The following is a 123,401-nucleotide window of genomic DNA, read 5'->3' on the forward strand; positions in this document are numbered from 1 at the left end:
CTCAGAACCAAGCAGCGGAACAGGACAGGACTTTGGGTCTTTCTCACTACTCACTAAGCAGCACAATCACTAGACATGAACTCTGGCCATGAGACATCACTCCCTCCCCGTGACCCCAAGGAGGATAAACAATAGTCCCAGACTCATCACCATGCAATCCGGTGACTAAGATCAGACATGTGCTTCCTCGGGTAAAAAGAATCCTGGGGGAAACTGATTGGCTGTAACAGGTGTCAGATTACATCAGTATTTGCACTATATTTTCCCATGGGTACAAATCAAACAATAATTTTCAGCACCAAAAAAAACAAACGCTTCAGTTAACGCATTATCTTGAAAATTCAAAAATGAAAAGAGCAACAGCTTTTATTAACAATAGAAAAGTGAAGTCATTCCTCAAATTAGTGTCAAAGCTCTCCAAATTATCATCCATAAATCATGTCTTTATACTGAAAACAAAGACTTGCAAAAATATTTGTGTTTAGAAGATTGCAAAATAAGGGCATATTGATATGCTGACATAGACATTGGTGGATCTGTAAGGCATATAAAAGTCAACCATATTTACATATCAACAAATAAATTTAAAAAATCAGTGCATGAGCCCTGTACTGAAGACAGCAGAACAATAAATAAATAACAAGGAATCTCTTGAGTGTTTAAATAATAAGACTCAACCCAGCTGATTCAGCTGACCAAGACAAAGATGAAAGTGAATATCAGCAAAGTCTAAATGCTTGTAAAGAAATTTTTAAATTCTAATTTTTAGTTTGTGGTGGGGGGTAGGTGCTGTCAGGTGTCCCGTATATGAGCCAGAATCTGTTCCCTGTGTGAAGGACTTAGGCAGTAACCAATGGCCTGATCCACCTCCGCAATCCGCCGCTGGAAACGATCCCGGTCGCGGGCCATTTCTTCCCACTGTCCCTTCCTGGACGCCTGGAGGGCAGAGGACCAGGCCCGCATGATGTGGACATGGACGACGGGTGAGAACCTCACCTGCAACAGGGACAGACAGACCCAGGTCAATACAGGCTTACTCACAAGAAAATATATCTTATCTCATCCCTCTGCTAAGCTGTCAACCATCCTGGCTTCACATAACCTATGATAAATCTCCCTGGGCATATTGAGAAACTACAATGTGGAACGTAACCACCATATGACAAGGGAATATTATGATACTGTTGCTGCATGCCCTGACTCACAGGTCACATGTCACTAAATCACTGTCCAGTAATATTTAGCTGTTACACATCACAAGCGCACAGCACTTCAGTTATTTTGGGGGAAAACATGAAACACAGACAGAAATAAACACACAAATAATTTTCAGGGCAGGGTTTTTGCTAGTACAATTACGGGATACACTGATTTGGAAGGTAGTTAATTCTGAGTAAATTTACTTTGGGTATAAATATGCATAATTGTATGCAGGCATATTAACCTTTTTTATCTGTGGTTTGTCTTTTTTCTGAGGCTCCACTGGAACCCCGCCGCCCAGCCTCCTCTTCGTCCAGGGGACAGTCTTTGGACTGTCCCACGACCTTTGGGAGCAATAGTGCTTAAAGTGTCTATTTGGCAAACATGGCTTTGACCTGCAGGCCTTCTGTGAACCATCTGGTTGGGTGGTCTTGTCTGTGAGCTGGGGGTCAAGGTTTGCCATGCCCTGTGCTGGCGGGGAGCTCCGGAGACAAGCCCGAAAGTGAAGAGGGTGGTAAGGATCGTCACCCTGGGAGAATGAGTTCCACAGCTCATCCTCTTCTGAGCAATGGGCTTCATCACTCTCACTACCTTCCAGGCGGTCATCCTGTCCCAATCCATCTAACTCATCATCATCATCATCCTCATGAGCTGCAACACTGGGTGTCTCCTCCCCATGACTGACACCCCCTGAACAAGCTCTTCTGGAGCTGGAGGCGCAGGCCGTGAAGTGCAGGGGGTTGTAAGGGTCTTCTGGGTGGGAGAATGAATCCCAGATCTTCTGGCTGTCCTCATCCTCCTCGGCTGCTGACTCGCAGGAACTGTCCCAACCACTCTCGCTGTCTGAACAGACATGGTCGGTGTCCTTTTGTGACTTATTTTGTAGAGTTTCCTCCTTTTGTGTAGAATCGGGGTTCATCCCATTGCTACTTTCTCCTGTCTCACGTGTGTATTCCTTCTTAGAGCAGGTAGAGATACAAGCAGAGAAACTTAAGGGATTGTAAGGATCATTACATTTTGTAAAATACTCCCACATTGTCTGGTTCTGCTGAAGGTTGGACTCATCGTCATCCTCATCATCATCATCATTATCATCATCCCAAGAAGATTCCTCCAGGTCTTTAGTGCACTCAGACTCAGGTGCTGCTTCAAATACCTCCACAGGTGTGTTATAGCCAGCTGTACCATTTAAGTCTTCAGCCACATGTATGTCCCAATCAGCACTGTTATTCGGATGCCAGCTAGGGTGATGCCCCAAACACAAATCTTCATCAGAGTCGGAGAAGCATTCAGTAGCACGCAAGACAAAATCGTCCACCAAACTGCAGCACAGGTCCTCTGGCCGCAGGCCAGACAGCAGCGTGGCGTGTGAGCCTCCCGCATAGGTGTCCACGCCACACTTGGACAGCATGTTTGTCCCATCAAACAAAGAAGAGAGGATGAAGGATTCAGCCGGACGGTCAGACGTGCTCATGTGCTGGACGTGATGGCCCGTCTCATCCGTGATCCTCAAGTGTACCTCCAGTCTGAACATCTGGAAGACTGCGGAAGATCATTCAAACATTAACAAAACGGCTACGATTGGCAGCACAAAATTGTTAGTTTATCCACATTTTGGAACCAACAAAGGCAGTTGCTGGAAAACTGTCAAACGCACGATTAATCGCCTAATCGTACTTCTCCCATCATGTTTCACAAAACATTCTACCGTCGGTACTCGCCGTATTGAATACGCATAATAGTTAAAATTATGTTTTTTTCTATCACATGAGCGTATATTTCAGCCTGCCTGTTGCGCCAATATGCAAACATATGGTATGTAAGGGGCCAAAAATAACTTAAGAGCGAATCCGAAAGTGACAACCCCCGCCCCGGGTCGTTGCATTTACACTCCAGCAATTACATTCTTCGGTTAGTCACAACAGATATCAGTATCTTAAAGCACCACAGCAAAAGAGAAACTATCTCCTCACCTGCCAGGAAGCTGTAGTAAATAACATGAACGAGAAGCCGCAAATGATCCCAAACAACAGAAAGTATCTGTTTCGTCCAGGGCAGGATCAACATCGCCGCGTCCCCCGAACGCTGCACGGCGGCCCCGTCCGCTCTCTCCTTCCCAGGATCCACAACAGTTTCCATTTTCAGCGATACAGAGCACCAATAAATTCACCAGCGATTCTGCTTATTACGTTTCGAGAAAGTGCCTTGTTTTTCTTCCAGATTACTCGTGTGAGGTCGTACACCGCCTTCATGATTCAGATCCAGTCGAATAAGTGTTATTGTTCGCGGGTAATAATTTCGGGACAGAGTAACGGTTTTCACTTTCTTTTCGTCTATAAAGGCAGCCGCGCTCGTTCCTCCCCTGGAAATGACTAACGTGAGCAAAGGGGCGTACCACCCCTTTTATCTGTCTTTGGTTCAACTAGTAACGCAGGCGTGGTTAGAGAATCGCGCTGTCACTCTTGTGCCACCGTCCCCCTCCCCCATTAAGCAACACCCCTTCCCCTTTTTCCGTGTCGTGTCTGATTACCCGTAAACGGCGCTGGAAACTACAAGAAGCGTCGGAGGAAAGTTCGATGCCCCGGGACCCCCAGCGGTATCTGGTCCGGCGCTACAGATAAGACTGGCGAGTGTAACTTAAAGATGGGTATAAGCTTACAGACCTTAAGACCGTCAGACGTGATAAAATGGTAATAAATGCAATTCGTGAAAATGTGGAATTCTCAAAACCCACAAAAACTGTTGAGGAGGAACAGAACCATTTAAGTGAAATTTAACTGTTCCTCCACTGTAAAAAAAATCGTTGTACAGTTAGAGTTGTAAATACAGGACAGAAGACAGTGACAGAAACATGGTTCTTTCGCCTCCCAACAATAAACAGGTTGACGCCTGATCACCAGTGGTACCCATGAAGAGAGCCAACAGTGTGCTGGACAATGTTTACATTCTTTAGACCAGGGGTCTCTAGGGGTCCTGGAGAGCTACCATCCAGTAGGTTTTCTGTCCCACTTGGTTTCTGATGAGCCACACCTGGCCCTGGTATTTACCTGAGAACAGGCGTGACTTACCAGAAGCCGGGTATGATAGAAAACCTATTGGACGGTAGCTCTCCAGGACCAGAGTTGGAGACCCCAGCTTTAGACAATTATGGGTAATGGACATGATTTTTTGCACTGGGAAACTTAATGAACCCCATGGAAAAATATTTAAATCCACAACAGAAGACACTACGCAAAGTTCTGAGCCAAAATCCACTTTATTTCTTGAAATTCTTGAATTTTATGCCACCAAAGCAGAAGCCGTAGAGGATTCGCTGTGATTTGGAGAGGGAGGGGAAAAAAGAAAGAAAAAAAAAAGTTAGTGCACCTAACCTAAGCAAGCTTTATACAGAGACAATTCTTAAGGGTGTTAGTTGAGCAGCCAAAACATAAGACCAGTTAGGGCCAGACCTGTTACCCTTTCTAGAATCTCTCTAGCTGCACATAACTAGGATTTCGATCTTTAAATATCCACGACGGCGGGTTGCTGAGGCACACTGTTATTATTGTGGGACGTTTCCCCATCTATGGGGAATCAGCACAGCCTTAACTGTGGTCTAAGAGGTCTTCAACAATTCCTGGGAAGGGACATAGAATCATAGGAGTAACTGCTGTTTAATTCAAATAAGGAACTATTTGCAGAGATTAATCACAGAATGAAAGCATTTGCAATCAATCTTACATTTCCTATAGCATTCCTGCTTCGAGTATTAACTGATCTAAAATCCATCCCCTCCCAGTCTGTACCTGTGGGGCCTTTAACTAGTTCATTTGGCATTACTTATTAGCAAACATTAACCAGGTCACAACCAGGACCTTAACCAAATAAGGTATTACTGTCACGGGAAATTGTTTGTACCAATATTCATTTTGACTACATTCAAAAGGAATTTCAGGAACCTGCACTACAAACAAACCAAACCTCCTGTTTTGACTTGACAGGTTCCAAGAATCATCTTCGTAGCACAGGAAAGGCAAATTCTTGTGTGCATATTGTCCATTTATGTAGTAGTTTTCATTTCCAGTTTATAAATGTAACTCCTGTCCTGAACATTTACAGTTTTCTCCCTGAAATTCTTCTGTTCCCATAATAAGATAGATAGTCCAGCACAGGTTCCCCCATGATCAATGGGCTTCAGCTCCCCCATGCTCCTGTAACAGGTCTGCCTTCAGTTTGACCTTCATGAGAATCCTTGAAGGTGGACATTCGAAGAAATGTGGAGCTGACCAAACTACAGCAGCCTCTAACACAAACCCCCCTGGCACACGGCCGACACCTGGGTCACACACACACCGGAGAGGCATTTTGTATGAAGGGGACTGGCAAGGTTGGCACAGTGTCACCACTCTGCTAATTTACCTTCAGACTTACTCTAGCACGTCAGACATACCTTAGTTCTTATAGTAGAGAGAACCAGGAAGTGAAATGTGCAGGGAGAAATGGTGACTGTTTTTACAGTCATACCCCTAACAATTGCATCCATCAGCATGTCCAAAAGATTCGGTTCATCCATACGGTATTAAAGTGTGGAACGCCAAGGTTCCTTGACATCTGACGCTCAGTAGAAATCACCATAGACAAATGTCTAATTCATAAATTCAATACATACTACTTCCAGTTGGGTGCAAGGACCCTCTTAGTCTTGTAATATCGGGCCAGCCGGTGGATCCTGCTCTCAACAAGAATCAGCCGGAATTTGGCATCCTTGTCCTGCAAAACAGTTACAATGCGCTTTCAGGGTTTGTTACGTGGTGCAAGAGATGTGTGAACACATGCCCTGAACTGCAGTCTTCTTCCCATTCAAAAATGGTTCTCAGCCTGATGTTTCGTTAGAGCATATTCACACCATATTAGCAGGATGAAATCAACCATTAAAATGAACAGGAGCACCACAGAATGAAGACCATTTAAAGGGGCTACATTCCAAAAAACTACAGTACAAAGATGTGAGATGTTTCTGCATAAACAAGTGAAGGACATCTTCTCAGAAAAAGGCTTACAAATTGTATAATATACAGACGCTCCCCGGGTTACGATGGCCTGTTTTATAATATTTCGACTTTACGATGAGTAAATGTTTTTCACTTTCAGTACACCATTCAATAAATCACATGAGATATTCAACACTTCTTTTATAAATTAGGCTCTGTGTTAAGGATTTTGCCCAACTGTAAGCTAATGTAAGTATTCTAAGCATGTTTAAGGTAGGCTAGGCCAGGCTATGACATTTGTTAAGTTAGGTGTACAGTACAGTATTCTCCTTACGATATTTTCGCCTTACGATTGATTTGTTGGAACGTAACCCTGGGAAAGGCTATACATAAATGCTGAAATAACTGCTGGTTCTTCAATGGCCTGGTGTGGTATGACACATTAGCAAACAAACTGTTTGCACTCAGTTTAACCTATGTGCTTCCAATGAATTTGTCGTTAATTTGGAATATCATCATTCCCCACACCTGTCGGCCTCTTTTCTGGAGCCTGCACTGAACTGGCACTACCTCTTCGACCAAGAAATCACAATATAAAACTTAAGTGCAGAAATGTAGCAGCTGATATCTTAAGTAGTGATGTATTTCTGTACCAAAGGAGGACATCTGTTGACACTTGGGTTTGACTGTACAACATGCAAACATTTACCAATCCAATCAGATTGCATTTAGTTTCTGAGAACTCAAACCTAACTTCACACACAAAGTCCACTCTGGATAGCACATTAAAAAAAAAACAAATAAGAAATGGGAAAGAAACTTCTGTAGTGACCTAAAAAGTGCAAGTTCACTAACTAAAAGGCCAAAAGGATAGCTACTGTTACTTAATTTTAACAGCAGCTGACAATTCATCTAAACTTAAAATCTCAAAATCTATCTGAATTTGTCCACTACACAGCCTATAAGCAACTTCCTATCCACCTTAACAGGACCAAAAAAGCCAGCACATTCTGTAATGATGGAAAAAGACTGTCTCTCCAAAGTACTGACACAGACCAAGACATAATTTATACCCTGAGCTGCTGCAATTCAGCATTGTCAATATTTTAAATTGACAATTTTTTTTTTATGAAATTACTTTGATTTCAGAAATGCTTCATTACAACAGATGGCTTCCTTCAATATCACTATGTAATTGAAATTATCACAAAACAAAAAGGTGTTTTGTACACTGTACACTCGATGAAATACCACAGAGGCACTATGGCCAAGCACCTGAAGAGTAAACACACAGGTGCTATTCTGCATGATGGACCACCAGAACAGGCAAAACTGCTGTAGGCGCTGTCTATTCATGTTTATTAACTTAGCATGTAGAGCTTTTTAATCTTTATAGCTGTTAAATACACTCATTATTAAAGACAAAGTTGTCTGCCTGCTATCTTAGAATGTGAATAAGTTTTTGAGAAAATATTTAGACTAAAATCCGGGCTTATTCTACGTGGATTGATGGTGCCAGTGTGTCTGTTCGTGCGTGTTGGGCTTGCTGGGACCAGTGTTATCCTAAACTAAAGCTGAAAAGAAAACGGAAACTCAAAACAAAAATAATTTAACTGAAATAAAGATGAAAACTATATTTACCAAAAAAACATCAGATTTCAATCTGCAAAAAGTACCGCCAAACTACTGTCTTTTTTTTACTTTGTTTATCCACGGATGTCCACGTTGTTGTGGGGGGGGCATAACTTGGCCAATATTAAGATTTACCTTTCTGTTCCTTTCCAGGTGCTTCCTCACAGCCACGGCCTTCTTGATCAGGTGGTAGAGGTCCTCAGGCAGGTCAGGGGCCAGACCCTTGGACTTGAGGATCCTCAGGATCTTGTTGCCTGTGACAAAGCGCACCTGGGCTACTCCATGGGAGTCCCTCAGGATCACACCTGGAGAAAGACACGCCACACGGCATTAGGAGGGTTGCAAAGTGACAGAAAATTTCAGGAAACTTTCCAGAAAATTTCCAAGGAAAGCTGGGGAATTTTGGAAATATTGATCTCCGTGCAAGCTGTCAGATACAGCAAAGAAAGTAAACTGTATGAATGATAACATAGAATGACTTGATGCACATGCTTATTTGAGGGTGTTTTTACACACACATTACTACTCAGATGCACCTGGTTACACAATGATATTATTTCTGCTGTCAAGATATTTAAGTTCCCTCTTGTAGGCTAACCTAATAGTAATAACCTAAATGAAGACGTTTTATTTTTTATGGATTTTTCCCCCAAGCTAATGAAAAGCCATACCGATCTGGGAGGGAGTCAGACCCTTCTTGGCCAGTTTGAAGATCTGCTCCTTGACATCATCTGATGTGAGTTTCAGCCACTAAAAAGGTAAAAAAAAAAAAACAAAAACAAAAAACACTTTAGCATAAACCTAATGAACTATTCATTGAGGAAATAAACATGAATGTTTATATACTAGAACTCACCGTGGGCACACTTCGCCTGAATGGAAGTGCCGACTGGGACAAGCCCTTTCTGTAATACAAATGACATCATACTGATCAGAGATCCACACTGCAAACCATAACGGAGACTAAGCGCCAGGTGTCTTGACTGATGCTAGGCAGGCAGCTTCCCATTCTGAACGAGCCGTCTGTCAAACAAGCAAATTCATTACACGTTACTAGTGCGCTATTCATTCAAAATCCAGGACGACCGACCGGTATCCGAAGCTATGTATTTAATCAAGTAATTTTAGTTCGGAAGCAATTATGGCCGCAAAACCTTAGTTCATTGTGGAAAACATTGCAGATTAAGAAGAGACTGGGAGTAACAGCATTAATCCGCGTTACATGCGGCCATGATGCGCGCAGCTAGAAACAGGCTGAACTGTGAAGGTACAAAGGAGAAAACAGTACCCATCGAACAAGGCAATCAGTATACGCTCCGTTTGGAAATTTCTTTATGACAGTTCGGAAAAATTACACAGGAGGACGCATTTACTAAGGAAAAACACACCGGCTTACCCGGGAGCATGCATGCGACCCATGATGGCGTTTTAACGGAAGAGACCGGCCAACGCCGCAGAAACAGGGATGACGGCCTGTTCCGGAAATGACGCACTGAGTCATTTGTGCGCAGTCTCCGAGTCCTAATTGTCGCTTTTCGCTCCATCCCCAAAGCATGGCCGCCTGATCGCTGAAAAAGGAGTCCCTTGCCCGATAAGGCCCATGGAGGTGGGGCGCAGGATTCGCTAGCATTTCTTACTTTAGTAACACTATTATTAGAGTGGGAGCCAAGTGTATAACTTAGTTTTTAAATAGTATCCATACTTTTTAAATAAGTTCTCGATGTTCTGGTCCGTCCTAGTATGTTTTTTTTAAAACACATTTAATCCTAATATATGCAAATTTAATGCATGTCATGTGGAATTATATATTTACAAATTAACGAGAACATTAAAATGATATCCTACCAAACTTATAGTGATACTAATGATAGGTCATTGTCTGGTCAAAAATAGATACTCCAAAGTAAACCTAAAAAATAGGGACGTATGCAATATGTTATGCATCATACATTTTAAAGAATTCAAATATGAGAAAAATCCGGGATTTTTTCCCCCTGAAATTTCACATTGGAAACAGAAGCGGTATCAGTGAATAAGTTCAGAAAAACGCTAAAAGAAATAAAATAAGGGCAAATATTGCAGTCTGAGGGCTGTGGTATGTTCCGAAGTGCGATAGAATCCACCAGGTGGTGCCCAACAAGCCTTATTATATGGTATTTCCTGCTAAGCAGTGCCTTTTCCTGTCCCCATGAACAATGCCTTTATATACTGGCAAACTATTACATTTTTCAAAGATGGAAATATTGATTTTCTTTTATGAATTTAGCCAGATTTTCCATCTGACTCAATACCAGGCACAGACTTTTACAATAGAAAACTAGCAATTATAATGTTCAACTTTTTTTTGCATTCCCTAAATCATTCACTTTGTACCTCTTAGACTTTGGGGTTTCAGAGCCCACTCTGCAAACAATTGGCACAAGACAGGGAATAACCCAGGATGAGGCACCAACCCGTCCCAGGTTGGTCACTGTGCTACCCCCACGTTGTTTTTTTAGTAGGTAATGGATGTAGATTTTTTTAAAAACACATCCTCAATATTAACATGCTGTCATTTCCCTTTAAATAATGGTAGCCAGTCCCATGTTAAATTCTCTTACAGGAAGTGACAACATGTATGATACCGATATGTATGCTGTAAATCATTTACTTTGTGGTGTCATGATTTTAGTGTGTTTCACTCTATCACCTTCCACCCTATTAGACGAAATTATAAAACACAATATAAATTTTCAAAACAATTGTGGAAAAACATGAAAATTAACTTTTCACCCGTTAGCTCATTCTCCCTCACTGAGCAACAGCTAATAAGGAGCTCTAAGTTTCCGTCATGCTGCTTTCCTAATAGGATGGTATTTTCATCCATACCAAAAGAAAACGCCCTGCATAGCAGGAAGGATCCTATATATGACTGAACGGCAAACTGACAAATATGAAAGTAACCTTGTAAAAGACACCTAGATCATTTTGACCAAACCCATCATTGCTTTAAGACACAGGTAATGGATAACAGAATAGGAAAAAGAACCATGAACTTAGTTACAAATGCAGCTAAATGTGTTACATTACGCCAGGGGTCTGCAGTCCTGGAGAGCTACTATCCAGTAGGTTTTCTATCCTACCTGGCTTCTGATGAACCACACCTGTTCCTGGTATTTACCTGAGTCCCCTGCAGTAGACTGAAAGGCAATTAGCAGTACAGAGCAGAATGTAATGTCCTTATACATACTGCAAAACAAATTAAAGAATGGTTTCATTATTTTATGACCATATTTAAACATCATTGAACCTCTATGGGAAGTTCCACCTCTTTCATCCATGGGGGAATTTTTTCTTGAAGAATGGTGCAATATCCCACTTCACCCAAATCAGGACCTGTGTGAGAGCATTCCAAGGGGGACTCTGGGTGGCCCTCTTCCTTATTGGGTGTTTGCCATTTGTCAATATATTGTTAGGCACTGCCATAATGTTTTCGACCCCCACAATTGAGATTTGCACTAAAAAGTCTGTTTCCAGGAAGGTTACACACATGTACAAACAATATTTTGCAATGGTATAGCACACGTCATGAAACTAGAAATTAAAAACTAGTAATAATGTTATACACATAATATGAAAACAAAGGAAAATTTGAATTATGGCTTAAAAGTTACTGTTCTGGTAATGTCAACGGAACCATATCTGAAACCACTATCGGATTTCAGTACACACTTATTTACAAAAACAATATGTAAAGCTTTAGCAGTAAATATGAAATATTTATTTTGTTTTAAAATATTTCTTTCCCAAGGCTTATCAGAACTAAACATTTAGTAAGTAACCATTTTTTAAACACTAAATTTCAGTATGGAAATAAATTCAGTTTTAATACAAACCTTGTTCAATAATATTAAATTCAGGCTTACAGTACACAGATTCATTCAGGTTAAGATAACCAATTGAAAAATAAATAACTGGCCATATTTATATAAAATTCAGCATGTTTTTACAGTCATTGAAAGAATGAATCTTGTCACCTTACTAAGTGTGATATTATGAACTTCATAATTCCATATTCGCTATAAAAAAAAACTGACACATGCCCTTAGAAGTGAGGTTAAAATTCCCCCTTTTTAAATGTTAATTATCCTCTGTTGCCTGAATGTTCTACTGCCCTTCCCAGAAATGTAAAGTTATTAAATACAAAGATGTGGGAACAAGTTCTATTTGAAATTGTGTTCCGCTAACAACCGGGTGTCCTCGTGCATTGTGAGTGTCAGATAATACCCTACATAACAATATAAAATGTGCTTAGTAAAGACGGGGTGTCCAAAAAAACAATATTAAAAAAGTCAGAGGTACCCCATTTTCTCTTCCCCCCCCCCCCCCCCACCCCACCCCGGGAAGTGGCCTGTCACCCTATTCCATTCTTTTGGCACTTGAATTAGGACATGCTGACTCACTTCCTTCAGTCCTGGGTCTCGACCAGCCGGCCAAGACATTCTAGTCTCTGTTTCTGCCTTATTTACGTAGAAAAACTGTAAAAATGAGTTGTTTTAAAAATAAAATGTCTTCATATATATATATATACACTTTATATATATATATATTTATATACACTCTTTCAAAGTGAGCAGTTTTGGTCCTTTTTAATGTCAAAATTTAAGAAAACACGACACGTGTCTGTTATATTTTAGCAACAAAAGAGGTCAGAATCGTGATTAGTGTCAGGAGGAACAAACTGGTGTAGTGAGCAGTCGTGAGTTCCCCTCTGCCGGGGGTCTAAAAGTAGGGCACAGCCGTGAGCTTGTACCACTTGACAGTCTCTTTGCTGAGGTTGAAGTCTTTCAGGCTCAGGGTGAGGCCTCCCAAGTAACAGTTCTCCCTCAGGGGCTCGGCACTGAGCACGCTCAGCTGCAGCTCCCGCGGGCTCAGGCTCTCTCTGCTGTAGCCGCTGTACACAAGCTGCAGGGGGCGACAGCATGCAGTGGCCGTCAGCGTTCGGCCAGACATCTGCCTTGCGAGCTCAAACCAATCCCTTTGGTTCAGCTAAATGCCAAGCCTGTAATACAGCTATTCCATGATATTCCGAGCCATCCGGCTGGGATTGCCCTCTCGAAGGCTATGTAGGGCTGCATTAGAAATAGCTCGCAATCACTTATAATGGATGTCTAAAAATAACGGTAGACGTAAGTTTATCCTGTCACATCTGTCCTGCTTTGCTGTAGTGTGACCACAGCTAAAAATGGAAATAGATTTTCAAATTAGAAAAAAAGGATAGTATGAAAAACTCACCATTTCGTTAAAGGTGGGGTTCCTGGTTTTCCTGGAGATCTTTGTTTTACGTTTCGTGGTTTTGTGTGGATCAGGGAGCAAATAGGTCTTCACATAAGGATTGGGGTCCGTGCCGTCCTCTGACACCTGCGAGAGAACAGGAAATGAACAAACTGATGAATGATCAAAGAAACGAATGGACATCAGGATCTGACATAAGGTCACATGATTATACATACGGTCACATGATTATACATACGGTCACATGATCTGACAAGTTCAGGAGCCAGTTACGGTTCTAACAGGGAAAGAGGTAAATGGTCGACAGTGAGGCAGACTGACACTCACCAGGTCTCTGATGTGCATTACCATGATGAAAAGGTTGCCGTTCCTGTAGGACACAGACAGCTTCACTTCGCCCCCCACCTTCCCTGTGGTCGGGCTCATCGGCATCATATCTGCAAGACCGCCACCCACCTTTAATGGTTTCTGTTCAAGCTACATTGCTGCTGGGGGTGGAGGTGAGCAAAGACGAGTCTGGGTGGTGAGAATGAAGCTTTGGATAACCTACCTTGAGGTTTAGTCATGCCCTCGAACCCTTCGTTCTTGTCATCTCGAGCGATCGGATGGAAGAATGTGTAGATTAGGTCACACTGAGGGGACAATGAAGACCATTTTTAATCCTTAAAGGACCGAGACTGGAACCTTCCTTAAAAACACAGGTCATCATGTAGGAGGGGTCAGTCACCTGGGTCACCTCAGTGGAGCTCCTCATCAAGCTGTGCATGTAGCTGTTGAGCTCCACCTTCCTCTTGGCTGCCACCTCCTTGATGTGCGTGCGGCCCAGGACCATCTTGTTGGGGAATCTGTGACGTTAAGGGGGTAGAACTTCAACCAAATCATCACCCATGTGGGAGCCTGTGGACTCCCATTTGTAACAGCCTGTTTTAGAGGTCAGAACATGTTAACATGGCAGACAACCAAATTAAGACAACAAAGCACTCTACCCAGGGAGCTTCCATAGCTGGAAGAGGATAGTCAGCTTATTATGCAGCTCCTGGAACTCATCAAAGGTGCGCAACACAAACTGCGCCTCACTCTGGCCCTCTCTGAATACTCTCACCACGTACGTCTGCGGGATGGAAAGAAAACCAACATTACTTAGGACCTACACCAGTGCTTCCCAATAAGGTCCTTCAGGACTCGCAGACAGTCCACCATGTTGCACAGGGGCTGGCCAACAGCAATAATGTGGACCAACTATGGGTCCCTGAGGATCGGATTGGGGCACACCGGCCTACACGAACACAACTTCAATTACACTTTCCTGAATTCTGTAAATGCATTTTGCATTTTCATACTTCCCAATGCATCATGTCATCAACATCCCAAACCAACAATGATTTTGTGACCTACCCTAAAGTAACACATTTCCAAAGATCTGGAACTGGTAGCTTGTTCAGAAGCCCAAGATACACAGCATGAAATAAAACTTAAGTGTTTTGGGGCAAATTTCAACTAGCATTTTGGGATCTGTCACCTTGGCTCATGACACGTCTTAATGATCAACAGATGTCTGTCTCCAAAGATGAAAAGCAGAACCTCAACCTTTTTGTTGCTGAATGGGGCAGTTCACCCCAAAACTGAAAAAAAGATATGTTTTAGAGGGGCTTTAGGGCTTTCTATCCATCCATCCAGAAGATGAGGTGCTCATGATTGTATCTTCTGCACAATGATATGGGTGATGAGTTTGGTATAAGAAAATATTTAGTACATTGAACTGCTCACAACAAAATCTGTGGATTATCTTCATTACCTGGGTCATGGTGTAAGAGACGTTGCTGTTGAATTTTTCATAAGTATTTTTCTGGCACTTTAATCACCACAGAAATAATGCCGTTCACTCCCATTATAATCAAGAGAAGCCCAACATTTCTACAACCGGTATCCAAAACTAGGCGACTCCCAGCAGAACATCCTAGATGGATAGATATCACTAAAGCCCCTCTAAAACATGGGGGTAAACTGTCCCATGTGTTACTGTTATACTACAGTATGCTTCCTATTGTTGCCATAGCCGTCACTGTGCTGTTAAGCAAATTTCCAAAGCAAAAAGGCAGCATAGAAGGTTCTGGTACTGTAGATGATCACAGATGTCAAGGGATAACAGCAGCAGTGCTCACATAGTGCTTGTCTGGGTTGTATCTCTTATGGAAAGTGAAGATGGAAGCGTCACGGATGCGGCCGTCCTGCTTAAGCGTGTAGGTCTTGGGTGAGAAGGACAGGATGGGCTCATCGTTGGAGGGAAGGCCAGAGAAGCGCAGCTGGGCCAGGTTGTGAATGAAGAAGTTGAACTTGGTGGCCATACTGCCCAGGCTGGACTCGATCAGCCTGGAAGGAAGCGACCAGTCAGTAGCACTGGGCTAAATGGCTCTTAGGCTTTTCATTTCTGGGAATGCAACATGTGTAAGTACTACATATGTTGATACATGGTTATTCTGTTAGAACCATCCACATTTTTAAGCATGCAATTATATATTTTGTATATAACTCAAATAGGCTGTATGTGTTCATGCAAACAATTTTACAATTGTTTTCGGTATATGCGTATTTTTTATAGAATCTTTGAAAAGAATTTACTACTCTGGATTCCCTTTGCAATGAACCCACCAATCCCCTACAACGCATTAGTTGTATGTTTAAAAAAAAAAAAAAAAAAAAAAAACCCTAAGTACTGAGCTGTTACCACACCTGGTGAAGAAAATGGTGGCTTCTGCATCAGTGGTTTCAGGCTGCAGAGCATCATACACATATTTTAGGTCCTGGGCTCCGGTCAGCTCTGGAAGACCTGATGATGTCATCTGTCAACACACACATGTGCGCGCACACACACACACACACACATCCCATAAGCTGATCAGTCAGCAGACACCACGGGGAGGACATACGTAACAGTGACATTCTGAAATGAACTGGCATAAACATCCCGACTGGAGGAAAAAGGGGAAACATCTAATGCAACACGTCATAAAATTACCAGGGACAGCAGGTTGAGGAAGAGGCTGGCATTTTTGCGTATCAGGTTGTAGGCCTGCGAGCACAGGTCCACAAACAGCTGGAAGCGGCTGGTGGGCCTCTCCCCTCCGTTGATGACGTATGCCATGTCAGAGGTCAGCACAAAAGGGGCGCGGTCCCTGACACAGCGGAGGAGCAAAGAAAATGTGATCACATGCCGTCTTGAAGTGATACGACTACGTTGCGCCAAACGAGAATCAAAATCAGGATTATTGCCCAAGTACGCTCACACACAAAGAATTTAACTCCAATTGTCTATCCTGTGTACCTAAATGACAGCTTGACCAACATTCATTAACACAATTAAGACAAAACAATGTTACATGAAATCCTTCTGATACACAGTACCAGTCAAAAGTCTGGACACACCTGCTTTTAATGCATTTGTCCCTATTTTAGTCACCTTATAGTAAAAGGCCTCAAGACAATGCATAGTATAAGAAACATTACAATGACCAGGAAAATGTGTTCAACATCTCAAAATTTCTTCAAATTTTAGATACTTCAAAATAGCTTCCTTCTGTTTTAATGACAGCATTGCAGACTCTTGTCATTCTTACAATCAGGTTTCAGATGTAGGGTTTTTATCACAGTTGTTGATGATATTCAGCAGGCATATCCAAGCTTTGAACTGGTACTGTACGTGGCTTGTGGTGGTAAAAGTTCAAGAATGCATGCCAGGGCAAGAAATGTCAGAATAAAAACTGTGGACTGTGACTCAGTAAACTTGTGATTAAATATCATGGACAAATGGTTTTCTCCCCAAGACCTAGAAGCAAGACCCATTTTCCAAGGAGTAGCACAGTGTCTGTATGCTTTTGGGTTATTTCTGTGTTATCAACAGATTTATTTCTGTAGCTCCTACCTAATAATAACTTCGCTAAAGCCACAGAGAACTTTGTTAAGACAGAAACAGCACCTGAGATTTAAAATACCGTAATGCATGAGCCTCCGTGAAGGAACAAACAAATGAATGCAACGCACGCTGCAAGACTGCAGCCGGGCGACATACCTCTTAAAGCTTCCGAACATCTGTGCGTGTCCCAGGAATTTGCCGAAATCGATGTGGAACATGTGACCGGTAGAGCGAAGCATTATATTGTCGTTATGTCGGTCACAGATGCCCAGCACGTAGGTAGCCACGCAGCAGCCCGCACATGAGTAGATGAAGTTCTCGGATGCCTATTAGGAGAAGCGCCACAGAACAGTACCGTTACAGATCAAACTCTCTGACAATCCACTGCAGAGTCCCCCATGACCCAGGGATACTGGTTTCATGCAGGTCGTGGTGGGGCTACAGGTAGCATGACGATATTTCGTACCTTTTCATACTCTTCCTCAGCTGGGTTGTACTTGCGCAGCCACTCCGCCAGCGGCTTGTCCTTGAAGGAGCCCGTCACCCCATATTCTCCCTGGATCTTCCGTAGAGTTTCAGAGGCTGGGACCAGCTCTACCATGCCTGAAGCAGCAAGTGGCAGACAGGGCTTAAACACCAAATTTGATCCATAGCAACAAAGCCCCCCGGTTTCCGGAATGTTCCGGTGTACGTGGGCTGGGCGAGCAGCAGCCTTCTCAGCAGGTGGCTGACGTGATTTCAGGGACAGAAAACAAAACAAACAACGATCGGTGACTGTAAGGTCTACCTTTGTCTTTTCCGGTGGAGATGCATTTGAAGTTGACAATTCGTAGGTCTAGACCCTCCTGGAGCCAAATCCGGTCCATAATTCGGATCATCTGCAGTGCCAGCATGTCCTGCCTGAGGTCTTCCCCCACCTGTCACGCACACGCAAACATATTACGCACAGGTGATCACAAAAACACCCCCTGTTCTTTAAACTGGCAGTTTTATTTAGTTAATCTAACTTCAAAAAATAATCATTCACAATATGAAATCATTCACAGACTGTCTAAGTATTTTTTTGTTCTTAAACTAGGATCTTTGTCAAATAACCATACAATATGTGCTGTACATAATGCCATCAGAACAATCACAGGAAATTGTGTGATTATGCTGTGAAAAATCCATTTGTAATTATGTATACCTGCCACCAGAGGGACTAAACTATCCAACATGGCACTCCACCAGTTCCCCCTGCTCCCAGACAATGAAACACATCCCACAGAAACGTACGCTAGCTGGGGTCTGGTATGCACATTAAGGATCAGGTTTAAATCGGCTCATGGAAAATTCATTGCTGAAATGTTTCAGTAAACAAAAAAAAAAAGCACATTTTAAACATAGGCCACACCAAAAGAATTTTCTTAAGTACATAAATTAATTCCATCAGCCATATCGCTTTACCAACCAAGTGATACTTAAAGAATCAGACTACTTTCAGATTATTTTATTTAGATCTTTTATCTGCCTGGAAACCTAAGAGGACGGTGTAAATATTTAATTCATCTGTGATACTCTTCAGCCATTCTCTACCTCCTACGCATTATCTTGACGATATAGCTGGGTTTTCCCAGCATGTTAAGGCTGGCCAACTTCCACTAAGTCCTACCTTGAACATAACATTGATCTCTTCTCCAAGTGGGTCGGCATTGACCAACGCGAGTTTCAGAGGCACCGCATTGGAATTGAAGAAGGAGCAGGCCTGTTGGAAGACAAAAGAAAACCCTATATCTGTGTGTCTTCTTCTCACAGAAATGGCACAGATAATTACTATATAACCATGGCAACAAAAAGGAGGATTTAACAAAGGAGGCTCCCAGTTAAAGATCAGAGTAAAATATTTACTAAGCTAGACGTCCTTCCAGAAGCGAATGTAAAACTGCTTGGCTGGACTTAAGCGTTGGCACGCCACGTCCTGATTGGCATCAAGCGAAAAGCAGCACTCTGCAAGTCTTTAAATCCAGCATTTCTTGAGAAGCCAAGTGCTCTGGGGCTGTTATAATCACAGGAGAGTGTGATGCAAAGTCAGCTAAGTGTCTCACCTTCCCAAGCAGGCCTTTGGCCACCAAGCTCGGACTGAGGGGCAGTCGGCAGGTGTTCTTCTGGAAGAAGGATTGCACAACTCCCAGCCCCTCCTGAAGAACAGCCTGAAGGGGGAGAGTTGAAAACCAGTCTTGCCACACCTGAAGGAGAAACAGCGCCCCCCTATGTCTATTCAGGAGCAGTGACCCCACCCCTCTTCCTCGTGAAGAACTTCCTCACCGGTCTGGTGGAGCTGCTGGCCTGCCGCACCTTCTCAGCCAGCGACCCCAGGAGCTGCGTCAGCTGAGCCTGCTTGTCCAGCTCGGCCCGCATCCCCGCTCCGCACAGGCACAGCAGCGCCCCCAGGACACGCTCATAGCGTATGCCGAAACAAGGGTCCTGCACGGCGTCCCGCAGCAACCTGGGGAGCGCAGAGCACAGATGAGCCATCTGCTCCACAATTCTGGGTCACATCAACAGGCCCGACGAGGAAACACACTCACACCAGGTTAAGCTGGATGAGTACTCAGGATGCCCAGAAGAACTCACCAGTAAAGGTAATGGGCAATGTTGACATTGCCCAGGGCTCGAGAGAGCAGGAATATCACTAAGGCATTCTTCAGGTGGCACTCGAACTTCAGTGCCTGGATAGAGAGGAAAATGACTACTTCAGATCAAGAACAACTGATTAATACAATTAATGGCATCTGGTTAATGGCAGGTAAAGGGCTCACCTGCACCAACTGGGGCAGATACACAGCGAGCTCGTCATCACTGCTGCTCTCAATCCAGCTAACGGCCACACTCCGCACCTCAGTGTCTGCAAACCTGACCCCCCCCCCCCAGAACACCTTGGGTCATCCCAAACAAATCAATCAGAACACTACAGTCTAGCATGGTGCTTATGGAACAAGTGGCTGCGCCTCTGTTTGTATCAGTTGCCCCAACTTCCTGTTATCTACATTCAATCTGGTTCCTGTCCACTCAGAGAAATGTAAAATGACCAGTATTTTTCAACTGTGTGTCCAGCTCTAGTCGATTGCGCTTAACTTACTTGGAGTCCAAAAGCTCCAAGGCGGAGACTGGAGTCAGGGGTGGCCATTGATGCAGGAGAGTGTGGATCTCTGCCATGCTGCCCCAGTCCCAGCTGGGGGCGCTGGCCAGGACTTTGGGCAGGCTCTGCTTATAGGCACGGCAGTAGTGCCGCTTGTCCCACAGAAGCAGCCTGTCAGCACGTGTCAGCCTGGTGAAAAGCACAGAGGATAATCAGAGGTGGATGACTAGAGGTCTGCTGAGGTCTTGGCAGCTAATGGAAAATGCAGATTCGCATCCACAAAAAAATCTGCAAAAGTGGCACCAATATAAAAGGGAGAAAAGAAATTCCACCTCCTAAAATTTATCCGCCGAGTGGAAATACACAGTTAAGCTGAGCGTGGCTCTCAGGTCCGTGATTACAGGCGTCTCGAAGCAATAAAGCGCGATGCTCAAGGACGGAGAACTGAAAGCGCTGCGGTGTCCCACTCACTGTCTGAAAGGGTGTCTGGGTTTCACGCTGTCAAGGGGAATTATCTGAGTACTGGGGTTTCTAGGACTTCCATCAACAGCCAAAAGTAGCAGCAAAAAACATTCACTTCCTGCAAATTTCGACCCATGAGGGAACATTCCGTTACCGGTTTGGAAACTTTTTCTCAAATTCTTCATAGTTGTTTCTATTAGAGATTCACTCTCAGTCACAGCTAATATGGTAACGACAGGCCATATCAACCTGTAGGTCATCAGAATTCTACCACTCCTACTGCTCGGGTGGGGTGGGGTTCATCAGCCCTGCTTACTCTTGGCACTGAAAGGGAACTTTGTTTCAAAAGCAGACGTAACTATTTTAAGTGCATGCTTAAATTTTCCACTGGGGAAGGAAGGGGGGGGGGTGACAACTGAACACTGGCCAGCCAGCCATGACCTGGATACGCCACCCATGATTGAGCTGTATGGAGACTATACTCCCCCAGGGGGAAAACTCTGGCCAGGGGCCACTGTAACATTTTACATCCTTATGGCCTTTTTATAACCCAGAAGCTCTGCTGATTGCACATGAGATTTGACCTGGGGTGGAGCAGGACTCTCGTACCCAAACATGGAGGCCCGGTTGCACAGCTTCTCGATGCAGCGAGTCAGGTCGGGGTCAAGGGCCTCCAGTGACTGGGGGTCGGGGCAGCTGGTGGCCTGGGGCCCCACATAGAGGATATCCACAGCTGGACTGGGGAAGTCCACCTGGGGGGGGAGCATGCCCAAGAGGCAGCAAAGTAAATAATCAATCATCATCATCATCATCATCAGGATCCTGACAGTACCAAAAAGCACACCAACAACAGCAATAACACAAGGCACACAAGTCAAATTCTGTGCCAGGGTTCTAAGGCTGTCATACTGGACGTGAGGAGTATTCATTAATATTCGCTCTTTACGTCGAAGTTAGAAAACGTCTCGTCTACAGCCACAAGATGTTCTAATCAAAGCCTGTTTGCTCAGCAAATGGGTTCATTAGGAGGTCCAGCACACCCGCAGCAGGATCCTCTCCACGGGGCTCCTCTTGTGGCCCGTGATACCGGCCAGGGCTGTTGTAGGGGAGGTCCACAGGTTCAACAGTTTGGGCCCACGAGCCAGAACCCTGAAGACAATCCCAGGGCACAAAAGAAAAAATGAACTCTTTATTACTGTAATGTCCGCAAATGAGAATAGGTTATTGGGCTGTTGCAAACTGTTGCAAATGCAATCCTATTAAATTACCGTCGGAAGTCGAACAGGGGCATGGATACTTTGCCCAGTAGTTCCGGTCCCTTGCGCTGCTTGTTGGAATCGGGTGAACTGTTGGCATTCTGGTTCAGAATTCCAAACAAGGAAAGGCTCAGCATTGACTCCAAGGGCAGGAGGGCAACCGGGATGGGAAAATGTATCCTGGGGGTAAAGAAAAATTTCTGTGAACAAGAGGGCTTTTCAGGACATGAAAACAGCCTTTCTGAAGTCCCATAACAGTATCGAGTCACTTACAGTTCATCCCATTTAATGTGGTAGAAGAAATTCTTGTACGTGCCGACCTTCTTGGACTGAACTGGCTTGAACAGATTCTTTCCATTGTGTGTTAGGGCACACATCAGATAGTACTTTTCATAGCTGAAAGAACGCAAGAGGAGAAAATGCCAGCTGTTAGGTGCAAACGTGGTCAAAGGCGAGAAAAGACAGAACGGAGATATGTATGCTTTCAGTCCAGCATCAGACTACGTGCCTTCCTCGATAACACACAATTTCATTAAATATATATACAAAAAAAAAAACACTTCTGCAATGACTTAATTCCCAACACTGTCACACTAATGAAGCATGACGCCATGTTACTAAACCACATTCATGTCATGGCTGATACATTCAGTTACACCCCTGTAACAGCCCAGAGCACCGGGGAGCCAGTTCGGATGAAAGACCTGGTTTGGGAACTCCAGCAGGATGTGTCTGGGAATATTCTTTAAATATAGCGCTCAAGTAAGCTCTAAGGAGATGGCTGCAGGGAAAAGCCTATTATTAGCTTGGGTCTTGTTCATTTTTAATCTGGGCTGGGCGTGCGACCAGGAGGCCCGAAAGCAGAAAATGTGGCAGCACTTTGGACCGCGCCTTTCACTTCCTGCAATGGCGATGGTGAAGCCCACTCCTACCATGTTCCTGCACCCTACGACTGTTGACTATGAAAGGGAAGAAAACACATGAGGGAATGAGGGCAGAGTCGAACACGGGCCACAAATGGGGAGGGGGGGCACTTTTGTCCAAGCCAAGGACGGACAAGGGGCTTCAAAACACTCCTCGCTGCTGGGCAAAAGTTGAATGTGCTCCCCGATGAGCATGACCTCATCATTTTCGCATAGCTAAACAAGCCGCCTGCACCGTGCAATCACAGCACCCCCACCCCCACCCCCACCCCCTGAGTAAAGAAACTTCCCCTAGGGGACAGAAATTGGCCATGTATCAAGTTCAAGTTTCATGGTGCAGATCTGGCTGAGAAATCACAGCACTGTGATGGCGTCGCCATGAGGAAATACCAGTCAGGATGTGAGAATCGGTCTGTTTGGGGGAACAGGACCAAAGTGCAGAAAAAAATACAAGATCCTATTTTAATCTGCAAGGACAGGAACCGTGGACTGACCCATGAAGACTTGTGAACAACACCAGGAATCCTGCTCACACTTACAACATCTGATTATGAGATATACATTGAAGCTCTCTCTCAGCGAAACGCCATATGCCCTATCCAGGGAGCCAAAAAGTAGACAGACAATCATCCACCCTTTAATTAGAGGCCGTTACATATTTGATGATTTGAGGGCTTCAGTATTGAGTGGCCTGATTTTAACTGGAATCAATAAAACAAAAAACCTCTGGCACTTTTTTTTGTAACAAACACGATTAATGTTGGGCTTAACTAAACACTTGCTCATCAAGTGAGCCAAATGCTGGTCCAAGTCCAGCTTCTCTGACAACCAACAAGTGTTTAATATTCCTGATACCCACACAGCCACCAACCACCAGCAGGGGGTGCTGCACCATACCTGCTGACCCACACGTTAGTAATGCCGTGCACAGCAACCAGGGTGAATTGCAGGTGCTCCGTTGTGTCTGAGGCTTCCTTGCTGTCCCGGACCTCATTCGGCTGACCCTTGGTAGGCTGGCCCTCAGAGCCACTGGACGATGGGGGGCAAAATGAGCGAAGGTACAGTTTGATCAGGTCGTACACAGCGGCGGTGAGGCCAGCAAGGCTCTCCTCCACTGGACTGATGTGGCCTGAGGGCCAAAGAACAAGGAGTGTTGCATCAGCCACATGTTTTAATTCATAACGACAAGAAACATAGCAACACACTACGTCACCCAACCCCCAAAATCTGAAAGCCTTGGCCATGACTTACCATCTGCTGAGCCATCTGAGGATTTTATACCAGCCTGAAAAAAAACAAATGAATCAAGCACGTCTTAAAAATCAGGTCCAAAATGCATGTTTTGGGACACACAATATAAATTACAATATAGATTACGGTGTCGTCACATTTTCCATTAGCTACCAAGCCATGAACCAAGAGTGATACGGAAGACCTGGCTCACCTCAAAGGATTTGGTTTTGGGGAGGTTGACAGAACGCTTGACCTTCTTTACTGCTTCAGTGATTGCCATGGACTCCACCTCGTCCATCAGACAGCAGATGTTCTTCACGGTCTGGATCACGTGCTCCATGGTCTTGTACTGGGTGTTCTGCAGGAGACAGACAGGAGATGAGCCCTCGCCCTTACTGCAAATGCAAAGCAAGATGTTTACTTGCCTTTATGAAGAGTATAAGACAAAATAAATCAATGTTTGGAACTAGATCGGTTTGTTGGTACACATGGGGGCAGTGTGTGGCTCAGCGGGTTGTGCCTGAGATCAGGATGTTGTTGGTTCGTATCCCATGGTCAGCATAGTGATTTCACCATCGGGCCCTTTAGCAAGGCCCTTATCCCCCAATTGCTTCAGGTACTTGTGTCCGTCCCTGCTTTCTTAAATGTATGTCACTTTCGATACAAGCATCAGCTAAATAAATGAATGCAAACATAACTGCATTTTGAAGGTTGGAATTAGATTAACCACAATGTGCAGGCAATATAAAGCGGAGTTTGTTTATTCACTAATAGTTTATTGTTCACCATGCATCTGCTAGCATAAAAAATAGACCATGTCAGTATCATAACAAGCAATCAACAGGATCCAACCACTTGTCACATGATCTTCAACGTCAAAGCCCCCATCTTAGCAATCGAGAGACAGCTGTGTACCTCGTTCTGCAGGCAGATGTTGACTTGATTGTGATAGCTCTCCAGGTAGTCAACAAGAGAGTGCCTAAAAACAAAAAAGCCCACAAAGCAGAATCAAGAACCATGACATTCTGACACCCACCCATTGTGTGGATGGTAAAATGCACATCGGTGCACCGATATAAAAGTTCATGATGCGACTTAAAAAAAAAAAAAAGTGTTTACCGGATACAATTTGGAATGAACTTGGGATGCATCGTTTCTTTGCAATGGTAAAATCTGGTTTATCAACATACAATTATTAGTAGAGCCTCCATGCCTTTATTATTCAGAAATGTGTGCAATAATTTGACAATTTTTATATTTAGATTGATTCCCCCTCTCTAAATTGAATAGCATCATTCTTTTGCTTCGCATCACGCTGAATCACATTGTGCTAAATGAAATCATGTCGAATCGTACTGCATCACAATAGGGATCAATCATATTGTATCCCATGAGTAGTTGCTTCATATGGATCTTTAATGTATTGGATTGTTTGCATTGTATGGAGATGTGTATCACATCAGCTTCAGTGATGGAGATGCACATCCCTATCGTACCTGGTAACCGTTTCCTTGAAAGGCCTCTCCACCAGATGCAGGTACTTCTCCAATACGATGGGGGAAGTATCGTCATCCGCCTGTGCACACAGACAACAGCTTGCCTTTACTTTCTCAAAGCCATGGTCACTGAGAAGGACCAGGGTTGCTCCTGGCAAGTCACGCAACACTGACTGCAGCAAACTCAAGCATGGGCTGAAGTGGGGGGCTTTCAGGACATTCTGCGGGCTTCTCTGGGGCAAATATGGAAGGAGGGAGAGCTTGTACAACTGAGAAGAAACTTTAGAAGTTTCAAAACATTAGAGAGCACAGAGATGGGCTGTTGATGTCTAGAGGTCCAAGATTTAGTTTCAACCAACCAGTTGAGTACTCTGTGACTGTGACTCTTTATACTCAGTTGGTTGGTTGAAACTAGGGGTGAATCTTAATACCAAGAACGCAAAGACTATACTTAAGGTCTTGGCATCACCAGTCTTGCTAATTTGCCTTCCAATAACAAACTTGGGGCGCAATGAATCATGGGACTGGTCTCATTCAGCAAGGATGCTATCAATGTATCACGTATATTGGGGGCGAGGCAAGACCACATCTTTTACTTGTGTTCCTAGTATTGGAACTGGTCTCTGACAGTGGAAGATGTTGCAAAACCAGTACACAAGAACACAAGTACGGTCAAATACACATATTGAGATTCACCTAAAATCTTGGTCTGGACTCTCTGGACCTGAATTACCCATCACTGAAAGAGTAAAGTTCAATGTTCATCCAACTCATCTTCTGATGGCCTCATAACAAGTACACCTCCAAGAGCACTCAACTCCAGACCGAGTGTGATGAAGATAAGGTCCAAGCCTCACCGTGCGCGCCAGGTCCCTCTTGATCGTGCTCTTGGAGAGGAGCTGAAGCTTAATCTCAGTCTCCCACTTCCTGCAGCTCTGGACATACTCATGGCTGCCCAAGCTATGCTTGCTGAGCCGACAGAAAGTCAAGGTAGGGGTGTGGGGCAGCACAGCAGGGGAGACAAATGATTAGCAGCCTGAAGTTCTCACATTCCAACTTGAGTAGGTTCCCCCACCAGATACAAAGTGAAATGGACCATTTCATCAAGTCCATGACACACCAGCAGTTACATGCCCCCATTCCCCCCTTTGTATGGAGACTGCCCACTGGACGAAGGAAAAGACAGTGTCCAACTCCATGAATTCCTGCATACTTGACTCGTCCGCCAAAGTCTCACAAAACAATAAACACACAAAAGCGATTAAGAAAAAGAAGCAAAATACAAAAACAACTCAAAGGAAAGCTGACTAAGAGGGGAAATTAATGTGCGATGTGTCAGAAGCATTCGCAACACTGCGTGCCGTAAACATACGGCCTCAAACAAGGCTGGTCGTGAAGAAACATCCTTTTAACTTGAGCCACTGACCCGTCTGGTCCTCATTCTGCTGCATCAACCTCATTCTCTCATCAGTTTTGATATTCAATGAGTGAAAGAGCACAAAGGAAACATTTTCTGAACACAATTAAAGACAAACAGTCCCCTGAATGTGGAATGTTGGCTCATGCCTTGTTTTTGTACTTTTTCACCCCCCCCCCCCCCCCGCATTCCCTCCTCATCTCCTCTCTTCCTTGCCGGCAAAGGCAGGACCCCCTCCAAAAACAAGGGACATACTTCTGCAGGACTGCCTCCTGGCCACAGATTTTGAGGAGGTAGCTGCCAATGTCCACCTGGTTCAGGTCGTCGTGCGCCCAGCACAGGGCCTGCATGATGAGAAGCTCCACCGGAGAGCTCACTGAAAGAAGGGAGTGGATAGAGAGAAAGAATGAGAGAATGAGAGAATAGGAGATAACAGGGTGAGAGAGAATGTGAAAGAGAAATGCCATGGGGGGGGGGGGGAAGAGAGACAGGAATGGCAAGTAAGATCATCAGCAGAGACAGATCAAATGATCTTTATCTGTCCACCTCATGGTTCAATAAGGCAGTGTTTCTCAACCCGGTCCTTGGAATAAACATGGAGCGTCTCGGGGTCCCTGAGGACCAGATTGAGGAACACTGCCCTAAGGAATGTGTTCAAGCTATAACTGATCTAACCTGGAACATGCTGCAGCTGAATCAATTTTTGTGCCACCAGCATAAAAGTGAGGTCCAGTGGGGAGCCAGTGAACCTTCACCCACTGCAGCTCACCCCACAAGGTTAAATAGACCCAAACGAAATGTAACAAGCATCCTCCGCTGGAGAGGTCTATTAATTCCACCTAGATAAACCACATGCCAGTGGGGTACTTAATGCTTATGAAAAAAAACAAAATTGGTTAGAGAGCAGTCAACAGACTTAGTATTTAAAGCCTAATATGAGATGTTATCTGAATTGTCTTTGAAACCATGATCATCCAACACCAAAACTCATAACTTCTCTACCACCATTATCATCATTTCCAATCTCTGGCATCTGACACAAAAACGAGAACCAGTAATAATATTCACCACACCCATGGCTGGAATGGGGCTTCAGACTCCAAGTTAATCTAGTAAAAACTTCTACATCCTTTTAGGCTTGTACGTAAAATATGAAGGAGAGAACACAAAAGTGTTCAAAAAAAATAAACACATTGGTTACGGTTATTTCAGGATCATTCTGGGATGTTTCAGAAGACTTGCAATAACAGAGGGGCATCAAATATCGAGGGGGAGGGCACATACATATTTGAGGTTCCCTGGTGAAATACTCTATTCAGAAAGATCACATGTTGAGTAAGAATGCATAACCAAACAGATCTAAGTCACACAAATCCACATGAAAGAGGAGATGGGGGTGGAGGGGGGGGGGAACCACCCACGGCCCACCACCCAGGGACTGGGAACTCGTATGACATGCTAAGTGAGGCAATACCCTAAGACCCGGCAATATAGATGCCAGGCAGGAGGTCCTGGCAGGGCTCTGAGTCAGACAATGTGGGAGGGGAGAAGAATACATTAAAGTAATAGATGAGGTTTCTTTCCCCTGATAGGACAGCTGACAGCTGTTAAACAAGCACAATGCTTCATCTTCCCAATGAATGGGTCTCAAAAAATATAAATAACAATGATGCCACGCAAGCCGGCTTGGGATTATAAAGACTTTCCCCGCTAAAATGCCACCCACCAACCACAAACAGGGCGAGTTTAGGGCTCCGCTCTGCCCGTGTTCATGTTTGGGTGTGCCCTGAGAGATAGTGCCTTGCCAGTTGGGCTTTTGGTCAGGTTTAAACAACCAAAGAGCGAATGTGTTTCAGAAAGAGGGCCAGCTCTCGATGGCAAGCAGCCTCGGGAAATGAGAAAGGGAAGCCAACAGCAGACGGAGGCCCAGTGACAGCCGGCTTCCTTCTGGCGAGGCCCTCGCAGGGCACCTGCTAGTTAGGCCCAAAAGCGTGACACGCAGGGCCGCGGGGGCCGGCAGGCGAGGCTGCGCGTGACCCAAGACGGCAGAACCACGACGGAAGTAGGTATGAAATACAACTAGGATGTATAAAGTGTAGGAATACACATTTATCTGTCACACATGCACAATGTAAATATCAATCGAACTGTGTGTGACCATTGTCTTTTTGTGTGTGTGTTATGTGTATATTACATTGTGGGGACCCCACCTGTGAATGCAATAAAAAAAAAGTAAAAATGCTTATGTTTAAGGTTAGAGATGGGTAGGGGTTAAGGTCATCATGCTGGGATTAGAGTTTTCCCTATAGAAGTGAATGGAGAGTCCCCACAAAGATATCATTATAAACTTGTGTGTGTGTGTATATGTGTATGCGCGCCAAATATCACTCTGGTTTCCATGGCATCAGACCTCCAGGCCTGATCCAGACAAATGGGACAAACATTTAGAAAAAAATTCTGATGAGAAAATAACGAAGAAAAATTAAGACAAAAAAACATATCTGTGACAGCTGAAGCGGTAGGTATAGCCGTGCACAGTGGACCGGTCCGCATCAGCAGCGTCCCAGGGGAAGGACACGGAGCAGTTAAACGATGGAGCTCTAAAGGCGAGCTTTACTTAAGGTCCCTGGAGGCCCTGTGCAGGGAAGGGACCGGCTCCCCATGATTGCCGCACAGTTGGATTGTTCGCAACAAAGGGCAGCCTGATCTCCTGCCAACGCGAGAGGCGAGAGGAAGGTGGACCGATTGCTGAAAGGGGGGGGGGTGTTACCCAGGCAGGCCTGCTTGGCACTGTGCGGGCAGCGGTCCTGGCCAAAAGGAAGGCAGTATCTGGCTGGCCCAGGAGAGCTCTTAAACCTCCGTGAAGAGACCATGCCATAGACATGACTGAGACCACAGCAAAAGGCCCTGTCTAGGTTTAGCGCAAGTGCAGCTACTCTGAGGACACTTACCACATGTTACTTATAAGAGAAAGGGAACACGGTGTACTTCCTTAAAAAAAACACACAACTGATTCCTAACACACAGTCCTGTGCACTCCTAACCTCCTCACAACTAGGACAAGAGAAATCGTAACACCACAACTGCTGATCAGACGCTGTTGAATGTGCCAAGATCGAGACTGAAATTAAGGCGTGATTGAACCTTTTCAGCAGCATCTAAACTGTGGAATACCTTACCTCTTCACATAAGGACAGCACCTATATTAGCTACTTTTAAATCACTACTCCAAACACATTTTTATTCCTTTTAATTCGCTTTGATTTTTGTGGTTGTCTTTAGTTTCATTTTTATTAATTAACTCATGTCTTTTTTTTGCCTTTTTAATCAAATGCATTTATTGATTTCTATGCGATATAGCACTGTGGTCAACGTGTTGTTTTAAAAGTGATTCATAAAGTTGACACCGACAACTACATCTCGGTTTCAAATGTAGTCATTAAATAATACCAGGCCATGCCCAAATATAAACCATAAGCATTCTGTTTGCTATATATGCAGTATTTTATACATAAAAACATAGTCACATGTTCAACGACATCACTGCTGTAATAAAAAGTCGACTGAGTACCAGGGTGGACGTGATCTCTTTGTTTTCATCGAAGTGCCATGAAAGGCTTCCCTGTGTGGCACGCTGATGGCTCTCAGCGCTGGAACACGAGTGTCCCGGGAAAGAGCGATGCGGAGACTGGGGGCCAGACGTGGGGGCCAGACGTGGGGGCCAGACGTGGCAGCGGGTGGCACTTACCATCACAGGTGAAGGTGACAGGTTCCAGGGAGTCGGAGATTTCGATGGAGACCTTCACGCTGCTGCCGTTGTCGCTGTTCAGCTCCCGCTGCGGGATCACCGGGCTCAGCACACACCCGGGGTTGGTGACCAGGTCCTCGTGCCGGAACGTGTGCCTCAGGCTGGAGTCAAACACATATCACAGAAAGGCACGTTATCTTAATGAGAACATTCCAGAAAGATTCACAGCAAGGGGGTTACAATTTATAAGAGTACAACTACTGGTTAATGCATGGGTGTAAATAATCAGGACTGGCCAATACACCCCCCCCCCCAAGTAATCATATTGTCATGATGAATGGGTGGGGACCTCAACCCCCCCAATGTTCAGTACAAAGTGACACCCTTAGGTTAATATGATTGGCATACAGTACTGTGCAAAAGCCTTAAGCAGTCAAAAAAAAATATATGATCATGTTGAAAAATGAAGAAAATGATCTTCATGTTGGTGTAAAACTATGATATCATGCCTGTCAAAATCTGTCCATTTCAAACCTCCCCCAAAGCCCCAGGTCAGTGTTTGCAGCAAAGGCCCAAAACACCCATATATTTTTTGACTAGTCCACTACCCGACTTCGTATGGCCAATCAATACGTCACTACCTTTTAAATCTAATTTAATTAATTAAAAGAATGAGATCACAGATATAAGCGGCTGAAATGAGTTTCCTTCACGGAGTGTCTGGGCTCAGCCTTAGAGGCAGGGTGAGGAGCTCGGACATTCGGGAGGGACTCAAAATCACTGTCAGAGTCACTGCTCCTCTGCATCGAAAGGAGTCAGTTGAGGGAGGTCTGGGCATCTATCTAGGAAGCCTCCTGGACACACTGGAGAGACTATGTCTCTCGGCTGGCCTGGGAACACCTCGGTATTCCCCTGGTGGAGCTGGAGGAGGTGGCTGGGGAGAGGGAGGTCTGGGCATCCCTGCTTAGACTGCTGACCCCGCGGATAAGTGGCAGAAAAATGGATGGATGGATGGAATAAATGTAATGAATACACAGAATGGCTGAGGTGTCCCTGAGGAGAGGTTAAGGAGGGGGTGTTCATCTAGCCATCCAACAAGATCAGAGACTTTTTGGAAAACAGAAGAAATTCCTGTTAGATTGTATTGTGTTACTGTTCATTTGCATCTGATATTAAATTGTTTTTTTCTAACCATATATACACTGACATCCTTGGTAAACAGTTTTAAACATTTCCTTTGACCACCTATAGATAGATAGTCAGATTATATCTATCAATCTCACTCTATACACACACACACATATATATATATATATATATATATATATATATATATATATATATATATATATATATATATATATATATATATATATATATATATATATAGAGAGAGAGAGAGAGAGAGAGAGCGAGCGAGCGAGCGAGAGAGAGAGAGAGAGAGAGAGAGAGAGAACCCATTATCTTAATATAAATCGATGCATAGCTGCATCAGCCCAGCTGGAGGGCGTAAGAAGGCTGAAGCACGGCTCGCACCATGGGCCATGACGGCCGGACATCCGGGCCGCCGCCCACGGGGGCTGCTTACACTGCTATGTCCTCGCAGAAGGAGAGAACCTCGTCGTTCTCTGCCTCTGGGTCGTGAAGGGCGTTGTACTTCACAAGCGCTCTCTCACTTCCCTTTTCATTCTGGAAATGCATGGGGAAAAAAAACAAGAGAAAGATTACCGTTAAGCAAAATAAATAAATAAATATATGAAATTACTGAGCAGAGATTCATTCAAAATAAAAGGTAAGAAGAAGCTCTTTCGAAACTCCAAAACTAACTTGAAACGAAAATATTGCCTTAAAAACTCAATACGTCAAAGGAAAACTCAATAAAACATAAAAGAAATGATTTTTGTTTCAGGGTCTCCTGAGGTTGGCCAAGCGGTCAGTCCTGGAGCACCACTGAGGTTGGATGTAATGTTCACTACAGGATGACATGCTGAGTATAGTGAGTAATATCAGCATGTCACATGCGAGAATTATCTGTACTTTATTGTTTTGTGGCTTAGCTAGCCACCACCTGACAGGCAAAAGGGGAATGTTAAAAAAAAAGGAACTGCTTTGGAATACAGCTATCCCACAAGGTAGTCCAAGTACAGAGTGACTACATATACAAGTGAATTTAATACCCTTTACTGAGTCATGACTGACGGTGAGGCTAATTTTTCACAGTTACGAGTAAGAAGACCTGGGCACAAGGTAAAAAATTAAATTAAAACCACAGTATTACACAGAAACCAGCAAACAAACATGCTCTATTAGCAATTTGCACAAGTACAGGTGCATTAGAATGTTTCTCTCAAACATGTTGCTCAAAAATGTTGCTCAAGGGCTCTGCCAGGGCTGGGGCAAAAACCGGCGACCTTCTGATCACAAGCACAGTGACTTGAGCCACTCTCTTGGCTAGCCGAAACCAACACAAACATAACTCAAAATAATTTAAAATATAACATTTTAAAGAAATGAACAATAAACCAGTGATGAAAAGAAAAACAACATTACAGATTCTGGGTAGAATTACAACATCAATGTTAGTTTGCAACAGCTATCCTCTTCAGCCAGTTAGAGTGAATGGTATGAGGAGACTGTGTATAAGACAGGGCATCCCCCAAACCAAAAAAACAGCCTCATACAGGGTACACACTGTCCTAGAACGAACGAGGTCTAAGACTGTCCCAGAAACCACAGGGTGTTCCAGATAGCAGCAGGTCTAAGATAGGGTACCCCTGAACCAGATCTCATCCCATCCCATCACATGCATACTCCCTCATTCACAAGTGTATAGTCTGAGGAACAGGCAGAATTCAGTGGAACTGCATATCCACAGATGGTGAGAGGAGAGGAAATAAAAACAAACAAGCAAGCATGCACAAATGAATGCGTTGTTAATGAAGAGAAATCACGCAGACCATGAGCCCTACAGGCACAGCTCATTCAAGCTTTGCAACCTGAAGGTGCAATGCAACACATCTACTCACTGAGCTAGCCTGCTGCACACAGCACAGCAGGGCACAGCAGAGCACAGCACATGCAGAGCATAACACAGCAGAGCACAGCAGAGCACAGCAGCGGCCAGATAACAGGCACTCCAGAAAAAGTGTGATTGAGACTGACAGGATTAGCTCTTATCAGGACAGACACATGACTCAGCCTGTTTTTATTTTAAAAGAAAATCTATTTTATACAGTCCAGACACGTTGGGTAGGGAAATACACAATACCAACAAAAGTCAGATTATGGGGAAAGTTGGCCCGAACTACAATTGGTGAATGTGTTTTGATTGGGGGGAGGGGGACACACCACTATTTCAGAGATCAGTGACCTCCACCCTATGAACAATGAGGATGAGGATGTGAATTCTATTCACAGCTAAACAAGTCACATGACGTTTTAAAATACTATCCACCTGGGACTTTGTGCCAAACAGCAAAAGTTTCCTTGAATATCCTTTAAAGGAATTTCTCACAGTAGGCCAGCTTGTGCAGAAATTCACCGACACGGGGCTAAGAAAAGAAAACACCCACATGGTACCAGCAAATCTAACCACATCAATTTGAAATTCCTCTTTAAAAGAAAAAGGTCCCTGGCTGGAGATTCGGCATGGTTATGATGGCGGTGTTGAGCACAGGCCTGCCCAGTGGTGACAGGGTGTCTGTCATAACCAGCAGTTACCGGAGAATAACTGGGAACGTTGGGACGCACTGGCATCCAGTCCAGGGTATCTCCTAAACTTTCCCTGTTATCCAGACTGCAGGTCACCACCACCCTGCCCTACAGCAGTTGGATGGATGGATGCATGGATGGATGGATAACCAAAGAATTACTCCAGGGAAGGTTCCCAAAAACACTAAATCACTCATCTCCTGAAATAGTTTAAGTGATTCTGAGCCTTGGGTGTTTTACATGCATTACATATATTAGGCTTCTCCGTGACAACTACTCATTCATTGATACCACAAAAGGTTCAATTAGTAGGTATGCAGCAACATAGGGGTGTCACCAGATCTCACGATATTACAACATGACGAGATTCCCATCGGAGTGAAAAGCGATCTGGTGAAGGCGCTGCAAATCAGCTGCTGTAAGCATGTCGGCATCTGACGAAATCACCATAGTAGATGCCCCAAACACTTTTAAATCTTTTGTGTGGCAGCATTTTGGGGACCCGGCGGAAAATATAAACGGCAAGATAGTGGCAGACAAAACATCTGTAAGCATTGTAAGAAAATAATGCCGTACACAGCTGGCTGACGCTACTGCTATGCAAAGCCATTTTCAGCACCATCATAGCTCTTTACTTAAATCCACTGCACCGGTGAAGAAAACAACATAAAAAAATGTTTTATGTTTGTTATTTATATTGTTTTATTTCTATTCTATTTTATGTTCAATTGAGTAGTCAAACACGAGAGAAGCTTGTCATTTGAGTTTGTGGTGAAATATTTTATGGTGCTAGATATGTGTTCTGTTCTTTACTGCATATGATGAGGGTGATTATTTAAAACATTTCACCATACATCTGCATTATTTAGCATTTTTTGTCTTGCAAATTAATCAAATAAAACGCTGTTTTCCAGTAATATATTTCCTCTTGGAAGATTTCCTTAAAATATTGTTAAAATATCGTCTCGTCTCATTCTCGTGAACCCAAATATCATATCTCGTCTCGTGGGCTGAGTATATCGTTACACCCCTACATCAACACCATTTCTTCTAGACCGAGTACCAATATTCACTTCTGGCACTCAGCAATGCTACAGCTTAGAGCTTGGCGATGTCGAAAAAAATGCTATTTTTAAATTTCAATTTATTAGGATAAACAACACTACTGATGCACACACAGGCACACACGTACACGTCGTCTACACCGTGCAGATCATCTTTTTTCAATCTTTGTGAAAAACGATGGATCAGTGGGCCAATTTAATTATTTCGAAATATGTTGCCAGCCGTCTAAAACCAAGGTGCACAAACTTTTTCCACCGTGTACCACCTCAGATAGCATTACGCCCTCCATGCTCCATCTTTACGACATTCGGTTTGACCGTCAAGAACAAAATACTGGGTAAGAGCTTGTTATTTTCTCTACACAAGCGTGATCTTTGACATTTCCTCTCTCCATGCTAGTGTTTGCTGTACAATGAATGATGCTGGTGGCAATTTCATCATACTTTCAGGTCAGGGTTATTCAAATCACGGTCCTCGAGGTCCGAGCGCTGCTGGTTTTCCAGCCTTCCTTTACCTGTGAGCCAGGTGTGAAGCCTCTGACCAATCAGAATCAGTAATTACTAAATGGGAGAAATGAAAACAAGGCCTGGATTTGGAATCGAGGTCCAGATTTGAAGAGCTCTGTTTTAGATGGTTAATTACATGTTGTGTCAACTTGTTTCTGTACTTCATGATATTTTAGCAGTTTGCAGTCTGCTATGCAGTGGTTTTAATTAATTTTGAAGTACTTCCACATTTTGTGGTGCCATTTATTTCGCTTGTTAACGATATTGCTGATAGTGCGTCACGCTATATTGGTTAGAGGCATCTGCGTAATGTACTCATACTCATCCTTATGACACGAGCACTGTACTGGTATCGATGCACTCCTAGCAACACCCATTGCAAGTTAACACAGTCAGTGCCAAAAAGACACAGCACAGACCGCGGTGCATTCAGCACAAGAATGTTCCTATTGTTGGTAAAGGTGCAACCTGCAGCTTGCAGGAGGGGCTCAGTTGTTGCACCTTTGAACTAAATACTTAACCTTTTTCTATCAGTTCTAGCAGAGAGCAACTGTTACTTTGCACAGGATTTTGATACAGTGCTTTTTAAGCAGCTGACAGGTAAGATCTCCACGTGCCGTCACATGACATCCATAATAGCTGTTTACGCCTTTATGTACATGTTATACATTAACCCTGCAAAGAGGGCAATCAAACACCAGGGCTGCTACACCCTGTATTATAACTGCAGGAAAGGGTTTTATACAAAAGCCTGTTGGATCAGAAGGGTCACGGTCACACTTGCCTCACTATCAGCCCGGCTGGTTGACATGACCTGAGGTTTTCTTCCAGTGTGACTTGAGTCACTTGGCAGTTACGGTACATTAGCCAACGCGTCTCTAGTTTTTCCACACGGCTGGGGGATGGAATTCAGGCTGCATACGTGGACTTCAGGAGCTGCTCCCTCTTTCCCGGGGGGGGGGGGGTGGGGAGTGGAAGGGGCACACTGGCAGCATATTGTGGAGCTTATCTGGCCAGAGATGAGCAAAGCAAGGCTGGCTTGATCCTACTAAGGGTTTATGAGTCTGACATTTCACCTTCCTTCACAGTATCTGTCGTCCTGGCCAGTCATCCAAGACCGTTCAGGATGCTCGCCACCTATGCCGCCCCGCCCAAAGAGAAACCACGCATGTCATGCTTCCATGACACCACAGAACAGGCTCCTTTGGCTCAGCAGACCAATGACTGCGGGACTCAGGAATGCCATGTCGTCCTCTTCATGCTGACTAATCCAGCAATTCGTACACATGGGCAAAGTGCCTCATTGTGTATATAACACACCATTACATCAACACGCAGCAAAAACACAACCAAGAATTACATTTAAAGACAGCATCCAGTAACTCTTCAAAGACCACTTGTTTCTATTGTCAAGAATAGTCCTAAAGCACAGGTCTTTGATCCTGTTAACATGGTAAAAGAATCACCTTATACAGAATTTCCAACGTTCAGCCCCCACACCCCTATATGTATTCCCTGCTTCGGATGAATTGTGCAATGTCAGACCAAATGTCCCATTACGACACCTGGCAGCACAATGAAACAGGAAGTGGGCTTTCTGGGAAAAGTGTGCACCTATGAGAAGAAAACAGCTCACCTCCAACGAGTTTTGAGTCAGGAAATGTCTTTTTTTTCTCTTTGGAAGTTAACTAACACTGACCGTATAAAGTCGATGCAGGAAATGAAATGCATATAAAAACAACGAGGGGCTTATGGCGAGAAATAAAAGGGCCAGAGGTCATTTCAACTGGTCTCAGTTTTTAAATGAAACTGTATGTTATACCAACAGACAGCAAAACCCTAATAAAATCAAATAATGATGTGGAGGGATAGAAAGGCTAGATTTGGTCACAACACTAGATCTTAAATCTGAAACTGAAATCACTGATAGCTGTGCATTACTCCTGCTTTGTAGCAACTCCAAATAATACTAATGCTGAATTAGCAACAACACAAGTTTACATATAACAGAGGTATCTGACATCTAATTCTGCGTATAGGTGGCGAAATTCGCACACAAAGATATTAGCTGACTGTCAGCTGTTATAAATCACCTGACCACCATACCTGGTTGCTCTGGGTTTCTGATGAAAACGTTGAAGGGATGTTGAGGGAATTGCGTCTGGGCAAAGTCATCTCAGCGGAGCTCCTTAGGGCAGGGTGCTGGCTCTTCCCCCGAGCTGGGGGGCTGCCAGCAGCTCCGCTATCACCATCATCCAGCAGCACTGCATCCCATGGGTCACCCACCCGCTCAGTCACAGCAGCCCCCACAGCAGGAGGGGCCTCTTCTCCATCAAGCTTGCACTTGGTGAGTGGGTCCAGGTCTAGCCAATCGAAGCGGCTGATGTTGGGGGGTTCTGAGGCTGGCGGCTTGGGGGCAAGGGATTTAGCGCTGCCAGGGTCCAGGTCAGTGACAGCGGACTTCCCGTTCTTCAAGTACTCGGAGGTGCTGGCAATCTTGTCGAAGAGCTTTGCCATCTCTGGGTCGACGGCGGGAGGTTGGTAGACGACCGGAGTGGGGGGCTGCATGGGGCTGAAAGCCACAAAAGGAGACAAGTAGAGGGGCTCGGAAGGCCTAAAAAGCATCCCAGCAGTAAGGCCATTCTGGAAGGAGCCGGGCGGCTTGGAGAAAGGGGCAGAGGCGAAGATGGGGGTCTGCTGGTGGGCTGGGGTAGACAGAGCAGAGGCAGAAGGGGTGCCAACGGCAGGTGTCCAAGGGCCACTGTGAAACGGAGCTCGGTTATACGGCTGACTGCCAGGGAAGGAGGCACTGAGGTTGCACCCCAGCAAGGAGGAGGGTCTGGAGACCTTGCTGTTTGCCTCAAAGCTGTCGTCCAGCAGAAGTTTCTCCAGCTCCTCTGTGGTGAGCTTCTCGACATCAATATCCTGGAACTTGTCTTTCTCTGCCCTCTTCTTGGCCTCTGACTCTGGGAAGACGATGAGGTCTTTCTCTGGCCTGCTGGTGGAGGCCCTCTGAGCTTCACGGCTCAGGGATTTAGCAGCCGAGGAAGATGTGGGATGGGTCTGCCTCTTCACCTTCTGCAGCTTGGCCAATGCCTCGACTTCCATGCGCAGGGCCTCCTCCTTACCCACAATCCCCTTTGGTCGTCCCTCCATAGGTGGGGACAAGTCCTGCTTGAATCCGTTGCCACTGGATATCTGGGCCATGGTGTCAACTAGATGGTTCCATGTATGAATGATAGAATGTCCTCTGCTGGTATCAATGTATTCCAAGATGGAGTCAGATCACAGTCCTGAAATACACACAAAGAAAAACAGATAACCGTACACAAAATGCACAAACGGGTTGCAAATGACTCATTTGCAAGAATGAAATTCAGTTAGCATTTTCAGTTACCCTAGTCAATAACTGATTGCCCAGCTCTGATGAAAATGAATTCATACTCATGAGATATTTTAATGGAAGTCTTCAGAGACTCACATGCTATCCTCTATTTTAAGTCTCCACTAATAGGCAAAGGCAACACAAGCAAGTTCTTTGCTTTGATTGAGAAAAAAAAAAACTGATTAGTCTTAAGTAAACAATCAACATGATCGACGTGTTCTCGTATGGATGTCCACAAAAACAAGAAGAGAGAGCTTGCACACATTTTTGCTTCATGGGTTCAGCGAAGCATGAGCTGTAGGAAAATGACGTCTTTCCACACAAAAAGATTTGACAGACTGAATAACATAGGAGGGAGACCAACCGTACTGTTCCAGGAATGACATTTTCATGTCATGTAGTCTTAATTACAGGGGTATTAGGATTAAGGATTACAGTAATTGAGCTTTTAACATCTTTATTGCAATCTGATATTTAATTCGGTAGCAAGTAGACATGTTTTTTTTTGCCCTGCAGTCTGTGCTTTTTATGTCTGCCACAAAATCGTTTCAACAGAATTATGGTCGCACTACTTCCACAGAGAAGGAGTGACAACACAGTTTATGAAGAACTTTTAAAAAGGGGAAGGCAGAAGTCAGATTTCAAATAGAAAGAACACTAATGCCTGCACAACAGCCCTGGTGAAAAGGGGAATAGAATCACGACAGCTAACACGGCCAATGCCTGCACACCTCTCTATGCCATTAGGACGATGCTGAACACAGCCTCCAAACCAGTGAGCAGGCCTCCCGCCAACACGGCCAATGCCTGCACACCTCTCTATGCCATTAGGACAACGCTGAACACAGCCTCCAAACCTGTGAGCAGGCCTCCCGCCAACACGGGCAATGCTTGCACACCTCTCTATGCCATTAGGACGACGTTGAACACAGCCTCCAAACCTGTGAGCAGGCCTCCCGCCAACACGGCCAATACCTGCACACCTCTCTATGCCATTAGGGTGACATTGAACACAGCCTCCAAACCTGTGAGCAGGCCTCCCGCCAACACGGCCAATGCCTGCACACCTCTCTATGCCATTAGGACGACGTTGAACACAGCCTCCAAACCTGTGAGCAGGCCTCCCGCCAACACGGCCAATGCTTGCACACCTCTCTATGCCATTAGGACGATGTTGAACACAGCCTCCAAACCTGTGAGCAGGCCTCCCGCCAACACGGCCAATGCCTGCACACCTCCCGATGCCATGAGGACGACGTTAAACACAGCCTCCAAACCTGTGAGCAGGCCTCCCGCCAACACGGCCTTTCACAAGCCAAGCTTTTCCCTGATTGAAAAGGAACTGAAATAAAATGACACATCTTAAGAGGGCTATTCCCAAATGCTCTTATGTCGACACTCATGCAATGACACCATTAAAGCTCCGTCAGCAAACATTTTTTTGGGGTTCTGTACCCACTCTGCTGTACACGCCACCAGTTCAGCTGCATCTCAGCTAGCCTTCACCCAGAACTACAAACTTCACAACTTTCTGTGCTCACAGGCAGTGAGTCAGAGCCCAGGTCCCAGAAATGACACAGCTCCACAAGGGCGCCCCTTCCTTCCTCTGTAGCGCAGCAGTACGCTACGCCTGGGCCTACTATGTCAAACTGAAAGGAATCTGGAATGCAAGGCAGCCAGACAGGACTCTCCGCCGCACAGTCGGCTCCTGGGTAACATGCCAGTTCTTAGTCTTATCAGCTGAGCTAATAAGCAAGGAGAGCTTTGGAGCCCAGCTGTGGCAACAGAAACAGATTAGCTAGCCATCTAAGTTCTTAGCAAAGGCGATGCTGGCTGTATTTCAACCTTAAAATTGTGCAGGCTGGAACATGGATGGATGAGTATGGTTCCTCAAAATACTAACACCTATACATTGTAAGCGGCAACACAAGAAAGAACTTGTCACCCCCCAGGATACAGCTCTGCGAGCAGCTTTGAGCAAAGAAAATGGGCATGAACACAGAGAATGAGGCAAAGTTTCCTTTTAGGCTCATACAAAAAACTCAGTGGACCGGAGGTAATTCCGCTTGCATTCTCAGAAAGTCCCAAATACTTGCAGAAGCAATGGCAGCCATGCTCTTCAGGGGGGGGGTAAAAAAAAAGCAAAAAGTTTCACGTGCCAGATCCAATGAGGAAATAAGGTCGCAATAAACATTTACATTCTCTCTCACAGATCATGTTATAAACAAACACCAAAATCATACTGTCATCACCCCAGGAGCTGGAAAGAAAAGGAATCAGCAGCTACAACTCAAAAGAATATTTTCACACAAATGGCTACTGTGTTTCGAAAGCCCTGTTAAGGAAATCTAAAGATGCTAGGGCTAGAGACAGAATTGAGAGAAATCAAAAGCCAGAGGGATGTGTGTATCAAAAGCTTAACCTTTCCCATGTCTGCATCCCAAACTGGATAAGCAAATGTTTCATCCCCCTGCTCCTCAATCAGAACTGAAGAAATGTAGCCCAACACAGCTCCATAAAAACAAAGGGAGAAAAAAAAAAAAAGAAGCTCATTCTCCATTCTGCCACAGGCAGTGACAAGATACTAAGCAACAGCTCAAAGTACAAAATCTTTAAACAAGAAATGACTAACTACTTCATATTCTCAGGGTTTAAAGATTTGTTTTTACAGCATTTGCCTTTCAAACGGGCAAATTTAATTGAACAATCTTAGACTGTTTTTTGTCTTAGTTGCAGAGGGAACGGTTCTTGTACAGAGTAGAAAATGTAGGAAGGGTGAGCAAATGCTCAAAAGTTCATTTGAGAAAACAGTAAACAAGAAAACAGTCACATCTGTATGCCTGGGGTATAACCAGAGAATTCCAGTTTCAGCATTTACCCTATAATAATTAACATGGACTGGCTTTCCAGAATGCCACCAGGGAGACTGGAGTAAACGTGTCAGAAATAATTAAAGACAGTACTCCGACAAATCATTTTATTTTATGATACAAAAAGCAACACAGCCTCACTGGAGGGGGGCAAAGCCAAACAAGTGGTGAAAAAAAAGCTTTCACATAAATGACAGACACCGAGAGGGGGTGGGCTGCACACTATGCCCTTTGCAAACGATGCATTTACACAGTGCGACTTCATTCCACAAATGCACAATCCTGCTGTCTAGAGACCAGCCTCTTAGATTCAGCCACAGATGAAAAGATAACGATTCAAATTGTTCCTGGGGGCTGCAATTATTTGGGCTGACGGGCAGATTAAGAAAAACACAGGAGCAGGAGCTGAACCTCTGCTGTAACGCGGCGATAAAGAAAGCCAGTAAAAATGAACTCAGTTCGCCAGGAACAGACGTATCTCCAAAGGAAATTGCTAAAACCAAAATAAATAACAACAATTTGCATCAAGCGTTTTTCGATTAGTACAAACTTAAACCAAATACCTTTTCTTGCCTAATTTTCCATCTATATTATTAAAATTAAACTAAAAGGAAATCAAAGCACCTCTAATTCGGCTCACTAGACAGTATGCAACCTGCAACGTATTATTTAAAGTATGCAATTTATAAAAATATATTGCCTATAATTACAGCACTTGTCACGTCAGACAATTCTATGATGAGTAGCTTTAAAAAAATCATGAAAAATTAGCCTGTAAATTTAAAAATGTATGAAAACTAACATCTGATCATATTGCGTAATTATGATATTGCAGGCATAACTAAATTGCGGCAAGGCTTCACATAAAATATATTTGTGACCATGCCGAAGACGGTAATAACATTCGAAATACACTACATGTAGCCAAATTAAGAACAGAACACACAGTTATGCAAATTAAAAATACAAAGAGTGCTGGCTCTCTAAAACTCCACGATTCTTAACGAGAATCGTGCAGGGAGAAAGGCAGCGCCTGTGATACATGTACAATCTCACCGTCGGGGTAATCAACGCAAAATGATCATTTAATCCACGGATAAACACCTGTATATCCATACAATCCACATATGCATCCTACCTGGCGTAACAAGCTACAACAGGCGTAAACAAATTACAAAGCGCCAGTAACTTTTCAAACCCGCCATCCACATACGGAATCGTAGCAATCAGAAAAAACATGTATATTTAGCCAGTGCTTTAAGAACCTACTGTTTACCCGTCATCAGCTTGCCGACGGAAAAACATCAACTATTTGAAGTTCCTTCTGCCTGCTGATCAACTTTATACAATACTGAATAATTTAAAACATCAATAGTGACCGGCCAACAAAGTGAAGTTCAATCAAAAACAGGCATCGTCTATTTTCAGAACAAGGCCCGAGTAACTGCTGGAGGCGAAGCAAACGCGCTCGCCACGCTGTCCTAACTTTTGCATCGCAAGGTTTTTGAAGAATGATGATAAAATTCCTACCTTTCTAACTTGGCGATCGCTGGAGCCATTTTCCTGCAGTTAGAAATGTATCCATCTACTCGCAGACACAACGTCAGTTCCTGTCTCGGTCCTTGCGGTTGCGCTAGTAATTATGTGGCGTAACAATGACACCCTGTGGATCTCCTGAGCAATAAAACTTTTATTTAGTTGCAGAATTGTCTTCCAGAATTCTCTATTAATACAGTGATTAATATAAACATGATCACACCAGGGACTGGGATTCAAGTTCTACATCTGCTCTATGCGCTTATGGAGTTTGCTTGTTCCCCGAGGTTCCAAAGTCATGCACAGGCCGTATATACTGTAGCTTGTCTTGCATGTGCATCCCTAGCAATGCCATGCATCTTGTCTCAATTGTACCACTGCATTGCATTGCAAAAGTACATAATGAGGCATTTTATCTAGCAAATGCTTTTACATGAAATGACATGCAATTCAAAGAGCAGGGTCAGGTAATCCCTAGAGAAATGGTAAATTCACTCTAACCAACCACACGATCACAGACATTACAGCATGTTAGTTCATTAGTTGTGCATCTCGGAATGATAAGTATGTGGCTTAACATGCTCTTTATTTGTACCAGCTTTATGCTGAAAAGATTGACACTATTTTTTGAAAAGGAAAACAGTTTATTCGTCCTGTCTCACATGTAACATTATGGTTATAGCTGGTTTCTACAAGAAAAACAGCCTAGTCTGCAATTACTAACAGCATATTATAGTCGCCCCACCTGAAATCCACCATGTTATACGTATGTAAACCATTCTTATTTTCAAAAGGCCTGTATTTCCATTTGTCATTTTTTAATCTAGTCATGTTTTATGTAGTAATATTTTGATGTCGTGCTCTAATGACTGTTTTTCTTTACTAGTTAAATGTTTCAAAACATTGCATTTCAAGTTTGTTAACAGGTTGCATGTTCTAAATATGATTGCCTTTATCCATCAAAGTTCCCCACCAAACAAGCAAAAGAAGCTTTGGAGTCATTTCAGTATATATTATTAAATAACTTTGTCAGCTGAAGTATTTCTAGAAGCTTTGAAGCTGACATGCTTACAAACAGGAGTCTTGGTTTTGCACCTCTCAGAGCCAATAGCAACTGACAGGAAGTGGTGTAAATGGCAAAGAAGCGAGATATCTGTCCGACCCACAAAGGTCAATCCCCTTTAGTACTGTCATATTGCGTGTCTAACATCTAGAACTCAGACTATATTTCATAGATGAAGCTTTTTATGCTCATCTTTTCACTTTGTCGAAGTAGGGGGGCAGGGAGTGGGTCAGTGGGCTAAGTCTCTGTGCCTGTGATCAGAAGATTGCTGCTTCACATCCTGACCTCAGCAGAACAGTCTTATCTCTGTGGGACCTTAAGCAAGGGCACTATACACTAGCCAATTCTATGCTGTGACCCCCCCCCCCCCAACAAGATATGGACATTATGATGGGGCCAGCAAAAGTTACGTTGCAAATGGCAAATAAAGTATGTTTGTTAATTGGACTTTCTCATCCTTGTGCTAGAGACAACGTCACTAGAGCCATGCCATTTCACAGGCACTGAATTGTCCTGAGAATTTACTAGGATACATGCAATGTATTTCAACAAATAGCACACACTTCAAGGGAGATCACCACCACGTTTTGCTTACAGACTGTAAAGTAATTCTCAGGTATTAAATACTTTCATCCTAATATTCATACTGTCACACATTCGTGCACCAAACCTCATTGGGGTCTCCTTTTTCTGATAGCTCAGCGAATGTATCACCTCTGCGTTTCTTTCATGACGGTTTCAAAATGTCATCTTTGTTTTAGCCTCATGGGAGACCAGTAAATGACCGAGGTTGTCACTCACTCACATTCCAGACTTACTACACAACATAGAGTAGGATTTGCGCATGTATCTTCATCTCTGCGCTCAGTCTGTGTTTGAAATCTAGTTATATATGCATTTTATATGTTGTTCAAATTGTTGTGAAACAGGAGCTAACCAGGCACTTGTTATATATTGAATGAAGCAAACAATGTAAGACACTTTCTGAAAACGCAAAAAAAAAATGAAAATGTAACAAGAATGTAAAATGTAAAAAGAAATTTACCGCTCACTGTACACTACTGGACGTCGGTTTAAACTGATCATTTCCCTAAAAAAACATTATCTGTTTTTAAAATCCCCCCACCCCCATATGGTCCCCCCCTGACATCACAAAGTGAGCTGGTTCATATGAGCGCCACGTACGTTTCGCCTCAACGTAACTTGCTGGAAAAATTGATTTGCAAATGGATTAACCGACAGGCGCTCCACCCAATAATTTTCCATAAACTGTGACAGAAATGTTGAAAAGAGACTATTTGTGTCCAATGAACGCGACGGTGGGCGGGCGGTTGCTATGGCAATCGGTCGCGTAATAGGAATTTTTGTCTAAAGGGGGTGGGTTTAAAAAATTATGCACAAAAAACAGTCCTGTGACATACAGCGAGGTGGCTTCCTAGAAGTGAATGAAACATCTGAGTAAGAATCAGCGCAAGGGACTGGAAAAGGAACTTGACAGCTAGCTAGCCAACAAAGTAAGTGAACATTTACTTAGGAAAATGTCAATGATCTGAGATCTCTTCCTTAGATGTTGGAGGAATCACAGTATAAGTAAAGTAGCCTACCACAGCTAGCTAGCTTTGTAAAATATATATGCATATTTTGTGTTTCCTGAATGAACTGGAATATCGCAGTCACTGGTCATTAGTTCGTTCGAAATATACATTAGTGGCAGAATACCGCTCCATAATAATTGTACCAGAACCCTGATGTCAGCCCCTCGCAGAAAATTGGAGAAAGTGAAAAAAGCGGAAAACAAAACCAGATAGTTTCACATGGGCTTTTTTATTACCCTGGAGGCAAGTGATGGCTAACTGACGGTGCACTACACTGCTCAGGTAGTGTAGTGTACAGTATATAGCTAATGAGGTCTGGCAAAGCATCACTAAACCGGTTAGGTAAGTCGAGCTGACCAGCATCAGACCGCAAGCAGCACAAACTCATACTGGTCATCGGTCTAGCTGGACATTAATGCAATTACACTAAGTTTCTACAGTGCATTAGAAATAAAAATACATTATCATCCTATTTTCCCTAATGAAATGTGTAGTTTTCAATAATGATTGTAAATTGCCAGTCAGTATTCTGCGATTATTATATTCATATTTTTTTAATTCAAAAATGTTTGAAATGAAGTGCATGTATGCTTACTTTGTAAAAATGGGATATCTGTGATTAAGTACATATCCCACGTAGTGCAGCCTAACCTGTAATAAACGTGAGACATGCTCTTTGGGTGTGACTCACCGTTGGATAAATAACTGCTGTAAATGATGTTGCTCGAATGGCACTGATGGACAGCGGACTCACGGTTAAACCTTTCGTTCCTGTGTGTTTTAAATGTATTTACAGATGAGGTGGAGTAGGAGGTTCAGCCGCTGTTGCTTATTTCTTATAAGCCTGATGATCTGTTCAGCGGCAGTGCCCATTAGTGTGGACAAGACAAAGGTGAGACTCCCTGAAGAAAAAGCCCAAGAGCCGCCGCAAAGTGTGGTAAGTGTCTTGCGATTGAGAAACGACGCTTAATTTTAGGCGTAAGATAAGCACTTCCGCAGGCTGCAACGGCACGTTCAACCTAAAATCTTAAGTACTACGAATTTTAGGGGAAAATCATGAACTTCTACTAAAACATCCACTAGCATCAGAATCGAAGCTCAGTTTATACTTGTAACCACTGTTGAAACCAATGTTTCATTACTGACAAAGATAAAAGATATATTCATATCATGTAACAAATATTTTATATTTGCAGTATTGATGTTAGGGGACTATCTTTTTTCTTCCTTAGAAGCTTGTCTAATTTTTCTCTTGCATTCTTAGTGAAATTTGTTGTTTGGATTTAATATAAATTGTGGCAGCAGGACACTGGACTGCACTATGACCGTTACCTCAGAGAAGTTATTGACTTTCTGGAGAAAGACCAACATTTCCGAGAAAAGCTCCATAACACAGACATGGAGGACATAAAGGTACCAAAAGAACAAATTTTGTATTTTTTTTTATTTATTTGCATATTTTACATTTTTTGTAATAAAGTGTTTTCAAACAGCAAGGGAAGCTTGCCAAAGAGCTAGACTTTGTTAGCCATCATGTGAGAACGAAACTGGATGAGTTGAAGAGGCAAGAAGTGGGAAGGTTACGGACACTGATCAAAGCCAAACAAGACATCGAAGGAGGGAAAGGTATCCGGGCGTTTCTGTACCCCTCCCTGTTCAGACTTGCCTGTACTCAAGGATTTGGGTGACCGCCACAAACTCAAGATCTGCTTTAACAGTATAAATCCTTATTTCCATTTCTCAGCAAGATTGCAAAAGGAACAAATGTGTTTTGTCCAAGTCTGCAGTTATACCAGTGGCTTGCATACAGTTTGTAATACAGCATGTCTGCAGCACAGGTTTTAGAGAACGTGAGGGGTGTTTGTAGAAATCTAGTATCTGGTTTTTGATTGTTTTATTGCTAGTAAGACCACAGCTGAATCAATTTGCTTGATAATTTATTGCATAATCTGTAGCTTACCTTACTTCGGTTTCCTTCAGATATATCAGTGGATCACCAGGCCTTGCTCAAGCAGTTTGAATACCTAAATCACATGAACCCCCACACCTTTGAGGTGGAAGATCTAGATCGACTCATCAAATCAGTAGGTACTTTTGTGGGGTTGCTTCCCAAAACTAACTGCCAGCGGTGAGGATTATTTTCAACATGAAACTCATGAGATGTTTTCCTGATGATGCATCCATATCTGAAACATCTGAAACCCTACCTTCTTAATGAAATTCTGCTGAGATCTGGTTAGAAGTTTACACCTTTCCCTGCATAATTTCAATACCCATTAATAATGTCAGTCATGACAGTTCATCCACTTGCAGCTAGTATCTGTAGAACTTAATGTGCAACAACAAACTGGCTTGCCATAACTGACAATCCAGGGAACTATTAAAAGCACAGAGTTAATTGTGTGATCTCACATTTCAAAGAACTGTGCATGATAAGATATCCATAGCTGTATAATTAATTTCAGCCAAGTTTTTTGAGATACAAGTAAAACTGCGACACCCACCCAACAGCCGACAGTTTAATTCATCCAGACAAACTGAACAGTTCAGCAGATCCACCATTTAGCTTTGCACTTTCTTACAACTGCTTTGAAAATTGTTGATTGGGAGAAACTGCACCTGTGAGCATGCATTTCTCTCTGACTTGCAAAAGGCAACAAGAGACCTGGAGAATTATGACAAAGAGCGTCATGAGGAGTTCAAGAAGTATGAGATGATGAAGGAGCACGAACGCCGGGAGCACTTAAAGACGCTGGATGATGAGGGGAGGAAAAAGGAAGAGGAACACTATGAGGAGATGAAGAAGAAGCATGCTGACCACCCAAAGATAAACCATCCGGTAAGGCCATTAAGAATCCTACCAGGCACTTCTTAGGGAATGCTGAATTCTGCTCAAGGTTGGAGAAATCCAAATACACTTTTTAGAATATAAAAAATGGTGGCTCTGTCAAAACATCTAGCAGAATTGTGTGGTGTGCAGGGCAGTCAGGACCAGCTAAAGGAGGTCTGGCAAGAGGCCGACGGTTTGGACCCTGAGGACTTTGATCCAAAGACTTTCTTCAACTTGCATGGTATGACTGGCATCAGAGTTACAACGTCAATGAGTTTATCCATTTAAAGACAATAATTTTCATATTTTAATTATCATTCAGATTTTTTTGTATGTTTTTTCAGACACCAATGGAGATGGTTATTTTGATGAACAGGAGCTGGAGTCATTATTTACAAAAGAGGTACTTGTTTAAAGTTCCCAGCTACATGGCGTGCTCTTGTGGAATTTGAAAAATGACAGCACTCTGTTGCTTTAGCTTGAGAAGATCTATGATCCCGCCAATGAGGAAGATGACATGGTGGAAATGGAGGAAGAGAGGCTTCGTATGAGGGAACATGTCATGAACGAGGTCTGACTGAAGAGCTGTTTGCAAGTTACTTGCTGCTGCATTGCTATATTGCATAACCGTAGCAAAAAGAGGAACTGTTAAGTGTGATGTTTCTTATAAGCATATCAAAATCATCTCTAGCTGGCTTTTAGTCAGTGGGCTGTTGTTTTTTAGGTGGACACCAACAAGGACAGGCTTGTCTCCTTAGATGAGTTCCTGGTGGCCACAAAGAAAAAGGAGTTTCTGGAGCCAGAGAGTTGGGAGGTACAAGATTTGTAAAATCACAAGAAATCTGGTTTTACCAACATCCAGAACAAACATTAATCTGACACATATATGAATGAAACAATTAAAGTTTACTTGAGCTGAGCTTGTTCAGTTGTGTTTTGCACCTCCATCCTATATTTTTGTTAATATTGATGTCTTGTTAGACTCTGGAACAAAACCAAGCCTACACTGATGAGGAGATGAGGGAATTTGAAGAGCATCTGGCCAGGGAGGAAAAAGACCTGAACCAGAAAACGATAGACCTTCAGAAACAAAAAGAAGAACTGGAGAGACAACAAGAGCAGCTAAATGCACAGAAACTGGAACTTCAGCAGGTAACAAAAATCACACTGTAGGTCATAAACTAAGACATAACTAAAGTGGCAAGTCAGTTATTAGTAACCAGCATCTTCACGTTCTGTTGTGTGTGCAGTGTCACTGCAGCAAAGCATTTCATTTTGTCTGGTGATTGTAACACTGGAAAAAAAAAAATCAGGAAAACCAGACAACTATGAAAAACCAACCTAATATTAATTAAATGCACAAATGAAAGTGTCATATTTGAACAACCAGTGTCACTGTGTTATAATATAGAAGTTAAAGAAAAAGTTCAGATATTTCACTGGTATTCATGAAGATTAAAAAAAACACCCTGAAATGAAGGACTGTGGTGCTGTGGCTTGTACTTTTACACAGAATCCAGGTGAAGTCAATGAAAGTATTCTCACCAGATATGAGAAATTTGTAGCTGGCAGCGTGGTGTTTGAGGGCAATAGAAACTTGGAGGCTGATACTTAACGTGATAAGAGAAGTACAGCTCTGATGAACGGTCACATGTCATCATCTGTCTAAATGAATAAATGATAAAAGTGTCATCCAAGCAACTACGTGTAAATGCTGATATATAACTGACACGATTATCTAGCACCCAGGGAAATACCCCCTGAACAGATATGAATAATTGAGGCATATCATGATTAATGCAAAAGTCAATGCACTTAGACTTCCACTATATTGTACTATGTAAGGTTGTTAGAACTTTCAGCAGAAATAATCTATAATATAGTAATGTATTCAATTCCCAAACATGGAAGCAAGGAATTTTATGAAAGGTTTCGTATTGGGAAATTTTACACCCATTAGACTTGCAGTCAAGAGCCTTCATTCAGTTACAAAAAGCAAAACTGAGGGATATCGGTCAGGAATGCTTGTGATCCATCTGGGGCCAAGCCTCTCACTGGACAAGATCTTCCAGGGCTCGTGTAGCATCTCTGCCTCCATTATGTGCTGTCATGGCTACTTCAGCAGAAAGCAAATTCATGATTCTCTGACCTTCAGTCAGGTCCACTTGGTAATACAAAACTCACCGCTCATTGGACATCTGACGATAAGCTCTAATTTCGCCTCTGTTTACCCCCCTTCTGTCACCGCAGGCAGTAGAACACATGGAGAGACTGAAAAGCCAGAGAGCTGAGCCTCCCGTGGATGTTCAAGGTGAGCGTAGACGCTGACGATATAAACTGTCCAAAGCAAATGTTCTGGGCCCACGAGGAAACAATCATACAGTCCCATGGTGAAGTGCCCTTTATTGTATGCTTTTGACTTGTGGAACATAAGAACATAAGAAACAGATGAGAGGCGGCCATTCAGCCCATCAAACTTGTTAGGGAGAATTCAACTAATAGCTTGATGTTGTAAAGTAGATAAAATCTTATCTAGCTCTGATTAAAAGGAACCCAAGATCTTAGTTTACACTACACTAACAGGAAAACTATTCTGACTGCACGCTCTGCAAAGAAGTGCTTTCTCAAATCCAGTTTACAATGTTCTCCCGTTAATTTCCACCTATGGTTACGAGAATAAAGGTTTAGAATACAGGTGTTTTTAAATGAAAAGTATTTCATTTAAACACCCTTGCTTGATGGTTTATGCTCCTGTTTCAGAAGCTGAGAATGCCAATCCAACACCGGCTTTAAACAGAGAGCCTCTGCCTCCAGGTCAACAGCACGACACACCCTTGCACTCCTAGCTGGATCTGAAACACCCCAGAAAGAATCCAGCATATCAGACGAATCATTCAATTCTGCCCCAGTTCACACCAGCAGGCACAGGTACATGGGACCAGAATTCTCCTCTACAGCTGATGTGATTAGAATTTTGGCACCTTAAAATGGCATTCCAATCATTTTGTGTTTCACAGTATCGGGAATTTGCATCCTCCTCTCTGCAGCGACTCAGCTCTCATGGTTTACTATGGTATTGACTGATTTTTAAAACAGACTATCATTCCAGTGCATGATGGTGGCTTTTCAAGTCACCCTCAGTTTCAAACTACGCCTATGAAAGGTCTGAATATGCCATATATCTGAAAGTTTAGTATCTGAGATGCTAATCACTGTTAGCTGAAAATCCATGTTTTTTTTTTTTTAACTTCAGGGCATTCTCTAAACTGCAGAGTCCCCAGAGAAACAGAAAAGTCAATTTTATCACAAGAAATAACCATAGTTTCAAAGATTAATATCTATGCTGAGGTGGGATTTTTAGTTATTTTGTATTTAAATTATCACACATCTGCCCGAGTACTTTGCAGACGCAGAACTTGTAATATACCCAATTTGGACTGTATCTTTTCTTCTGTTCAGACAAACAGTTTACAACAATCAGCATCATCATTTATCTGAAGTACCTCACTCTATTAGGGCTGCACGATTAATCGTTTTTAATCGCTATCTTGATTCATACCTCTGTGCAATCTCATTCTTACATCCAACATGTTCGCATTAGAGTGGAGATCTGTTGCATCAAGCCAAGCTCTCCCTTTTTCTCCGTTAGCTGTTTCAACAAATGACTGGACTGTGTTACATCACAAGACAAACTACACAGGAGAAGGGGGTAGATTTGAGAATAAATCTAATTCGTGACAAGGTGAAAGAAAAAAGAAAAAGCTTTTAAAACAAGAACAAAATGTTTCAAGAAGACCCTTCTGGTGAGGAAGAGAAAAGAAAATTTTACAACCCTAGTTTGAGCAATAACATTGTGTTCATACCGAATAGGGGTAACATTCACATGTGTTTTTTTGGATTAACACAATGAATTTCTGGTAAAACATTTATTTGAATGTGTTGCAATTAAGAGCAGATGAGGTTTAAGTTTTATGTAGTTGCAGTTGTGTGCCGTTTCGGTTATGCAAAGACGATGCTGCAGTCCCATTTCAGTAATGATCATATTGTCTTCATAAAGGCTATACATTATGATGATGAAGATGATGATAATGATTATAAGAATCATGAAAGAAAATTGCATTTGAAGAGTGGAAGAAAATTATGCACGTTTAACCCTGAATCGTGCAGCCCTAATCACTGTAAAACATCTTAAAAATAGAGCAAAGTTGTTTCACCATCATGGGAAAAGGGTAAAACTTTTCTCCAAAAGATAACAATATATTGAGTATTAAAATTGTGGAATGATTTCAGAAGCGAACATAATATATTTTTTATCAATTCTAAGAGTTGCTGGTATCTCCACAATGGTATCTGATGTCCGACACCATTTCCACTATGATGAAACAGTGAGACTTACTGTCCCGCCATTCAGCATAGTCCCACCCCATGAGGTTTTGCTTGGCTTCCTCTGAGAAGGTCCCCAGTCACAGCTCAGCTGTGCACATAATGCTGGACGTAACTCCTCTACCTCTTTCTCTCTATAAGTTTCCCACCGAGTTGCATTGTCTGAGCAAACTGCCCTTTGGCCCCTTTGCATTATTCAACCCAAAGGCATCTGGTGGAGTGTGCCAAACCATTTCTACAGACGGCAGATTTTGTTGTTTTTTTTACATGTTTTTTTTTTATTCTCCCTCTTTGATTACCCTTACCTTACAAAGTCAAAATGCTTTACTTTACCATTTGAAAATAAAGTAATTTAAGGCTTTCTTCTTGTTTTATTGTTTGTGTTCCAGAATTCACTTCGCGTACGCTTAATGTATTCACATTCTTAAATCAATCGAAGTGATTCTTACAAGGAAAAAGTACTAATAGGAACACTTGAATTTTTAAACAGAGCACTTCAAGAAGTTGTCTCCATTTTCCCATATGAGTCATTAAAGCGTTCCAAACTGTAGGCCCACGACTTCACTGGAGGATATTTGTTTGATCCGTCGCAACAAGTTATGGTGACGTCATCATCTGGATGCGCAAAGAAAGCCACAGACTGTCTGGTACTTACATCACCAGGAGGGGGCAGCAGAACCCTGTGCTTCTACAAAAAGGCAAATGAAACATTCTCATGTCTGCAAGTTCCAAATATTTTCATATGTATTTCAGAAATAATGGGGTTCAATGGCAGTATTTACAAATATGGTCAAAAGACAGATGTCAGTGTGTGTGGTTCAGCCTCACCGCTGACATGAAAACGTCGCTTGTCCATCTCTGCATCAAGTCTGCAATGTTGATCAGAACTGTGCCAGGAATGGCAGGTGCATCTATGTACTCCCCAGACCTGTTCATAACCTAATACACAACAGCAGGAGGGTCCAGTCACTCCACATGTCAGTCCCCTGCCATAAAGAGAACAGCGCCCCCTTTTGGACTGGGCCATTGCTCCCCCTACATAGTCCTGCACGGTTACCTGCAGGCCTCCTTTGCTGTCCTGGAACAGCAGGGTGATGCTGCCGTAGTCAGAGTGCTCCCCACACCGCAGCTGCCTCTCTTTCACCATCTCATGTCTCACGGGGGGGTAGTGCAGGATCCGCAGGGTACTCTTATTCAAATCGCCTACAGGACAGCACACCGACCATATAAATGCCAATAACATCTGTAATAAAGCACTATTCATACAAGGTTAGCATAAAAACCAGCAGGCCAACCTCTGACACATTAAAAAAAGACCCTCAAACTGATTCTTGATAAATCAGAGACCCGGCTAGTCACAACATGAGTTCAGACTCTGTATAATATATAATCAGCATTATTAGTCAGATATAAATTGCTGATTAAGTTCATGCAGATAAATACAGGAAACAAGAACAGAAAATGGAAGAAAAGAATGTCAGTGAGAAAAATAAAGAGAGAGCAACAAGAGTTCAATATTTTTTCTGCGGTATCAAATAAATTACATAAACATTTACATTACATTCAGTGATCTACTTGTTAAGATCCAGATTAGTGTACAGATGATGTACGGCTGCTCTACTGTGCATAAGACAGTTCTCCCATGTATTTCTCTAGTAAGATAAGCGACTGCAGCCTGTACTCACTCCCTATGCCCTTGTGTGAGTTGACAAAGATGTCCACGTCAATGTCCAGACTCAAGGCCATGACTCTGAGCACTCGGAGGGACAGATCTTTACACCGCATGAAGAATGACTCAATAGTCTGGCGGAAACCTGGTACCACGTCCTCTGCAGGCCAGGCCTGGAAATTGACAGAATTATAATATAACCAGTGTCTGAAATATGGGGGGGGGGGATGGGTCTGACACCCCCGATTAACCCGTGAGACCCCCTGAAAGCCTCAAAAGCAAAATTTTAAGGGGGTCTCAAGATTGGTATTGTGCAACAATAGGGAGATGGGGACCCCCCAGAATATTGATGGGTATTTCACACACTGACTATAACACACAAACATAAAGCAATATTTAACTATCAGGGCACAGCAGTGGCAAAGACTAATATACAAGATGTTAATAATTATAGGTGTATTTATCCTGTGCAAGGACAGTACACACAGTGCAGGCAGGTAACATGCAAACAAATGTAAAAACTACACAGTGAGCAAACAGAATATCCTGAAAACAGAAAATAAAGGAGTAAATACAAAGTAAGATGGTGTCTGAGCAGTTAAAGACCAACAGCACCGGACTGCTACTATGTCAAAGATGTGACGTGTTCCTGACATGTTATGGCTGGAGGTGGGCGGGGGCCCGTTGGCAGGAGGCACTGCAGTGCCTGATGGCAGCAGGAAGGAAGGATCCCCAACAGCACGTCTTAGAACACCATGGTGGGACGAGCTGTTGGCTAATGGTGCTCCAAGGCACCAGCTCATGATTGTGTGAGTCGTCTGTCTTGTACCCTAGGTTACCAGATTCACTGTAACCATATACTTAATGTACAGTTAGGGCTAATGGATAGATATTTGCCCTCAAAAATGTTGGCAGTTCAAAACTGGTGCATTACAGCATCAGGGTGCAGAGAGGTGATGTTGAAAGACTCCTTTAAGCCTCCTGGTCTACTAGGATTTAACCTGTTAATTGAAAAAAAATGGAGAAAATTGACAAATAGATACTTCGATGTAAACACTAAACAACCTGAAGCCAAAAACACAAATACATACCTCTCAATCTCGGGAGCCAGCCAGCCGTGGACGTCGGTGTTCCTCGTTCTGCTAAAAGGGGTTTTAGCTTCAGCCGGGAGAAGAAAGAATTTTTTCGATATTTCCATAATCTCATCAACCTGGACAGTGATAAACAATAAATAATTGTGACTTCATGGAGTTGAACTGGGTGGTCAGTACTTTTTGAACATTTGCAGCACATTTTAATAATATTCCGATAATACCGATAACCATGATAATTTAATATCACGATTATAGTGACCAAAATTTTCATACCGTTTCATCTCTACAAATAAGTGCTCAAGTTCATCCTGTTAGGTTTGCATGAATTTGCTTGTAAAATGTTATCACCTTATTCTGCTGGACAGCACACAAGCACTAACATCCTGAGTTAGGTCAAAAGACTTGGATGCATATTACTAAACATATACGATACATTACACAGTGGTCTGCACAGTTAATCGATGGGGTGTGTTTTTTAGGTCCAAGCAGAGTCAGTCAATTAAAGACTAAATTTAAAAATCAAGACTATAACAAGATTGACTGGAGATTAAGCTATGATGTTGAAGGACCCAGGTTCAAGTCTGGGGTTGGCCAGCATATTTTTTGAAGGGGTTCATGGCTTAGCGGGTTAGGATACTGTGCCCGTGAAGCCGGTTCACATTCTATGGTGAGTATAGTGATGTTGTAAGTCGCATGAATAAAAGTGTGAGTGAATGACGTCATACTTAGCGATCACGTGCCTCTTCTTGGCCTATGCCAGTGTTCCTCAGGTACACAAACCCAATTTCAGTGAAAGCTGTCCACAGCTCCCGGCTGAGCTCCTTCAGCGTCGCATCCGTTACATTTTCACCGAGACGATAGACTTCGAAATCAAGCACGGGGATCTTCATGCCGGAGCCCTTTAAAGTAAACATTTATAGGACAGGATTAAAATAACACGCTATTTGGGGCCTCCGATGTAAAACAAACAAAAAAAAGTCGTGAAACAAATCTGCAGGTGGACGTTGGAGAAAACTAAACTGACTGACGTTTTGTTTAAACTGCATTATAGTTAGCTGAAGTTTTTGCAACTGAACCAATTTGATTATCACGTCCTTTTACAAACGAGTAGAAGCTAATCATGATGGGGACGAGATCACCTCAGCTATCTGTAGTCCATTTCAAGACCAAGACCTTGGGTGGGTTGAATCTGAGTCATGACTGAGACCAGGAGCGTCAGAAGCATTTTGAATGTGGGGGGACACACTGGCATAAAACTAATATTTTATGTTAAATGTGGGGGGGGTCCAAACGAATAATTATGAAATCTGAGGGGGACACGTCCCCCTCAAATTTAATGGCGGCGACGCTCATGACAAACTTTGGTGGGGGGGACAGAGTCAAGACCGTGAAGAACTAACCACATAAGACCCAAATGATGACCCCACTCATTCCGGTACATCCATATTGGACTGAGCAGTTTAGACCCTGCTCCATAGAGGAGGAAAATGTGCTTGAATGGGAGAATAGCACTTTTATGATTAACGTACGAGCTACGTAGGGAGCTACGTAGCCTAATCGAATGACATCTTGCCTGTTCTGAAGGGATTTCCAAGCTAGCGCTGCACTCTGTGACAGTATTTTTAACACACAAACAAACAAGTATACAGCTAATACAATGAAGGTGAATAATACATGACTTTAATTTTACATTTTATTATCATGGGCTATTTTATTAATCTGAATTGTTATTTCGATAGGAGTAAGATAAATGAGAAAACCAAGTAAGTGAAAAAGTGGTCTCGAGACCAAGACAGGACTGGAATACTACAACCCTGGAAGCCCAAGCAGAATTACACTTACCTTTATGGTCTTTCCCGTACTTCAACGAAAAACAGGACCAACCGTCTTCATATGCGTAGTAATAGCCTAATGGCAAACTCGAAACAGCGTTTAAAAACCTTACTGTATAAAGGAACTTTAACCTAAAGTCCTTATCAAAATTAGACTACAGGTGATCTACTCTGAACTGGAATTCATTGCGTAATACGGTTTTGAAATGTTTCCCTCTGTGGACCGTACGTACTCTGCGGCAGCAGACGATTTCGATGTCTTACATAAGAAATTTACAAACGAGAGTAGGCCATTCAGCACATCAAGAACGTTTAGGGAGAACTTAACCAATAGCTCAGAGTTGTTAAAATCTTATCTAGCTTTAAAGGAACCCAGGGTTTTAGCTTGCACTACACAAGCAGGAAGACTATTCCATACTCTAACTACACGCTGTCTAAAGAAGTGCTTCCTCAAATTCATTTTAAAATGTTCTCCCGCTAATTTCCACTTATGGCCACGAGTTCTATAGTATTTAGACTAATATAGCCATTTGGCTGAACACCCATACCTGTCAAGTTTTGGATTTGAAAATAAGGGAAATTTTCCGGCACCCACTGCCCCAACCAAACTCCAGTATCATTTTAAGACAGGTGTACAAGAAATCTAAAATAACCACTTGTCATTTACATTTTACTTTCATTACACAATTTCTTTTAATTTCTCATGTTCACTCATGTGGCTCTCTGGCATTCACTAATGACTTATTATACAGATTTGTTGCAGACTTTGTATCCTTGTTGAAGACGTCACAGAAGGTGAAAGTAACGTTGTTTTTGCCACACAGCATTGCCATTTTAACCTCCGCACTTATGACCTGGTTAATGTTGTAAATGACCTGCAGACTACTGCAGGTCGCAGTTCTCGCGAGGCTACTGATAGTTCAGTTTGGAGAGGCAGAGGAATTTTTTTTTAAATGATATATGGGAGTTTTACGGGAAAATACTGTACTAATACGGGAGGACGGCGGGAAAGAGGGGTAAAATACGGTAGTTTCCCAGCCAAAACCGGAGACTTGACAGCTATGTGAACAGCATCCAGACCTGTTAGAATCTTATATGCCGGGATCATGTCCCCCCTTAGTCTCCTTTGCTCGAGGCTAAACAGATTCAGCTCAGCTAACCTCTCCTCATAAGACATTCCTCTAGGAATCATTCTCGTAGCCCTACGTTACACCCTTTCCCAGGCAGCAATGTCCTTTTTAAGGTATGGTGACCAAGCCTGCACACAATATTCAAGGTGGGGTCTTACCAAGGAATTATATAATCGTAGCATCACCTCCCTTGACTTAAACTCCACACACCTAGAGATGTAACCCAACATCCTATTGGCCTTTTTTATTGCTTCCCCACACTGGCAAGAGTAGGACATAGAAGCATCAACATACACACTGAGGTCTTTCTCATTTATCTATTTAAATTTCATCTGCCAGGTATCAGCCCAGTCGCTAATTAAATCAAGATCTCCTTGTAGCCTCTCTACTGCTAGATCAGTATCTGCTACACCACCCACCTTGGTGTCATCTGCAAATTTAACCAGTTTACTGTATGTATCGGTGTCAATATCATTAATGTAAATTAAGAACAATAGTGGTCCTAAAATTGAACCCTGCGGTATCCCACTATGAACGCAGGCCCACTGTAACAATGTACTTCTCTAATAATTACTCGCTGCTTCCTGTCAGTTAACCAGTTTTCGATCCAAGTTGCCACAGTTCCTAAAATCCTTGCAGCTTTGAGCTTAAGCAAGAGCTGTTTGTGGGGGACAACATCAAAGGCCTTCTGGAAATCTAAGTAGATCACATCATAGGCCTTTTTGTGATCAATTTCTCTCGTAGCTTCCTCAAAGAACTCAAGTAGATTCGTTAAACAGGATCTACCTCTCCTAAATCCATGTTGGCTATCCCTCAGAATATTGTTTGAATCCAGGTAATCTACCATTTTCACTTGAATTTTAGCTTCCGTTATTTTTCCAGTAATGCTAGTTAAACTGATTGGCCTATAGTTTGCTGGATTACTTCTATCCCCTTTTTTGAATATGGGGCTTTATATTAGCATGCTTCCAATCAGACGTTACCACACCAGCAGATAACGATTTCTGGAATAGTAAAGTTAAAGGTTGGTTAATAATATCCCTAATCTCTTTTAAAACTATAGGTAAGATGCCATCAGGGCCCTGTGATTTATTTATTTTGAGCTTAGCTAGGCTTAGTGCCACATCAGCCTCAGATATACATATATTGGTCATAGACGCTGTATTCGTACTAAATGGTGCTAAGTTACTCGTGTTCTCTACTGTGAACCCCCGTGTAAAATAATCATTAAACTCATTTACTATATCAATTTTATTTTCAATTATAAGGCCCTTACTATCCTGCAAATCAGTGATTTCAGCTTTTAGAGCTCTTTTGGAGTTAAAATATTGGAAGAAACGTTTAATGTCATCCTTAGCCTCCAATGCAATCTTCCTTTCTACATTCCTCTTGGAGAGTCTAATGTTTTTTAACTCAACCTGTATACTTAGATACTCCTGCTTTATTTTGAAATCATTAGTTATTTTCCATTTGTGGAACAGAGCCCTTTTCCTCCTGACTTTATTCTTAATTTCCTATTAAACATCACACCAGCCACGATTGCTTATTTTCATTCACTTTATCTGATTGAGAGAAGTGCCCTGAAATGAAGTGGTTTCCCTAGAGCAAACATATAATGCAGGTATATAACAGATAACAGCAAAGTATGCAACCAAGTCATTAACATACCACGTAACATACAATCTTTATAACTTGTGCAATGCTAAACGTGCAATATCTCCTAAGCATAACATAACAAATACAGACATTAATGCACACGATACACAAGGAAACTTAAAGGATGCGGCATGGCTATACACTGACATGAAATAGCGTCTATGCTACTCCACGGCTAACGAGGATTAACATCCTAACAAACGGCAAGTACTAACTGAAAATAACAGATTACACCATAAGAAATTACTTACAGTCAAACACGCACTCCGAGGGCTAACAGAAATACTAATTTATATCTAACTGCAATTATAAAGGAAGACTAAATAACTATAACTTCGTTCGGCTCTGCTGTACTGGCACCGCTCCGCTTCTGCAGTCCGTGTTACTAAGTAAGCGAGCGGGTTCTTCACTCTCAGGAAGATGGGCGGGGCTTATGACTGACAACCATTCCGTCCGATAGGGGAGAGATAACTCGGGTAAGTCAGCGCGTCAAGTTCAAATAACAAATAAGAGGGAAAACATTTATAAACAATCCGGACTGGACGGAAGTTACTCTAAATATTTAAGACTCTTTTCTACACATGCCTCTTCAACCATTTTGCTATTTAACTCCATCCAGTTTTCAGTTTCAAGTTTCAGTCTCATACCATTAAAGTTAGCCTTCCTAACGTTGTATATTTTTGTTTTGGACTTTGCTCTTCGGACACTAAAATTAACCTCGAATTTAACCATGACTTTTTCGCTCTCATTGATGTGAATGGTGCCACTAACAATATGGTTGTGTCTTACACTGTTCTCCAAGCTCAGGAACATGGGTCTGAATGCGTCAACAAACACAGACAAACACAACAAGCTGTACCACAATATCTGTTATGTCTCAGCAGTATATACACTTTTTTGGGCAATTTTTAAGAGTAGTAAAGGGATTTTGCATTGAACTAAACTCTGGTTCATTTAATAGTCAACAACAAAGCACACCACCTTAAGGAAATAGACATTTTGCAGCTTGGTTTTGTTACTGCCGGTGCCATGTGCATCAAGTATTGTCTCTGAGAATTCACACGCACATATATGTTGCTTATTAAACAGAGCACTGGAAGGCAAAAATATGAGAGGTGCAAAAACATGAAAAGTTCCAACTGGGTTGTGTGGAAATTATCAACAAATTACAACACTTGTCTTGCCTTGGAAATTACACATCAAAGAAGAATTCCACTCAATCCCCAATAAACACTGATGTCAGTGCAATTTCCAGGAAACTTGCAAAGTGGCAGAAATGGAGTCCAATTGTGTGTCAGACTCCAAGCACACAGACACGTTTATTGATGACTTAGAGTAAGCGTTCCCAGCCTTTTGATGCCTGTGGACTGGTTAACGTTATACAAAAGTTTCGCAAACTGGTATAGTGACTGGGGGGCGGTGCAGCAGCAAATCAATTCATAAATTCAACTTGTTGGCATTTTTTTCAGGTGCAAACAGAAGTCGCAAACCTCAGGATACGTTAGACAATATTGATTATTTTTGGAAATTAACTGACCCACATCGCTAAACCCCCAGTGTTCCATGGCCCAGTGGAATACTGGCCATGAACCAGTACTGGGAACTGAGAGCCCCAAGTTTAGAGAAACATCTATCTAGTGTGAGGTGTGGACTCCCACCCATGTCTCTAGATTATACTATACTTTGTTTTTGGAATGTAGTAACATATAATAACACAAAAATGTAGGCATTGCTAATATTTCAATCGCATGCCATCAAATGCTGCTGTGCTTCTCTACAGGGAAATCTACCAGTGTCTTCTTGGCTGCCTCTCTCATGTGAGGTGGATTTTTTGTGGAGATTGATCCAGACAATCTGAAATATTTTAAGGAAAACGATTCCTTTTAATAGCACCTTATTGCTGATCTCTTTGCCCTGGTCAGGAATGATTTCCATACCAAAAAAAGTACAGCTTCTCAATCATGGTGACAGCAACTTCTCAATACCTGTAAAGAACTTTCTGTTCTTTCACAAATGAATGAATGAATGTTACATTTATATAGCGCCGTTCAAGACACCCAAAGCGCTTTACAGAACCAATGGGGAGCTACTTCAACCACCACCACATACGAAGTTTCATGTAATGGGCCAGTGTCACCTGAACATACCGTCTGTCAAACTCTTTTACGTGAACAAATTCTGTTACTGATGACTTAAAGCACTTTTGTCTTTATTTAGCAAAAAAGAATGCAAAACTGGTTTCACTGTCTTGATGAGATAATCATGACATCTCACTTAAAATACAGCAATAACTATTCATTTATTGCACAAACCATTTCATTCACAAGATAAAGGCCATAAGATCATTGGTGTAATGTCCTGTTTAAAGATTGAATAAAAAAGAAATAAAGTGTCATTAATATACAAAGGAGAAACAATTTCAATGATCTGTATGATGGTCTGGACGTGAAAAACATCTCATCTTCACAGAAATGTATGGTAGCTTGCAAGAAATTGTCATTCTCATTATTGTCAGATAATTATTTGGCATCTTTAAGTCAAACCACAACCACAACTGAAACAAAATTAACCACAATTGAAACAAAATTAACAAATATTACACGCTACAAGAGAGCATCCTTAGAACTTATTCAGACTTAAGTTTGTGGGTTTGGTCTCTGTAGCTGTGATTGGAATGTTTCTGGTTCAAATCCTATGTTTGTCATGCTGTGTTTGTTAGAGTGATTTTACCATTGAAACTTTACATAAGGTCCTTAACCTCTGTACCTTAAGGGACTGGTTGACCCTGCTATTTCATAACTCTTTATCCAAACATAGTGCACAATAATGCTGCCTTTACATGTGGTGCATCTTACATCATAATGGTTGTCAGATTGTGTGGTGCTGCAGGGCAGTCTGGACCAGCTGAAGGAGGCCTGGCAAGAGGGTGACAGTTTGGACACCAAGGACGTTGTTTCAAAAACTTTCTTCAACTTCCATGATAAGACTGGCATCAGATTTGCAAAATCAATTTGAGTTTTTCCATTTTAAAGAGAAAAAAATTGTATTTAAATTCATCAAACCAAGCTCTCCCTTTTTCTCCGTAGGCTGTTTCAACAAATGACAGGACTGTGTTACATCACAAGACAAACTACACAGGAGAAGGCGGTAGATTTGAGAATAAATCATGTGTGTGTGCGACAAGGTGAAAGAAAATGAGAACAAGATCAATGAATTGTATTAACACAATGAATCTGTAGTGAAAACATTTATTCCAAGACAGCATAATTTAGAGCAGATGAGGATTAAATTTTATGTTTAGTATTTCTTGCATTTGGAAATGAATTGTTTGTTCAAAACCTGGAGTGTGCTCTTTCAGTTAGGCAAAGTTGATGCAAGTTTCTGTGGTTTGATCTGTTTTCTTGAACATAACATTATTATTATAGAATTAGTAATATACTGTAACTGCTTGTCCTATTCAGGGTTGCAGGGGGTCCAGATCCTATCCCAGACACCACGGGCACAACACAGGATGGAGTGCCATCCCATCACAGGACACACCTAACTCATGCACAATTTGGAAATGCCAATTCACCTTAGCAGGTTTTTGGACGGTGGGAGGAAACCCCACAATGACATGGGGAGAATATACAAACTCCACACACATGGAACCCTGGCAGAACCTCTTGCACTTAGGTAAAGCGAAAATGCATTTAAATCCATTTTAAAATAATCGAATCAAATACTAATAGGAACACTTGAATTTTTTAAACAGAGCACTTCAAGAAGTTGTCTCCATTTTCCCATATGAGTCATTAAAACGTTCCAAAATGTAGACCCACGACTTCACTGGAGGATATTTGTTTGATCCATCGCAACAAGTTATGGTGACGTCATCATCTGGATGCGCAAAGAAAGCCACAGACTGTCTGGTACTCACATCACCAGGAGGGGGCAGCAGAACCCTGTGCTTCTACAAAAAGGCAAATAAAACATTCTCATGTCTGCAAGTTCCAAATATTTTCATATGTATTTCCAGAAATAATGGGGTTCAATGGCAGTATTTACAAATATGGTCAAAAGACAGATGTCAGTGTGTGTGGTTCAGCCTCACCGCTGATATGAAAACGTCGCTTGTCCATCTCTGCATCAAGTCTGCGATGTTGATCAGAACTGTGCCAGGAATGGAAGGTGCATCTATGTACTCCCCAGACCTGTTCATCACCTAATACACAACAGCAGGAGGGTCCAGTCACTCCACATGTCAGTCCCCTGCCATAAAGAGAAGAGCGCCCCCTTCTGGACTGGGCCATTGCTCCCCCTACACAGTCCTGCACGGTTACCTGCAGGCCTCCTTTGCTGTCCTGGAACAGCAGGGTGATGCTGCCGTAGTCAGAGTGCTCCCCACACCGCAGCTGCCCCTCTTTCACCATCTCATGTCTCACGGGGGGGTAGTGCAGGATCCGCAGGGTACTCTTATTCAAATCGCCTACAGGACAGCACACCGACCATATTAATGCCAATAACATCTGTAATAAAGCACTATTCATACAAGGTTAACATAAAAACCAGCAGGCCAACCTCTGACACATTAAAAAAAGACCCTCAAACTGATTCTTGATAAATCAGAGACCCGGCTAGTCACAACATGAGTTCAGATTCTGTATAATATATAATCAGCATTATAATCAGCAATTTATGTCTGACTAAAGTTCATGCAGATAAATACAGGAAACAAGAACAGAAAATGGAAGAAAAGAATGTCAGTGAGAAAAATAAACAGAGAGCAACAAGAGTTCAATATTTTTTCTGCGGTATCAAATAAATTACATAAACATTTACCTTACATTCAGTGATCTACTTGTTAAGATCCAGATTAGTGTACAGATGATGTACGGCTGCTCTACTGTGCATAAGACAGTTCTCCCATGTATTTCTCTAGTAAGATAAGCGACTGCAGCCTGTACTCACTCCCTATGCCCTTGTGTGAGTTGACAAAGATGTCCACGTCAATGTCCAGACTCAAGGCCATGACTCTGAGCACTCGGAGGGACAGATCTTTACACCGCATGAAGAATGACTCAATAGTCTGGCGGAAACCTGGTACCACGTCCTCTGCAGGCCAGGCCTGGAAATTGACAGAATTATAATATAACCAGTGTGTGAAATACAGGGGGGGGGGGGTCTGACACCCCCGATTAACCCGTGAGACCCCCTGAAAGCCTCAAAAGCAAAATTTTAAGGGGGTCTCAAGATTGGTATTGTGCAACAATAGGGAGATGGGGACCCCCCAGAATATTGATGGGTATTTCACACACTGACTATAACACACAAACATAAAGCAATATTTAACTATCAGGGCACAGCAGTGGCAAAGACTAATGTTCAAGATGTTAATAATTATAGGTGTATTTATCCTGTGCAAGGACAGTACACACAGTGCAGGCAGGTAACATGCAAACAAATGTAAAAACTACACAGTGAGCAAACAGAATATCCTGAAAACAGAAAATAAAGGAGTAAATACAAAGTAAGATGGTGTCTGAGCAGTTAAAGACCAACAGCACCGGACTGTTACTATGTCAAAGATGTGACGTGTTCCTGACATGTTATGGCTGGAGGTGGGCGGGGGCCCGTTGGCAGGAGGCACTGCAGTGCCTGATGGCAGCAGGAAGGAAGGATCCCCAACAGCACGTCTTAGAACACCATGGTGGGACGAGCTGTTGGCTAATGATGCTCCAAGGCACCAGCTCATGAGAACACAGCAGGCAGCTCTATAGCCACACGCCTCCAGCTTTGTCTGTATGGGGCCTGTATGTTCTAGATAGTTCATGGATTTCCTCCCAGTCAAAAAATACAGAAACACCAATTCTCCTAATCATGAATTGCCCATCGTGTTTGATTGCGTGTGTCCTCTGCCTTGCACACAGACTAGCAGACTCACTGTGACCATTGTCCCTGATGAGCATTTAAGATAGATGGATAGATATCTGCAGTCTTAGAAAAAAAAAAGTTTGTCCGTTCAAAACTGGTGCATTTACAGCATCAGGGTGCAGAGAGGTGATGTTGAAAGCCTCCTTTAAGTCTCCTGGTCTATAAGGATTTAACCTGTTAATTGAAAAAAATGGGGACGCAATTCAAAATACATACTTTGAGGTAAATACTAAATAACCTGAAAGCAAAAATACAAATACATACTTCTCAGTTTCAGGGGCCACCCAACCGTAGTTGCAAGTGTTGCTTGTCCTGCTGAGAGGGATTTTATCTTCAGCCGGGAGGAGAAAGAATTTTTTTGATATTTCCATAACTGCATCGACCTAGATGGTGATAAATAATTTGAGCACAAACTGCGACTTTATAGAGCCAAATTAAGGGTTGTCAAGTGATTGTAGATTATTGGTAACAAAAACTAAAAGAAAACATTTTCATAAACTGAAATAAGGCCACGAAAATAAAAACTAGACTTACAACTAAACAAAAAGTATAAATATTGTTTCAGAACTAAAAAACAAAAACATTTTCTGTAACCTTTTTTAAAACTATATAATAAAAATAATTATCTTTATTTATATAACACTTTTTATACATGGAATGCAGCTCAAAGTCACAAGATTAAAATAAAACTGAAGAGAGAAGCATCCAAGGTACAGGTCAATGAAATTATAGAAGGAAGGAATAAATCTGAGTAAAATAAATAAGCGAGAGTAAATAAAAACTAAATTAATAAATACTATATATTCTATATATACATATACACTGCCTGCCCAAAAAAAGTCACCATTTCAATTTTTCGTTGGACCACTGTTAGCTTTATGGCGGCAGACATTCCTCATGGCACTGTTTCCACAAGCTTATGCATCTCAACATTTTTTTTCATCCAGATTTCCATTCATTTCTCACCAAGATCTTGTACTGATGATAGGTGAGTCGCACCACTCTGTAAAGTCTTCTTCAGCACATCCCACAGATTTTCAATAGGCTAAAAGGTCAAGACTCTGTGGTGGCCAAATCACGTGTGAAAATGATTCCTCAAGCTCCTGAACCATTCTTTCACAGTTCAAACAAGATGAACCTAGGCATCATCATCCTGAGATATGTCCATGCCATTAGGAAAGAAAAAATCCATGGATGATGGATGAAGCGGTAACCTGGTCATCCAGTAGATTAAAGTACTCAGCTAACTTCACTTTGTTCCTGTATAACATTACAAAGCTGTAATAATGATCCAGTCATTGGCTGTAGTATTTGCTATTTAAATTTAAGTATTTGCTGATTTAAATTCAAATTGCGACTTTTTTTTGGCCGGGCAGCGTATTTACACACACACACACACACACACACACACACACACACATATATATATATATATATGTATGTGTATATGTATATATATATATATATATATATACATACATATATATATATACATATATATAAACACACATCAGTATGCCTACATAATGTGCACGGTGTATTCATGTAGGATTCTCCAAAGATCAGACTCATTAAACCTTCAGTGTATCCATAGACATTACCTCGTTATTTCGAGATAAGAAGTCGAAATTTCGAGATAATATCTCGAAATAACGAGATAACTAAGTATATTATATTATTTTTTTCCCCGGTGGCGGAAACGGGCTTCCATAGGTACCTCAGTTCTCGAACTCATTAGAACTCAAATTTCTTAAAAGTCGAACCAACCAATTAGAAAAAATTTTACCTAGAACTCCATGAATAAAAGTGTGAGTGAATGACGTCATACTTAGCGATCACGTGCCTCTTCTTGGCCTATGCCAGTGTTCCTCAGGTACACAAACCCAATTTCAGTGAAAGCTGTCCGCAGGTTCCGGCTCAGCTCCATCAGCGTCTCATCCGTCACATTTTCACCAAGACGATACACTTCGAAATCAAGCACGGGGATCTTCATGTCGGAGCCCTGTGAAGTAAACATTAATAGGACAGGATAAAAAAAAAATGGTGGCCTCAGATGTTAAAAAAGGCACATTCGTAAAACAAATCTGCAGGTGGAAGTCGGAGAAAACTAAATTGTTTTTTTTTTTGTATTATAGTCCTAATTTTTATTGGTTATACTGATCGACTATTTATTTGAAATTAAAAACATCTAATCCAATAACTCCAATTCACCTTAGCACATTTCTGGAGTGTGGGGAGAGAACCCCATGACGACACGGGAAGAACATGCAACTGCACACACCATAGCGGAGATTTGAAGCCTGGTCCCAAAGGCAACAGTGCTAACCAGTGCACCATCGTGCCCCCACAAAGAGAAATGATCTGTGGTATGTCTGAGTATGCCTGCTGTTTAGTTTATTTCTATAAGCGATACCTGATACAAGTAAAGCTAAAGATGTACTGATAAGGCAAACAAATCAAAGAATTCATATGTACGGCATAAAAACAGCAGTCGGGTCTAAATCTGCTGAGCACTATCCACGTAAGACTCAAATGATGACCCCACTCCTATACTGGATCTAACATCCATTGGACTGAGCAGTTTAAACCCTGCTCCATAGGAGAATGTGCTTGAATGGGAGAAAAGCACTTTTATAATTAATGAAACCAAATCGAATAACGGCATCTTGCCTGTTCTGAAGGGGTTTCCAAACGCTGCACTCGGTGACTATTTTTAACAAACAAATTAACAAATGAGTATATGCCTACAGATACTACAATGAAGGTGAATAATAGATGCATTTAATCTTTTATTAATTATATTTTATTAACGTGAATCGAACAATATGCGAAATGAGAAAACTCGGTCTTCCGTCCGAACCACTAACGCTGTACGTAGCTCGAGACTAATTCAAAACCGAGTAGAAATGCGGGTCTCGAGATCAAGACCGGACTGGACTAGTACAACACTGGAAGCCAATGCTAATTACTTACCGTTATGGTTTTTCCCGTACTTTCTTGAAAAACAGAGTCCACCGTCTGCGTAGTAATAATAATGGCAAACTCGAAAAAGTGTTTCAAAACCTTTGTGATACTGTTTAAATGAACTTTGACCAGGAGTCCTTATCATAGACTACATGTGATCTACTCTGAATGGGAATTCATTGCGTAATACTGTTTCAATTCCTCAATTCAATTCCCCTATACAACTCATTTATAAAATGCATATGTATTATTTTATATTTAAACAGTACAAAATACCTCATACTTCAACTAATTATCAGTTTTACTCATGCACTGTTCAACTGAACAAATCATGAACACAGTCACTACCTGAGATAAAAGATGCATCATGGTTCATTAATGATGAACAAACACAAGATAAGTATTTGTGTTATGACTTGTTCCTTCAGTAGTTGGCAAAGGTTTAAAGTATTAAGATACAGTAACTGCTCGAGATAAAACATTCATTAATTATGAGTTAACATGAGATTAATATGTAACTAAGACTTAACTTGTGGTTAATACATAAATAATAGCATCATAGTTACTAATATATACTTTATTTGTGCCCCATCAAGTAAAGTGTTACCCTCACAGGCAGATCCCAGATGGTGACGGTGCATGGGATCCCTTACATCACTTACCATCACCCTCAAATTCGTGCCCCTCAAAGCTGTGTTCTGCGCCCGCTGCTGTATTTGACTGTGTATAGCCAAACTCAAACAAAACTATTGAATCCTTGAATTATTTTAACACTCACACAATCTAATTGAAAAATAACGTTTCGCGCCAATACGGGTTGATTTAAACCCGTGTTTTCATTGCTTATTATTAATTTGCGCATTTATAAACGATCTGGGTCTTGGTTTCATTTTAAAATGCCATTACTTACATACATGCTATAACATTTTTTGGTCACCAGATGTCACCATCGCCCCCATTATACAGATTGGGGTCCCCCTAGTGGTATTTTTAATTCATTCGGTCTCAGTCCGAGCACAGTTCAGTGGAATGGCTTTCTTAATTAAATATTTGACACGTCATCATTAGAAACTCAGTGCACATGCATTTTCCTTACAACTCATATTTATAAAATACATATATGTATTATATATATTAGCATTTCTTTGACATTACAGTAATTTTTAACTAGTTTTAATGTTTCAGTACTTTTTTGCAAGCGAACTAACTGGGAGCCGGATACCCTGTACTACTAAAATGTTTTTAATATAAATGAATTGACAATTTTTAATTTCAACTAATTATCAGTTTTACTCATACACTGTTCAACTTAACAAATCATGAACACAGTCACTACCTGAGATAAAAGATGCATCATGGTTCATTAATGATGAACAATGTAATGGTTCATGGTTCATTAATGATGAACAATTCATGTAGTCTATGAATAAGTGAATGCAACTTTATAACACGCAGACTGTTACGTTTGTGGGTTTGGTCTCTTTAGCTTTGATTGGAATTTTGCTGGTTCAAATCCTGTGATTTTGCCATTGAGTCCTTAAGCCCCATTGCTTAAGGGACTGGCTGACCCTGCTTTCTCTCGTGTACTTCACTTTGGATAAAAGTGCCTATACTAAATAAGTCTTTCATAACTCTATCCAAACATAATGTGTAATAATCAGAGGTGGGTAGTAACGAATTACATTTACTTCGTTACATTTACTTGAGTAAATTTTTGGGGTAACTAGTACTTTTAGAGTATATTTAAAGATAGGTACTTTTACTTTTACTCAAGTACATTTTTAGTGAAAAAACTTTACTTTTACTTCGCTACATTTGATGGCGTTCCTCCGTTACTGACAAAATTGTAATAAATATTAGATATATAAAATAATAATTCGTTTACGTGACTTGATCTGAAGTCTCGCGAGACGTTGGAGAGGCTGCTTCGCGAGAGTCTGCTACGCATCTCCCGATTAAGTTCAGCGCGCGTTTAGAAAGATGATGGTTGAAGCAGAGGATGACGTGTGTGAGCTATCGGGGGCAGATCACCCGTGGCCTCAAATCAACTCTATTTTTTCACTTCAAGATGTCAGAAAGAACAGTTTCATAATGCGATGCAGGCTGTGTGCACCAAAAAAAAGCGACATCGCTGTGTACAAAAATTCCAGCTCCAACCTGAAAAAACGTACCGGTAAGTGTCAATATGATGCCTATTTGAACCCTATTAATGGTAATTTGGTAACTATGGGCACTTTGACCTTATAGTACCATATTTCACACACTGTCCGAATGTTTTTCCTCATATGCGCGCTTGTGCAAGCAATGACAAATATCTTGTGAACCTTACAAACAACACACGTTCGTAAAAAACGTTCATTCTAAACGTCTGCATGTTTTCATATCCATTTTCCAAAAATCTAAATAAATTGAAGTGCATACTGTGACGTTATACACAAATTTGTACACTTCACTAAAGGTTTTATTTCTGACACTTCACCTAACGTTAAGTGCAGAACGTCATTGCATTTTAATTTATTCCTATCTAATGAATGCATGTACTTAAAATGTAAGAATAAAGTAAATAAATGTTTTTAAAGGAGACTGCTTTTAAAAGGAAGAGTTGCTTAGCCCAGCATATTATTCATTCACACCATTAATCACAAAACATATACATAATAATTCATATATATATATATATATATATTTTAAAATTTACTTATACTTATAGTCATATATTATTTTTACTTACTGATATTTGTCCAAAGTGCCCATAGATACATAATTACCAATTTATTGATGATTCAAGTTTTAATGTATAATAAAACCAAATGTAACCTAATCTGCATATATATATATATGCATATGAACCTAATTCAAAAAAGAATCCAAAGATCATTAGTGCCTTTTCCAGCCCTGCAACGAAGGTAACGCAGGCAGTGATTGACAAGCTGCTGATCAGTTTTTTCTGTGAAGGAAGCCAACCATTTTCTATTGTAGAACTACCGTCATTTAGGAAAATTATAGAAACCTAATGTCCCCCACAATGTGACAAAAAACGGTTATTTTGATGCTTTGGGGGGCATTTTTCAGGTCCCCACAAAAATCTGTCAATACAATCAAAAAACTAAAAATGCCAGAAGTCTTGTATTTGGTTGGATTACTTATGGTTAAAGTTAGGGCTGGGAAGGAGTTAAGGTTGTCATGTTGGGATTACAGTTTTCCCCATAGAAATGAATGGTGAGTCTCCACGAAGATATAATTACAGACCTGTGTGTGTGTGTGTGTGTGTGGTATCAGATCAGTCCCTGAGAGTTCAGTAGTCTGACTCCATGTTTCTGAGTCTGGGTGTGAAGGCCTGAATGCTTTTCCAGACGCTAGGAGTGTGAAAAGATAATGTGAGGGGTGGGTGGGGTCATCCACAATGTTGGTGGCTTTGCAGATGGAGTGTGTGATGTGAATGTCCATGACGGAGGGGAGAGAGACTCTAATGATCTTCTCAGCTATCCTCACTATCCTCTGGTCTTGTGATCTGAGGCTTAGAAAAACATGTTGTGCTGCTCAACCTTGGCACAATGATATGGGTGAAACATGGACGCAATAGAATTTGGGGATGATTAGTCCATACAGGGACAGAATCATTCCATACCTCAATTACCTCGTACGTATGTCTGCTAGGTGGAGTTGGAGTTGCTCCTAACTGTGCACAATGGAGTTGAACAATCACAACTTCCCAGAATATTACAGTAACAGGAGCACAGTGAACAACTCTTATTAATTCTATGCTGTGTGGACGATGTAATCGTCCACCAGTTCGCCTTAATACACAGGACATTCAAGCCATTACAGAATACAAACCCACAAATGCAGCTCCCTCCACCAGCAACGCCAATATAGAAACTGCCACAAAATCCATGCCCCCTGATAACCAGCCCCTTATATACTGTATATGTGTCACGCCCCGCTCCGAACGATCCTCGTGTGTGCCACGCCCCCTCATTACCTCATGTCGACTCCTGATTGTTCCCACCTATGTCTAGTTAATTACAACCTGTCCTGTGTATATTAGTCCGCGTCTCCCACTGTCCCCCAGATCCGTCATTGTATTGTCATGATGTCTGTCCATGTCTCGCCGGATTTCCCGAATAAACCCTGTTTCCCTGAGAAGTCACGCAGCCCTGTGTCTTCCTTCGCCTCCGAACGTGACAATATGGGGGCAGCGTGTTCACAAAGTTGCCGGTTCAAACCCAGCCTCAGCATGTCTGCGGGTCCTTGAGCAAGGCCCTTAACCCCCAGCTCCCTGGGTCCCTCAACAGGTGGCTGCCCTTCGCAGACAGCTTGTTCTACAAAGAGCAAGTTGATGGAGGCATAAAAAGAATTTCCCCATGAGGGACAATAAAGGTTAAATTACTGTTATTATTATTATTATTTCCACCACCGTTGTGGTAACCGTACTACAAGAGTCAAATCAAGGTAAGCTGCAAAGTGCAAACAAATTTACAACCTACCCTACATAGTGCACTACGTTTACTTTGTTTGTACTATGAGTACAGTCTTTGCACCTTGTCTGTTTGGCACTATATGTCGGTCATTCCTGTTATTCAGTGACTTTTCTGTCCTCATGGTTTACTTATGTTTTCTCTAACATGAGTCACATATTTAAAGCAAATATATATTTAGGTCTTCGTTATCACGTAAACAGAGACAATATGTATTAAAAATTTAAAAACTTTTGTTGATATATGTATTAATTAAGGCTGCCATGATTAGTGGGCGTAGTCGATGACTCTTCAATATCACTACGCAATTATTGGAGTAGTTATTCTCTAAAGCCCTGCAGTGACATGTAGTTTGTTGTTGTCAAAATGGAAGGGGCCAATACAAAGCACGGGTCTTAGGGAATTCTGATTAAATATACAGGCTTATTAATCCTGTTAATATAATTAGCATACACCCACTATTAGTATAAATAAATGCACAAACCGCAAGGCTTTATCAGCAAGGTTATGCTGTGTTTGTATGAAATGCCTTTTTATATATTATTATTGTTTCAGTTTATGCTGTAGCCATTTGTGCACGAATCTCCTTGCGTCAGAGGAAGCTGGAAGGGGGTGTGACCTTTATGAAGCAGAATGAGACAGAAGAGTTGTAAAATAAATGGTTACACTAACTGCAGTGAGACCTCTCTCATGCGGCCCTGCTCAATCTGTCTAGTCATACCATGGGAGTCAGTTAAACAGGGAGGTTTGTCTGCAGTGTTGGAACCTGTACAGCCAATGCTTTGTACCGCTGATGGCCTCTTCTTCACATGTGCTTTGCTGCCACCTGCTGGTCAAAGTTTAATATTGGTTAATTAATTAGTGAAAGTAAAAGTCTTATTCCGTTGCTTATTAATTCTTAAATATATATTTAATGTATTTTCGTAATTATTTTTATTTAATAAATATTGTGATTGAATTGCGGTTTTCAAAATTTTGATTAATACTTTTGGCACAAAATTAACTCCATACCAACCGGTCAGGGCAACAGCTACCGATCCAGAGAAAAGGGCTGCTTGTCGACACGGGCGCGTCATCCCACATCATCAATGGCAGGAGCCGGTTCAAGAACTTTGATAGCACCTTGAAGCCCGAGAGGCACAGCATGGAGCTGGCAGACGGGAAGCGCACCTTCTGGTTGGCACAGGGCAGGGGAGACGCACAGGTACAGTATGCCGCATCGACAGCGAGGGGCGCCGGTGTACAGTGACGTTAAAAGGCGCCCTCTACATCCCTTCCTTCCCACAAGAACTTTTCTCAGTTAAGAGTGCCACCGCTAATGGTGCCAAGGTGTTCTTTGACGAAGGTAAACATGTTCTTGTGGCGCCTGGTGGCGCGAGGTTTAACATTCATGTGTGTAAGAGAATGTACTACTTGCAAACTGAGGGTGATGAAAATGATGTGTGTAATGTCAGCCATGATATCCAGACATGGCATGAGATCATGGGCAATTGTAACTACGAGGACATATTGAAATTGCAGGAAGTAACAATAGGCATGCACATTAAAGGTGCAAAGCGTAGGCCTGATAAAGAATGTAGTGTATGCATAGAGGGTAAGTTTACTCAAACAAGAAACAGAGAGCCAACCGACAAAGTAAAGGCACCACTTGAGCTGGTAAACACAGATCAAGCTGGTCCAGTAAGCAATGGATCAATAGAAGGTTTCAAGTATATGCAATCTTTCACAGATGTATGCACAGGGGCGGTGTTTGTTTACTTTCTCAAAACAAAGAGTGATTCAGTTCAGGCCACTGAGAAGTTCCTGGCCGATGTAGCGCCTTACGGCACTGTAAAATGCATTCGATCAGATAACGGGATAACAGATAACAGTTCACCAATAGAGAGTTTCAGACACTACTGAGACAGAATAAAGTCAAACACGAGGCGTCTTGTCCCTACTCGCCTCACCAGAATGGGGTAGCAGAGAGGGAGGGACGCACTCTTTTCGAAATACCTAAGATGACTGATGTAAAGAAGTACAGAGAGGCTGTAGGCGGCCTCATATACTTGGCTACCTGTACACGACCTGACCTATGTTTCGTGGTAAGCAAGTTATCACAGCATTTTGCAAACCCCACAGACGGGCACTGGGTTACAGTGAAACATGTTTTGCGTTATCTCAAGGGGACTGCAGACAGACAGCTCTGTTTCAGAAAGAGCGGCGAAGGTTTAGGCCTCATAGCATACAGTGACGCAGACTGGGGGGCAGACACCAGTGACAGGCGTAGCATGAGCGGTTATTGTGTGAGTATGGCTAAAGACAGTTCATTGGTCTCTTGGAAAACCAAAAAGCAACCCACAGTAGCCCTGTCAACGTGTGAAGCCGAATACATGGCTCTAGCTCTAACAATACAGGAGTGTATTTATTTGGAGCAACTGCTGAAAGGTATAGATACCTATGTATACATGAAAACAGTTGTTTATGAGGACAACCAGGGGACTATTGCACTTGTTAGGAGCCCTGTGTCCAGGCAAAGATGTAAACATGTGGACATCAAATATCACTTTATTAGGTCCACCATAAGGAACGAGGAGATGACACTTGCTTACTGTCCCACAGATGACATGGTTGCAGATGCTATGACCAAGCCTGTCTCCAAACTTAAGCAAATGAAATTTGCAAGGGTCATGTTTGGTGTGTAAATGCTTGACATTTGATTGCCATTTTTGTTTGCTTATTTGACTATGTTAAAGTTATACAATATACAAGTCAATCATAAGTGGGAGTGTTGATAAATGTATGATTGCATGTAACTGTACCTACACATGACCAAAAGGTGGCAGTGTTTGTTAGCTGTATATTTGGCGCCACCCCCTATACCTCAAATACCTCGGCGTCCACATTACTGAGGACCTCACCTGGAATACACACACGGACTTCCTCATCAGCAAAGGCAGACAGCGCCTCTATCATCTGAGGCGTCTAAAGAGGTTTAAGATCTCCGGAAACATCCAGAGGAGATTCTACACTGGAGTCATTGAGAGCATCCATTACAACAACATCACGGTGTGGTACGGGAACTGCACTGTTCAGCGACGGAAGGCCCTGCAGAGGGTAGTGCGCACAGCAGAACGCACCATGAGAACCCCTGTACCAGCACTGCAGGACATCTACACTGAAAGGTGCAGATCCCGGGCCATCAGGATCACCAGTGACTCCAGCCATCCCGCCCATAAACTGTTCAGGCCACTGAGGTCTGGGAAACGCCTCTGTAGCCTGAAAACAAGAACGGAACGGTTTAGGAGGAGTTTTTACCCACAAGCAGTGAGACTCCTAAACCACAGCACATAACTGGGCAACACAATGGACAACTACACACACGACACATAACGGACAACGACACACAATCCAATATAACTTAATTTCTTCCATCTGTAAATTATAAAAACATCTGTACCTCATGGCACATCTGCACCTTACCTTGTCTGCACCTATGCCACTTTATTTATTACATGGTAAATGCATATTTACTTCTGTATATAGATGTATATAAATTCATTTTTCCTCTTTTTATACTGATCCTCTGTTAGTACTTATATACTCATCCTCCGTCTAGCACAGCCGGAGTTCAGCCAGGAAAACACATTTCACTGCATGTTGTACCAGCTATAACTACGTGACAAATAAAGAATCTTGAATCTATAAGGGAATGTCTTTTTTCTTCTCTCTCTCTGCACTTGGCTCATGGAGAGCGGTGTATCTGTTCGTGTCATTAATAAACTATGCTGGTAAGGGCTGAAGATAAAAGTGGCTGTACTCATCATTAGAATTATTATTCCACTGCAAGAAGGCAATATTATGCACTGTGGACGTAATTCTGCTAACAAAAACAATTCCAAACACCCCTAATGTGGACCGTACTATTTTAACCACCTCGGCGCTAGAAACAGCTTAGCCAGTCAGTTGCGTCATTCATTCTCATTGAGTGACCTGTTCATTGTGTTTGTCATGGTGCTGTTTGTCGTGCATTGGTAAGTGTAAATAGCCAGCAGAAGTCTAGCCTGTTGAAAATCTATTTTACAACCTTCATTTATTCATTTAAGTGTTTAATGCAAGCTGACGTCTTTATAAGTTGAATTACTTACCATTGTCCTTCTGAGGCCGGTACAGTCAACGTTAGCTTACTTTCTAGTTAAATTGACTAAGTTCTCTATTTAAACCAGGCTTATTTGGTGAGGTAAAATCGATCATGGTCATTTTCCAAGGAGATGAACTCCCTATGTTTTCATTCTCATTTTATCATGAATAAATTGTGTCTTTCTGAAATTGATTCGCCACTTAGCCTGTGTGGTTTGTTATTAGGCTAATGTTAATGAATAAGAAGGTGTAACGTTATGCTATGAAAAAACATTACTATAAGTGAAACCTATAGGGCCAACGTAAAAAGATTATCTAGCAAATAATAAGCCCTATTATTTGAATTTTAGTGGTATTGATTCTGCATTCCACAATTTCATATTTATTGACATTTTTAGAAGCTTCATCTGATAGCCCAGATACTGTTTTGTTAAACATAGATTTGATTTTATTCACAGACACATTATGAGGAAAAGGAAAGATGGAGACATCAGACACTTTTGGTGGTAAAAGAAGAGTAAGTAGGAAATATTAGTGTTAAGAGCTACAGAACATTACACCAAAAGTATAGGTGCAGTTTTGCAAACTGTTAATGTGTATGAAGGAAAATGGTGGTCAGCAGAAGGCAGGAGAGGCACAGGAGCAGGAAGCAGGGAGACGGCAGGATGAGGACAGTGTGCAGGCAGCAGGAAGATGGCAGGATGAGGACAGTGAGCAGGCAGCAGGAAGATGGCAGGATGAGGACAGTGTGCAGGCAGCAGGAAGATGGCAGGATGAGGACAGTGTGCAGGCAGCAGGGAGATGGCAGGATGAGGACAGTGAGCAGGCAGCAGGATGAGGACAGTGTGCAGGAAGATGGCAGGATGAGGACAGTGTGCAGGAAGATGGCAGGATGAGGACAGTGTGCAGGAAGATGGCAGGATGAGGACAGTGTGCAGGAAGATGGCAGGATGAGGACAGTGTGCAGGAAGATGGCAGGATGAGGACAGTGTGCAGGAAGATGGCAGGATGAGGACAGTGTGCAGGAAGATGGCAGGATGAGGACAGTGTGCAGGAAGATGGCAGGATGAGGACAGTGTGCAGGAAGATGGCAGGATGAGGACAGCACGCAGGACCAAGAGGTGAGTTAGAAATTAGGCTGTACTTTAAGATCTACTGTATCATCAAGACAGATATTAGCCTAATAGGTAAATATGTATTTCTGAAGGCTGTTGGAGCTGGGGGGACTGAGAGGGTGTGGAAGTAAAATTGGACATTAGTAGGCCCGGGAGGGGAGGCATATTGGGTCTGTTATGTCTTAGGCCTTAGGCCAGAAGAGATTGTTTTGAATACTGTGTGACCTCGCTTTGTGATAGCTGCCTGCAGTTGGCTCCGCAGAAGCTCGGACCTTGGAGGGGCAGACAGTGGAGCAAAGGGGGAGAGAAACCACTTGCAGGAAGAGACTCGAAGCCACCCCAACTGGTGCACAAAGAGTTATATAGCTTAATAGAATAGTAGTAGTCAATATATAATATGTTATATGCAATTGATCGTATCATGTTAATCATACTTATGTTAATCATACTAATCATATGTTAACCATGTATTTCCAGTGATTCAGAGACAATACGTCAATGTGTTAATCATTGATCAAACATTAACACTGAGTCAATGTCATATAATTAATATCTATATACATATCTCATGTAGAGTCTAGAAGCCGAGGCTGTCTCCAGTAAGTTCCGTACAATGGGTGGATTTTACCTTGCTACCAAGGTGAACCAATGGAGCGGGAGAATTGTGTTTGTTTTACGTTTCAGCTTAGTTTGTTGATGTTTCATGACCAATCAGGACTTAGAAGTCCTGGGAGTTATGTTTTATCTACTGGTTGCTCTGTGTGCCGGGGTGTGACTTGGTACCAAGTGCCAGAGTGTGATGGGAGCGCTTTGCTGAACTTGCTGGAATAAAAGAGATTTTCTTTACTCACCAAACTAAGAGGTCCAGACTTTTATTCTAAGTCTTTGATTTATAATTTTTCTACCACAAGGGCAGGAATAACACCAGAATGCTGGACCAGACCAGGCTGTTTGTAAATGTATAGGCTTATTACTTTTACTAGTATACTTCTCCTAGGATAATTCCTGGGAGTTATCAAAACCAAATTCTTTTGGATTGGGGTAAGGATAATGAGATCTTCTGCATTGATTCTCATTTTGTTGCATGTCCAGACAATGACCGTGTGTTGCATATGTTAGTAAACACCCCTGGCGCATCTTGCACTCTTAACATTGATCTTGGTGGCGACTATTTGCAGACTATTTCCATAATGGTCATAGAAGTGTTATGAAGGCAGTACCCCCCAATTATGGAGGGGTAATTCGCATTCTGCAGGAAGAGGATGGACAATTGAAATTCAGAGGTACAGTGACAGCGTGACCGGTATTGGTGGGGAAGGTGAAAATGCAATCTTTCCCTGTACAGTATGTCTTGCAAACAAGGTAGTGAAATTGAAGCAATACCGAATTTCAGGAGGGTAGAAGGAGATATCTGAAACAATAATATACTACCTTTGAAAAACAACTTCTGGCATGTAATTGGACATTATTAGAAATGGAACAGATGACAATAGGACACGATGTCCTACTATGACCTATGATTCCTATTATGATTGTTATTTGTATACTGATTCTCGGTCAGTAGCGAATGGTATATCTGTTTCGATGCCTACGTGGAGAAATCAAAATTGGAAAATTAGGAACAAGGATGTTTGCAGTAAAGAACTATGGGAGCGAGTCTGGAAATAAGTAAAGAGAATAAAAACACAGGTATGTGGGTTCAACAATAAGACGAACCACCTAAACCTGCAGAAGTTATAGCTATGAGACAAGATAACAGCGTGGATGTTATGGAGCCAGGCGCCAAAGTTGGCAACATATCCCAGTTAATAAATGTTAGTTACGAGAAAACTAATGTGCATGCGAGTTCTTCTTCATGTGTATAGGATGGCGTGACGGTTCTGGTGGTGGGCGTGGCCGACGCTGCTGGCGATGTTCGGCTATGCTGCAGTCCCAGGGACCGAGTTGGAACACATTTCCACCTTCAAGCTTAGGTGGAAAAACAGCACCGAGACCCGGCAGCAGGACAACTTCACTTGTCCAGCCAACAAATCCTGCTTCATCATTGTGAACAGGAGCAAATGTGAACTGGAGTGAGATGTACTTCTGGAGGGGGTGTTATAGGGGAAAGAACATTCCCATCCTCGCGTCTGCCGGAGTGCCCCCTCAAGTGGGTGTGGGGGTGAGACTTAACTCGATGGATGAATTGGACTGAATGTACTATGACTGGAGGTCGACCGATATGGGTTTTTCAATAGGCGATGCCGATATTTAGGAGTCAGGGTCAGGCGATGGCCGATATATGCTGCCGATTTTTTTTGGCCGGTAATTTTCCACTTTATTTGCATGGTGAAATATCACACTAATAATGACAAACAATACACAAAATTTCTCAACTTAGCATTTATTGAATACAGAATTGTGTAAATTTAAATATACACTTTAACAAAAACACAATACAACTTGTAAAGAACAACAAACTTATAAACAAAAATAGCAGCATCAGAATCTCTATAGATATAGCATATTCCCTCTTTTCTGAGGGAAGGAAAATGTGTAAACAATACAAAAAAGAATGAGCATGTTATCTTCAGTTTTAATCCCACTTCCAGTCCCTGAGTCTTCCTCGCCCCACCCATCCCTCACAGCCATCAGACAGCAATTACTAAAACAGAAGAAAAAATACAAGGTTAGCATTTTTATTATATTGCCTTCATCTTCAATTCATTCTACAATTCCAGTATTCCATGCACATTAAGATAATTACACTCTAATACATTTCGAAAGGAAAAAAAAAAACACTAGTAACTAAGTGCATCATGGTATGAAGAGTAGTGTACAAGGCCCAAAACCTTTGACTAACACATCTGGTGGTTGAGTCATGGCAATTGTACTGCTCTCTGAAAGATAGAAACGTTGAACTGCTCATCCATGCCAATGGTTTTTGAGTGAACCTAAGTGTGCCTGTTTGTTCCTTCGAGAGCCCTTTAGCCCCCTCACATCATTTTAAAACACAGGTGGGTGTGTATGAATGTGCGTGTGTAACTGAAGTGCGTGCAATTAAAAACACGAGTCAGGTCAGGACACGAGCTCCGCACCGCTGGCAGACGATTGGAATCCTGCACGCCCCACCCTATTCCCAAAAAAAAAAAAAAAAAAGGTGTATAAAGACTAGATGGTCAGTATGGATACCTAAGGTGCATTTAAACTGGGTGATCAGGCAAGGCATGTCACTCCACTGCTGGCAGACTTGGTATGCTTGGGATGTATTTTTAAGTTTTTTTAATATATTCCCTCCACCACCCCCCCTCTGCGGAGGACTGCTTTATTTTTAATTTCCATTACAAAAAAAAACACAAAAACAAATAAAGAAAAACAAAAATGAATAATAAATGAAATTAAAATAAAACAAATGAGCGGCAACAACAACAGTAACAGCAACAACAAAACTGATAAGAACAATAACAATAAACCGCAACACCAACCAGCACACAATACAAATGTACAACTTATTATCATTACGGTTGTGCCACTGAGTCAGGGTCCCGGCGGGTGTGTCGGGTACTCTCCGGACCCTTCCGGGACCACCCGCAACACCCGGCACACTGCACACCCCCCTCAGGCCCCCATCGTCCCCCCGCTCGATGTGCTTGTGTAATGTGTGTACATGTGGGGGTGTATGAATTTGTGTGTGAACTGAAGTGTGTGCAATTAAAAACTGTGGGGCATTAAAAGTGAGGGAGTGGTCAGGGCACGAGCTCCCCACCGCTGGGGAAAGAAAACAAGACGACAGAGCAGTATCTGTTGTACAAAACTTGCAAACACTAGGGTTGTATCCTCTGTTCGATCTGTGTCTGCTGTTGTTCCTTCTTTCCCTATCTCAATTCCCGTGACACCTAAAGAACAGTGAGGTAAGGATGGTCTAATAGATGGGGAAGGCCTATGTGGGAATCTTCACCGCAGGGTTTGGCCCCCGATGCCTGTTGCAATCGGTTCTTCCCTGGGCTCCTCACTGGTCCGCGTGTCCTATCCTATCCCTGCCGGTGGGGGAACAACTTTACAGTGTGACACATGAGTCCAGCTTTTCCTTCCCTGACACAACACTGCAGCTGCTGTAATCAACATCACTTGATGTGGCTTGTTTCTAAACGATTTTATCATGACCCACTGACCTGGGATGATTGTGTGTCCACCTTCTAGTGGAGTCTGCCAACACGACTCAACTCTCTCTCTGGCACTTTGTACTGCCTTTGTGAGGTTTTCACAGTAAGCGATCAGGGCATCTGAAGCAAGGTGTAGCTCAGCATTTCTAAGATCAATCACACCTGGCATTGGGCGTCCAGTAATAATCTCATGAGGGCTCAGTCCTACTGATCTGTTAGGTGATGCTCTCATACTACACAGTACCGCCAGCAGCGCTTTGACCCATGGTACACCTTCCTGATGCATTTTGCTGATCAAAGCTCTTCTAAATTGAGAAAAATCAGTGTGTGCTGAGCGTAAGCTCTGGGATAGTCTCTCTATATCCTTAGGTCCTAGTGATCTGTTGTACAAAACTTGCAAACACTAGGGTTGTATCCTCTGTTCGATCTGTGTCTGCTGTTGTTCCTTCTTTCCCTATCTCAATTCCCGTGACACCTAAAGAACAGTGAGGTAAGGATGGTCTAATAGATGGGGAAGGCCTATGTGGGAATCTTCACCGCAGGGTTTGGCCCCCGATGCCTGTTGCAATCGGTTCTTCCCTGGGCTCCTCACTGGTCCGCGTGTCCTATCCTATCCCTGCCGGTGGGGGAACAACTTTACAGTGTGACACATGAGTCCAGCTTTTCCTTCCCTGACACAACACTGCAGCTGCTGTAATCAACATCACTTGATGTGGCTTGTTTCTAAACGATTTTATCATGACCCACTGACCTGGGATGATTGTGTGTCCACCTTCTAGTGGAGTCTGCCAACACGACTCAACTCTCTCTCTGGCACTTTGTACTGCCTTTGTGAGGTTTTCACAGTAAGCGATCAGGGCATCTGAAGCAAGGTGTAGCTCAGCATTTCTAAGATCAATCACACCTGGCATTGGGCGTCCAGTAATAATCTCATGAGGGCTCAGTCCTACTGATCTGTTAGGTGATGCTCTCATACTACACAGTACCGCCAGCAGCGCTTTGACCCATGGTACACCTTCCTGATGCATTTTGCTGATCAAAGCTCTTCTAAATTGAGAAAAATTAGTGTATGCTGAGCGTAAGCTCTGGGATAGTCACTCTATATCCTTAGGTCCTAGTGATCTGTTGTACAAAACTTGCAAACACTAGGGTTGTATCCTCTGTTCGATCTGTGTCTGCTGTTGTTCCTTCTTTCCCTATCTCTTAATTCCCGTGACACCTAAAGAACAGTGAGGTAAGGATGGCCTAATAGATGGGGAAGGCCTATGTGGGAATCTTCACCGCAGGGTTTGGCCCCCGATGCCTGTTGCAATCGGTTCTTCCCTGGGCTCCTCACTGGTCCGCGTGTCCTATCCTATCCCTGCCGGTGGGGGAACAACTTTACAGTGTGACACATGAGTCCAGCTTTTCCTTCCCTGACACAACACTGCAGCTGCTGTAATCAACATCACTTGATGTGGCTTGTTTCTAAACGATTTTATCATGACCCACTGACCTGGGATGATTGTGTGTCCACCTTCTAGTGGAGTCTGCCAACACGACTCAACTCTCTCTCTGGCACTTTGTACTGCCTTTGTGAGGTTTTCACAGTAAGCGATCAGGGCATCTGAAGCAAGGTGTAGCTCAGCATTTCTAAGATCAATCACACCTGGCATTGGGTGTCCAGTAATAATCTCATGAGGGATCAGTCTTACTGATCTGTTAGGTGATGCTCTCACACTACACAGTACCGCCAGCAGCGCTTTGACCCATGGTACACCTTCCTGATGCATTTTGCTGATCAAAGCTCTTCTAAATTGAGAAAAATTAGTGTGTGCTGAGCGTAAGCTCTGGGATAGTCTCTCTATATCCTTAGGTCCTAGTGATCTGTTGTACAAAACTTGCAAACACTAGGGTTGTATCCTCTGTTCGATCTGTGTCTACTGTTGTTCCTTCTTTCCCTATCTCTTAAATCCTGTGACACCTAAAGAACAGTGAGGTAAGGATGGCCTAATAGATGGGGAAGGCCTATGTGGGAGTCTTCACCGCAGGGTTTGGCCCCCGATGCCTGTTGCAATCGGTTCTTCCCTGGGCTCCTCACTGGTCCGTGTGTCCTATCCTATCCCTGCCGGTGGGGGAACAACTTTACAGTGTGACACATGAGTCCAGCTTTTCCTTCCCTGACACAACACTGCAGCTGCTGTAATCAACATCACTTGATGTTAATGTCTCAGACACCTGGGCTACCAGACTAGATCTTCTCTTTACCTCAAAATGCAAAACCCAATGTACCTATCTCTTTTAGTTTATATACTATTACATTGGAAGCTAGATTAAACATTTTATAAATTTGTAATCCTACAGGGTGAAGACTTTCCGATAAGCTTTGGTGCTTTGTTTCAATATGCCGCTTGAGTTTTGATGGTTTTAGAGCCTCGCTTGAAAGTGTTAATCCACCCTGTGCCTTGGGCTTACAGCGCTGGCTTAAAGCAATGCATTCTCCTCCTGATGCAATGCATCATGGTTAGATTTAAACGTGGCGCTGGCGGCCCAATACGGATCAGTGGCCAGTCTCGATTTTCAAACTGCGAACTTCAAACTGCAAAATATTGCGCTGATGAAAAGAAGCCTTACCAAGCATTTCTCTGTCCTCCGTCTCCCTGCTCTCCCGTGCCTTCCCAGTTTACCTTGTGTAAGATCCTTACCTTTTGTGCCTTCCCTCAGTCCAGCTCCCGATCCTGACCTACCTGTCCTGCTGAGCCCGGTTCCTCCTGTCCTCCTCCCCGCTTGTTCTCCTGTCCTGTGTTCACTCGTCGGACGGACCTCTCGGCTATCGACCCTCGCTTACGGACCACGACCACGATTATCGCCTGCTGTTCCTGGACCTGTCTGCCTGATCGCCACCCTGGGAGAAGGGGCAATTACCTCGCACAGCCGCTCCGATTACCCGGACGGTTGCGCTCTCCCTTTCTCGCCCTGCTGGGCTGATGTTTGCCTGTATTCACCTGCTATCTGTTTCATTAGAGCCCTGCTTTCCCTGCAGTACTGGATCCGCGTCTCCCTTCTTAGCCCAGTGTGACACTTACAGATGTTCCTTCGAGAACTTTGTTACCCACAGGGCAACTTATACCAAGTCAATGCACACGTAAGTTGAAAACAAATCTACATCTGACAGAGATTGTTACCCAAAGACCTCTTTGGGGTAACAGTTCTGCAGACACACCATTAACAATGGCAAGTGCACTGTACAAAATTGCTTTATGATCTATTTGAATTAAACTATTTTAGATTGATTTTGGAAATGTTTATTTTTTTCCTAGTCTAAATAATAAAGTTTCAAGGTGTATTTAAGTTTATATTTCATACTGTACCAATTATACTTCTAAGTGAATTACTATAAACTCAATTACAGAGATTTTTAAAATACTTTTTAAAGGTCTTTCTATAAGAATCTATTATTTTTTCAGTGTGCAGAGGATGATGTACTTCCATTGCAAGACATTGAGGAGCTGAAGAACATCGAAATGCAGTTGCGAAATGTTGACTTTATGAACAAACTGGTATGATTATGGTTTTAGAAAACTACCTTATATATAGCTAATACATGGACACTAAGAAATATAACATATACTTATATCATATTACAAATCACATATACACACACTACCCAAAAGTATGTATAATAAATGGTGTCTAGTCCAAATGAGGCTGAAGCAACCATCAAAGAGTGGCTCGTGACAGGCTAACAAGTCCTGTTCGATAGTTCTTTTCTTTCAGTATTTTTATTTTTCTGTATTTTTTTGACGTGTGCATTTTATATTTTGTTTGTTTTTTTAAATAAAAACTCTTTTAACGAACACCTTTGTATTTTTTACATATTATAAATAAAATATATTAGTATTAATACGTGTTCAACACTAAAGCAAACGTAGAAATAATTATTGGCAATCGTAGGATAATAAGAGTGTCGGGGAATCATCGCGTAGGATAGTAAGAGGGTCGGGATATTTTCGCGTAGGATAATAAGAGGGTCGGGGAATCATCACGGAGTTTCACTTAGATGTAGCGTTTTCATCGCTGTTGAGACGGAAAATGTCGCGATCACATCGCCTGGACGGAGCTGTTTCAACGCCGCTAAGCAGTGCCAATGTGCAAAAGCTAGCCTGAAATGCTACTACAGATACCGACCTTTAAAAAACGACGTAGCACCGACATACTTGTGCTGACTGAGTCACTTAATTGTCACACTGACTATCTCAAACGATTATAAAGCAGCATTTTAAAAACCGCTTTAAAAAAAATAACGGGTAAAACACTTACCTTGGCTTCTGGCCAAACGAAATTTTTATTTCCCCCTACCTTGTTGGCCCTTCAGTTCTCCTGAAGACCCATGTAAGGTCCTTTTTTTCCCTTTGGATGATATTTTATTTTTATTATAGTTTTTTTCCCTTTGGATGTTGTTTTTTTCCGTTGGATGTTTTTCTTTTTCGTCTTTGGATTTTAATTTACGGAACAAGAGCAGCACATCATGACAATATCTGCTGGAAGCACCAACTGAACGCAGTGAGAGCGTCAGCCCGACGTTATGTAACCAAAGTTCTAGAACATTGAGTCTCACTTTTCATTGGTTTTCCAGCTTTGCTGTCAAAATTTTCTGATTGGTCGAAAATGTTAACATGCCCCCGAGTACTGTAAAAAACGACTGAAGGTTTTGTTACCCTACGAAGCGCTCATAAGGTGATTTTTTTTTAGTTATATTCAGCTAATTTTAACAGGCCGCAATTAGACTAGGCCACCCTTATTTTGTCAGAGCTTAAGGAAAGTTCCCCAAATAACACGTTAAACATAAAAAATATTTTAACTTTATTAAGCAATCAAAATACATAAATCATGGGTTTGTTCAAAAGGCATAAACCAAAATGCTGCACCCCAATACAGCCAACAAAAGAACAGGTTGCCCAGAGTTTGCTCAGGTGCACCTCACAGCACAAACTTAAAAACACATCCAGCACAGATGACACTAGTGAATGACACCGCAAATCACAGCAATAAAAAAGAACCCTATGGCCAATCCCGCACACAGACTACGGGTTCCACCTGGCGCAGCCTGCCTAATAATCAACCCAAGATATACACACAACAAAGAAAAAAACACAAACAAAAAAGAAAATAAAACTAGCCAGCCGCTCCCACTAAACACCGCTAACTAAGCCAGCTGGCTAGATAATACACGATAAAGCAACACCAGGGAGGTTTACATCCAGATCCTTAAAATTATCGACCCGTAATTCCACCTTGAAAACCCCTAAAGAACAGCAGTTTACCCCACAACTCAGTGCCCCATTCAAACCAAATAAGGCAGGTTTTTGGGATAACCTGTAGGTCAGCTGTTCAAACCCAGGTGTGAGGACTCTTCAGCCAATCAGTCCTCTAATTAGTAATCTAATTAGGGAGTTGCTGCAAAAACCCACATACACACCGGCCCTTTGCGGATAATATTGCCCACCCCTGAAATAAGCAAAAAGAAGGGCTGCTATGCTGCAAATTCAATATGCTCCACGAAATCTATCAGGACCCTGGCTGCCTTTCCTGTGCCTGCTCCTTTTATCGCTACCATACCATCGGAGCATGTGCAGCTATCTCACCCCGGCTACACCTCCAGTCCTAACTGCAGTTCCTTTACCTGCCTATAATTGACCGGCTACAAAATCAAGTTTCATTTTCACATTAAATTGTCATACAATGAAATACATTCCCAGGCCAGCCGAGAGATATAATCCATCCAGCGTCCTGGGTCTGCCCCAAGGCCTCCTGCCTGTAGGACATGCACGGAAAACCTCTCCAGGTAGCCACCTCAACTGGCTCCTTTTGACGTGGAGAAGCAGTTCTACTCTGAGACTCTCCCGGATATCCAAACGTCTCACTTATCTCTAAGGGAGAGCCCAGACATCCTGCAGAGAAATCTCATTTCGGCCGCCTATATCCACAATCTCATTCTTTCGATCACTACCCACAGCTCATCACCATAGGTGAGGGTAGTGACGAAGATGAATCAATAGACCAAGAGCTTTGCAGACGCCGGTCCGATCCATCTGTCCAGCTCTCGATCTCATTTACCCTCACTCGTGAACGAGACCCCGAGATACTTAAACTCCTCCACTTGAGGCAGTACCCCTCCCTGTCCGGAAGAGGGAAATCCACCCGTTTCCGGCTGAGAAGCATAGTCTTGGACTTTGAGGTGTTAATCCTCATTCCCGCAGCTTCGCACTGAGCCGTGAACTGCCCCGGGGCACGTTGGAGGTCCCCAGCAGATAAAGTCAACAGGTCCACCTGGGGTCGGTCCCACGTGACTCGTTTGGACTGGACCCAGCCGGACCCCATAGGCCAAGACCCCGGCCACCAGGCGTTCGCCAACGGACCCCTCCCCCAGGCCTGGCTCCAGAGTGGGGCCCTGGTGACCCTAGTCCGGGCGAGGGAAACGAGATCTTGCAATGTTCACTTTTCATCAAGGGTTTTTTGGATTGCTCTTCATCTGACCCCTCACCTGGGACCTTTTTGCCTTGGGGGACCCTACCAGGAGCTATTGCCCCCGACAACATAGCCCCCAGCGTCACTGAGCCACGCAAACCCCTTCACCACGATAAGGAGAGGTGACAAAATATATTCCTTTCACAAAATGACTTTCTTTCACTCACAGAAAGCATTTTGTACACAAAATTAATTTATTTGGTTTGGGAGATCCGTCAAGTGGGTCCTCGCTGTAGCCTGCAGGAAGGGGCAGAGTGAGATTTGGGCAGAGTGAGATGTCACGCAATTACCATATAAAGGACACAAGATGCAAATATGGCAAATGACACGGCACACATTTGTTGTTTAGACTGTTGTGTCTGGTTAATTGAGAGCTGAAGGATCTTAGTGTTTACTAGTCTAAGTAACAGAATGTCTACAAACACTGTGCATGCCTTTATGGGTATTTAAGCAGAACACATTGGTATACTGTAGAAAGACATTAACGTTAAGTTTCACGATTTACTGAAAGGAGATTAGGAGAATATACACATTAAATGTTACTACTTAAATTAACCCTAACCCCAACCCCTCATCCACCTGCGGTTCATTAGCGTCATTGCACCCATATATGGTAACTGAGTGACATCTTGCCCCGCCCCATCCCGCAGGCTGCAGCAAGGCGCACTTGGGGGGATCCATCTCATGACTGCGGAGGCCTTATATCAGGTATTTCACGGCTTACAAGTGTTTGTTTTGCCATGCTTTGCTATTGGTACGGGGCCCGCCAGGGTTCAGGTGAGATATAAATTCGTAATCTGTATCAACGGTTTTGCTATCTGTACCCACCCCGTTAACGTTAGCTTCCCTGGGTTTCTTGTTAGGTAAACTCTGTGTCTCTGTGTATTTCCATTTACTGCGCAACTGATTGTCCAGTTATAAAGCATTAAATATGGTGAAGATGATTTTAGTTTCCAATTTCTCAGTCTGGAAGGTGACCAGATTATAAAAACTAAATATCTTGCCTACGTGTTTGTAATCTCCATCACAGTCCCCATTTTCCCCATAATCCTTGTTTCTATAGTGCCAATTTGTGTAATGTGAGTTTGTTTTTTGAAGAAACTGTGTTATAGAAGAATATACTGGACGCTACATGTGTAGAAGTACCCATTTCTAATTACTGGGGTCCGTTGTGTCAGCTACAGCCTTTACTAACATACACATAAGTATACAGTCTTACAGCACTCTGCATAGACAAACATTGCTGGTAGAAAGGGTCATACTGAAAAGCTCAGACTTTCAATGTGGGACTGTAATAAGGTGCCCCTTTTGTAGCAGATCTGTTCATCAAATTTCTGCCCTGCTAGAGCTGCCCAAGAGCAGTGGAAACGTGCTTTGGAGTGTTGAATTTATCTGGGGGACGAATCAGGTTTTGGCGGTTGTCAGGAGAATAGTATCTTCCTGAATGCACTCTAGTAAAATGGCTGTGTACCTGCCCATGTGCCAACTGTAAGGTTCTCACATTATTTGTGAGGGTTTCTTTGTATAGTCCAAAACATATGGTCTCATAGTGTGCATCCTGTGTCATACTGGCATTCAATCCCAGGTAACTCCTGCCATGTACGTCCATGTATAGATTCCAGGTTCATGGTAACCCTGACCAGCAGAAGTGGTTATTGAAAATGAGGTGATTGTATATACTATACATATATTTCGACTTAACACTTGGATAATAAAGATTTTTAATATTTGAATAAAAATAATACACACTTGACTGAAATATCCTAGCGAAAGAGCCTTAAATGCCACAGGGAGTCTAACTTGCAGAGGCTGTTTCTGCCTTGCTGGGTCTTATACATACTCAGATGATGTTGTCTCAAGTGAGCCAGCATTAGTGTTGGGAGGTATACCAGTTCATCCAGCATACCAATTTTAATATCCAGTATGTTATGAATTTATCATAAACCGCCATACTGTAGAATAGCTGAAACAGCAGCTTTAATGCTTCAATAGGCAGCAAATTATGTAAAATTGTTCGGCATTAGAAGCGCTATGGATCGCTGTGCAAGATCTACTGAGAGGGGACCCCTGTTAACTGTGCGTACCCTTCTTAGTAGGGTTGTAACGATATACTCAGCCCACGAGACGAGACCGCACGATACTGGGTTCACGAGAATGAGGCGAGACCAGAGTGCGAATTACCCCTCCATAATTGGGGGGTACTGCCTTCATAACACTTCTATGACCATTCTGGTCCGCTACTGTTTCAATACGAATAGTTGCCACCAGGATCAATGTTAAGAGTGCAAGATGCGCCAGGGGTGTTTACTAACATGTATGTAACATGGTCTAGACATGCGACACAATGAGAATCAATGCAGAAGATCTCATTATCTTTATCCCTATCCAAAAGAACTTGGTTTTTATAACTTCCAGAAATTATCCTAGGAGAAGTATACTAGTAAAAGTAATAAGCCTATACATTTACAAACAGCCTGGTCTGGTCCAGCAGTCTGGTGTTATTCCTGCCCTCTCAGTCCAACAGCCTTCAGAAAAAAATATTTGCCTATTAGGCTAATATCTGTCTTGATGATACAGTAGAAGTACAGTCTAATTTCTAACTCACCTTTTGGTCCTGCTCACTGTCCTCATCCTGCCATCTCCCTGCTCCCTGAGTGGAGTCTTTGGCTCTGTAGCGCTTTGTGATGGTGTCTGTATCTCATGGCCTGCTGTTCCCTTGCACGCTGCTCTTGCAGTGTAGCTATTGAGGCACTGAGATTGTCTGTCAGGTGGCTGAGGTGAGTAGAGTTGCACCACCTCTTCCAGTAGCTGCTCCAGGACCCTCCCAGGTAGAGCTCAGCCTGGCAAATGGTCAGTGTTAGGGTGTACTCACACTTGGCCCGGTTGCCTTGTACCATGCCTGAGCATTATTGTCCCCCCGACTTGTCTGTGCCCACATTGCGCTTAACGTTCCGGGCCTGATCATGCTTTCATCATCACCGTACAACGTTTTGATTTGAAAATGTAGGAAGAAAAGTGCTATTGCACAGCACAATGGAGCTCATGATTACTGTCCTAATTATATGGCTGATTTGGAGTCATTTTGGGCACGCAGACACATGGCCCTCATATAGATCCATGGTAGTATGCCACACAGGCATTTTTATTTATTCGTGCTACACGTATAAGAAGATAGACCCATATTTTACCAAATATTTCTGAGTTTTTGTGAGTTGCATCAAGTTTTTCCTGGATACTCTTGCAGGGCTCTCAAGTGTCACGCATTGAGAGTGATAGTGACTCTTTTCAGTTTTTTGTCACGCACTCCCGCCACACATTGTATTTCTCACGCGGAAAAATAATTTGTAGGCTAATATGCCGCAGAGCCCAATTTTTCCCCAGACCGCGGCACAGTAGCGCCTCACTATAAAACAAGCGTGTCTCCGCTGGAGTCTAATGATGCGTTCGTTTTTCTCTCGGAACTCGGAAATTCTGAGTTGAGTGACATTATGGTGCCTTCGATTATTTCTCTCCAAGTCGGAACTCGGATGAAAACGTCACGAAACGTCAAGAAAAACGTCGCTTCCCGTCGGAAACACGCCTCTTTTTGAAGTCGGACAAGATTTGCCCCAAGAGCCTGACACATACCAGCCAATCAAAAAAAAAGAAAGGGCCTACACAATAGCCAATCAGAAAATAGTACTATTGTATCTGGGTAAAATACAACACAACAACCAATGAAAAGGCATCCTGTGGAATGTCACTCTTGCCTGTCTTCAAAACTTGACAGCCCTGCTCTTGTCAGCCCAAATTTCCAGCAAACACTGTCCCTCTGCTGTACAACAAAGTCATTCCTTGTCACCATGTCTGTTAAATATTTGTTGCTGCCCAATCTGTACTCATCTCTTTTTTCCACAATGCAATTTTGAGGGGAAAAAAAGAGAATTTGGAAGAGTTTATGGCTGAGGTGGGAGGGGTCGGCGATGATCTCACCAGGTCGCCTTTTTGCTCTTGGGGCAGGTAGTGAATCACTGAGGTTGAGGCTGTAGCCAATGAGCTTCTCTGCTGCTTGGACGATGCCCTGCAGCCTCCGGATGTCTTATATAAAATATTTAATATTAATTGTTGTGTCTATCATTAGGAAAACAGCAATACTGAATGGGCAGTCTTAAGTTCACCACAACATTTTAACACCACGTTCCAGGTTTACTTTTTAATAATTTTCCCACTTTTTGCTGCTGTTCTCTTTGAAGACGAAGGGAATAATGATAAATTGAGGTAAGCCTTCAGCAGCATTTACAGTAGTGTGGTGTCCAGCTAGCAGCATTTACCTGGTCACACTGTAATGGTGTCACGTCGAGGGCAAGGACAGAGGCGAAGACAGGCATGGAGGAAAACCAAAAGGGGCTTTATTAAAGAAACCTACACTACAGGAAGGGCAAAGGAAACAGATCACAAGGGGTCCAAACAGGGTAGGGAGGATCAGGCAAGAACACTAGACACAGGACACACTGGGGAGCACATGCAGGCAGCAACATCAATGACTGGACTGAGGATCGCAGGACTGAAGGACACTTTTTACAGGGCGTGTGAGGGAGCAGATGGGACAGTGGGGAAGACAGCAGGCTATACGTACACTAAGATGGGAGACACAGTGGAAGAGGGCAGGACAAGACACCAGATGGGCACTGCTGTGGGACAAGGGCGCAGAGACCGAACACCATTAGGGGCCGAGACAGACCAGGGTAGGCAGGGGCAACACCAGCACAGGGCACTCTGTGACAAGACGGGACACCACTAGGAGAACTTATTGTCTTATTGTTATTGTCTTATTGTTTTTAAGTTTAACACAAATATTTTCTCTTACCATTTAAATATAAACAACCATATTTAGAATAATGGCCACAGCATCTACAGTTTAAACAACTAATTATAAATATATTTCAATTGTGCCGCAATATTTGCATGTACTATATCAGGACATAAAAATAAATATAGAATTAAATATGCTAACAAAACATAATCTGAAGAAATAACAAGAAACATACGAAGAGATGCTGCTCACCTCTGCGCCATCTCTCTGTCAGAAAGTTTGTGTTTAGCCTGCAATTAATTTGTTTCTATGGAAACCACCGAGATTTTTAATTGGTCGAAAAGTATGAAGATATGTATTGTCATTATGTTCAACGAATGAAAACAAGAATTTATTGTCAGGGAGGGACGAATTTGTAGCTGGTCCAATCAGGAGTAGTATCTTTAGTTTGTGCTTACTGTAGCTGGGCGTGATTGGATATCTAGCCACCTTTCAAGCCCCCGAATCATGTATCTACTTGTCAATAGGAAACCACGGAGCTCTGTCTATAATGTCTGTCTGTAATTTTTTTTATGACATTATGTTTTTGCTAGGCAGCATTACGGTAATGTGTAATACCGCTGTATTGGGGGTGTACCGCCGCTGTATTTCCATAGCTGGTTGACACAATTAGCATTTTAGCGACTTTGGTAGGGCGACGTCAACTCTCGGCGAATTTCATAGGCAACATCTACAATTCAGGAACTAGTAGGTCTTCAGATAGTTCTTCACGCTTTTGAGAAAGAAGACTATAGTTCTTGTTATTCAAATTCTGTATCCTGGTATTTTTAATTTCGAAGATATGTAATATACAAGTTTTTTGATAGACTAAATTTTGGTTTGATTTCTATTTTATTTTATGTTAAATAACGTTCATATAAAATCATTTTAGAATTAGTGCAGTGTTTCGTTTAGAATTAGTGCAGTGTCCTTAAAAACTGCATGTTGAAACCTAACGCCATGCCATAATAACTGCTTTGCAGATATTTCATTCATGAATCTATAGAGGATATACGTAAGCCTGTGTGTGTCTGTGTGTGTCTATGTGTGTTTGGGTGGGTGGTCATGTACATATTATGTTGTGGGGACCACAGCCCCCAGTGAAAACCCACACGAACAGCGTGCAAACTCTACACAGATAGGACCCAGGACCAAACCCAGGACCTTCTTGCTGTGAGACAGCAGCACTAACCACCGCACCACCCTGTTGAAATGCTTGTTTGTAAAATAATACATTCATGGTTATGTTATTGTAGATCTGGAACGTGGTGTTAAAATGTAGTGTTGAACTTAAGACTGCCCATTCAGTATTGCTGTTTTCCTAATGACAGACACAACAATTAATATTAAATATTTTATATAAGACATCCGGAGGCTGCAGGGCATCGTCCAAGCAGCAGAGAAGCTCATTGGCTACAGCCTCAACCTCAGTGATTCACTACCTGCCCCAAGAGCAAAAAGGCGACCTGGTGAGATCATCGCCGACCCCTCCCACCTCAGCCATAAACTCTTCCAAATTCTCTTTTTTTCCCCTCAAAATTGCATTGTGGAAAAAAGAGATGAGTACAGATTGGGCAGCAACAAATATTTAACAGACATGGTGACAAGGAATGACTTTGTTGTACAGCAGAGGGACAGTGTTTGCTGGAAATTTGGGCTGACAAGAGCAGGGCTGTCAAGTTTTGAAGACAGGCAAGAGTGACATTCCACAGGATGCCTTTTCATTGGTTGTTGTGTTGTATTTTACCCAGATACAATAGTACTATTTTCTGATTGGCTATTGTGTAGGCCCTTTCTTTTTTTTTGATTGGCTGGTATGTGTCAGGCTCTTGGGGCAAATCTTGTCCGACTTCAAAAAGAGGCGTGTTTCCGACGGGAAGCGACGTTTTTCTTGACGTTTCGTGACGTTTTCATCCGAGTTCCGACTTGGAGAGAAATAATCGAAGGCACCATAATGTCACTCAACTCAGAATTTCCGAGTTCCGAGAGAAAAACGAACGCATCATTAGACTCCAGCGGAGACACGCTTGTTTTATAGTGAGGCGCTACTGTGCCGCGGTCTGGGGAAAAATTGGGCTCTGCGGCATATTAGCCTACAAATTATAGAAATACAATGTGTGGCGGGAGTGCGTGACAAAAGACTGAAAAGAGTGACTATCACTCTCAATGCGTGACACTTGAGAGCCCTGGTGTTATTAAAACATGTTAATTTGACTTTGTAGGGATATGTTTTTGGTTCCAAAAGAAAAAACTCACTCAGTTTTATAAAATTCTGTGAATGCAATCAAAGGGATAATAATTCCAAAAGTCTTGTATTTTGTTTGGTTAGTTACTGTTACTTCTTGGTTAGTACTGTAGGGATTAAGGTTGCCGTAGTTAGGATTGGGGATATGCCCATACAAATGAATTGAGAATCCCCACAAAGACTCAGATACCTAATCTGTGTGTGTGGATTAGGTTTATATTACATTGTGGGGACCAAATGTCCCACACAATGTGACAAAAACCTGTTATTTTGATCCTTTGGGGGGCATTTTTCAGGTCCCCACAAAGATCTGTCAATACAATCAAAAAACTAAAAATGCCAGACGTCTTGTATTTGGTTTGATTACTTATGGTTAAAGTTAGGGCTGGGAAGGAGTTAACGTTGTCATGTTGGGATTACAGATTTCCCCATAGAAATGAATGGTGAGTCCCCACGAAGATATAATTACCAGAGGTGGGTAGTAACGAATTACATTTACTTCGTTACATTTACTTGAGTAAATTTTTGGGGTAACTAGTACTTTTAGAGTATATTTAAAGATAGGTACTTTTACTTTTACTCAAGTACATTTTTAGTGAAAAAACTTTACTTTTACTTCGCTACATTTGATGGCGTTCCTCCGTTACTGACAAAATTGTAATAAATATTAGATATATAAAATAATAATTCGTTTACGTGACTTGATCTGAAGTCTCGCGAGACGTTGGAGAGGCTGCTTCGCGAGAGTCTGCTACGCATCTCCCGATTAAGTTCAGCGCGCGTTTAGAAAGATGATGGTTGAAGCAGAGGATGACGTGTGTGAGCTATCGGGGGCAGATCACCCGTGGCCTCAAATCAACTCTATTTTTTCACTTCAAGATGTCAGAAAGAACAGTTTCATAATGCGATGCAGGCTGTGTGCACCAAAAAAAAGCGACATCGCTGTGTACAAAAATTCCAGCTCCAACCTGAAAAAACGTACCGGTAAGTGTCAATATGATGCCTATTTGAACCCTATTAATGGTAATTTGGTAACTATGGGCACTTTGACCTTATAGTACCATTTTTCACACACTGTCCGAATGTTTTTCCTCATACGCGCGCTTGTGCAAGCAATGACAAATATCTTGTGAACCTTACAAACAACACACGTTCGTAAAAAACGTTCATTCTAAACGTCTGCATGTTTTCATATCCATTTTCCAAAAATCTAAATAAATTGAAGCGCATACTGTGACGTTATACACAAATTCGTACACTTCACTAAAGGTTTTATTTGTGACACTTCACCTAACGTTAAGTGCAGAACGTCATTGCATTTTAATTTATTCCTATCTAATGAATGCATGTACTTAAAATGTAAGAATAAAGTAAATAAATGTTTTTAAAGGAGACTGCTTTTAAAAGGAAGAGTTGCTTAGCCCAGCATATTATTCATTCACACCATTAATCACAAAACATATACATAATAATTCATATATATATATATATATATATATATATATATATATATATATATATATATATAAATGTACTTATACTTATAGTCATATATTATTTTTACTTACTGCTATTTGTCCAAAGTGCCCATAGGGGGCAGTGTGTGGCTCAGTGGGCTAAGCCGTCGCCGGTTCAAGCCCAGCCTCAGCACGTCTGCGGGTCCTTGAGCAAGACCCTCAATCCCCAGCTCCCTGGGCGCCGCTACGGGTGGCTGCCCTTCGAGGACAGCTTGCTCTACAAAGAGCAAGTTGAGGGAGGCGTAAAAACAATTTCCCCACGGGGATCAATAAAGTACCAATTATTATTATTATTATTAGATACATAATTACCAATTTATTGATGATTCAAGTTTTAATGTATAATAAAACCAAATGTAACCTAATCTGCATATATATATATATATATGCATATGAACCTAATTCAAAAAAGAATCCAAAGATCATTAGTGCCTTTTCCAGCCCTGCAACGAAGGTAACACAGGCAGTGATTGACAAGCTGCTGATCAGTTTTGTCTGTGAAGGAAGCCAGCCATTTTCTATTATAGAACTACCGTCATTTAGGAAAATTATAGAAACCTTGCAACCTCAGTGTACAGTCATGACAAGAAAAACACTGCATCTCAAAGTGCAGGATACATTTGAAAACATGAAGAGTGCACTTATCCAAAAATTAAACCATGCTGATTACATTGATACAACTGCAGACTGCTGGTCAGCCAGGCAGCGCAGTTACTTGGGGGTCACCTGCCACTGGATAGACAGTACAGTACATCTTTAGAGAGATGTTCATCAGCTTTGGCTTGCAGACGGATGACAGAATCACACACATTCGATGTAATTGCTGCTGCTTTACAGGAAATACACGAAGAGTACAAAATCAGAGGAAAGATTACTAGGACAACTACAGATAGTGGCTCAAACTTCCTGAAGGCCTTTGGAATATATGGGGAGGAGAAAGAAGATGATGCTCAGGATGCACAGAAGGAGGGAGACTACATACTTGAGGATGAATCTGACGAAAGTGAATCGGAGGTGGAGTACCAAGACCTTTTTGGTATTTTAGATGAGGACTGTGGCCTGGACTACCAACTTCCCAGACATCAAAAATGTGCCTGCCATTTACTTAATCTTGTTGCTACTGTTGATGCTTCAGCAGCAGAAGCTGGAAGTGATACGTTTAAGAGACTATCACGGTCAGCTTTTGCTAAATGCAGTGCACTTTGGAACAAAACCAGCAGGTCAACCTTGGCTTTTGAAACTGTGGACAGAAAAACATCTGGGTGTGTTTGAAATTTTATTGCAAATGACAGTTTATGTGATGTTAATGTGCTCATCACATGCAGGACTGAGATAGGCTACTTTACTTCAGCCTATGTTTTATATAAACAAAACAAAGAGACTTTCAAGGTGAGGTGTGTGGAAGCTTTCCAAATAGTTTGAAATTCAAGGTTTTCGCTTCATATCAATCAGATCAGAAGTAACTAGTAACTAGCTACTTGAGTAGTTTTTCCATCGGATACTTTTTTACTCTTACTCAAGTAACTATTGGGATTGTTACTTTTACTCTTACTTGAGTAAATATTTCCATAAGTACTTTTACTTTTACTTGAGTACAGATTTTGGGTACTCTACCCACCTCTGTGCTTAGGTGTTGCTCTAGTGTTCTGTCTTCCCAGGCGAGCTCGGTCATGTTGCAGCGGGTTTCCCATGATCCATACGGGGATGATCCTCTCCTTCCTGCCTGGCTCTTCGACCCACAGCCCCAGGTCGTCATCGATATGACCTGCGGCGCCAACTCTGCTGGTGACTCGTGGTCCATCCAGCCGCCGCCAGTGCCCATCCCCCCGCTGCGCTATTGTCCGGAGTTTTACTATACTGTGTACTCTGATTCTGTGTGAACAGCGCGGATTTCGCGTGTTCAAAAGGGGGGAGTGTGGAAGTAAAATTGGACATTAGTAGGCCCGGGAGGGGAGGCATATTGGGTCTGTTATGTCTTAGGCCTTAGGCCAGAAGAGATTGTTTTGAATACTGTGTGACCTCGCTTTGTGATAGCTGCCTGCAGTTGGCTCCGCAGAAGCTCGGACCTTGGAGGGGCAGACAGTGGAGCAAAGGGGGAGAGAAACCACTTGCAGGAAGAGACTGGAAGCCACCCCAACTGGTGCACAAAGAGTTATATAGCTTAATAGAATAGTAGTAGTAGTCAATATATAATTTGTTATATGCAATTGATTGTATCATGTTAATCATACTTATGTTAATCATACTAATCATATGTTAACCATGTATTTCCAGTGATACGTCAATGTGTTAATCATTAATCAAACATTAACACTGATTCAATGTCATATAATTAATATCTATATACATATCTCATGTAGAGTCTAGAAGCCGAGGCTGTCTCCAGTAAGTTCCGTACAATGGGTGGATTTTACCTTGCTACCAAGGTGAACCAATGGAGCGGGAGAATTGTGTTTGTTATACGTTTCAGCTTAGTTTGTTGATGTTTCATGACCAATCAGGACTTAGAAGTCCTGGGAGTTATGTTTTATCTACTGGTTGCTCTGTGTGCGGGGTGTGACTTGGTACCAAGTGCCAGAGTGTGATGGGAGCGCTTTGCTGAACTTGCTGGAATAAAAGAGATTTTCTTTACTCACCAAACTCAGAGGTCCAGACTTTTATTCTAAGTCTTTGATTTATAATTTTTCTACCACAAGGGCAGGAATAACACCAGACTGCTGGACCAGACCAGGCTGTTTGTAAATGTATAGGCTTATTACTTTTACTAGTATACTTCTCCTAGGATAATTCCTGGGAGTTATCAAAACCAAATTCTTTTGGATTGGGGTAAGGATAATGAGGAGATCTGCATTGATTCTCATTTTGTTGCATGTCCAGACAATGACCGTGTGTTGCATATGTTAGTAAACACCCCTGGCGCATCTTGCACTCTTAACATTGATCTTGGTGGCGACTATTTGCAGACTATTTCCATAATGGTCATAGAAGTGTTATGAAGGCAGTACCCCCCAATTATGGAGGGGTAATTCGCATTCTGCAGGAAGAGGATGGACAATTTAAATTCAGAGGTACAGTGACAGCGTGACCGGTATTGGTGGGGAAGGTGAAAATGCAATCTTTCCCTGTACAGTATGTCTTGCAAACAAGGTAGTGAAATTGAAGCAATACCGAATTTCAGGAGGGTAGAAGGAGATATCTGAAACAATAATATACTCCCTTTGAAAAACAACTTCTGGCATGTAATTGGACATTATTAGAAATGGAACAGATGACAATAGGACACGATGTCCTACTATGACCTATGATTCCTATTATGATTGTTATTTGTATACTGATTCTCGGTCAGTAGCGAATGGTATATCTGTTTGGATGCCTACGTGGAGAAATCAAAATTGGAAAATTAGGAACAAGGATGTTTGCAGTAAAGAACTATGGGAGCGAGTCTGGAAATAAGTAAAGAGAATAAAAACACAGGTATGTGGGTTCAACAATAAGACGAACCACCTAAACCTGCAGAAGTTATAGCTATGAGACAAGATAACAGCGTGGATGTTATGGAGCCAGGCGCCAAAGTTGGCGACATATCCCAGTTAATAAATGTTAGTTACGAGAAAACTAATGTGCATGCGAGTTCTTCTTCATGTGTATAGGATGGCGCGACGGTTCTGGTGGTGGGCGTGGCCGACGCTGCTGGCGATGTTCGGCTATGCTGCAGTCCCAGGGACCGAGTTGGAACACATTTCCACCTTCAAGCTTAGGTGGAAAAACAGCACCGAGACCCGGCAGCAGGACAACTTCACTTGTCCAGCCAACAAATCCTGCTTCATCATTGTGAACAGGAGCAAATGTGAACTGGAGTGAGATGTACTTCTGGAGGGGGTGTTATAGGGGAAAGAACATTCCCATCCTCGCGTCTGCCGGAGTGCCCCCTCAAGTGGGTGTGGGGGTGAGACTTAACTCGATGGATGAATTGGACTGAATGTACTATGACTGGAGGTCGACCGATATGGGTTTTTCAATAGGCGATGCCGATATTTAGGAGTCAGGGTCAGGCGATGGCCGATATATGCTGCCGATTTTTTTTGGCCGGTAATTTTCCACTTTATTTGCATGGTAAAATATCACACTAATAATGTCAAACAATACACAAAATTTCTCAACTTAGCATTTATTGAATACAGACTTGTGTAAATTTAAATATACACTTTAACAAAAACACAATAACTTGTAAAGAACAACAAACTTATAAACAAAAATAGCAGCATCAGAATCTCTATAGATATAGCATATTCCCTCTTTTCTGAGGGAAGGAAAATGTGTAAACAATACAAAAAAGAATGAGCATGTTATCTTCAGTTTTAATCCCACTTCCAGTCCCTGAGTCTTCCTCGCCCCACCCATCCCTCACAGCCATCAGACAGCAATTACTAAAACAGAAGAAAAAATACAAGGTTAGCATTTTTATTATATTGCCTTCATCTTCAATTCATTCTACAATTCCAGTATTCCATGCACATTAAGATAATTACACTCTAATACATTTCGAAAGGAAAAAAAAAAACACTAGTAACTAAGTGCATCATGGTATGAAGAGTAGTGTACAAGGCCCAAAACCTTTGACTAACACATCTGGTGGTTGAGTCATGGCAATTGTACTGCTCTCTGAAAGATAGAAACGTTGAACTGCTCATCCATGCCAATGGTTTTTGAGTGAACCTAAGTGTGCCTGTTTGTTCCTTCGAGAGCCCTTTAGCCCCCTCACATCATTTTAAAACACAGGTGGGTGTGTATGAATGTGCGTGTGTAACTGAAGTGCGTGCAATTAAAAACACGAGTCAGGTCAGGACACGAGCTCTGCACCGCTGGCAGACGATTGGAATCCTGCACGCCCCACCCTATTCCCAAAAAAAAAAAAAAAAAGGTGTATAAGGACTAGATGGTCAGTATGGATACCTAAGGTGCATTTAAACTGGGTGAGCAGGCAAGGCATGTCACTCCACTGCTGGCAGACTTGGGGGGTATTCCAGAAAGCTTGGTTAACTTACCATTTGGTAAATCTTAACCTCTGGGTTGATATACCCCAAACCCGCATACCATGAGTATGTCGGTTCCAAAACACCTGAGAAGAGTAAGTTCAATCAACCTCCTATTGGTTACCCAGAGTTAATGCGCGTGCACCGTGCATACATAAAGACGTTTTCAATTGATCGCCGATTTCACGAGTCAGAATGGAAAATCAAAGTGAAAAAAAGAGAGCGGCATACTTCACAGAGGCGGAGTTGGAAGTTTTAATGCACGCATATGAGGAATTCAAGCCAATAATAATGAAACAAAGCAATACGGCTGCATCGGCTAAAGAAAGAGTTGGCTTGGAAAAAAATAACGGACAGAGTAAATGCGTGTGTATTAAATTGCAAATTTGACATCGCCTCCCCTTTTATTATAATGCAAAATAATTAAACACGTAACCCTTCCGCATCCTTTTGACTGTTAAATCACTATGAAAGCATTTACTTTTCCTGCCATTCATTTCTTTAGGTTAAAATAACAATGTGTATCGACTAGGAATATATGGTTTCTTATTTAATAAGGTGTAATCCTTCTGGAGCCAGAAGAACTTTGAGCCAAGTGAAAATGAAACACAAAAACATTCTGCAAAAAGGTAATTGATTACACGATCACTTAACTATTTATTAAACACGATTTAGTATATTCTTTCTGTCATGTAGCTAATAGAAAAAAGGTTGAAGCCCGTGACATACCACCACCACCTCCCCTCACCCCATCTGAGGGCAACCAGTGGTAACCAGCATTGTACTGTCCTGTAATGATTACCTATAGTTAGTGGAAAAAAGTAATGAGTTTGATGATTTTAACAAGGCAAAAAATTAAGGATACAAAATCAAGTTACCTGCACATTGATACTATGAATAGATTTCCTACGCTATCTCGCTGTACTTGTATAGTGACAATAAAGACATCTATCTATCTATCTATCCATCTATCTATCTATCTATCTATCTATCTATCTATCCATCTATCTATCTATCAACATAGTCTCCCTCATTTATTGAAGGAGCTTTAATAGGAATGTAGGTGCCATCAATGCACCCAATTATGAATGAATGAATGAATGCCTTTTATTGTCACTATACATGTATTACATATATTCCAAATTACATTTGGAAACCCTGAAATAGAAAGTCATATATGGAAGTATCAAGTGTGTGTGTGTGCAGGATGAATACATGTAGGCTATAGATATAAATAGTATGACTACATATTAAATATGCATCATAGATTTTACTACAAAGGACAAACCTACCACTCTGTGGAATTCCTCTTTAATAACACGCAGAGCTTTATGGACAGGGAACTGTACAAACGTGTGTAAGAAGCGTTAAGTACCAGACATACTGTGCGAACGGCTCTACACACAGTTGCCTTTCCTACATGCTCTGCATCGCCCATATTGTACAAAAAATGCCCTGACGCAAGAAACCGAAGCGCTATGTACAGAATGTTTTCTGTGCTAAGCGCAGACCCGCGGTTTGGGTTTGTGACATTTGCAATATGCGGTTTCAAGAGATGTTAAGTAAATGAACGATTCTTTTGAAAACTGATAACGCTTTTTCAAATAATCATTAGGAAATGAAAAGATATCAATACACGGTCTTATAACTCTCTCCCGGCGAAAAAAACCTCGTATAATTTATGCCTCCACGTCTACAGGATCGTCATCAAAAGGGCACGCCATGCTCAGTAACCTTCTGCAACAAACTGACCCTGGAACATAACCTGCTACTGAGCAGGTTATCTTCAGAGAGAAAGCTGCTATGGTTACGTACATACCCAGAAAGTTAACCTCCGTTTTTGGAACCGAAAGTTGAGGTTATCCACTAACTTACCCTTAAACTTACCCGGGTATGTCACATAACCTGCTTTCTGGAATACCCCCTTGGTATGCTTGGGATGTATTTTTAAGTTTTTTTAATATATTCCCTCCACCACCCCCCCTCTGCGGAGGACTGCTTTATTTTTAATTTCCATTACAAAAAAAAACACAAAAACAAATAAAGAAAAACAAAAATGAATAATAAATGAAATTAAAATAAAACAAATGAGCGGCAACAACAACAGTAACAGCAACAACAAAACTGATAAGAACAATAACAATAAACCGCAACACCAACCAGCACACAATACAAATTTACAACTTATTATCATTACGGTTGTGCCACTGAGTCAGGGTCCCGGCGGGTGTGTCGGGTACTCTCCGGACCCTTCCGGGACCACCCGCAACACCCGGCACACTGCGCACTGCACACCCCCCTCAGGCCCCCATCGTCCCCCCGCTCGATGTGCTTGTGTAATGTGTGTACATGTGGGGGTGTATAAATTTGTGTGTGAACTGAAGTGTGTGCAATTAAAAACTGTGGGGCATTAAAAGTGAGGGAGTGGTCAGGGCACGAGCTCCCCACCGCTGGGGAAAGAAAACAAGACGACAGAGCAGTATCTGTTGTACAAAACTTGCAAACACTAGGGTTGTATCCTCTGCTCGATCTGTGTCTACTGTTGTTCCTTCTTTCCCTATCTCTTAATTCCCGTGACACCTAAAGAACAGTGAGGTAAGGATGGTCTAATAGATGGGGAAGGCCTATGTGGGAGTCTTCACCGCAGGGTTTGGCCCCCGATGCCTGTTGCAATCGGTTCTTCCTTGGGCTCCTCACTGGTCCGTGTGTCCTATCCTATCCCTGCCGGTGGGGGAACAACTTTACAGTGTGACACGAGTCCAGCTTTTCCTTCCCTGACACAACACTGCAGCTGTTGTAATCAACATCACTTGATGTGGCTTGTTTCTAAACGATTTTATCATGACCCACTGACCTGGGATGATTGTGTGTCCACCTTATGGTGGAGTCTGCCAACACGACTCAACTCTCTCTCTGGCACTTTGTACTGCCTTTGTGAGGTTTTCACAGTAAGCGATCAGGGCATCTGAAGCAAGGTGTAGCTCAGCATTTCTAAGATCAATCACACCTGGCATTGGGCGTCCAGTAATAATCTCATGAGCGCTCAGTCCTACTGATCTGTTAGGTGATGCTCTCATACTACACAGTACCGCCAGCAGCGCTTTGACCCATGGTACACCTTCCTGATGCATTTTGCTGATCAAAGCTCTTCTAAATTGAGAAAAATCAGTGTGTGCTGAGCGTAAGCTCTGGGATAGTCTCTCTATATCCTTAGGTCCTAGTGATCTGTTGTACAAAACTTGCAAACACTAGGGTTGTATCCTCTGTTCGATCTGTGTCTGCTGTTGTTCCTTCTTTCCCTATCTCTTAATTCCCGTGACACCTAAAGAACAGTGAGGTAAGGATGGTCTAATAGATGGGGAAGGCCTATGTGGGAATCTTCACCGCAGGGTTTGGCCCCCGATGCCTGTTGCAATCGGTTCTTCCCTGGGCTCCTCACTGGTCCGCGTGTCCTATCCTATCCCTGCCGGTGGGGGAACAACTTTACAGTGTGACATGAGTCCAGCTATTCCTTCCCTGACACAACACTGCAGCTGTTGTAATCAACATCACTTGATGTGGCTTGTTTCTAAACGATTTTATCATGACCCACTGACCTGGGATGATTGTGTGTCCACCTTATGGTGGAGTCTGCCAACACGACTCAACTCTCTCTCTGGCACTTTGTACTGCCTTTGTGAGGTTTTCACAGTAAGCGATCAGGGCATCTGAAGCAAGGTGTAGCTCAGCATTTCTAAGATCAATCACACCTGGCATTGGGTGTCCAGTAATAATCTCATGAGGGCTCAGTCCTACTGATCTGTTAGGTGATGCTCTCATACTACACAGTACCGCCAGCAGCGCTTTGACCCATGGTACACCTTCCTGATGCATTTTGCTGATCAAAGCTCTTCTAAATTGAGAAAAATTAGTGTGTGCTGAGCGTAAGCTCTGGGATAGTCTCTCTATATCCTTAGGTCCTAGTGATCTGTTGTACAAAACTTGCAAACACTAGGGTTGTATCCTCTGTTCGATCTGTGTCTACTGTTGTTCCTTCTTTCCCTATCTCTTAAATCCCGTGACACCTAAAGAACAGTGAGGTAAGGATGGCCTAATAGATGGGGAAGGCCTATGTGGGAATCTTCACCGCAGGGTTTGGCCCCCGATGCCTGTTGCAATCGGTTCTTCCCTGGGCTCCTCACTGGTCCGTGTGTCCTATCCTATCCCTGCCGGTGGGGGAACAACTTTAGTGTGACACATGAGTCCAGCTTTTCCTTCCCTGACACAACACTGCAGCTGCTGTAATCAACATCACTTGATGTGGCTTGTTTCTAAACGATTTTATCATGACCCACTGACCTGGGATGATTGTGTGTCCACCTTCTGGTGGAGTCTGCCAACACGACTCAACTCTCTCTCTGGCACTTTGTACTGCCTTTGTGAGGTTTTCACAGTAAGCGATCAGGGCATCTGAAGCAAGGTGTAGCTCAGCATTTCTAAGATCAATCACACCTGGCATTGGGCGTCCAGTAATAATCTCATGAGGGCTCAGTCCTACTGATCTGTTAGGTGATGCTCTCATACTACACAGTACCGCCAGCAGCGCTTTGACCCATGGTACACCTTCCTGATGCATTTTGCTGATCAAAGCTCTTCTAAATTGAGAAAAATTAGTGTGTGCTGAGCGTAAGCTCTGGGATAGTCTCTCTATATCCTTAGGTCCTAGTGATCTGTTGTACAAAACTTGCAAACACTAGGGTTGTATCCTCTGTTCGATCTGTGTCTGCTGTTGTTCCTTCTTTCCCTATCTCTTAATTCCCGTGACACCTAAAGAACAGTGAGGTAAGGATGGCCTAATAGATGGGGAAGGCCTATGTGGGAATCTTCACCGCAGGGTTTGGCCCCCGATGCCTGTTGCAATCGGTTCTTCCCTGGGCTCCTCACTGGTCCGTGTGTCCTATCCTATCCCTGCCGGTGGGGGAACAACTTTACAGTGTGACACATGAGTCCAGCTTTTCCTTCCCTGGCACAACACTGCAGCTACTGTAATCAACATCACTTGATGTTAATGTCTCAGACACCTGGGCTACCAGACTAGATCTTCTCTTTACCTCAAAATGCAAAACCCAATGTACCTATCTCTTTTAGTTTATATACTATTACATTGGAAGCTAGATTAAACATTTTATAAATTTGTAATCCTACAGGGTGAAGACTTTCCGATAAGCTTTGGTGCTTTGTTTCAATATGCCGCTTGAGTTTTGATGGCTTTAGAGCCTCGCTTGAAAGTGTTAATCCACACTGTGCCTTGGTCTTACAGCGCTGGCTTAAAGCAATGCATTCTCCTCCTGATGCAATGCATCATGGTTAGATTTAAATGTGGTGCTGGCGGCCCAATACGGATCAGTGGCCAGTCTCGATTTTCAAACTGCGAACTTCAAACTGCAAAATATTGCGCTGATGAAAAGAAGCCTTACCAAGCATTTCTCTGTCCTCCGTCTCCCTGCTCTCCCGTGCCTTGCCAGTTTACCTTGTGTAAGATCCTTACCTTTTGTGCCTTCCCTCAGTCCAGCTCCCGATCCTGACCTACCTGTCCTGCTGAGCCCGGTTCCTCCTGTCCTCCTCCCCGCTTGTTCTCCTGTCCTGTGTTCACTCGTCGGACGGACCTCTCGGCTATCGACCCTCGCTTACGGACCACGACCACGATTATCGCCTGCTGTTCCTGGACCTGTCTGCCTGATCGCCACCCTGGGAGAAGGGGCAATTACCTCGCACAGCCGCTCCGATTACCCGGACGGTTGCGCTCTCCCTTTCTCGCCCTGCTGGGCTGATGTTTGCCTGTATTCACCTGCTATCTGTTTCATTAGAGCCCTGCTTTCCCTGCAGTACTGGATCCGCGTCTCCCTTCTTAGCCCAGTGTGACACTTACAGATGTTCCTTCGAGAACTTTGTTACCCACAGGGCAACTTATACCAAGTCAATGCACACGTAAGTTGAAAACAAATCTACATCTGACAGAGATTGTTACCCAAAGACCTCTTTGGGGTAACAGTTCTGCAGACACACCATTAACAATGGCAAGTGCACTGTACAAAATTGCTTTATGATCTATTTGAATTAAACTATTTTAGATTGATTTTGGAAATGTTTATTTTTTTCCTAGTCTAAATAATAAAGTTTCAAGGTGTATTTAAGTTTATATTTCATACTGTACCAATTATACTTCTAAGTGAATTACTATAAACCCAATTACAGAGATTTTTAAAATACTTTTTAAAGGTCTTTCTATAAGAATCTATTATTTTTTCAGTGTGCAGAGGATGATGTACTTCCACTGCAAGACATTGAGGAGCTGAAGAACATCGAAATGCAGTTGCGAAATGTTGACTTTATGAACAAACTGGTATGATTATGGTTTTAGAAAACTACCTTATATATAGCTAATACATGGACACTAAGAAATATAACATATACTTATATCATATTACAAATCACATATACACACACTACCCAAAAGTATGTATAATAAATGGTGTCTAGTCCAAATGAGGCTGAAGCAACCATCAAAGAGTGGCTCGTGACAGGCTAACAAGTCCTGTTCGATAGTTCTTTTCTTTCAGTATTTTTATTTTTCTGTATTTTTTTGACGTGTGCATTTTATATTTTGTTTGTTTTTTTAAATAAAAACTCTTTTAACGAACACCTTTGTATTTTTTACATATTATAAATAAAATATATTAGTATTAATACGTGTTCAACACTAAAGCAAACGTAGAAATAATTATTGGCAATCGTAGGATAATAAGAGTGTCGGGGAATCATCGCGTAGGATAGTAAGAGGGTCGGGATATTTTCGCGTAGGATAATAAGAGGGTCGGGGAATCATCACGGAGTTTCACTTAGATGTAGCGTTTTCATCGCTGTTGAGACGGAAAATGTCGCGATCACATCGCCTGGACGGAGCTGTTTCAACGCCGCTAAGCAGTGCCAATGTGCAAAAGCTAGCCTGAAATGCTACTACAGATACCGACCTTTAAAAAACGACGTAGCACCGACATACTTGTGCTGACTGAGTCACTTAATTGTCACACTGACTATCTCAAACGATTATAAAGCAGCATTTTAAAAACCGCTTTAAAAAAAATAACGGGTAAAACACTTACCTTGGCTTCTGGCCAAACGAAATTTTTATTTCCCCCTACCTTGTTGGCCCTTCAGTTCTCCTGAAGACCCATGTAAGGTCCTTTTTTTCCCGTTGGATGATATTTTATTTTTATTATAGTTTTTTTCCCTTTGGATGTTGTTTTTTTCCGTTGGATGTTTTTCTTTTTCGTCTTTGGATTTTAATTTACGGAACAAGAGCAGCACATCATGACAATATCTGCTGGAAGCACCAACTGAACGCAGTGAGAGCGTCAGCCCGACGTTATGTAACCAAAGTTCTAGAACATTGAGTCTCACTTTTCATTGGTTTTCCAGCTTTGCTGTCAAAATTTTCTGATTGGTCGAAAATGTTAACATGCCCCCGAGTACTGTAAAAAACGACTGAAGGTTTTGTTACCCTACGAAGCGCTCATAAGGTGATTTTTTTTTTTGTTATATTCAGCTAATTTTAACAGGCCGCAATTAGACTAGGCCACCCTTATTTTGTCAGAGCTTAAGGAAAGTTCCCCAAATAACACGTTAAACATAAAAAATATTTTAACTTTATTAAGCAATCAAAATACATAAATCATGGGTTTGTTCAAAAGGCATAAACCAAAATGCTGCACCCCAATACAGCCAACAAAAGAACAGGTTGCCCAGAGTTTGCTCAGGTGCACCTCACAGCACAAACTTAAAAACACATCCAGCACAGATGACACTAGTGAATGACACCGCAAATCACAGCAATAAAAAAGAACCCTATGGCCAATCCCGCACACAGACTACGGGTTCCACCTGGCGCAGCCTGCCTAATAATCAACCCAAGATATACACACAACAAAGAAAAAAACACAAACAAAAAAGAAAATAAAACTAGCCAGCCGCTCCCACTAAACACCGCTAACTAAGCCAGCTGGCTAGATAATACACGATAAAGCAACACCAGGGAGTTTTACATCCAGATCCTTAAAATTATCGACCCGTAATTCCACCTTGAAAACCCCTAAAGAACAGCAGTTTACCCCACAACTCATTGCCCCATTCAAACCAAATAAGGCAGGTTTTTGGGATAACCTGTAGGTCAGCTGTTCAAACCCAGGTGTGAGGACTCTTCAGCCAATCAGTCCTCTAATTAGTAATCTAATTAGGGAGTTGCTGCAAAAACCCACATACACACCGGCCCTTTGCGGATAATATTGCCCACCCCTGAAATAAGCAAAAAGAAGGGCTGCTATGCTGCAAATTCAATATGCTCCACGAAATCTATCAGGACCCTGGCTGCCTTTCCTGTGCCTGCTCCTTTTATCGCTACCATACCATCGGAGCATGTGCAGCTATCTCACCCCGGCTACACCTCCAGTCCTAACTGCAGTTCCTTTACCTGCCTATAATTGACCGGCTACAAAATCAAGTTTCATTTTCACATTAAATTGTCATACAATGAAATTCTTGCTGCTCATATGGGGCGCCAACTGTCAAGGGCTGATTTTCATGGACAAAATACATTCCCAGGCCAGCCGAGAGATATAATCCATCCAGCGTCCTGGGTCTGCCCCAAGGCCTCCTGCCTGTAGGACATGCACGGAAAACCTCTCCAGGTAGCCACCTCAACTGGCTCCTTTTGACGTGGAGAAGCAGTTCTACTCTGAGACTCTCCCGGATATCCAAACGTCTCACTTATCTCTAAGGGAGAGCCCAGACATCCTGCAGAGAAATCTCATTTCGGCCGCCTATATCCACAATCTCATTCTTTCGATCACTACCCACAACTCATCACCATAGGTGAGGGTAGTGACGAAGATGAATCAATAGACCAAGAGCTTTGCAGACGCCGGTCCGATCCATCTGTCCAGCTCTCGATCTCATTTACCCTCACTCGTGAACGAGACCCCGAGATACTTAAACTCCTCCACTTGAGGCAGTACCCCTCCCTGTCCGGAAGAGGGAAATCCACCCGTTTCCGGCTGAGAAGCATAGTCTTGGACTTTGAGGTGTTAATCCTCATTCCCGCAGCTTCGCACTGAGCCGTGAACTGCCCCGGGGCACGTTGGAGGTCCCCAGCAGATAAAGTCAACAGGTCCACCTGGGGTCGGTCCCACGTGACTCGTTTGGACTGGACCCAGCCGGGCCCCATAGGCCAAGACCCCGGCCACCAGGCGTTCGCCAACGGACCCCTCCCCCAGGCCTGGCTCCAGAGTGGGGCCCTGGTGACCCTAGTCCGGGCGAGGGAAACGAGATCTTGCAATGTTCACTTTTCATCAAGGGTTTTTTGGATTGCTCTTCATCTGACCCCTCACCTGGGACCTTTTTGCCTTGGGGGACCCTACCAGGAGCTATTGCCCCCGACAACATAGCCCCCAGGGTCACTGAGCCACGCAAACCCCTTCACCACGATAAGGAGAGGTGACAAAATATATTCCTTTCACAAAATGACTTTCTTTCACTCACAGAAAGCATTTTGTACACAAAATTAATTTATTTGGTTTGGGAGATCCGTCAAGTGGGTCCTCGCTGTAGCCTGCAGGAAGGGGCAGAGTGAGATTTGGGCAGAGTGAGATGTCACGCAATTACCATATAAAGGACACAAGATGCAAATATGGCAAATGACACGGCACACATTTGTTGTTTAGACTGTTGTGTCTGGTTAATTGAGAGCTGAAGGATCTTAGTGTTTACTAGTCTAAGTAACAGAATGTCTACAAACACTGTGCATGCCTTTATGGGTATTTAAGCAGAACACATTGGTATAGAAAGACATTAACGTTAAGTTTCACGATTTACTGAAAGGAGATTAGGAGAATATACACATTAAATGTTACTACTTAAATTAACCCTAACCCCAACCCCTCATCCACCTGCGGTTCATTAGCGTCATTGCACCCATATATGGTAACTGAGTGACATCTTGCCCCGCCCCATCCCGCAGGCTGCAGCAAGGCGCACTTGGGGGGATCCATCTCATGACTGCGGAGGCCTTATATCAGGTATTTCACGGCTTACAAGTGTTTGTTTTGCCATGCTTTGCTATTGGTACGGGGCCCGCCAGGGTTCAGGTGAGATATAAATTCGTAATCTGTATCAACGGTTTTGCTATCTGTACCCACCCCGTTAACGTTAGCTTCCCTGGGTTTCTTGTTAGGTAAACTCTGTGTCTCTGTGTATTTCCATTTACTGCGCAACTGATTGTCCAGTTATAAAGCATTAAATATGGTGAAGATGATTTTAGTTTCCAATTTCTCAGTCTGGAAGGTGACCAGATTATAAAAACTAAATATCTTGCCTACGTGTTTGTAATCTCCATCACAGTCCCCATTTTCCCCATAATCCTTGTTTCTATAGTGCAAATTTGTGTAATGTGAGTTTGTTTTTTTGAAGAAACTGTGTTATAGAAGAATATACTGGACGCTACATGTGTAGAAGTACCCATTTCTAATTACTGGGGTCCGTTGTGTCAGCTACAGCCTTTACTAACATACACATAAGTATACAGTCTTACAGCACTCTGCATAGACAAACATTGCTGGTAGAAAGGGTCATACTGAAAAGCTCAGACTTTCAATGTGGGACTGTAATAAGGTGCCCCTTTTGTAGCAGATCTGTTCATCAAATTTCTGCCCTGCTAGAGCTGCCCAAGAGCAGTGGAAACATGTGCTTTGGAGTGTTGAATTTATCTGGGGGACGAATCAGGTTTTGGCGGTTGTCAGGAGAATAGTATCTTCCTGAATGCACTCTAGTAAAATGGCTGTGTACCTGCCCATGTGCCAACTGTAAGGTTCTCACATTATTTGTGAGGGTTTCTTTGTATAGTCCAAAACATATGGTCTCATAGTGTGCATCCTGTGTCATACTGGCATTCAATCCCAGGTAACTCCTGCCATGTACGTCCATGTATAGATTCCAGGTTCATGGTAACCCTGACCAGCAGAAGTGGTTATTGAAAATGAGGTGATTGTATATACTATACATATATTTCGACTTAACACTTGGATAATAAAGATTTTTAATATTTGAATAAAAATAATACACACTTGACTGAAATATCCTAGCGAAAGAGCCTTAAATGCCACAGGGAGTCTAACTTGCAGAGGCTGTTTCTGCCTTGCTGGGTCTTATACATACTCAGATGATGTTGTCTCAAGTGAGCCAGCATTAGTGTTGGGAGGTATACCAGTTCATCCAGCATACCAATTTTAATATCCAGTATGTTATGAATTTATCATAAACCGCCATACTGTAGAATAGCTGAAACAGCAGCTGTAATGCTTCAATAGGCAGCAAATTATGTAAAATTGTTCGGCATTAGAAGCGCTATGGATCGCTGTGCAAGATCTACTGAGAGGGGACCCCTGTTAACTGTGCGTACCCTTCTTAGTAGGGTTGTAACGATATACTCAGCCCACGAGACGAGACGAGACACGATACTGGGTTCACGAGAATGAGGCGAGACCAGAGTGCGAATTACCCCTCCATAATTGGGGGGTACTGCCTTCATAACACTTCTATGACCATTCTGGTCCGCTACTGTTTCAATACGAATAGTCACCACCAGGATCAATGTTAAGAGTGCAAGATGCGCCAGGGGTGTTTACTAACATGTATGCAACACACGGTCATGGTCTAATAGTAAAAGTAATAAGCCTATACATTTACAAACAGCCTGGTCTGGTCCAGCAGTCTGGTGTTATTCCTGCCCTCTCAGTCCTCCCAGCTCCAACAGCCTTCAGAAATAAATATTTGCCTATCAGGCTAATATATGTCTTGATGATACAGTAGAAGTACAGTCTAATTTCTAACTCACCTTTTGGTCCTGCTCACTGTCCTCATCCTGCCATCTCCCTGCTCCCTGAGTGGAGTCTTTGGCTCTGTAGCTCTTTGTGATGGTGTCTGTATCTCATGGCCTGCTGTTCCCTTGCACGCTGCTCTTCCAGTGTAGCTATTGAGGCACTGAGATTGTCTGTCAGGTGGCTGAGGTGAGTAGAGTTGCACCACCTCTTCCAGTAGCTGCTCCAGGACCCTCCCAGGTAGAGCTCAGCCTGGCAAATGGTCAGTGTTAGGGTGTACTCACACTTGGCCCGGTTGCCTTGTACCATGCCTGAGCATTATTGTCCCCCCGACTTGTCTGTGCCCACATTGCGCTTAACGTTCTGGGCCTGATCATGCTTTCATCATCACCGTACAACGTTTTGATTTGAAAATGTAGGAAGAAAAGTGCTATTGCACAGCACAATGGAGCTCATGATTACTGTCCTAATTATATGGCTGATTTGGAGTCATTTTGGACACGCAGACACATGGCCCTCATATAGATCCATGGTAGTATGCCACACAGGCATTTTTATTTATTCGTGCTACACGTATAAGAAGATAGACCCATATTTTACCAAATATTTCTGAGTTTTTGTGAGTTGCATCAAGTTTTTCCTGGATACTCTTGCAGGGCTCTCAAGTGTCACGCATTGAGAGTGATAGTCACTCTTTTCAGTCTTTTGTCACGCACTCCCGCCACACATTGTATTTCTCACGCGGAAAAATAATTTGTAGGCTAATATGCATTTTTCCCCAGACCGCGGCACAGTAGCGCCTCACTATAAAATAAGCGTGTCTCCGCTGGAGTCTAATGGTGCGTTCGTTTTTCTCTCGGAACTCGGAAATTCTGAGTTGAGTGACATTATGGTGCCTTCGATTATTTCTCGGAACTCGGATGAAAACGTCACGAAACGTCAAGAAAAACGTCGCTTCCTGTCGGAAACACGCCTCTTTTTGAAGTCGGACAAGATTTGCCCCAAGAGCCTGACACATACCAGCCAATCAAAAAAAAAGAAAGGGCCTACACAATAGCCAATCAGAAAATAGTACTATTGTATCTGGGTAAAATACAACAAAACAACCAATGAAAAGGCATCCTGTGGAATGTCACTCTTGCCTGTCTTCAAAACTTGACAGCCCAGCTCTTGTCAGCCCAAATTTCCAGCAAACACTGTCCCTCTGCTGTACAACAAAGTCATTCCTTGTTATCATGTCTGTTAAATATTTGTTGCTGCCCAATCTGTACTCATCTCTTTTTTCCACAATGCAGTTTTGAGGGGAAAAAAAGAGAATTTGGAAGAGTTTATGGCTGAGGTGGGAGGGGTCGGCGATGATCTCACCAGGTCGCCTTTTTGCTCTTGGGGCAGGTAGTGAATCACTGAGGTTGAGGCTGCAGCCAATGAGCTTCTCTGCTGCTTGGACGATGCCCTGCAGCCTCCGGATGTCTTATATAAAATATTTAATATTAATTGTTGTGTCTATCATTAGGAAAACAGCGATACTGAATGGGCAGTCTTAAGTTCAACACTACATTTTAACACCACGTTCCAGATCTACAATAACATAACCATGAATGTATTATTTTACAAACAAGCATTTCAACAGGGTGGTGCGGTGGTTAGTGCTGCTGTCTCACAGCAAGAAGGTCCTGGGTTTGGTCCTGGGTCCTATCTGTGTAGAGTTTGCACGCTGTTCGTGTGGGTTTTCACTGGGGGCTCCAGTTTCCTCCCACAGTCCAGAAGTGTGCAGGATAGGTTGATTGATTAGTCTAAATTGGCCCTGTAGTTGTGTGTGTGTGTGCCCTGTGGTGTGTTGGCAACTGCCCAGGGTTGGTCCGTCTGTGCCCATTGTTCCTGGGATAGACACCCTGTGACCCTTGTTGGGATTAAGTGGTTTTAGAAGATGGATGGATGGACAACCATTCTGTTGAATATATTTCATAATTCTAATTTCAGTTCCAATAATGACTTTACCTTAAGAAGAACAGTGTTCTTTACTTTTTAATCATTTTCCCACTTTTTGCTGCTGTTCTCTTTGAAGACGAAGGGAATAATGATAAATTGAGGTAAGCCTTCAGCAGCATTTACAGTAGTGTGGTGTCCAGCTAGCAGCATTTACCTGGTCACACTGTAATGGTGTCACGTCGAGGGCAAGGACAGAGGCGAAGACAGGCATGGAGGAAAACCAAAAGGGGCTTTATTAAAGAAAACTACACTACAGGAAGGGCAAAGGAAACAGACCACAAGGGGTCCAAACAGGGTAGGGAGGATCAGGCAAGAACACTAGACACAGGACACACTGGGGAGCACATGCAGGCAGCAACATCAATGACTGGACTGAGGATCGCAGGACTGAAGGACACTTTTTACAGGGCGTGTGAGGGAGCAGATGGGACAGCGGGGAAGACAGCAGGCTATACGTACACTAAGATGGGAGACACAGTGGAAGAGGGCAGGACAAGACACCAGATGGGCACTGCTGCGGGACAAGGGCGCAGAGACCGAACACCATTAGGGGACGAGACAGACCAGGGTAGGCAGGGGCAACACCAGCACAGGGCACTCTGGGACAAGACGGGACACCACTAGGAGAACTTATTGTCTTATTGTTATTGTCTTATTGTTTTTAAGTTTAACACAAATATTTTCTCTTACCATTTAAATATAAACAACCATATTTAGAATAATGGCCACAGCATCTACAGTTTAAACAACTAATTATAAATATATTTCAATTGTGCCGCAATATTTGCATGTACTATATCAGGACATAAAAATAAATATAGAATTAAATATGCTAACAAAACATAATCTGAAGAAATAACAAGAAACATACGAAGAGATGCTGCTCACCTCTGCGCCATCTCTCTGTCAGAAAGTTTGTGTTTAGCCTGCAATTATTTTGTTTCTATGGAAACCACCGAGATTTTTAATTGGTCGAAAAGTATGAAGATATGTATTGTCATTATGTTCAACGAATGAAAACAAGAATTTATTGTCAGGGAGGGACGAATTTGTAGCTGGTCCAATCAGGAGTAGTATCTTTAGTTTGTGCTTACTGTAGCTGGGCGTGATTGGATATCTAGCCGCCTTTCAAGCCCCCGAATCATGTATCTACTTGTCAATAGGAAACCACGGAGCTCTGTCTATAATGTCTGCCTGTAATTTTTTTTATGACATTATGTTTTTGCTAGGCAGCATTACGGTAATGCATAATACCGCTGTATTGGGGGTGTACCGCCGCTGTATTTCCATAGCTGGTTGACACAATTAGCATTTTAGCGACGTTGGTAGGGCGACGTCAACTCTCAGCGAATTTCATAGGCAACATCTACAATTCAGGAACTAGTAGGTCTTCAGATAGTTCTTCACGCTTTTGAGAAAGAAGACTATAGTTCTTGTTATTCAAATTCTGTATCCTGGTATTTTTAATTTCGAAGATATGCAATATACAAGTTTTTTGATAGAAATCAAACCAAAATTTAGTCTATTTTATTTTATGTTAAATAACGTTCATATAAAATCATTTTAGAATTAGTGCAGTGTCCTTAAAAACTGCATGTTGAAACCTAACGCCATGCCATAATAACTGCTTTGCAGATATTTCATTCATGAATCTATAGAGGATATACGTAAGCCTGTGTGTGTCTGTGTGTGTCTGTGTGTGTCTATGTGTGTCTATGTGTGTTTGGGTGGGTGGTCATGTATATATTATGTTGTGGGGACCAAATGTCCCCACAGTGTTACAGGGCTGTCAAATTTTGAAGACAGGCAAGAGTGACATTCCACAGGATGCCTTTTCATTGGTTGTTGTGTTGTATTTTACCCAGATACAGTCGTACTATTTTCTGATTGGCTATTGTGTAGGCCCTTTTTTTTTGATTGGCTGGTAAGTGACAGGCTCTTGGGGCAAATCTTGTCCGACTTCATAAAAGAGGCGTGTTTCCGACGGGAAGCGACGTTTTTCTTGACGTTTCGTGACGTTTTTATCCGAGTTCCGACTTGGAGAGAAATAATCGAATGCACCATAATGTCACTCAACTCAGAATTTCCGAGTTCCGAGAGAAAAACGAACGCACCATTAGACTCCAGCGGAGACACGCTTGTTTTATAGTGAGGCGCTACTGTGCCGCGGTCTGGGGAAAAATTGGGCTCTGCGGCATATTAGCCTACAAATTATTTTTCCGCGTGAGAAATACAATGTGTGGCGGGAGTGCGTGACAAAACACTGAAAAGAGTGACTATCACTCTCAATGCGTGACACTTGAGAGCCCTGGTGTTATTAAAACATGTTAATTTGACTTTGTAGGGACATGTTTTTGGTCTCCAAAAGAAAAAACTCACTCAGTTTTATAAAATTCTGTGAATGCAATCAAAGGGATAATAATTCCAAAAGTCTTGTATTTTGTTTGGTTAGTTACTGTTACTTCTTGGTTAGTACTGTAGGGATTAAGGATTAAGGTTGCCATAGTTAGGATTGGGGATATGCCCATACAAATGAATTGAGAATCCCCACAAAGACTCAGATACCTAATCTGTGTGTGTGGATTAGGTTTATATTACATTGTGGGGACCAAATGTCCCCCACAATGTGACAAAAACCTGTTATTTTGATCCTTTGGGGGGCATTTTTCAGGTCCCCACAAAGATCTGTCAATACAATCAAAAAACTAAAAATGCCAGATGTCTTGTATTTGGTTTGATTACTTATGGTTAAAGTTAGGGCTGGGAAGGAGTTAACGTTGTCATGTTGGGATTACAGATTTCCCCATAGAAATGAATGGTGAGTCCCCACGAAGATATAATTACCAGAGGTGGGTAGTAACGAATTACATTTACTTCGTTACATTTACTTGAGTAAATTTTTGGGGTAACTAGTACTTTTAGAGTATATTTAAAGATAGGTACTTTTACTTTTACTCAAGTACATTTTTAGTGAAAAAAACTTTACTTTTACTTCGCTACATTTGATGGCGTTCCTCCGTTACTGACAAAATTGTAATAAATATTAGATATATAAAATAATAATTCGTTTACGTGACTTGATCTGAAGTCTCGCGAGACGTTGGAGAGGCTGCTTCGCGAGAGTCTGCTACGCATCTCCCGATTAAGTTCAGCGCGCGTTTAGAAAGATGATGGTTGAAGCAGAGGATGACGTGTGTGAGCTATCGGGGGCAGATCACCCGTGGCCTCAAATCAACTCTATTTTTTCACTTCAAGATGTCAGAAAGAACAGTTTCATAATGCGATGCAGGCTGTGTGCACCAAAAAAAAGCGACATCGCTGTGTACAAAAATTCCAGCTCCAACCTGAAAAAACGTACCGGTAAGTGTCAATATGATGCCTATTTGAACCCTATTAATGGTAATTTGGTAACTATGGGCACTTTGACCTTATAGTACCATATTTCACACACTGTCCAAATGTTTTTCCTCATATACGCGCTTGTGCAAGCAATGACAAATATCTTGTGAACCTTACAAACAACACACGTTCGTAAAAAACGTTCATTCTAAACGTCTGCATGTTTTCATATCCATTTTCCAAAAATCTAAATAAATTGAAGTGCATACTGTGACGTTATACACAAATTTGTACACTTCACTAAAGGTTTTATTTGTGACACTTCACCTAACGTTAAGTGCAGAACGTCATTGCATTTTAATTTATTCCTATCTAATGAATGCATGTACTTAAAATGTAAGAATAAAGTAAATAAATGTTTTTAAAGGAGACTGCTTTTAAAAGGAAGAGTTGCTTAGCCCAGCATATTATTCATTCACACCATTAATCACAAAACATATACATAATAATTCATATATATATATATATATATATTAAAATTTACTTAGTCATATATTATTTTTACTTACTGCTATTTGTCCAAAGTGCCCATAGATACATAATTACCAATTTATTGATGATTCAAGTTTTAATGTATAATAAAACCAAATGTAACCTAATCTGCATATATATATATATATGCATATGAACCTAATTCAAAAAAGAATCCAAAGATCATTAGTGCCTTTTCCAGCCCTGCAACGAAGGTAACACAGGCAGTGATTGACAAGCTGCTGATCAGTTTTGTCTGTGAAGGAAGCCAGCCATTTTCTATTATAGAACTACCGTCATTTAGGAAAATTATAGAAACCTTGCAACCTCAGTGTACAGTCATGACAAGAAAAACACTGCATCTCAAAGTGCAGGATACATTTGAAAACATGAAGAGTGCACTTATCCAAAAATTAAACCATGCTGATTACATTGATACAACTGCAGACTGCTGGTCAGCCAGGCAGCGCAGTTACTTGGGGGTCACCTGCCACTGGATAGACAGTACAGTACATCTTTAGAGAGATGTTCATCAGCTTTGGCTTGCAGACGGATGACAGAATCACACATTCGATGTAATTGCTGCTGCTTTACAGGAAATACACGAAGAGTACAAAATCAGAGGAAAGATTACTAGGACAACTACAGATAGTGGCTCAAACTTCCTGAAGGCCTTTCGAATATATGGGGAGGAGAAAGAAGATGATGCTCAGGATGCACAGAAGGAGGGAGACTACATACTTGAGGATGAATCTGACGAAAGTGAATCGGAGGTGGAGTACCAAGACCTTTTTGGTATTTTAGATGAGGACTGTGGCCTGGACTACCAACTTCCCAGACATCAAAAATGTGCCTGCCATTTACTTAATCTTGTTGCTACTGTTGATGCTTCAGCAGCAGAAGCTGGAAGTGATACGTTTAAGAGACTATCACGGTCAGCTTTTGCTAAATGCAGTGCACTTTGGAACAAAACCAGCAGGTCAACCTTGGCTTTTGAAACTGTGGACAGAAAAACATCTGGGTGTGTTTGAAATTTTATTGCAAATGACAGTTTATGTGATGTTAATGTGCTCATCACATGCAGGACTGAGATAGGCTACTTTACTTCAGCCTATGTTTTATATAAACAAAACAAAGAGACTTTCAAGGTGAGGTGTGTGGAAGCTTTCCAAATAGTTTGAAATTCAAGGTTTTCGCTTCATATCAATCAGATCAGAAGTAACTAGTAACTAGCTACTTGAGTAGTTTTTCCATCGGATACTTTTTTACTCTTACTCAAGTAACTATTGGGATTGTTACTTTTACTCTTACTTGAGTAAATATTTCCATAAGTACTTTTACTTTTACTTGAGTACAGATTTTGGGTACTCTACCCACCTCTGTGCTTAGGTGTTGCTCTAGTGTTCTGTCTTCCCAGGCGAGCTCGGTCATGTTGCAGCGGGTTTCCCATGATCCATACGGGGATGATCCTCTCCTTCCTGCCTGGCTCTTCGACCCACAGCCCCAGGTCGTCATCGATATGACCTGCGGCGCCAACTCTGCTGGTGACTCGTGGTCCATCCAGCCGCCGCCAGCGCCCATCCCCCCGCTGCGCTATTGTCCGGAGTTTTACTATACTGTGTACTCTGATTCTGTGTGAACAGCGCGGATTTCGCGTGTTCAAAAGGGGGGAGTGTGGAAGTAAAATTGGACATTAGTAGGCCCGGGAGGGGAGGCATATTGGGTCTGTTATGTCTTAGGCCTTAGGCCAGAAGAGATTGTTTTGAATACTGTGTGACCTCGCTTTGTGATAGCTGCCTGCAGTTGGC

General features: G+C 42.5%; 6 protein-coding genes, 1 long non-coding RNA gene and 1 other non-coding gene across 15 annotated transcripts; 1 reads left to right on the forward strand and 7 right to left on the reverse strand.

Annotated features, from left to right (window-relative positions):
- Positions 1-320: 320 nt before the first annotated feature.
- On the reverse strand, positions 321-3,670 carry LOC111842400 (protein phosphatase 1, regulatory subunit 15B-like). The gene is made up of 3 exons (XM_023808969.2): positions 3,174-3,670; positions 1,445-2,742; positions 321-996 (listed from the first exon to the last, which is right to left on the reverse strand). Exons 1-3 carry the CDS (start codon positions 3,337-3,339, stop codon positions 793-795), a joined length of 1,668 nt encoding a protein of 555 aa, XP_023664737.2. The 5' UTR covers positions 3,340-3,670; the 3' UTR covers positions 321-792.
- Positions 3,671-4,437: 767 nt separating this feature from the next.
- On the reverse strand, positions 4,438-9,308 carry rps13 (ribosomal protein S13). Its single transcript, XM_023809313.2, has 6 exons — positions 9,199-9,308; positions 8,659-8,707; positions 8,474-8,552; positions 7,938-8,107; positions 5,849-5,949; positions 4,438-4,513 (listed from the first exon to the last, which is right to left on the reverse strand). The coding sequence occupies exons 1-6, from the start codon at positions 9,219-9,221 to the stop codon at positions 4,480-4,482; spliced, it is 456 nt and encodes a 151-aa protein (XP_023665081.1). The 5' UTR covers positions 9,222-9,308; the 3' UTR covers positions 4,438-4,479.
- On the reverse strand, positions 5,543-5,672 carry LOC111843057 (small nucleolar RNA SNORA19). Its single transcript, XR_002838052.1, has one exon. It is a non-coding gene; the product is annotated as a small nucleolar RNA SNORA19 (small nucleolar RNA).
- Positions 9,309-11,539: 2,231 nt separating the features above from the next.
- pik3c2a (phosphatidylinositol-4-phosphate 3-kinase, catalytic subunit type 2 alpha) lies at positions 11,540-43,820 on the reverse strand. 3 transcript variants are annotated; one of them, XM_023809304.2, is made up of 33 exons: positions 43,707-43,820; positions 38,028-39,214; positions 32,228-32,328; positions 30,640-30,800; positions 27,147-27,267; positions 26,332-26,443; positions 25,475-25,554; positions 24,894-24,957; positions 24,190-24,336; positions 23,997-24,030; positions 23,643-23,874; positions 22,096-22,218; positions 21,835-22,002; positions 21,607-21,715; positions 21,176-21,318; positions 20,105-20,293; positions 19,785-19,878; positions 19,600-19,694; positions 19,291-19,471; positions 19,071-19,175; positions 18,638-18,730; positions 17,774-17,903; positions 17,453-17,589; positions 17,143-17,312; positions 16,093-16,249; positions 15,807-15,916; positions 15,239-15,446; positions 14,063-14,187; positions 13,804-13,921; positions 13,627-13,708; positions 13,404-13,513; positions 13,077-13,202; positions 11,540-12,746 (listed from the first exon to the last, which is right to left on the reverse strand). In XM_023809304.2, the coding sequence occupies exons 2-33, from the start codon at positions 39,126-39,128 to the stop codon at positions 12,564-12,566; spliced, it is 5,109 nt and encodes a 1,702-aa protein (XP_023665072.2). In that variant the 5' UTR covers positions 39,129-39,214; positions 43,707-43,820; the 3' UTR covers positions 11,540-12,563. The 3 variants fall into 3 exon arrangements, with proteins under 3 accessions (XP_023665072.2, XP_072554271.1, XP_023665064.2); XM_072698170.1 differs by lacking the exon at positions 43,707-43,820 and adding an exon at positions 43,453-43,670; XM_023809296.2 differs by lacking the exon at positions 43,707-43,820 and adding an exon at positions 39,319-40,735.
- Positions 43,821-46,137: 2,317 nt separating this feature from the next.
- Positions 46,138-53,945, forward strand: nucb2b (nucleobindin 2b). Of its 3 annotated transcripts, none has more exons than XM_023809871.2 (13): positions 46,138-46,289; positions 47,167-47,307; positions 47,673-47,783; positions 47,864-47,996; positions 48,351-48,454; positions 49,024-49,209; positions 49,351-49,441; positions 49,545-49,603; positions 49,679-49,771; positions 49,925-50,014; positions 50,182-50,352; positions 51,451-51,511; positions 51,961-53,945. In XM_023809871.2, exons 2-13 carry the CDS (start codon positions 47,167-47,169, stop codon positions 52,044-52,046), a joined length of 1,326 nt encoding a protein of 441 aa, XP_023665639.1. In that variant the 5' UTR covers positions 46,138-46,289; the 3' UTR covers positions 52,047-53,945. The 3 variants fall into 3 exon arrangements, with proteins under 3 accessions (XP_023665639.1, XP_023665656.1, XP_023665647.1); XM_023809888.2 differs by having other exon boundaries at positions 51,964-53,945; XM_023809879.2 differs by having other exon boundaries at positions 47,676-47,783.
- On the reverse strand, positions 52,713-61,380 carry LOC111842851 (uncharacterized). Of its 2 annotated transcripts, XM_072698171.1 has the most exons (8): positions 61,216-61,380; positions 57,087-57,245; positions 56,344-56,462; positions 56,187-56,253; positions 55,269-55,425; positions 54,641-54,786; positions 54,412-54,522; positions 52,713-54,271 (listed from the first exon to the last, which is right to left on the reverse strand). In XM_072698171.1, the coding sequence occupies exons 2-8, from the start codon at positions 57,234-57,236 to the stop codon at positions 54,080-54,082; spliced, it is 942 nt and encodes a 313-aa protein (XP_072554272.1). In that variant the 5' UTR covers positions 57,237-57,245; positions 61,216-61,380; the 3' UTR covers positions 52,713-54,079. The 2 variants fall into 2 exon arrangements, with proteins under 2 accessions (XP_072554272.1, XP_023665678.2); XM_023809910.2 differs by lacking the exon at positions 61,216-61,380 and having other exon boundaries at positions 57,072-57,205.
- Positions 61,381-64,195: 2,815 nt separating this feature from the next.
- On the reverse strand, positions 64,196-70,008 carry LOC140578154 (uncharacterized). 3 transcript variants are annotated; one of them, XM_072698173.1, is made up of 9 exons: positions 69,851-70,008; positions 69,548-69,584; positions 68,721-68,879; positions 67,142-67,260; positions 66,985-67,051; positions 65,915-66,071; positions 65,287-65,432; positions 65,058-65,168; positions 64,196-64,916 (listed from the first exon to the last, which is right to left on the reverse strand). In XM_072698173.1, exons 3-9 carry the CDS (start codon positions 68,868-68,870, stop codon positions 64,725-64,727), a joined length of 942 nt encoding a protein of 313 aa, XP_072554274.1. In that variant the 5' UTR covers positions 68,871-68,879; positions 69,548-69,584; positions 69,851-70,008; the 3' UTR covers positions 64,196-64,724. The 3 variants fall into 3 exon arrangements, with proteins under 3 accessions (XP_072554274.1, XP_072554273.1, XP_072554275.1); XM_072698172.1 differs by lacking the exon at positions 69,548-69,584; XM_072698174.1 differs by lacking the exons at positions 69,548-69,584; positions 69,851-70,008 and having other exon boundaries at positions 68,706-68,724.
- A 32,939-nt stretch (positions 70,009-102,947) lies between these two features.
- Positions 102,948-111,824, reverse strand: LOC140578155 (uncharacterized). Its single transcript, XR_011982195.1, has 2 exons — positions 105,716-111,824; positions 102,948-103,914 (listed from the first exon to the last, which is right to left on the reverse strand). It is a non-coding gene; the product is annotated as an uncharacterized lncRNA (long non-coding RNA).
- Between the last annotated feature and the right edge of the window lie 11,577 nt (positions 111,825-123,401).

Source organism: Paramormyrops kingsleyae, chromosome 13 (assembly GCF_048594095.1).
Source record: "Paramormyrops kingsleyae isolate MSU_618 chromosome 13, PKINGS_0.4, whole genome shotgun sequence".
Taxonomy (NCBI): domain Eukaryota; kingdom Metazoa; phylum Chordata; class Actinopteri; order Osteoglossiformes; family Mormyridae; genus Paramormyrops; species Paramormyrops kingsleyae.

Bases quoted from the DNA above. Each gene is read 5' to 3' on its own strand.
- nucb2b (XM_023809871.2), top strand. From the start codon at position 47,167: ATGAGGTGGAGTAGGAGGTTCAGCCGCTGTTGCTTATTTCTTATAAGC. The intron at 49,210-49,350 runs GTAAGGCCATTA...TGTGGTGTGCAG, and splicing joins ACCCAAAGATAAACCATCCG to GGCAGTCAGGACCAGCTAAA. The intron at 51,512-51,960 runs GTGAGCGTAGAC...CTCCTGTTTCAG, and splicing joins GCCTCCCGTGGATGTTCAAG to AAGCTGAGAATGCCAATCCA.
- rps13 (XM_023809313.2), bottom strand. From the start codon at position 9,221: ATGGGTCGCATGCATGCTCCCGG. The intron at 8,708-9,198 runs GTAAGCCGGTGT...TTTGTATTACAG, and splicing joins GGTCGCATGCATGCTCCCGG to AAAGGGCTTGTCCCAGTCGG. The intron at 4,514-5,848 runs GTATGTATTGAA...TCCAAATCACAG, and splicing joins CTTGCACCCAACTGGAAGTA to CGAATCCTCTACGGCTTCTG.
- LOC140578154 (XM_072698172.1), bottom strand. From the start codon at position 68,870: ATGAAGATCCCCGTGCTTGATTTCGAAGTGTATCGTCTTGGTGAAAAT. The intron at 66,072-66,984 runs GTAAATGCACCA...GTCAATTTCCAG, and splicing joins CCTCTCTGCACCCTGATGCT to GCCTGGCCTGCAGAGGACGT. The intron at 65,169-65,286 runs GTAACCGTGCAG...GTTGTGTATTAG, and splicing joins ACAGCAAAGGAGGCCTGCAG to GTGATGAACAGGTCTGGGGA.
- pik3c2a (XM_023809304.2), bottom strand. From the start codon at position 39,128: ATGGCCCAGATATCCAGTGGCAACGGATTCAAGCAGGACTTGTCCCCA. The intron at 32,329-38,027 runs GTATGGTGGTCA...ATGCATTTCCAG, and splicing joins CAGAAACCCAGAGCAACCAG to AATGAAAAGGGAAGTGAGAG. The intron at 22,219-23,642 runs GTATGGTGCAGC...GCGTTCTTTCAG, and splicing joins ACTAACGTGTGGGTCAGCAG to CTATGAAAAGTACTATCTGA.
- LOC111842851 (XM_072698171.1), bottom strand. From the start codon at position 57,236: ATGAAGATCCCCGTGCTTGATTTCGAAGTCTATCGTCTCGGTGAAAAT. The intron at 56,463-57,086 runs GCACGTGATCGC...ATCACTGTCCAG, and splicing joins CTGGCATAGGCCAAGAAGAG to GTTGATGAGATTATGGAAAT. The intron at 56,254-56,343 runs GTATGTATTTGT...TTCAATTAACAG, and splicing joins CTGGCTCCCGAGATTGAGAG to GTTAAATCCTAGTAGACCAG.
- LOC111842400 (XM_023808969.2), bottom strand. From the start codon at position 3,339: ATGGAAACTGTTGTGGATCCTGGGAAGGAGAGAGCGGACGGGGCCGCC. The intron at 2,743-3,173 runs GTGAGGAGATAG...GATCTTCCGCAG, and splicing joins TTACTACAGCTTCCTGGCAG to TCTTCCAGATGTTCAGACTG. The intron at 997-1,444 runs GTTAATATGCCT...TCCCTGTTGCAG, and splicing joins ACAAACCACAGATAAAAAAG to GTGAGGTTCTCACCCGTCGT.